This window comes from Haliotis rufescens, unplaced genomic scaffold (assembly GCF_023055435.1).
Source record: "Haliotis rufescens isolate VD_foot unplaced genomic scaffold, xgHalRufe1.0.p SCAF_5, whole genome shotgun sequence".
Classification (NCBI taxonomy): Eukaryota; Metazoa; Mollusca; class Gastropoda; order Lepetellida; family Haliotidae; genus Haliotis; species Haliotis rufescens.
Window position 1 is genome coordinate 5,020,420 of NW_025964223.1, and position 137,016 is coordinate 5,157,435.

Here is a 137,016-nt window from a genome sequence, read left to right on the forward strand (position 1 = left end):
ATGGATGTGAATCTGAGAAAGTTTAGAACATCACTGTCACAATTTAGATGTAGTTCACATATATTCCTGAATAAACCAAGAAGTAGGAGATTGTGTTCACAATGTAACTCCGATTCAGTGGAGTATGTATGTTATAAGCTGTAGCAGTATCACTTGGGGTACATGCGGTTGTATGCGTCCAGCGTTAGGTTTTAAAGCACGAATTCATCTAACCGACATGGTTTAATATGAAATTGTAAATGAATTAAAACAAATTCAAAATTGATAGAAAACAGCTGTTTGATTGAGCTTGGGTTAACTTGTGCTATTTTATCGAGATCATGTGAACCAATTAGATCTCATCATTCTGACATGGAGGTAACATTTTTTATTGGTTACCTGAGACAACTATACCTAAAACAGTTCTAATTTGTACTTTATGTAAATAACGGTCCAAATGTAACCAGAAATCGTTTCTATGAAATCAGGTCATACAAATATTGTTCGAAACTTATCAATGTATATACACTCTTCAAAAAAACGAAACGCACAGGTAGTATGTATTTCATTGAACCTGACTACACAAAACATCCGGTATATAAATTGGATATATGTAATTGGAAAATGTTGATGACCTGATATTCGACAAACGGTACGTCAAAACACAGCCATTGTCAATTTGCAATGTTTTAAACGGCATTGTTTTCACACTTGTTCAAAAATGTCATGGAAGAAAACAGTTAAGCAAAATGCACATGCAAGTTATGGCATTTGGAACTCGTGGTAGTGGCTATATAAAGGCAAGCATAAGCCAATAATTTGTCATTCAATTGTCAACATTTTTCAAGTTCGAAAATGCCGAAATTCCGCGCTGCCGATCGGAACATCGCCATGGGACTATCCAAAGTGGGGGTTCTTTTGTTGCACGCCATTTCAACGTCCACCACAGCACCATTTGCCGCCTTTGGGACCGATACACACAGTTCTAGTCCATTGCAGACCGTCCGAGATCCGACCGACCAAGAGTTGCCACCCCTGCACAGGATCGGTACATTCAACTGTTCCACCTACGTCATCGCAATACTACAGCTGCGGAGACTGCAGGACGCATCCCTGGTTTGAGTAGGATATCGGACCAGACTGTCAGGAACCATCTTTGCGGGGCTGGAATCCGACCCAGAAGACCAGTTATCGTCCCTGTTTTGCAACAGATCCATCGACAACGACGCTTGTGTTGGTGCCATACCTTACAGCCTTGGAATTTGAGAAACTGGAGAAGAGTGTGGTTTTGCGATGAATCATGATCTCTTCTTCACCGGCGAGATGGAACACAACGTGTTTATCGTTGTCAAAATGAGCGTTTTGCCCCACATTGTGTACGTGAATTCGACAATTTCGGTGGCGGTAGTGTACATGGTGTACATGGTGTGGAGGGGCATATCCTACACCACGAGATCTGTTGTGGTTGTTGTTCAGGGAAATGTGACAGCAAATCGCTACATGAATCAAATTCTTCAACCTCGCCTTCTTCCAATCATTGACCGTCAGAGGACAGCTGTTTCAACAGGACAACGCTCCACCGCACACAGCTCGTGTCACGGTAGACTACCGTCATAATGCCAAAATCAACAATTTTCCCTGTCCGTCGAGATCTCCAGATCTCAACCAAATCGAACATCTCTGGGATGAACTCGATCGACGTGTACGTAAGCGTCAAAACACGCCACAGACACTCCCACAACTGGCCAACGCGTTACAAGCAGAATGGCGCAGAATTCCGCAGGACAGAATTCGTACACTTATCCAGTCAGTGCCGAGGAGATGCAGAGCCGTGATTGCTGCCCGGGGTGGTCACACGAGATACTGAGTTCAGCGCAACCTTGTTACCTTATGTGACATGACAATGAACAGTTTTCAATGCCTTTGTAGAGCGACAATATGTGACTATCGAGCTCCAAAAATGCATATTTGTATCTATGATATTAAATTAAATATATCGACTTTATTAGGTTCAATAAATTTACTACAAATCTACGTGTGCGTTTCCTTTTTTGAAGAGTGTATATATCATTTCATGTCAATGAGAAAGTAATTCGTGTGTACAGTCTCTCTGCTTATACAGTGTTAGAAATGTACTGTTGGCCTGTGGCCTGTGGCCTGTATTGAGATAAAAAAAAGAAGATTGATTGATTGATTGCTGATATCTATTGTTGACTTTGTGATATTGGTTTTCTCATCTTCCTTCACATTAAATATAAACTATAAGTGCGGTCATTCTATTGCTCTGTCGTATTCTGTTACCAGCACAATACCTGGGAAATGAACGGCTGATACTGAATGTTGTCACTGTAAGGCGGAGCAGCCCTCTTTCAACACGACAGCTGATGTTGTCAAAAGCTAGAATGATTGATTTCTTCAAATGCTTGCGCTGATTAATGTGATCGTGGTGTCTGTACAATACAGTGCCATACTGCATACAGCAACAGCCTGTCAGCGCTTGACGTCAGTTCAGACCAATAGAGTTAATTCTGCTTTGTGTGTCATGTGTGTGAGTGTGCCTGTAAGCGCGCGTGTGTGCCTGCGCGTGTACATGTGTGTGTGTGTGTGGGGGGGGGGGGGGGGGGGGGGGGGGGTGACATATGGATTGGTTTGTTGAGTGCCTCTGTGTGTACGTCAAAACTTGCAATTGAGAACATGACCATAACGACACAGCAACAACAGCATTTCAAACGAAACACCTAACAAAATTCCTCAGTTGCAAAAATAGTATTGAAAGGTCTATTATGGTTCATCTTTAACAATGTACAACTAAATGTAGTACTGGTCTACAGTGGCGGCACTCTTCTGCACAGTGTGGATATATAACATATTATTGAATTATACTCACGCAGTACCAATGTGTGGAATAAAACGCAGAAGTTACAACCGGACACTGTAACAGTGAACCATTGAGGAAGTTGGGTTTCATACTTTACTTGGGCGTGGAATCTCAACAAACGGTTGGCAATTCCAAATCCCGATTTCATGTAAAGCGATGCTATACAGCGTGTAGCTGTTCCTCAATAATTTAAATAAACGTGGAAATATATTTTAAACAACCAACCAGATGAACAACTATAAATACAATTTGTGAAATTCAGCAGCGTCAACACAACATGGCATTTGGTACTACTCTGTGACGTCATATAGCTGTGTGACTTAAGAACTAACGTTGCATGGCTCGATTCATTGCCGTAGGATGTCCGTTTGAAGAATGCTGACGTAGTCTCTGTGTTTGATTGAATTAATATTCTATACAGTATTGCTAGAAATATACAAACAGGGATCAAACCGATCATTGATCCTACCTCAAAAATAATACAGATCTCTTAACCTTTCGAAAATATTACTCTCGACCAATCACATGGTCGCTGATTCCGTGTTATCTGTGTCACTGTCATGGCAGAATAGAACCAACTGTAATCAAATGAGATTCGACCTACGATCTGAATCCTGTAACCATTTCTATCATGGAAACGAATCGCATCCACGATCGAAACGTCTAAATTGAAGACACTGTAGGATTATCGTCAATATGACTGTGTTTGTGGTTGTAGAATATAATATGTTTCTGCTAGCAGAATTACTAACAGTTCATCATGATATTTCCATAAAATTAGTATGCAACCAATTTATGTTTCATTAAAATAAGCAATCTAGAATAAATCAATTGTTCCGTTTTACAAGAAAGAAATGGCATAAGGGAGAGAATTTGATGTCAACTTGTTTACCTGATCAAGGAGTAAGTATATAGTCTGAAACGTTGTGTTCCTCATAATAAAGAACGTGACATCCATAAATTCTCTTCCTCGTGTGTATCACTTCATAATGCCTTTCAAAGACTTGAGAAATGACAACTGTTTTAACCTGAGTACTATCCTAAATACTCGCAAATATTTAAGCTTGCTACTAAAGAAGATAAAAAGTAAACAGCTTGTAAGTAAGGATAAGATATATGGATGAACAACATCTACTTCTAAATGCCTCTCAATGAAATAGCTGGTAGTTAAAAGTACAACAAACAACACATGTTCCTATTTTCAATTTTTGCAGCTAAATTAGAACACTCTTTATTCTTCTGCAGCAGCTTAAAGCAGGATTTATGCTCTGCTTGCCCTAATCATCTTGATTGGTTCATTGAAAATGTGTAATATGTGGCGAAAAATTGCTTTATATTGACACCATTCTGAACGTTCTGACGTTTTGGAACCCGTATGTGGATGTTCTCACAGAATATGAAATACATGGACAATGACATATTATTTAAACCGTAACAATATCTCACGCGTAGTTTGTCATTGCGATACTATTTCCATGTCGTGATTCGTCCTTTTCAATTGTCTAGAAGTAACAAAAACAGAACTATGAGCGGAACGAAGCCAATGCATCTTTATTCATCGCTATATCGCTGATGGTTACTGCAACAACTATGCATCATTATGTATAGTTAAAACATGTCATACATAGTTAAAATTATATATTTTTTTATTTCGAAGTTTACACGACATAAGGCTATTCCATTGGACGAGAGGTCGGTCACATGACCGCGAAATTGTCGTTCACAAATGTGTGAACGACACAATTTGACGTTCATACGTTTTTTACGAGACCGTGTTCTTGAAATGACGTAAACACTGACGGACTACTTCCACATTCCCGGGGAAACCCCTGGGAATTCCCTAGCACAAATACACACATAAGCGTTCTTTCTGATCATTTAGACCCTTTAATCTTGAACTCAGCGTTTCGGTATACATTGAGAAATGTCAGAGAACATGACTGTTTATTGTTCACGAATATCCTCGCTACGACCAATCCTAATGAATAAAACGAAGAAATGCACTTCCAAACTATCGTAGAATCGAGTCAAGGCTGACATTGACGGTCTACAGCAATCTAAGATTTTACCTTAGTCTCTACTTGACACATCTTTAATCACCTTCCAATGATCGACCAGTTGATCAATGATGACTAAAACATGTAACTGCCACAGGCTCATTTACAACTTCCGAAATCTCTGCCGTCACGTTTATGGCGTAGGCCTTGTCTTGTACTTGATGTAAATGTATTACGACGCGCTGTCATTGTGACTAACTTACTGAGGAAGCTCTTAACAGACCTTTCTCATCTAATAGGGATATTATTTGAGTACATTAGTTTACAGAAACTACAAAAGTTGTCCCTGTTGAGCATATACATACGCTCATGTCACTTCTCGTTTTGAAGAAACTATTTTATTCCGCTATACAGCTGTCAGTGTAAACATGAAGTCACACGTACTAAATATAATATTGTCTATAGATCAAGGTCTACGTCCCTTGAGGTAAAAATAGTGATATAGAAATTAGCTCCGACGTTCATACAGTTTGGCCCTCAGTCTATGATCGAGGGTTCATACTTCAATGAACTCACACAAAGTAAAAGTCAGTTCTTACATATATTGTTAAGATATAATTATGAGTTGATATATTAAACCACAATGCATTAACAAACTATGCGTAGTTGGCCAGTACGAGTTTATCTTCGTGTTGTATTCGAATTTTCGGCCGTACGCCAAACATCATAAGTATACCGAGGCTTATTTTGAAACAAGACATTGATTGGTTACATAAATATTTACTTTGAGCAGAATATTGCTTGAATTTTGTTGCCCCGAATCCAAAATCAAGGAGGCCTTTGGTGGCGTTTTATTCAAATGATAGAGCACGCTGAAGGGTTAGCTTTCTGCGCAAAGGCGATTTAATGCTGAATTTGACAAACATAGAACTCAATGTAAGTTTCATGACGATATGGGTAGCAGTTTTGATAACAGAGTGTATGTTTACAGGTTGAAGTGGAGTAGAGTCGAATCTGGTGTAAAGAAAATATTTTAAGTTAATACTGTACAGTGTCCACCTTCCTAAGAAATGTTGACAGGGCTTTTCTACCTGTGCACACAACTGTTGAATGGACTTCTCAGCCTGTGTCTATTGGTCACGTGTCAGCTCAACAGTATAGTACACATGCCCTCTTACCTGTATATTATTCAAGCCCAATTCATCTTCAAACTATCAACACTGCCATCTCATCGATTGTTGAGGTCGTATAATCATACTCAGTAATATCTCATGATTATATTTGAAAGCTGATTTCTTTTAGTAAAAGAAACGTTCATCAATCTCTGGTTTTTACGACATATCATTGATCTTGGAACATATGGATTTTTAACGAAGAAGATGGGCTTCATTGTAGTTGAATGATAGGATTAAACGTGTATTATATTTCCAATCTGCCCCTGATGAGAAGCCGGCCTTTTGATGCTGATGGGTTTCTACCCGCCAATACTCTGCCCTCCAGTGGGAACTACTAACCGTCACCATATTTCCGGTAACGTAAAGAGCGATCCATCAATTAGGCAGCCACCGGCAACTTAGGAGGGCCTTGCATGGGGAATAACAGTTCATAATCTCGGGAGGGACAATTATGCATTGTTACTACGCTTGGTCGTGGCATAATATGAAATTGTCAGTGCCCTGAACATGTATACCATCGTCGGCGTCGTGACAGTAGCGACTTCAAGCACCACCTCAGCACGTGTACGTCTTTGTGGGTGATCAGGTCTACATCAATCAAGTCGCGCTGGTTGATGGCAAGCAATAAGTCGTTAACTTCAATAAAGGAAATTTGAACGCGGCGACCTTTATTTATATACCTGTTCCGGGTGATTGGTATTATTTTCCAGGCCCTAATCGAGTGTTTACAGAATTTCAACACGCAAGCGAACAGGTAATAATTCTATTTTCACAAGCCCTAATAACGGATTTTGTAATAACATTTGATCAAGAGATATTTAGCAGTGGCCATGTAACTATGTGCGTTTCTCAGTTTTAACCTCTTAGTGTTGACTGGTCATACTGTATCTACTCCAAGTCTTACAACAAGACTGTGAAATTCATGGCCACCCACGCAACCCTCCCTGCACGGGTATTTCATTTGAAGACGCTAAGACACGAACAAGGACAATACACTGCTCTATGGGCGTTTAGAGTACACGTTCAATAATTCAAGTGAAAGATTTTTCAGGGGTGAGGACTACCGTTACATACTAGGTTTCAAGTTCATATTTTTTAAAATCTACATCTGGAGAATGTCACCAAGACTCATATAACTAGGTCAAGGCGTGACGGCGGCCCGGTGAATGTCGTCATCTACATCATGGAACACGACGTGAACATCCTGTTGGTGGTCAGTACATTGTCTGGTAAGTCGTCATGCGGTGTTCCCAACCGTCTATGAATTTATCTACAATTACCTGTACATCACGCGTCCTTCTATTGATTATCCATCTATCTTCGTCCTTTCTTCCTTCCGTTTGTCAGTCCATCTTCCATCCATTCATCGTCAATCGATCCATCAATTCAATCATGTATCACAATAGCCGTTGATTCATTCATCAAGTTTCCCGTCCGTCTTCCCTTCAACAACCCTTCCATTCATTCATCCATATTTCCGTCCATCAATTACGCCTGTTCCATGCACGCAATGTCCGTGTATAATTACACATGCATACATTTCCATGTCCATCTATTCCCTCCAGAGGTCCGTGTTGATATACAGCGGTATGCGGTTTTGATATACATATTTGTGTGATGCTGAGATATAATATTATTATTTGATATAAAGAAGTAGTAGTTGTAGAATTATACACATGTACATGCGCAGAGGTATCTATTGTTAGTATATATGGGTTATATAGATATTTCTACACGAGTGCTTTCCAGATGTCATGTAACTGACAACGAGCTATTTCAAAAAGTATCTAACGAGCGAACGCGAGTTAGTTACGTGTTGAAACAACGAGTTGTAATATTAAATGATATCTGACAGACACGAGTGCAGTAATCTGATCCTAACGCACCCTAAACTCGCACCATTTTAGCATCGAATCGATGCATATGTTGTCAATTATCATGATCACTGTGATGCATTAATGCATAACGCAACGGTCTTTGTGACGTCATCCGGCCTCGTACTGCTCATACCTTGTGTGACCCTCTACAATAACAGCTTCCGCTATATCTGTAGGTTATCAAGGTGATGATAATGCAAACTAGACAAGACCAAAGAGCATTTATTGACTCTCTAAAACCAACGACCGTTGACACTGACGTATCAGTACTAGGTAAGGATAAGATACTACATCGCTTGCTTGATAACGGTTAGAACCTACACCGAAACGTCGCTCTTAGTTGTAAGAAAGAAGATATACATGGGTATATGTTGCTGCTTTCAGTATTTCAGATGTCCGACTTGGCCTCAGTTGACATCCGGGTCCAGGCGCCTACCGTCGCCAACAGCACATACACCACCCTCCAGTGTGTCATTAGTCTCCAACCTGGTGAACGACTTGAGGGAATTCTCTTCACCAGGAAAACATCAAAGTGGGAATTCTTTCTACAAATCGGAGCATTTTCTCCATCTTTCAATTCTATCGTGACAGACTTCGAGTTGAAGGACTTTGTTTCACTGATGTACCAGAATGGCGCGGCTTACCTGAAGATTAAAAACTTCGACCAATCTTTCGAGGGCTTATACAACTGCTCGTTGTCGTATTGGAGAGGAGATAACGTTTCCGTGCGGACTGACGACGTCATTTATGTGTCTGCTACAGGTAGGTTTTACAAACATCCAGAACGTACACCCCAATAGATCAGTTCATTCAGTACACACGGACATAATACACCCCTTCCGTACACCCATCAGTACATCCCTTTAGAACCCACCGCCAGTACATGCACACATAACCTGTTCATACCAATACCGCAAGTGATCCCGTGAGTCGCCCCACCAGTACACCTATCAGTACATCCCTTGAGAACCCATCGCCAGTACATGCACACATGACCTGTTCATACCAATACCGCAAGTGATCCCGTCACTCGCCCCACCAATGCTCATGATGTCAATCACTGGATTTTCTGGTCCAGACACGATTATTTACATATAGCTGATTGCGGCGTTAAACAACAAACAAAGAAAACCTAGCATAGGTAGCATTCCACCCGTATATCGATTAAGATTTTGTTGTATCAGAGAGATCAAAGGCGATGTCTCATTGCTCCATAAAAGGTAATACCGTGAGCTGTTGTGTGAATAAAGCCTAGAAGTCAAACGTTTGCAAGCACCATAAAGGGTTCGGATTCAATGGTTCGATTACTCGAGCAATATTGCGTTATTATTGCTAAACCGACGCAACCCTCATAAATATGTGATCCTGCTATGACGTGTCATTGAAATTGTATTCATATTTGCTTCACCGATAACTCCTTAACTCTCACTCCTACTGCCACACACTCAAACATTCACCCCATCACTCTATCTGCCCCAGGGGGCACGGGTGGCCCAGTCGTCTAAGGCGCCGCGATTCGCTGTGCAGAGTTGCGTCCCTTGGGCACGCCAGAAACCTATGATTGTGGGTTCGAATCCCGGTTCGCCCTGATTATGTTTCTAGGTTTGTCAGCACCATACCCGTGCTCGTGGGTTTCACCGAAGTGGTAAACGTCTGCATCACTTCGGGCTTTCCTCCCACATTAAGCTGACACGCCGCGATATAACTGTAATACTGTTAAAAGCGGCGTTAAACCAAACTCACACACTCACTCACTCACTCACTATCTGCCCCATCATCTATTCTTTCACTTACTCAATCACCCACTCTTTCTCTCACTCATTCATTCACCTCATCCCTTACTTGCTGAGTCGATAACTCACTCACTCCCCGCTTTTTCTTTCACCCAATTATGTTTTGTGTACTTATAGAATTTTTTTTGTTTTCATTCAACAGATCCATATCCTGTGTCATCAACGTCACCCACGGCATCGATGTCTCACAGTACAACATCTACGTCAGTGGAGCGATCATCAACTATTACCTTAAGTTCATCAACAACATCAGCATCAGCATCGTTATTATCGTTACAAACACAAACGTCTACGCGAAGATCATCGGAAGGGACAACAATGCCGTTGCCAACTTCAGGTTCCACGTCGTTAGCTTCCAGAACAACACAAACCACGGTGCAGACATCACCAACAACACAATGGAGCTCCGGTGGCGTGGACGACACATCACAAATTACATCTACCGGAACAACATTCACAGCGACGGCGGTAAAAACGGATGTACGCACACCAACATCATCACAGAGGGTTTCGCCAAGTACAGTTGTACCATTTACAGCAACGTTATCTACACGTGCATCAGCGATGACTTTAGAAACAACAGCAGAAACCTCAACAGATACAATCATCACAGTAACATCACTGGGGTCAATAGCTGCGTCATCGGGAACGTCTCTAGTACCTATGGAGATCTCATCATTACAGACACCGACGGGCACTTCATCATCTCAAGAACAAGTCGACATCTCAACATTACAAGTTCCAGGGGACATCTCAACATCACAAGTGGTAGGGGACATCTCAACATCACAAGTGATAGGAGACATCTCAACATTACAAGTTCCAGGGGACATCTCAACATCACAAGTGGTAGGGGACATCTCAACATCACAAGTGATAGGAGACATCTCAACATTACAAGTTCCAGGGGACATCTCAACATCACAAATGGTAGGGGACATCTCAACATCACAAGTGGTAGGAGACATCTCAACATTACAAGTTCCAGGGGACATCTCAACATCACAAGTGGTAGGGGACATCTCAACATCACAAGTGATAGGAGACATCTCAACATCACAAGTGGTAGGAGACATCTCAACATCACAAGTGGTAGGAGACATCTCAACATCACAAGTGATAGGAGACATCTCAACATCAAAAGTGGTAGGAGACATCTCAACATCACAAGTGATAGGAGACATCTCAACATTACAAGTTCCAGGGGACATCTCAACATCACAAGTGGTAGGGGACATCTCAACATCACAAGTGATAGGAGACATCTCAAAATCACAAGTGATAGGAGACATCTCAACATCACAAGTATTAGGGGACATGTCAACATCACAAGTGTTAGGGGACATCTCAACATCACAAGTATTAGGGGACATGTCAACATCACAAGTGTTAGGGGACATCTCAACATCACAAGTGTTAGGGGACATCTCAACATCACAAGTGTTAGGGGACATCTCAACATCACAAGTATTAGGGGACATGTCAACATCACAAGTGTTAGGGGACATGTCAACATCACAAGTGTTAGGGGACATCTCAACATCACAAGTGTTAGGGGACATCTCAACATCACAAGTGATAGGAGACATCTCAACATCACAAGTGATAGGAGACATCTCAACATCACAAGTGTTAGGGGACATGTCAACATCACAAGTGATAGGAGACATCTCAACATCACAAGTGTTAGGGGACATGTCAACATCACAAGTGTTAGGGGACATGTCAACATCACAAGTACCAGTGGGCATCTCAACATCACAAGTGTTAGGGGACATCTCAACATCACAAGTGTTAGGGGACATGTCAACATCACAAGTGTTAGGGGACATGTCAACATCACAAGTGTTAGGGGACATCTCAACATCACAAGTGTTAGGGGACATGTCAACATCACAAATACCAGTGGGCATCTCAACATCACAAACACCAGTGGACATCTCAACATCACAAGTGTTAGGGGACATCTCAACATCACAAGTACCAGTGGACATCTCAACATCACAAGTACCAGTGGACATCTCAACATCACAAGTGTTAGCGGACATCTCAACATCACAAGTCTTAGGGGGCATCTCAACATCTCAAGTACCGGGGGACATCACAACATCACAAGTATTCGTGGACATTTCAACATCACAAGTACTCGCGGACGTCTCAACATCACAAGTATTACTGGACATCTCAACATCACAAGTACCGACGGACATCTCAACATCACAAGTGTTAGCGGACATCTCAACATCACAAGTCTTAGGGGGCATCTCAACATCACAAGTGTTAGGGGAAATGTCAACATCACAAGTACCAGTGGACATCTCAACATCACAAGTACCGATGGACATCTCAACATCAAAAGTATTAGCGGATATCTCAACATCACGAATACCGACGGAGATGTCAACTTTACAAGTACTAGTGAACATCTCAACATCACAAGTGTTAGCGAACATCTCAACATCACAAGTACCGGTGGACATCACAACCTCACAAGTACCGGTGGACATTTTACTATCACAAGTAATGACGACCTCCAAAACTGATAAAAGCGTTGTATCGGCAGTTGAAATATCAACATCATCTTCTGATTCACCAACTTTTGATGTGACAGCGCCTTCTACATCATCAGTTAGATATGTAATTTCTCATTCTTCTACATCAGCTACTGCTTTGGCATCAGCTTTTACATCATTAACACCCTCTGTATCCAATACAGATTCTACACCTTCCACATCCTCATCCATAAAAGTGACATTACTCTATTCATCATCAAATATGGATGTGGCCAGAGCTTCTACATCATCAACACCAGATGGGAAAGTGTCTTCTATATCCACTTCAGTTGTGACAGCGGCTTCTACGCCATCAACAATATACGTGACGTCACCTTCTTCATCATCAATTTCAGATGTGACATCGTCTTCTATATCACGTTCACGTATTGCATCGCCAACCACATTGCCAACAAAATATGTGAAATGCCCTTCTACGTCCCCGGAAGATGTAACGTCGTCTCCAACATCATCAACTGAAGAAATGATGCCATATTCTATATCACCAAATACAGCTGTGACGTCACCTTCACCATCATCTACATATGTGACATCACCTTCCACATCAACTGCGGATGTGACATCGCCTTCAAACTCATCGACTACGGATATTATTTCGCCTTCTATGTCAGCAACAACAGATAAGACATCATATTTTACAATATCGACTATGGATGTGACACCGCCTTCATCAACAACTCCAAAATTGACATCACCCTCAACATCAATAAGCTCTTTTGCGACACCAGGTGTGTCCCCGACGTCTTCAACGTTCTATTCTACTTCTGAATCGACAAGTACAGGAACAAGTCCATCAACTAATGTAACACTTATATCAACCGCCACCACTTCTCCTGTGACATTGGCGACCATACGTTTCACGTCATCAACGTCACCGAGGACGACGTCACCTACACCAACAGCAAACAGCCAATCAGTCACGCCTCAAGTTCATGCCTCAGCTACAGGTAGGATGTAGCCACTGTAGGCATATCAACAATCCCTAGAGTGATGTGAATAGTTTTCATAGTCACAATCATAGTTAGTAAAGTGATTGGTACAAATTAGATATTTATTGATAGCTATTGCGGTGATGTGACACATATAGTTATTTTGGTACTTGGGATATTCAAAAATATCCACCGTGTAGCTCTTGTTAATGTCAATATTGAAAACAACTATTTTAGTGACACATCATTATTCACTTTTTTTTGTTGGAAAGTGTTTTTTTCTTGGTTCCGTGAACTTAACGGAGGGTTACATCTTCAGAAATGTTTCAAAAATGTCAATTTATCAATATTTTAGTGCCTGTGATGAAGTGGGTGCTGGTCGCTGTTGGTTGCGTGATTGGTATCGGCATCGTCGTCGTAGGAGTGGTCATCTGGTACAGAAAAACACGTACGTATCACAGCATGATAAATAGCGTAACCTATATCAGAGCATATGTGTAAACTACAACCGCGACAGACGTCCCTCCATATAAGTTTTTGACCACCTAAGTTACAACATATATCAACAGTATTGATGTATTTGTCTCATCAACAGGAGGCCACCCATTAATACTCCGTTGGCGGTATGAGTTTTACCCAAACGGAGACCTGAGGCCTTCGTCTTCAGAGATACAGGTATGCTATCGGCCCCTTTGTGCACATAAACTTTATTACATTATGCACCTCCGATGCACATATTGAAAAAGCACAACAACAAAAATTACGAAATACAGTTAAATTCGTTGGTATAAATGGCATTGAGTTCTCAGAAGCCAACTCTTGCTGTGCAGAGTTGCATGCCTTAGTCGTTGCTAAGATGCGCATGCCAGAGTCAGTCATTACTGATCATTGGTCTATCAACCTTGTGGGTCTTGCAATAGTGTCAGAGAGCTCGATCCGCATTCCTTTAGCCAAATAGTGAGATGATATAACTGTAAAGCTGTTCACGAAGTCGTTAAGCCAAACTCAATGACACCGTATTAATGTTAAACTATCCACGATTGATCGCGGATACTAGGGAGGACGACCGGTCCGCATTATCCTATGTTTATCAGCTGACCAATGAAGATCGGTTGGTACGGTTCGGTTACTTTGTTCCCTTTGTCGCATCGACGCATGCTGCCACTGGTTTGACTGACCCACATTATATTAATGACAGGCCGCCGGGCAAAAGAAAATTGTATTTGACCAAGCAATTACAAAGGTTATGAAAATGTTACGAGGCTAAAAACATTCGCTGAAAAACTGAAAATGTAAGCTTCAAAACACAAATATATGATACCCATTTCGATCTTCCCAATATAATAAACATTTCTTTTTTTCTTTTAAGCTAACATCAAACATGGGTGGGTACTTTCTTTTGCCCGGTAGTTTACTGAGAATATTGCTGACTTTGGTGCACATAATAACGCTTTGTTAGACCACCCACGACAAAAAATATGGCTGTGATGTAATCCATGGGAGACTTGAGTTGTGGGAAATGGCCCTGGCCTATGCTGGAAGGACAGTATAGGTTCTTTCCTGGTAGTCGTATGCCAAAACATGTACGATTTCTTGCTTTATCTACAAATGATCCTCATTGCCATCGTAAATATCTCATGTTCATAATAATAACAAAAATGATGATAACATTAATAATGTAAAATAAAATGTTGATTGATGTGGATGCTCTTGGTGACAGAATTTATTGTGCGCTTTGGCACACATCTATTTGTCTGTTGGTGTTCTTGCGAAGCATGTCAAGACGAAATGATGAAAACAAGGCTTTCCACAGTTTTCTTAAACGAGTCAGTGTTGTAGGACATGATCTCAATATTTATTTTGAGTTTTTTGATGGGTCTGTATTGCTGTACGGTACAGAAATGTGTGTCATCCAAGCGAAGTGCCATATTTAATTGCAGCAGGCTTGGTTTTTCATGGGAAGGCTCTCTGTACGACCACTGCATTGAGTTAATGTGCAGTGTGTTCAGAAGTTCAGCACCCTGCAGTCCTTCGCTTAGATGTAAAACAGAAGGCTTTCTGTTTGCTGCTCAGGACCAGTCACTTCCCATTCGAAACTCTAAATGTGTGATTTTGCATCAAAATATGAAAATGAATACACATTATGCAATGAATTTAACGAGACTGTCCAACACATTGTCAGTGGATGCCCTGCTTTGGCACAAACACATTGTCTTATGCGACATGATTGCATGACTCGATCCTTTTATTACCGTCTTCGCTATGCTTGGGATTTTGAAACAGAGGTCGATCCATGGTACGAGTCAGAATATATAGAACTATAAATTTCTTTAGAATAGGCCCGTATACAGCCTCAGACATATCCAGGCCAACAAACCTGATCCTGTCCTTTTTGATAAATCCAATGAAATCTTCGATGTCATTGAATTGTCTGTCCCTTTTGACACTAACGTGATCGACAAGATTCAGGGAAAACGTGGCAAATGTGCTGACTTCGCTTTCGAACTGTCTCAGTTGCATCCCAAGTATCAAGTTGTCCGACTCATCATTGTTCTCGGTGCCTCAGGTTTGTTAATTCCCAATCTGTTGACTGACATAGGGAGAGTACCCGGGTTTGCTGCCAGGAATACAGCCCCTTTAACAATCTGGGTAATGCAGAAGGCTGCAGTGTTTGGGAGTCTTCACATTCTCCGAAAAGTCCTGGGTGGGTTCGACTGGGCAGGTTTTCCTGGGAGAAGTCCCATTCGCTGTCTAGGCTGCGTGTAGAGGGAGCACGGGCCCCGAGCTGATGATGAGCCTAACCAGACTGACTGTGCCAGGATCATCCAAACCCAGCTTTGCACCATTTTTATTGTAATATGTACATAATAATAATCATAATCATAAGAGGATGTTAAAGATAACAGCAAAAATACTCATTGGCAATTTAATCTTCTTAGGTAAATATATGTTAAGTGTATTTCGCTAAAATGTACTTCTTTTTTTATTTTAGACTTGACTGAAGAATTCATTGATTATTTTGGAATCTTGGATTCTCTGGCCTGAGGTTCAGGCTGAGGCTCCATTGCGTGTCCGTCTTTTAGGCGGGATGTGATTCTATACCACAGCACAAAGACGCCTCTCTTGCTGCAAAATATGCCTTTGGAAGAACAGTTAAGCCTGTGGAATGAGATATACTGGATAGTAGCATGGTGTGTTGCAGCCATTTTCATTTTAATAGAATGGGGTGGTCCTGACGTCACGAACACATGCTATTTGGGATTATGTGTTGGCATTTCACTCTGGTTTCGTCACGTCAGTACAGCAGTGGAGAGTGTAGTGGCCCCTGTCATTCTGTTGCTGTATTGCGGGGTATAAATGTGCCGATAAGTGCCAATAAAGTTACACCTGTATAGTTAACGTGGTACACCTGAACAGATAACAGAAAACACCTGAATGGTGATGTATCTGTAAAGTTAACCGGAAACCCCCATTTATCGTTAACCAGAAACACCTGTACAGTTAACCTGATACACCTGTAAAGTTAACCGGATACATCTTTATAGTTAACCGGAAACACCTGTATATTTAACCTGATACACCTCTATAGTTAACATAATACACCTGTATAGTAAACATGGTAGACCTGTATAGTTAACCGGATACGCCTGTATAGTTAAACGGATACATCTATATAGTTAACATGGTAGACCTGTATAGTTAACCGGATACGCCTGTATAGTTAACCGGATACGCCTGTAAAGTTAACCGGTTACACCTGTATAGTTAATGGGATACAACCTTAGTTTTAACCGGATACACCTGTATAGTTAACCGGATCCATCTGTATTGTTAACCGGAAACACCTGTGTAGTTAATCCGATACACCTGTATAGTTAACGAATACACCTGTATAGTAAACCGTATACACCTCTTTAGTAAACCGGATACATCTGTATAGTAATCCGGATACACCTGTATAGTAAGCATAATAGACCTGTATAGTTGACCGGATACACCTGTATAGTTAACATGATACACCTGTATAGTTAACATGATACACCTGTATAGTTAACATGATACACTTGTATAATTGACCGAATACACCTGTATAGTTAACATGATACACCTGTATAGTCAACATGATACACTTGTATAGTTGACTGGATATACCTGTATAGTACCAGACCAACATCAGTGTGTGCTGTATATGGTCTGACTGAGTCAAATTGAAGCTGTGTTGATTCAAGAAAAATCAACATTCCATTTCTCTTCTATTTAAATCGAACAAATAAAGCATCTGACAATGCAATAAACACGTAGTTTGTTTGTTGTTTAGCGCTATTCCGACTATACGATGGCGTTCTGTAAATAATCTAGAGTGAGTGAGTGAGTTTGGTTTTACGCCGCTTTTAGCAATATTCCAGCAACATCACGGCGGGGGATACCAGAAATGGGCTTCACGCATTGTACCCATGTCGGTATTCGAACCCGGGTCTTCGGCGTGACGAGCGAACGCTTTAACCACAAGGCTACCCGAACGCCCCTAAATAATCTAGAAAAGACAATACAGTGATTGACATCACACAACTGGGTTATGACATGCAATCAACCAAGTCAGCTACCCTGGTCATCCTGAACATTTAATACCAGGTTACCCGGAATCCCCAAGGGTATAAAATGTATTATTTATTATAAAAGTTCTTTTTTATAAGGCGCATTCATTCTTGTCAGTTTGATGTTGGAGGAAAACCCGAAGTATTGTACAAGTACGTTTGACATTTACCACTTTGGTGAAAACCCGAGAGCATTGTTTTTGTGATGACAGACCATAGAAACATATTCGGGTCGAACCCGGGATTCGAACCCATTATCATAGACTTCTGGCAGGCCTATGTCTTTATAACAAAGTAGGCGGCGGGGTGATTTGAACAAATAGTTGATATGATATCGCTTGAGAAGAATTCACAAATTCGCTTTCAGGGCAATTACATCTGTGCTCCAACCCGCAAACAGGTTATTGGGTGCTTTCAACCCTCCCTAGACGAATGTCCATTGTATTATGCGTACAGAGAAATCCCATCAATCAGGAGGCTACCATGTTCAGTAAAATCATTAACATAGAAACATTTCCGGATCAACCATTGACTGTTACAGAGTAATATCCTTAATAAAACATTCAAAAAGCTTTGTGGTAGACATGGGGACGACATTTCCAAATTAGACGCATCAGTGACCAAAATGATATCCAAGGCAATTCCCTATTTGAACTTGTAACATATGTGTTGCCGTGTGTTTTTTAGGTATATAGGTAAACAGTTGACTTGCCCTTGCAAGTATTTGTGACGCTGCCACTTTTTCGAGAATTTGATAGTGATTCATAAACACATGCTCAAGTTATAATCTGCCAAAATATCACACAAATCTACAACGTTTGTCTGAGAACCATTTGTGGTGCAGTTTGACATGTAAGGCACAATAGGGACAGCAATCAGGTTATGTTTACACTATATAATGTTTTATTATTTTACCGGGTAAGTGCGTCCCAAACCCGCTATTGTGTAGTCGTTTTTGTGACTTTTTGGTGAACCTTTATGGACAGACCTAGATATGAAGCAGATGAGGCGGTCTCACTGGTCTCCTTTATTTGTAGCGCAGGTGATAGAACAGTGGAAGTGAATTCTCGGTCAGAATATTATTAAAAGGTTTCTGATAACCGATATGCGTTTTGATTATGCCAGTTTGAGCTGAAATGTCCTTTCATGTGCATGATGACACAGATCAGTAAGGCGGAGAGCAAAGTTAGGCCCAATGGGGATGCCTACCTCTTGCCGACATGTCCTAGATGTTCTCTATGAGGAATTCAATATAATGTTTACTCAGGAAACATTATTGAACCTGGTTCTTTCTGAGATTGCAAAAAATCAAGCAAATCCCGATGGTAAAAATTTCACTTTTTTCATATACCTTCTGTGAATATGAAGAAATATAAAACATCACCAGAGAATAATCAGTCACGGTTATTAACCTCGAATAATGAAATTCCATTGGGCATAAGAGCTAAAACAACTGTGAAAAATAAATACATTGACCACTGAAAGTCAGCGATGACATCAGGTGCTCGCGAAAAGGACAATCTAGTTCTGCCCTGTAGGTAGCACCACTCATTCAATTTGGCTGACACCGAGCAGCAGCACTCCTACCATACGACGGCAGGCTTTACACAATCGATTCTTGACCTGACAATCCAGTGACACCACAGCGCATTTACTGATTGTGCTGAAACTAGAAACGATATGTTAATTTTGAATTACGTCTGCTGTATACAAGTGCGGTGAAAGGCCTTCCTTTATTTGATAAAGAAATATGGTTCATCTTTGAGAGTTGTGCATTTGCTGGACCGAGTAATATATATCTCACTTTGTAGGAAATGTTAAAGAACTTTGACAGTACAACAAAGCAACGGACACGTCCCAAGGAACCTCCCTATTTCTATCAAAGTAATGGATCTTTACACGCCAGATTAAGATTAGTTTTGTTCAGATCAGAACGATGATGGACGATCAAACGAACATTCACCCGGATCTGCCTTTTCTATTTGGACACCAATTTAAAGATACTAATATTATATTCAAAGTACATAAAGTACATTATTTCAAATTTTCTAATAATTACTTTGATCAGGCGTTTTTTCATTGATGATGCCCTTATAAATTACAAATTAATCATTTCTTGCGACTTTCTTAGTTCACTTTTAACATTTATATGGAACTCTAAGAGATTTGTGATTAAACAAGACGATCATAGATATAATTACCGTGGCTAGATTTGGAAATTAAAACACAACTCGAAGGTTACACATCAGCATTGTTTGTTAAACACGTTTGTGTGTTAAAACGTCTCTTTATATATTGGGAGAGGTGCAAATATGTTTTATTAGATCTAATCTTTCCTGAATATAAATTTGTCTAAATCACGGATGTGAAAGTAGTCAAACTATATGTATTCATTATATCACCAGGGCATGTCCTGAGTAGAACAAATACGAAATGTGAAATGTCATATCATTATTCACACCGAATTTCACACGCACCATTGTTGTGTCCTGTGAAAAACCATTCATCACCACTTGGTGCCTGTCAAATCAGAGAATACACATCCGTGACCTTCAGCTATACTTACACTACCCTGGTGTCTATGATAGCTTGCAGCTATCATCTGTCGACCACACTTGGCATAGTCCACAATGGAGATGGATTTGTGTAGCAGGTAACTTCCAAGATATAATTGATAAAATAAATTGAAACGATTAACAAATGATTAATTATTACAAAAGCTTACTGATAGATTTAATGCACATGTTATTGTTAATCAACAGTTGGTGCCTGTCAAGTCACAGAACAGGCATCCGTGACCTTCGGCTATACTTACACTACCCTGGTGTCTACGATAGCTTGAAGGTATCTTCTGTCAACGAAATGAATCATCGCACCCAATGTGGAAGGATTTGTAACTCTGATAATGTCCATCAATATAATTGATAGAAAAAAATTGAATCAATTAACATCTGCTCAATAATCACAAATAGTCGTTGAATATTTATTGAAATGGACACGGCGTTATGCAACAAACAGTTACTTTTATGCACATTGTCTTAGTAGCTGTCCCACCGGTAGAGCAGGATGTGCTCATCCTCTTGTGAACTCCTGGTGTCATTTCTGATCCATTCAGCGATCCATTCATGTAATAGTCGTTACTAGTTTGTTTATACTAATTGAATCTGTTTTGACTGATACCCAAGGCTTGTTATTCTCTGCCGTTGACTTTTTATATCTGTGAGTTTAAGAACCTGCACTTTCTACGAAAAGCGCCATACGGCTCTTGGTTAATATTATATCTATACATAAAGATGCGAACTGTATCACATGAGGGGTGACTTTAACTTTACAATAGTCAACTATGTAATTTTAATGTGAAATTAAGCCCCATTTCACCTCACGTCACACTTATGTCGAGTAATATTCCAGCTGCTCCAGCCTTTGGTGTCTACATTTCACAGCTTTTGAGGTACAAAGGCCGTGATTTGACCTCACATGTGTTTGTGACGGATGGAAACGGTTTTACGAGATTTACGATTCTGTCAAATAAATTCGGAATATATCTCAATGACACATGTACAACAAACTATCAGTTCCACTTGTGAATGTTTCAAAAATAACTAATTGAGTTGTCAAGTGGCTGGCGAGATAATGTCAGAAAGATCATTGCATCCGGATTTGGTGCGTGTAACCATCGACACATCCATGCTATATATACCCGACATGTACCAGTCCATCCACAACATTGTCCACTGATATCCAGAACTGCAAAGGTAGGTGTCTTTTTTATGAACGTGTATAATATCTATCCTAATAGTCCTCTGCTGTTTCGGTGTGATGCGAAAATTAATATTTGTATGTCCAATCAGGTAGTCGTGTTAAACCAATAAATATTGTATTTTCTGTTATGGTTATAATGTTGCTGTATTTAACAGCGGCGGTATAAATTAAATTACTGACAAACTGCGATCATAGTGATCCTCTATTTAGTGAGGTGAGGTGAGGTGAAATTGGGTTTAACGTCGCGTCCAAGATTATTGCACTTATATAGCGACGTGCATGCACGTGTATGTGTGTGTTTTGCTGCTTGTACTAGTCCGGACTGATGCCGATTTATAGTGCTAGCTCACTGAGATACCATGCCGCAGTTTAACATGAATACCCCACTCAGACACAGTATACTGACTCCGAGCCGACCAGTCCTTGTTTTATCCCCTTAATGACGAGCGCCAGACAGGGTAACAACAAGTACAATCTTTTAACGTCTTTTTGTATGACGCGGCCCGGGCCGAACCCTGGACCTTCCGCTCTCCGGGCGGACGCTCTACCACAAGACCACGGAGGCGGTCTCCTCTATTTAGTGGCCATTTACAATTTAGATCCAAATGCTGTAATGTATCTGTGCATATTACATATTGTGTTTAACTTGACAGGATAATCTGATTTTGAAGGATTGGTCCTAATCATAAAAAAAAGTTATTTTAAAAGCGAGTATTAGTCGTTCTCATGACGTGTTGTTAAATTGCTGGGACAAAGTGCTCACAACAACTTTTAAATGGATCACTCAAACTATCTTATATGTACCTAGATGAAGATTGCCCTCGTCCTCCTGTTCCTGACTGCCATGGTGGCCCTGCCCGGAACCGATTCCTGGGGTATTCGTTTGCCACGTTTCAGGAGTATTGTACGTGCGGTTGGAGGTGCCGTCAGGCGCGTCGCTTCGACAGTAGTCAATGCCGGGAAGAAAGTTGTCTCAACTGTCAAAAAGGTTGGAGAAGCAATTAAATCTGGTGAGCGCATTTCTCTTGACAACAAGTGGTACTTTTGTGAAGGTTCTTAAGAGCAGGACATTTGTTATGAACGTAAATATGTTTGTCTGGCTAGTGATAGAATAAGGAGTATCCCCATTTTCTAATGTATTCCATAAGTATATTTTAATGTGAAGTTTACAAGATATACGGCATTTCCTTTGGATGTGAGGCCGGTCACATGGCCGCGTAACTGATGTTCATAAGTCTATGAACGAGACAATTGGACGTCCATACGTGTTTAACGAGATTGTATCTTGAATGACGTAAACACTGACGGAAACTCATTGGGAATCTAAAGCGCAAATAAACACAGAAGCATTGTTTCTGATCATTTTGACCTTTCAATCTTGAAATCTGCATTTCGGCATACATTGGGCAGAGAGTTTGACTGCATAATCGTTCACAAATACCCTCGCAGCGACCAATCAAAGTAAAACTAAACGAAAAAATGCACTTCTCAACCGTCACAGTATCGCCTCGATCCGTGTCAAGACAGGCAGATACAGTCAGGTGCAATCTATGACTTTCCCTTAGTATCCATTTACAATCAACTTTCAAAGATCGGACCAATTGATCAATGATGACTAACACTTGTAATTGCCACAGGTTCATCAACAAATGCGGACATCTTTTCCGTCACGTTTATCGTGTCGTCCACGTACTGAATGTATATGTATTACAACGCGCTGTCATTGTGACTTACGTACAAACCTATCTCATCTAATGATGACTCAAAGATATTTGAAGATGTTTGTTGTAAACAACCACAAACGATGTCACTGTAGAACAATGTAAGGATACATGAGCTCGTGCCACGTCTCCTGTCGAAGAACTGCTTCATTCCGTAAAACTTGTAGTTGTATGGATGTCAGTGTAAACATGAAGTCACACGTACTACATAAAAATCGTATATAGCTCGACATCCTTCGTCTTGAAAAATAGTGATATAAAAAATCATAACTGCCTTTCACTTTGAGTGAGTTCATTGGAGTATAAACATTCATAGAGTGAGGATCAAACATTGTATGAACGTCTTCACAAGCTCCATTCCGTGCAAGCAGTTCATTATAAACTCACGTTGTTTTACCAAAAGAGATGTCTAGCGGCATCCAGGTGATAATAATATATAATCTATATATTTTCCGATAAGTGACAATGTATGGTTAGATTGAAACGGATGAATATCCACAAAAATGTCGAGCGCGTCCAGGTGAATGAGTCTTGTGTGGGTAGCTATCTATCTACATGAATACCTTGGATGATAAGAGCAATTATTTGAGAACTAAATATTATCAATTAGAAGAGCTTTCAACACCGTCGTTAGAAACGTACATAATTTGGGATAGGTCGCAACTTATGCTTCGAAAGATAGGATAAGTAAGAACTTCCAAAGTGTGTTGCATGGTCTAGCTACCTGACATCTCATCCCAACTGTAGACCACACTTGTCGGGAGGTTATAAAATAGACTTGTACTTATTTCCATCACCAGGTAAACGAGACGTGAGCGAGTTTGATGTGGACGGCGACGGTCAAGTCAGTGACGACGAGATCATGATGGTGCTGGCAACCAGAGACGTGGATGACCTTGTCCAGGATGGTTACATCACAGGTAAGGGAGATAACCACTCTAGTGTAGAAGAGACTTCAAGTACCACTTTGAGTAGAAATATATAGAAATGTCATCATCAACGTCATCAACGTCGACATACTTAATTTCCACAATGGGCCCATCTATTCCTGGCATACATAGCAATAAGACCTTCTTGTGTTTCAAGAAGCAGACAAGGAAGACATCAGCCTCTACCAGCGCCAAGTCCGGGAAGCTGAAGACCTCGATCTGGGTGAGACGTTAAACCCCAACATTAAAGTTGCAGAATACATATGCACATGCAAAGTGCATATGACTCAACTCACACACACCTCACCTCACATCTCCTTTTAATCTACACTATTTGTACATTCCTGATGATAGGCCATACCAATGATTTAGCAACTGATAATTTGGGTCAGGCGCTGAGGTGGAATTGAAATCCTCAATAGCTGTTGTGTAGTCACCCTAAATTCTCAATTAAATTGTAAACTCTTCTACACACCAACACACACCGATACACAATTAAACACACACACACACACACACACACACACACGCACGCACGCACGCACGCACGCAAGCACGTATGCACGCACGCACGCATGCGCGCGCACACTGTGTAATAGACGATTTGTGTACATTCTCATATGATCGTTCTTTAATTTTATATTTATTTTCGCTTTCAGAATAACCGTGCTGACAAGCGGAACTCAAGATGCCCAACTCATCTGTTATCCATGTAACAAGTAGAGTATGGACATAAATAAAGTCGTAAATAACAAATGTGTGTTTGTAATACTGGAAGTACTTCAAATGTAGTTAGGACCGCTGGTGTAGCACAGTGGCATAAGAGTTCATTCCTCGCGAATGGTCCGGTTTCGATTCCACACATGGCATGGGTACAGTGTGTGTAGCCAATGTCTGGTAGAATCCTACAAAAACGGCGTAAAAACATGCAACCTCACTCAAATTTGTTGTTTTGCTAACGAGTTAAAAAAAGAACCCTGAAGGTGAGTCTGAAGTGATGAACGCTGAAACCTGAAAACTTAAAATTCCCTTCCACTCACACCCTGATGTAACCGAAATACTGTTAAAATCGAAGTTAAACCAAACTCGCTCACCTCACCATCTTTTATTGAGTTTGTAATAGTGCTTTTCTCAACTTCCTTCCTATGTCTAATAAGTCTCTAAAGGAGTCAGTCAGCTTCTCTGGCTTCTCATGTTACCTGCACAGTGCCCTGGACAGTAACGCTGAACTGGTATCAGTGTAATACGTGTTATAGTGTGTGTGTGTGTGTGTGTGTGTGTGTGTGTGTGTGTGTGTGTGTGTGTGTGTGTGTGTGTGTGTGCGTTTGTTTGTTTGTTTGTTTGTTTGTTTGTTTGTGTGCGTGCGTGCGTGCGTGTGCGTGCGTCCGTGCGTGTGTGTGTGTATGAGAGAGAGAGAGAGAGAGAGACCGAGACCGAGACCGAGACCAAACAGCTGTTGAGGATTTGAATTCCACCTCAGCGCCTTGTCGAAGTTATCAGTTGCCAAAATATCAGCATGGCCTATCATTAGTAATGTGCAAATAGTGCAGGTTAAAAGGTGAGTCATGATGGCATTCCAAGCAAAATATGTTACTATAAACAAGTGTATGATATATTATATTGACACAGTACCTAGCTGTGAAATATAACCCAGGTCTTGGGAGCGATAACCGGTCGCCTTAACAGTTAGCCATTGAGTGTAAAGAATTATCGGCCTGTTTCACAAACATTCCAGCAACATCACGACGGGGACACCCTAGAAATGGGCTTCACTGAGAAGCTGACGCTTCAACCATAATGCTACCTCACCGTCACTTATAAAAAAAGAAGATACATGAGAGTGAGTAAGCGGTGTCTGAAACCAGCAATACCCTAGTCACGATAGCTGACACCTAGAATAGGTACCACATAATGTATCAAAGTGAAAATCGAACCCTAATTATTCGGGTTGCCGAGAAAACGCTTTATATACTATGTTACCACACCACTCTAAGTGGAAATATCAGCAACGGATGATTCAGACATCTGCCGGATGATTGGGATTGGTTCATTGAATATCTGTAACATGTCGCAACAAAGAGCGTTTTACTTCCAGACGTTTTATAAGCGGACGTTCTCTACAGAATACGATATGCATTGACTATAACATATAAACGGACCATTAATAATATCTAATGTGCAATTTCCCAGTACGATATATGTCCGTGTCGTGGTTCATCGTTTTCATTGTTTTTATAGAGATAAGAAGTACACGAACAACTATGCGCTACACAAAGCAAAAGCTGCATAATTAAGTCAATCAGTATTTATTCAAGCGTCCGTAGACCTGTAGTACATATGACAGTGGGGTTGCACACAATTTAGCTATTATTTACAAATTTGGTTCTATATAACAGTGCTTGGAATATATACACAGCCAAGTTTTGCATTGTTAATGTATTTAGCCTGTTTAACAGTTGCCGGAATTCCGCAATATTCGGATCATTAAAGTAGTATACAGGAATATAGTTTTTCTCTCAGTGTAGTAAATGGACATACAGGTAAACAGTGGTATTAATTCTCTATGTCTTGGGTATTACACATTTAACATACTCGTTCTGACCTTGGGTTTTTTGTACATGGCCCACTCTCGATGCATAACTTATGAGATGAACATCGAAATCTTATCAATGAATTACGATATTTCTTTATATTTACATAAAACAGATACTGTTCAGTGAAGATCCGGGATAAAATAGAATAGGTCTTCAACAACCCATGCTTGTCGTAAAAGGCGACTATTCTTGTCAGGCTCGCTGACTTGATTGATGCACGTCATCGATCCCAATTGCGTGGATCGATGCTCATGATGTCAATCACTGGATTGTCTGGTCCAGACTCGACTATTTACAGACCGCCGTCATATAGCTGGAATAGTGCTGAGTGCGGCGTTAATCAACAAACAAACAAACTGTTCAGTGTGTATATGAGTTTTCAACATTCTATAATATACAGTTTGGTCGATAATGTCAAGGAAAACGACCACGATTGCAGATAAATATCATTTAGTCTCTGTAGAAAAGAACTGATATATACACTTTCAGTTCTTACAGATTGTGCATACCAAACATTTCCAAAACCATTCATATATAAATAGAGGAAATCTACCACATTCTCTCCATAAACCATTGCGTGAGATGTATTGGTTTTTACACCAAGAAATGTTTTACATGCATACAAATTTTTCGATATTATTAAATTGTTTTATTCCCCAAATTTCAGCACCGTTAAGTAAAATTGGTTTAATTTTAACATAACAAATCTTAAAGAACTTGTATGACATGCAACGTTTATAACCAAGGACTTTTATATTCTTCAAAATACCAAATAAAATCTTGTTGACGTGGACTGATGCTTCCCTTGGATGTATAGACCAATTTAGATTTTTACTTCAAAATACTCAAATATTTATAGTATGTAGTTACATTCTTTAACGATTTAACTGTTCACATTCAGTATGAAACCATTCATTATTGTATTTACTTCTTCCAGCTGGCTTCTTCGTGTCATTTGCCGCGGCACATAATGCATCTGTATTAAACTCTATACTTCCATCAATGTCACTAAATCTCATATCAACTGATTTATCAAGTAATTCTTGTATATGATCGGATAAAATGTTTTCTCTAAAACATTCAAACCTTTTGAAGTCCAGTTTAGATCTGCATGAGTTCTGATTGTTGCCAGTGTTATTTACAATTTCACAGGCTTCACACGTTCTTGGCTTCAGGGTGAGCGGAAGATGAGGTCACTCTGCGCGTGGTTCGAAAAGCCATTGGCAAGCTAAAATAGTGCTGCAAATGCAATATTATTATCTAATACGCCTGCACCGTTTTTCACAATGAATGTATACTCCCAATTTCACCGTCAGTTTCTGATCTTCCGTTCATGACATGAATGTTGCATCACGAGCACAACACTAACAATCATTTACCAAAGTTCTTAACATTTTTATCACTTATGAAACGATTTCAACTCAAAATTGCGCACATAAAATCCCAGCTTGAGTTGCCTTGCCACAGCCCTTCTATATATTTTATAATGTCATCTTCTACAAAATCAGACCTCGTTCCTGTTCTGGCGTTTTAGTCTCCACCACAAATAACAATAGCATCTCTTCATTTTGATGATATGTCCAACAAACTTTTTTGAAACATAGTGATGCCAGATAAAATGTTTTTAATACCATTCCTCAGGATGGATATATACACATGCATATAATATGTCAGCAAGGCTTTATGTTCATAGACTTTTTTATATACAAAATATAGTCCGTGTAAGTGACTTTCACATCCTCTACATCATCCAACCAAAATTCTGTGAACTGTGGCTGTGGTGTTTCAAAGAAAAATCTTTATTTCAAATGCCGACTGATGTGGGTACATATTTAGAGTAAAGTGATATGTGTCTGCATGGGATACACACCAATGCTTGTCTGTCTTTTTGTGTTAGTAAAAGCGACAAAACCCTTTCCATATTCATAAGACACATTTGTTATTTCCAAAAGGACATGTCTTTGTATATTTTATCAGATATATATTGTCTCTTCGCCAATCCATTTCTTGTAACTAATCTTTCCTGAATATAATATTGTTTAAATCACGTATGTGAAAATGTAGTGAAAACTATTAATTATATCAGCAGGTCATTTTCCTGAGTAGAACGAATAAAATGTGAAATATCATGTCATAATTCACACTGAATCTCACACGCACCATTGTCAGTCCCTATGAAAATCCATTCATCACCACTTGGTGCCTGTCAAATCAGAGAATACACGTCCGTGACCTTCAGCTATACTTACACTACCCTGGTGTTTATGATAGCTTGCAGCTATCATCTGTCGACCACACTTGGCATAGTCCACAATGGAGATGGATTTATGTAGCTGGTAACTTCAAAGATATAATCGATGCAATAAATTGAAACAATTTAGCAACTGGTTAGATATAAACTGCAAACTTGGTGATATAAATATAACAACCTCTGACTCTGTCATGTATGGTGGCATACTACTAACACATAACCTGTCATGTAAATCAAGTATTGAAAAATGATGTCAAAAAGCAAGACAAAGTATTAATTCGCTTAAATCTGTGGGACTCAACAGTTCTGAGCTATATCCAGCTACCAGTGGACAAATCCGGTTAAGAATTATATTAAAGACAAGTTTTTACGGCTGCGAACTGCCCTTTGATATTAAGGGTCAAAACATTAATGTCATTGAAAATACTCAACGCTATTTCGCACGAACTGTACAAGGACTTGATAAAAGATCTCCATCAGAATCCACTATTGCTAATCTTGGGCTTTGGACAATGATCGGCGATATCGACAAGTGTAAACTTCAGGTGCTTGGCCGCTTATGTAACTTAACCTGTAACAATTTTGCTAAACATCTTTTTTGTGCACACATTGCAAATCCAAATAATCCTAAATCTGTATGTGGAGATTTATTATCAGTTCTTAACAAGTATAACCTACGAAACAACCTTTGTACATATGTAAGCCGTGGTGTATTTCCTACAAAGAGAAACTGGAAGCAACTGGTAAATAAAAACATTTATGAATATGAAGAAAATATGTGGCGCAGAAAAGTTTCCGTCAATACAGGTCTTTCACGCTTCATGCTAATCCACACAAAGCTTACTCACCATATATTATGGCAACTAGCATATCTGTACCCAGGTCAGAGGTCTAGTTTAAAATTTTGTGTTAGAGTTTCATCACGATACAAAACTTCCAGGGACTGTTTATTGTGTAACAAGCATGCCTTTGATTATGATAATCACATCATATTACATTGTGAAGCTCTACTGCGGGAAAGAAATGAACTGTTTTCAACTTTTATTGATCTGCTTGATGTTGAAACATAAAGAATCTCTCTTTGAGTGGTGGGTGCTACCTGTAGAGCAGGACAAGCTTAGCCTTTTCGCGAACTCCTGGTGTCATCACTGACTTTCAGTGATCCATTCATGTCATATTCACCGTTTTGCCTTTCACGACCAATGGAATCCGTTTCGACAAATATTAGAGACTGATTAGTCTCTGGCATTAACATTCTATTTTAAGAGTTTAACAGCATGCTCCTTCAACTAAGTTTTCAAAGACCGTACGACTCTTGCTTCATATTACATGTAGATCTATGCAGAAACATTTAAACTATATGACTTTACACTTACACGTAGATGCTTTAAGAATAGCTTTGCTGTTGTTTGCTTAGGACGTTGTGATGAGTTCGAGGATTACAAAGTCACATAAAAATGCTAGAACAATATCATGCAAAATCTTGTTAAAGTGTTAGCACAAAAACGAGGGTATTTGAAAACGGATGTATTTCTGCGAATCGAGAGCTGGTTAAACAAAGACAAGGCCATGGGTGTAGTTATAAGCTGGGTCGAGTAAACTATCCTTGCATTTTCTTCCAATACAAGCTAAAACACAAGCCCAAACACATGCTTGTTGAGATACTAAAGAACTTCAGATTTACCGACAGAGTACACTTCAACGTGCGCTTTAAAATCTTTCACACAAAATTATTTCCATTTCTTGTATATGGAGCAGAGGTATTTACATGGGTCAGACATTATCAACAGAGTACATTTATCTAAGAAATATACGACACGCGGGAGTTGTTTATCAAACAATAAAACACTGCGCAGCCCCGAGTGGTTTATTCTCCCTGCAGTGTTTTACTGTACGCTAAACAACGACCTACATTCGTTTGTTTCTAATATGAGATCATATCAACATTTATTTACAGCCTCTTTAAGGATGATGATAAAATGTACAAGCTGTAAAAATATTTACCACAATTTTAGTAATGATGACTCCCTCAATAGAATACGACCAATTGTCCGAATAAGTCTATTGTATGCCCAGGTTGATATTTCCCGCATACTCTCACAATCATCACGTCGACTACAGTACCTGTACCTTTTTTCCCAATAGCGATTGCCATATCTCTCCCGCTTTAGGATGTGATCGTTCGGCCATCTGTTTATCTGCGTTGCCTAGACACATCGATGGGAAACAACTCACTTGGAACTCCATACTCAAAAATAACATCGTCCGATATACGACTTCATCAAGTTTCGAGCGCATGTTCTAATCTCAAGAAATGACGTCAATGTTTTATCTTGAAATAAATACATCATTGTGTCTTTGCGATGTATCGCGTAGCTATCTTATATAAAAGAGTATAAGTTCAGTTATATATCCATCAGTGTTATGATATGGGGTTTTTTTGTTTAAAGAAAATGGAAAGAAAAACTGCGTTTCGTCTGATTAAATGTTGGTCAACAAGTAAGATTCAGGATATGCACGGCATAGCCAAAATGTAGATTGACAAGACATATACCATATAGATATATAAATATATTAATATATTCAATAATATTTATATTAATATCTGTAAGCCTAAGCCAAAATGTAGATTGTCCAGAAATATGACATATGAATATATAAATATATTAATATATACAATAATATTTATATTAATATCTGTAGGCCAAAGCAAAAATATAGATTGTCCAGAAATATGCTATATAAATATATAAATATATAAATATATCAATATATACAATAACATTTATATTAATATCTGTAAGCTAAAGCCAAAATGTAGATTGTCCAGAAATATGCTATAAAAACATATAAATATATTAATATATACAATAATATTTATATTAATATCTGTACTCACAAACATGACACACTTCATGAGGGCTATCTACAAACTGTCATTATTTTGTCTCCAATATGTCAACGTTAGTTAAATTCGTCTGCAAATATCAATGTGTTAATGCCCTTAACAGTTTATATATTTCATGCAATGAAGTTAAGAAATAAATGGACATTTGACGTAAACAATAAAGCATTATTTCAGTAAATCCACACATATTCATACTGTATGCCTGTGACCTTTCAGTATTTCTGCAATAAAAACTTTACTTGACCTCCAACCGTCAACTTTCCTTTGATAACGAAAAACGTGATGTTAAACCCATTTCACCTCACCTCACCTCACCTTCACGCCTCATCTTACCTCCACACCTCACCTCCACACCTCACCTCACCTCACCCCACCTCACCCCACCTCACCCCACCTCACCTCACCTCACCTGTCGAGTAATATGCTAGCAGCTCAAACCTTTGGTTTCTACATATCACAACTTTGAGGAACAATTACGTATGGTCTTTCTACCACGATTTTACAGATCGGCATACAACTATTGCTCAATTTTTTATCAGTATTCAGGGCCTTACTAAAGCTTTTAAACAGTTTTATCGAAGATATCTTGAGGACATTTCCAGATTTAATGCATCAGTGACATAAAATATGTCCGATGCAATTACCTTTTATGACTTGTACCATATGTTCCTGTGGGTTTTGTTCAGGTGGGCCCTTGCCTTTTCATGCGTTTGTGACGGGTGACACCGGCCGGGGTAGGATAGGCTCACATTTTCGCGAGCATCTGGCCTCATCACCATTAGATAGTGATTCATAAACAAATTAATTCAGGGTTCATCTCGGTGACACATATGAATCACACTGCCAGTCCCACGCTATGAAGACTATTAACTGAGTTGTCAGATGGCTGGCGAGATAATGTCAGAAAGATCATAGCATCCAGATTTGGTGCGTGTGACCATCAGCACATCCATGCTATATATACCCAACATGTACCAGTCAATCCCCAACATTGTCCACTGATATCCAGAACTATCCAAAGGTAGGTGTCTTTTTTTATGAACGTGTATAATATTTATCCTGTTCGTCCTCTGCTATTTCAGTCCAATGCAAACATGAAATGTACTTCAAGAAAATAATTATGTGTATGTCCAAATTGGTACCTACAGTCGGTCGTGATTTACCAATATATATTACAATGGCTGTAGTTGGCAGAGTTGTGATGTAATAAACTGAATCAAATCAGTGTTATTTACAAGAGTCGGTGTCAACGGAATTTCATTAAGTTATTGTCAAAATGATATCATAGTGATCCACTGTCAAGTGTTCATTAACAATTAGGCCTAGACGGTGTAATTACTGGTCTCTGAGTAAATTACATATTGTGTTTTGAGATGTCAGGATAATCTGGTTTTGTTGGATTCGTCCTAATCATAAACTGGTAATTTGGGGACGTGTCATTTTAATGACGTGTTGTTAAATTGCTCGGACAAAGTGCTCACAACTCTTAAATGGATCATTCCAAAATGATTCCATGTACTCGTACCTAGATGAAGATCGCCCTCGTCCTCCTGTTCCTGAAATCATAGTGATCCTCTGTTCAATGGCCATTCACAATTTAGACCCAAACGCTGTAATTTATCTATGCATTTATCATATTGTGTTTAACTTGACAGGATAATCTGGGTTTGAAGGATTGGTCCTAATCATAAAAAAGTTATTTTAAAGGCGAGTATTATTCATTCTAATGACGTGTTGTTAAATTGCTGGGACAAAGTGCTCACAACAACTCTTAAATGGATCATTCCAAACTATCTTATATGTACCTAGATGAAGATCGCCCTCGTCCTCCTGTTCCTGACTGCCATGGTGGCCCTGCCCGGAACCGATTCCTGGGGTATTCGTTTGCCTCGTTTCAGGAGTATTGTACGTACAGTTGGAGGTGCCGTCAGACGCGTCGCTTCGAAGGTAGTCTCCACTGTCAAAAAGGTTGGAGATGCAATTAAATCCGGTAAGCGCATTTCTCGTGACAAGGGGTATATTGTGAAATTGTTTGAGAGAACGCCATTTGTTATAAAGGTAAATATTTTGGGATAGGTGACAACCGAAGTTCATCTCATAGTCCTAGTCAGGCTAGCTAAAATCTAACCACGCTGTGCTTTGTTGGGAAGCCAAAAAATAAAAACGTAACTATTTTCATGAACAGGTAAACGAGACGTGAGTGAGTTTGACGTGGACGGCGACGGTCAAGTCAGTGACGACGAGATCATGATGGTGCTGGCAACCAGAGATGTGGATGACCTTGTCCAGGATGGTTACGTAACAGGTAAGGGAGATAACCACTCTCGCGTAGAAGAGTCACGAGCCTTCTTACTTTAAGTACTACTCAAATTTAGGGAGGAGTAATTTAAATATATTTTTTTCATCTATGTGAAAGGAAGATATTTTATTTGCATAATAGGCGCAACTGTTTGAATTCCATGGCATACAAAGCTATAAAGTCGTCTCGTTGTGGTTCCAGAATCAGACAAGGAAGACATCAGCCTCTACCAGCGTCACGTCCGTGAAGATGCAGACCTCGAGATGGGTGAGACGTTTAGCCCTACATGATAGTTGTAGAGTCAATATACATACGTTAACATTCAACAGGATGGAACATGGTTTCAGTTAAATATCACATATTTAGGCATTAACTACTAGTATCTGATTTGAAAATGGGATTGATGTCCATTTACATATATGCATATAACATTTCATTGATCTTTTCGTAAAATGTAAACACGTGACAGTATGTCTTAAACACGTGAACATGGAGTGTTACTGATTTTAAGATAAGTCCATTAAAATTATATCAAACGTATGGACAACATTCCATAACCTTATATTTTCACAACAATTTCTAAATGTTTGCTCATTTCTTAAACTGGGCCGATCCTGTGGACAAAATGAATATACCTAAATAATGCTAAATGCTTTTTAGTCTTGTTTTGTTATGTTCCTCAAAGATTGTAAATGTTCCAAACGTTGCCTGCAGGTATCAGAAATTCTTTTTCAACCCATATAAATACAGTGTCAATCAATACACATTCGCACACTGGTTTATCTCATTAATATCTGTGTAAACTTGATGATGTGTGTACATCCTTTACATAGTATTGACAAATATCTATTATCGGTTTCAGAATAATCGTGTGGACAAGCGGAACCCAATATGCTCAACTCCTCTATCTGTGTAACGAGAAGAGTATGAACATAAATAAAGTCACAAATAGCGAATGTTATTTTTTTGTATTGATAATACTTAAAATGTAATACTTAGAATGTGTGAAGCCACTTCCTGGTACCCCCAGCCGCTGGAATACTGGAATGTTCCTGAAAGTGGCGAAAACACATACATCCTCACGGAAATGTTCTGACGAGCTTGAGGCATGACGTGTTGATGATAACGCTTGCCAGGGATAGTCATCGAAACTTCACTTACTTCAGTAATTGAAACATGTGAAGAGAAAGCAGTAGTTGACTGAACACGTGTCAGAGTGAGTGAGTGTCACTGTGTATGGGTGTATATGACTGTATGAACAAATAATGCCTTTTAGAAATCAGTCACTTGTAACAAATGGTTTTTTGTTACACTTTCTGAGTAAAGTACAAATTGTAGTTGGGATTCCATCTAGGCTTCGAACCCAAACTCAGAGTGAGGCACCTAATCGGAGTCTTACACAGTAGAATCTATTTCTAAGGTTAACATAATGGCATTATTTAATATGTCACTTACACTAACTTTTTTTTATTAATTTAAACAATTGATGTAATCATGCTTACCTATGTTAGGTATAACGCACGTGTAACTAGACATTCCTTACAATCGACTCTGCTTTATGTAGATACTTGGATATGGAATGTTACATTAACATCCATCAATGATTACTCTTTTCCTTTGGATTCTCCACCAACTACCGAAGAGCCTAAATTTTGGCTCAATTGTGTCACTAAGAGCATGGAGATACACGTCAAATACACCATAGAAGCACAGGGTGTAGTTATTGCAAGAAGTATATAAAAGCATAGGGGACACTTGAGTTATGAATTGGCAGATAGGCTATTACAGATATGCAGTACTGCAATGTGACTATCAGTGTACCAGGATGCTAACACATAATGGGGAGAGAAATCACCGTTTCGCATTGTGGTCCGAAAGCATCACACATTAACCTCAGGAATAGTTTCTACTGTGTAAGAGTCCACATGTCACTATGTATTATATCAACTGATCCTAACAAGATTAGCTCTCTTTAGTAAAGATACCCCTCTATTCTCTGGGACACTCCTTTCTCCGATCACATAAAATGGAAATACTTGTAAATAAAGCAATCCACAGGGTAGAAACTGATATTTGAACGCTAAAGTGACCTGTGAACCTGACCTGCGCATTCCGTCTTGAGATCATATACATAATGGGCTTGTGTAAAAGACAATCCTCAACTGTAGAGAGGTATTGCCTTCATCAGCAACAAATATAACATATGTCTTAATTTATAATGCGATTTGGTATTTTCTATTTGCTACTGATAAAGCAAATTCCGTGATTTCATGTGGTGCGATAACATGCAACCCCTGCCTCCTGTCGTGCAACCCCTGCATCCAGGCATGCACCCCACTGATAGTGGTGATACCAGCTGTTCACGAAAAGGTTAGCAATTCCTGCCCAACCGGTGTCACCCATCACAAACACGTGCAAAAGCAAGTCAATTGTTCATCTGAAATAGACTCGAGAACATACGGTACAAGTCAAAACAGAAATTGCCAAGGATAAGACTTTTCAATAGTTTTACTGAGGCCTTGAATGTTTTAAACTTGATCCGACAAATTTTTATTCTTTCTACTATCTAAATATGCTATATAATTGTCCATATACAATACACTGGTATTCGTCAGTGTCACTTCTTGCATTATGTCGTGCATAATCCACACTATCGTATCGTACATTGGGATATTTGGTATCAGGTACAATAAGACGCGAGCACCATGCCTCACACAAAAACACAGTGTGCATTATCATAATGTTCATCATGATCAGTGGCATATACGTGACACTTGGTGTATATATTTTATTGTGATAGATAATGCCTTTCTGCAATGATCAATGAAACAGGTGGATGACAAATCGTGTCAATTTCCATTTACAAAAGCGTGACCTTCGGCTGTTATAACACCACTGCAACAAAGATCAGTACTGTCCGCTGACCACATGATTCGTCGTTTTTGTCAGCATAAAACACATGTACCGAATGAGAACCTTACTGGTGGGTTTCGTATTTTGCATCAGTCGGGGTTAAATTAAAAGTCTCATTGTGTGAATGATCTCATTATACTAAAACTACGACTATATCGGTATTACGTGTGTCATGGTATAGGACAACCTTTGCCTTAACGAACAAAGGCTTATTACCTTGTAGCCATGACGCTTATATGTCTGGAGTCATCTAATTGCATTGCTCGTTGTTTTATGTGAATAATGCTGTGATAAAACTTCATTTCCACACGAACCTGACCACAAGGAACATTCTAGCTGTTACAGCACAAGTTAAGGAGAAATACGTTTTGAATAAATTCTCATATTGTGATAGTGCTACAGAAGAGTTTTCAAAAGGAAATATATGTTATGTTCACAAATTTGATGTGGCTACAAAGCATTTATTTGAATAAATAATGGTCCTAACATCACACCATAGCAGCGTGCTACAAGTGGAAGAATCCAACCTGTTCCAGATGAATACATTAACCATATGTTGAGGAAATGTGTTGAAGGAATATGACCGAGGAGTAAGAACGGTTACACTGCAATGATAAGTATCTATAATGCTTAACTACATAACACTGAAATCACATTAGATTGTTCACTTGTGACATGCCGTCGGGATATACTACACATCCAATAACTTTGGAATACTTTAGCTATCCTCACTATAAAGAATTTGAAATATACCAGTTGCTTGAATTATGAGAGTAAGAGAGTGTTTTGTATCCAATCATGATCGTACGGCTACATACCATCAAGATGAACACCCATGGAGAGGGGATTGTCAAGCATAGGAAATGCCTCCAACATCATCAGCCACAAACAGCAAGCCGATATTGACACCTACTTCACAAGTTCCACCTCTCAGTACTCTACTAAGAGCCAAAGGCAGGAACACAACAAAACCTCAAGGGCCTAAAGGTGTAGTTTATACAATTGACTGTCCCTCTGTCTGTTTTGGAAGTTTAACGACCGCTTCTACCACTGACAATTTCGCAGACGGGGTAGGTGGGGAAAATAAAAGAATAAATAATGAGTGAGTGAGTGAGTGAGTTTGGTTTTACGCCGCTTTTAGCAATATTCCAGCAATATCACGGCGGGGGACACCACAAATGGGCTTCATACATTGTACCCATGTCGGGAATCGAACCCGGGTCTTCGGCGTGGAATAAATAATGTTTTAATACAGGTAAACAACATACCCAAAAAACTGTAAAAGAAAGGGGCATTAACCTTATCCTATACAACTACGGCTATAATGTACAACAAGTGTATTAAGATATAAATGAAAAGTAACGTTAAATGGTAATATATTAAGAGAGGTAAATTTCGAATTAAGGATTTAGGGCCTGAAAAGAATAGAAAGTGCTATATAATCTATCCTAGTAATTCTAAGCTATATATGACGAAAAGCTAAAGCATAATTGGGTAAATATGTTTGCAGTTAAGCTGCAGTGTAGAATATTGGGTTATAGTGAAGAAAGAAAAAGGGTATGGGAGCCTAATATAAGTCTAAACTGGCTGGGGTGGGGTATTGATTGATATAGGGGTGCGCATAAGCCGTGTGATTGTTGCATGCGAGGAGATGTTAGGTGGCCTTGGCCTTGAGAGGTTGGCTGGTTAAGTGGGGTTGTTATTCAGCAGTGTGGGTAATATAAATTTAGCGCGGACGTCGGAGAAGCCAGTCAGCACAATGAATTTGGATCCCGATCCGAGTAAACGTTTGTTTACATTTAGCAGATAATGAAGATTTCATGTGAGAAGGTCTAAAGCATGGTGTTAATATAAGTTAAACAGGCAGTATACCAGATTGCGTACTAGGGACGTGCCGAAGGCGGTTTTTGGAGTTAGGGCAAGATGTTGGGGTTTTCAGGTGCATGTGGCGAGAGACCCGGAGAGGAGGGTTCTAGCCAGATTGAAGTCGAAGACAGTGACATTGTTTTTTAATAAAGTGAGCTGAGGTGTTCATGGGTGTTCAAGGGTTCTTGTTTTAGTAGAGGGAAGAGTGGTTGGTGTTTGTTGGGTCTGAGTGGATTGGGCTTGAGAAGGTAAGATAGTAGGGGTACTTTGCTGAGTGTGTGTTGACCGGTCCGAATGGGGTGGGTGGGTGGGTGTGCTTAGCTGAGCATGCTTGCGCTTGCGCTTCGGTGATAGTCTGTGTGTGTGGGTGTGTGGGTGTGTGTGTGTGTGTGTGTGTGTGGGGGGGGGGGGGGGGGGGGTGATCGGTAGCTGTGCCTGAGGGTAGGTTGACGGGCTCTGAGTGTAGAGACGTGGTCCGAACTTTGGGATTCTTGGGGTTGTTGGTGTCGAAGGAGATTTGGATGTACCTTAATCCACCTGATAGATCGGCCGTGGGGGTGTAACTGGCCACCGTGTATGACAACAGGGGTAGAATGACCTCGACAAAGACACTGGGTAAGGATTTGTTTATGCTTCGAACTTTTACAGACATGGTAATGAAGTTGAAGCAGCGTGAGTAATATCCAAATCCGATTGAATGAACGAACGTAACGAATAACCAATGAATGAATCAATTAACTGCAACTGTGGACAATCCTACGTAGGTGAAACATCCCGCCCCATCAACACCAGAATCAAAGAGCACAAAACCTCAACTATCAAATCAGACAGCCAATCAGCAATCTCGGACCATATCAGCAACTGCCCTAATCACAACCCCAAGATGATTGGTAAATACCGCTCAAGAAACAAACTTATATTTATCAAGAAATATTGATACGTCTTGGTTAATATATATACATACATAATACTAATATAAACTACACCTTTAGGCTTGAACCTCAACTATCAAATCAGACAGTAAATCAGCCATCTTGGACCATATCAGCAACTGCCCTAATCACAACATCAACTGGGACAACGTCCAAATCCTCTCCAACAACCTCCATTATTTCACTAAAAGAAAACTAACAGAAGCAGTCCACATTAGCCGCCACCAGCCATCAATCAACAGACATCAAGGCTATTTCATCCCTATGATTTGGTCGTTTTGTTTGTTTAACGCCGCACTCAGCAATATTACAGCTATATGACGGCGGCCGCCCACTATGAACTCATTAAGCAATAATCGCTACACCTACACAAACTTATTCTGTTTAGTCCCATTGGCTTCCACCTGTGTGTTCTCTGTCCATCATACCGTGACAGTATTATCCTTCTGTTGTCATTACTTACTCATGTTATCCCACTCATGTATGCAATTGTTGTTACTGTTAATCCTCCACCTAATATATATATTCTGTACCATGGTCTTCATTCAGTCTTGCTTGACAACGGTATAAGGATCTATACGGAAACGTCGCCTTTACAGTATTAAAAACGTTGTTATCCATAAATTGTGTCTACTTTGCCATCCGTCAACTTCTATGTAATACCGATCAAACAATTGATTGTCAATCTGTTAGCATGTCAAACCACATCAAGTTAAACATATCATTACTGCGATGTCATCAATTAATGTCATGTATTTTACGTTGATCACTATTGTGCAAGCCACTAGCATGGCTGCGTTTCTCACAAACCTAAAACAATAATAGGGGTGAATCTGGGATTCAAACGCACGAGCATGGTTCCTGGGAAGCAACTCCACACAACGTACTGTTGCACCTCCCGACAATGTGGCCACCCGTGTCGCAAAATAGATACTAGAATCAGCTTAGAAAGTGCAAAGATCGAAGATGAAGAGCACTAAGTTCATTCATATCCTGAATTGTCTGTCATACTCTGTGAACTACGTGTGTGTGCATATATATATTCGTGCTACACTTGATCTTTTTATAATTTTAGTAGTAGTAGTAGTAGTAGTTGTTGTTGTTGTTGTTGTTGTTATTGTTTGTTGTTTAACGACGCACTCAGCAATATACTAGCTATATGAAGGATGTAAATAACTGAGTGGTTGATATCGTGAACAACGCCCCACGACGTTGATTATGACACGGTTATGAACCAAGTCACCGAGTCTGACCATCCGGGATCAACTTGTCGCCTGTTACAACCAGCAGATCATTTGAAATTGGGAATCAATAAAGCTAAGCAGACAGTTCACAATAACGTGTCAAAGGAACATAGGATTTGCTTGGACAAAAATAGAATTGTTAATTAGTTTCTTAATTTGTAATCACTTAATAGTCAAATTACCTCAAGATTAATCTTTCAGCGCTGTTAAATCCCTGAACATTAAATCCTCAAAACAGCAAGGAGTTTACAGCAATCTGCTCAAGAACATAACAACAGGTAATGGCACTTTTGTGTATCGTGTCAACGACAATTACTGGTGATGAAGATATTCATTTGCACATTTAAGTCAACTGCATGTGTTAGAGAAACGTGTTTAGATTACAAAAAAGGTTTTTATGGCTGCAACTGGTACGCTTATTGACATCCGGTCACGACTTCCACCATGACGTTCGTCATACACAGCCAGAAGCCTCATCATAAAAGTGTTTATGGTACATTACAGTGTTATTTAGCTTTTGGTGCTTGTAGAGAACAACATGTGCATCCTTCATTAGACAAAAAATGACACAACAATACGACACACGATCGCGACAAATCATGTACGTGTTTTATTATAATGGATAATATCACCGAAGGCATATCTTCAAGGGTTAACACGTGGTAAGTGGATCATAAATCACTTGTAAAACCAAAATCTTTGACCTTTGGCTACAGCATCAGCCGCTGATCGCCACCATCTGGAGCCCACATGATTCATCTCCCACGTAGAATAAATTACAGAATCAATACTTAAGCATCAACACCAATTCAAAAAAATATTAATATATTCTTTGAATATCTAAAAGTCAAGAAATCGTTATTAAGTTTAATTTATTGTCGCATGAACCAGCACAATAAGTACACAAATAAAAGTGACAAAATCATTTCCATAATCTTAAGAAATGAGTCCTCTTCCTGTCTCTGTTCACCCAGCACAAAATGGGTACTCAGTAGGGTATGAGATGGTAATGTAATTGCAAACCTGCTACAGCCTCATATATCAACTTGGGTGGTATACTTAACACAGGTGCGTTACAAATATTCTGAACATTGTTAATAATATTTACAGATTAAAATCTATAAATGCCGCAAAGACAGTTCGGGTGATCCTGGCGCAGTCAGGCTGCCTAGTCAAACCTAACAAGAAGACTTCAGAGAATTGAGGACTTCCCAACACTGCAGCCTTTTGCATTACCCAGATTGCCATAGGGCTTTGTTCCTGGTCGCAGACCCGGGTACTCTCCCAATGTCAAACAACGGATGGAGAGGTACCAATCCTAAGGCACAGAGAACAATGGAGAGTCGGACTACCTGGTACATGGGATTCAAGCGTGAAATTTCGCAAGCGACGTCCGCATATTGGACACGTTTTCCTGAATCATGTCCATCACATTAGTGACGAAAAAGGACACATAATTCTATGATATAAATGATTTAAGGTCAGGTTTGTTGGTCTGGATGTCTATAATTATCATGTTCCATGATGCCCTCTATATATTCTGGATCTTACCATGGATGGACCTCGGAGTCAAAACCACAAGCTTGGCGAAGACGGTGATAAAAGGATCGAGCCGCCACTCCATTATGTCACTTAAGATACCGTGTTTGTGCCAAAGCTGGGCATCCACTGACAATGTGTTGGACAGTCTCATTAAATTCATTGCATAATCAACATTTCATATTTAGATGCAAAAACACACATTGACGGATTTTAGCTGGTGCCTGGTCCTGAGCAGCAAAAAGAAAGCTTCCTGTTTCAAAATCAACATTGACATTGAGATTATGTCCAACGCCCTGGCTCGTTTAAGAAAACTGTGGAATGCCTTGTTTTCACCACGAGTCTTGACATGCTTCACAAGAGTATAATCAGACAAAGACACGTATGCAAATGTGAACAATAAAATTCTGCCATGAACAGCATCCACTTTAATCAATCGACGCCCTCTCATTATGAATGGTAAATATATTACAAAGACAATAACAATCTTGAATTGTTCTTAAGCACAACTGACCCATATAACATTTATTTACTTATATACTATAATGTACACATATGCGCTGTTTATAACTTATTGTTCTATATTTCTATGAATTTGGAACATATTATACACACATGTAGAAAGCATTAAACTAGTATTGTATTCTTAATATGTGATCAAAAAGTCGATCTAATAATGTCATGATAATGAATAATATTTGAGGAAAAACATGAAAAAGCAACTACATTGAATCATCAGTGTTTGTAATAATTTTCCTAATCATGAAATATTTTCTACTCGGTTCTACACAGATGAAGATCGCACTCGTCCTCCTGGTCTTGTCTGTCGTGGTGGCCCTGCCCGGAGCAGATTCCTGGCGAGTAAGAAGAATAGTTCGTGCTGTGGCTAGAACGGCGACAAGGGTTGCCCGTACTGTAGGCAGGGCTGTTGTTCGTGTCGTCGGTGAGTAGGTTGTTTCATACCATATAACATCAACACAATGTTGGCTAACCGTGCCCACGATAGTCCCCCATTACTCGTCCCCGGATGATGCGTTCTGCGCTCATAATTTCAGTCACCGTTTGCCTGGTTCAAACAAGATTATTTACAGGCAGTCCTTATAAAGCTGGAATAATACACACTGGGGAATTAAACAACATTCAGTTTCACACTGAAGCGGAATCATGTCGTGTCGGGTAGAAATGGTGGTGTAGGAAAGTTGTTTTCTAAAGTCTGTTTTAAAATTAATTAGCTACAAATATAATGAAGAAACGATCTCAGGTACAGCTGATGTTGCAGGCATTGTCTCAGGGCTCTCTAGTTTCTAGTTTTTTTCAGCAAGTATCTTTGAATTATATAAAGTTTGTACATACCTAGGTAAGCGAGATATGACTGTGGGCGACATTGATGATGACGTTGATGTCAGTGACAAGGAGATACTGGAGGCATTGGCAACCAGAGACGTGGAGGACCTCATCGAGAACGGCTTCATCTCAGGTAAAGGATGCCAATACCTTCTGGGGGTTACTGTCTCGTTTTGGCGCATACACGGGAAAGCGTGGACCAAGCTGTGATAAACTGTCGAATTGGAGTAATATTCAGTTCAGTCAATCATCTCCTCCTGCCATCCATGGCAGACACTTAATTAATCAGGTGTAAATTCGTCAAGCAATGGTAATACCGTGAATGGTTCTCACTCAATTGGGTTCCAAGAACATATGTCACCCTCATTAAATTTCTTGATTGTATTTGTCGAAACAGGAAATGGTATCAACTTTAGCTGTTTGACTGTAATACTTTTAATTTAAAGCCATATATGTTATATCATTTCTGTATTTAAGTTCCTTAAAGTTAAATTGTTGTAGTCAATGCTTGTAAAACATCACTTCACCTGCCTGATCATATGTTTTTAAAATGTTATTGTTATTATTGTTCATTTTGACCGCAAAATCGTGAAAACCATGAAATCACATGTAGTCTTCTCCTTTTGTTTAAAGGGGCAGACAATGATGACTTCAGTCTCCACCAACGTCAACGCAGAGAGGATTTGGATCACGAGGGAGGTAATGATACAATGATTCAAAGTTTTGAACGAGTCCTCCAAGTACATTAGGATCTTCCGTAAGAGAAGCAGTCTATGCATTCCTGGTCTAAACTACCTGAACTGAATACTAAGAAAGCCATGGCATGGTACTTAAATATCACAGGTGGTTACATCTACTCAGCCCAACGGTTGCTAGGCATATGCATTGGAAGGAATCGCATTCTTTTCAGTACAGTAGTGGCATTGATCATGCAGTCAAACACACGGTACATTGGCTTTTGGCGTGTTGAACGTACATGACTCCTCTGCTGACCTACGATATGGACTACGTATGCTGAGGGCATTCTCGATTGTCCAGTGTATGTCTCCTTTCTACTGGACCAATTTCCCATCCACTGATTCGTGTCGGAAGTGACGTCACCAACCCCATCGTGTCAATAACCAAGTTTATTCTCTCATTTGTGTCATTGGGTTGGACGACTATTTCTAGAATCGTGTCATTCTAATTGTTCTGATGATGATATGGAACGTGGCGTATTGGCCAAGAGTATTTATCAAATAATCGACACTCGAGGATGATCTGAGAGGTAAGGGATTGGTATTTAACTGTGTAGTCAGCAATGTTCCAGCTATATCACGGGGCAACTGGGGATGATAATACGCGACAAACAGGCGGAGATGACATTCATGGATACAGTTCTTATCTCCCTTTTTTCCAGAGTGAAGCGTTTCTGAAGACTCCTTGGCACCACCCCATACCCCGGATCCTGTTCGAAATGTGGAATTGATAACATGAATAAAGTCAGGGCATTATAAACAATGAATTTGTAATTTGTGGTTAATTACCAATGTCGACGTACATTGTACGCAGAGCATCTAAGCAGACTTAGCCACGCGCTGACAAGAACAAGTGCTCCAGCGTTCACTCCACTGTCAGCGTATTGACGGACGCCTGAGGTTTCCAGTTGACTGCTTCACAATTGAGTAATCTGATTTCTTGGCTTTTATTCTTATTGTTTAACGCCGCACTCAGCAATATTCCAGCTATACGACAGCTTTCTGTACTAGAATCAGCTTGGAAAGTGCACAGATCGAAGATAAAGAGCAATAAGTTCATTCTTATCCTGAAATTGTCATACTCTGTGAGCTACGGGTGTGTGCATATATATATATATATATATATATATATATATATATATATATATATATATATATTCGTGCTACGTGTATTAACGTCATTCGGGACAAAATGACAAAAAGGTTAAATGTACCACATAACCTTACAGTATGAGGAACACAAAAGGACAAAAATGGACATGAGTGATTGAGTGAATGCTTACTGAAAACGTCAACAAAGATTCCACAAGACATAAAGGGCAAAGTAGTGATGGACATTTACGAATGGATCACTAAACATCATTGATGTCGATGTTAAAACAAGAAGCGGTGTCGTCACTGATTTTAAGTGATCCATTCATATAATTTGCACCGCTAGTTTGCCTTTGTCGCCCCATGGAATATGTTTTGGTGGATAATCGAGAATGGTTATTCTCTGGTGTTGACGGGGTTTTTTAATGTAGTCGTCAACTAGTGATGACATTGCCTTTTTCGCTGATGTTACTCTTTCGGTGTGGGTAATAAAATCTATCGTGTAGAAATAAGAAATTAAGAAAATAATAAGAAATAAATGTTTGCAATGTAGAGCTAGGTCAACTGTCGATTTAACCGAACTAAATTGAATTTGGAACGGAAAGGGTAGCGTTGGAATCTACTCAGTTCTCGTTTGTCAGTCAGCGGTTTTCCAATCATTATAACCACATGTGACTAAAACATCTGATTTGACTGCGACCCGTGAAGACTCGGATTAGAATAGGTCTTCAGCAACCCATGCTTGCCGTAAAAGGCGACTATGCTTGTCGTAAGAGGCGACTAACGGGATCGGGTGGTCAGGCTCGCTGACTTGGTTTGATGCATGTCATCGTATCCCAATTGCATGGATGGATGCTCATGATGTCAATCACTGGATTGTCTGGTCGAGACTCGATTATCTACAGACCGCCGTCATATAGCTGGAATATTGCTGAGTGTGGCGTAAATCAACAAACAAACAAACAAACTGTTCTGTGTGTATATGAGTTTTCAACATTCTATAATATACAGTTTGGTCGAAAATGTCAAGGAAAACGACCACGATTGCAGATAAATATCATTTAGTCTCTGTAGAAAAGAACTGATAAATACACTTTCAGTTGGTACAGATTGTGCATACCAAACATTTCCAAAACCATTATTGGACACAATTTTTCACATCTGTTATCAGTTTTTCTTTCCATTCGTATCTTAATCATGTTATTTGTCACATTTCTTTGGATATCTCAATGAATTCATTTTCAGGAGTTTCAGCCAGTACTTTATGACTTTAAGTCTGTGAATATATAAATAGAGGAAATCTACCACATTCTCCATAAACCATTGCGTGAGATGTATTGGTTTTTACACCAAGAAATCTTTTACATGCATACAATTTTTCGATATAACTAAATTGTTTTATTCCCCATATTTCAGCACCGTAAAGTAAAATTGGTTTAATTTTAACATAACAAATCTTAAAGAACTTGTATGACATGCAACGTTTATAACCAAGGACTTTCATATTCTTCAAAATACCAAATAAAATCTTGTTGACGTGGACTGATGCTTCCCTTGGATGTATAGACCAATTTAGATTTTTACTTCAAAATACTCAAATATTTATAGTATGTAGTTACATTCTTTAACGATTCAACTGTTCACATTCAGTATGAAACCATTCATTATTGTATTTACTTCTTCCAGCTGGCTTCTTCGTGTCATTTGCCGCGGCACATAATGCATCTGTATTAAACTCTATACTTCTATCAATGTCACTAAATCTCATATCAACTGTTTCATCAAGTAATCCTTGTATATGATCGGTAATGTTTTCCCTAAATAATTCAAACTTTTTGAAGTACAGTTTTGATCTGCATGAGTTTTGATTGTTGCCAGTGTTATTTACACGGAAGATGAGGTGACTCTACACGTGGTTAGAAAAGTCATTGGCAAGCTAAAACAGTGCTGCAAATGCAATCTTATTATCTAACACCCCTGGGCCGTTTTTCCAAATGAATGTATAATCCCCAATTTCACCGTCAGTTTCTGACCATCCGTTCATGACATGAATGTTGCATAACGAGCACAACTCTAACAATCATTTACCAAAGTTCTTAACATTTTTATCACTTGTGAAACGATTTCAACTCAAAATTGCGCACATAAAATCCCAACTTGAGTTGCCTTGCCACAGCCCTTCTATATATTCTATAATGTCATCTTCTACAAAATCAGACCTCGTTCCGGTTCTGGCGTTTTAGTCTCCGCCACAAATAACGATAGCATCTCTTCATTTTGATGATATGTCCAACAAACTGTTTTGAAACATAGTGATGCCAGACAAAATGTTTTTAATACCATCCCTCGGGATGGATATATACACATGCATATAATATGTCAAATTGGCGGCCGAGCAAGGCTTTATATTCATGGACTATTTTATATACAAAATATAGTTCGTGTAAGTGACTTTCACATCCTCTACATCATCAAACCAAGATTCTGTGAACTGTGACTGTGGTGTTTCAAAGAAAAATCTTGATTTCAAATGCCGACTGATGTGGGTACATATTTAGAGTAAAGTGATATGTGTCTGCATGGGTTTTCTTTTCCATATGATGCGAACGAATAAAGCATATATGCCTATACAATACACATCTTGTATTTACGATCAACCTATATATTACATTTTGCAATATTGCGTCACTGGTTAGATAGCCAACTTCTAAATGTCACTAAAAGATCTTAATCTATAGTTTAATATTATATATAGGGGCACGTATGTCGGTGAAATTATTCTTTTCATATATTTGCTTTAAGGTACTTTAGTCCAATTGTTACAATGTTTTTATTGTTTACCTGATCAATGTAAAGTCGTATTATTTATCTTTTACTTAATGATATCAATTACAATCATCTCTTGTGAAATTGTTAGTTTGCCTTTTACAATTACCAATAGTACTCTTTGTTATTTCATAAGATTATAAAAGTTTGTGAAATAGTTATGTAACGTGGCTAAATTTGCAAATTTATAAACATGCTTTTCGCTCGAAGGGTACACACCAAAGCTTGTCTGTCTTTTTGTGTTAATAAAAGCAACAAAACCCTTTCCATATTCATAAGGCACATTTGTAATTTCAAAAAGGACATGTCTTTGTATATTTTATCAGATATACATTGTCTCTTCACCAATCCATTTCTTGTAAGTAATCTTTCCTGAATATAATATTGTTTAAATCACGTAATTATATCAGCAGGTCATTGGCCTGAGTAGAACAAATAAAATTTGAAATATCATATTATAATTCACACTGAATCTCACACGCACCATTGTCAGTCCTGTGAAAATCTATTCATCACCACTTGGTGCCTGTCAAATCAGAGAATACACATCCGTGACCTTCAGCTATACTTACACTACCTTGGTGTCTATGATAGCTTGCAGCTATCATCTGTCGACCACACTTGGCATAGTCCACAATGGAGATGGATTTGTGTAGCAGGTAACGTCCAAGATATAATTGATAATATAAATTGAAACAATTAACAAATGATTAATTATTACAAAAGCTTATTGATAGATTTAATGCAGCTAAAACAGCTTAAATGCAGATGTTAGGCAGCAATCAAACTGTACTGTGTTATGCAAATTGTCTGAGTGGCGGGTGCTACTGGTAGAGCAGGTCATGCTTAGCCTTTTCGCGAACTCCTGGTGTCATCACTGACTTTCAGTGATCCATTCATGTCATAATCACCGTTTTGCCATTCACAGCCAATCAAATCCGTTTTGACAGATATTAGAGACTGATTATTCTCTGGGATTAACATTCTATTTTAAGAGTCTAAGAGCATGTAGATCTATGTAGAAACATTTAAACTATGTCTTTACACTTACACCTAGATACTTTTAGAATAGCTTTGCTGTTATTTGCTGATGACGTTGTAATGAGTTCGAGGATTACAAAGTCACATAAATTTGCTAGAACAATATCATGCAAAATCGTGTTAAAGTGTTAGCACAAAAACGAGGGTATTTGAAAACGGATGTACTTCAGCAAATCGAGAGCTGGTTAAACAAAGACAGGGCCATGGGTGTAGTTATAAGCTGGGTCGAGTAAACTGTCCTTGCATTTTCTTTCAATACTATCTAGAACCCTAGCCAATCCAAATACTTGTTTGGATACTAAAGAACTTCAGATTTATCGACAGTGTACACTTCAACGTGCTCTTCAAAATCTTTCATCAAAATTTCCAGTTCTTTTATATGGAGCAGAGGTATTGGGTTTACATTGGTCAGACTTTATCGACAGAGTACATTTATTTAAGAAATAAACGACGAGTTATCGTTTATCGAGTGGTTTATTCTCCCTGCAGTGTTTAATTGTACGCTAAATAACGACCACCAGTTGTTTGTTTCTAATATGAGGTCATATCAACATTATTTACAGCCTCTTTAAGGATGATGATAAAATGTACATTAAATATGTACCCGCATTTTAATAATGATGACTCCCTCAATAGAATCCGACCTCGACAATGTCGGACAAGTCTACTACATGCACAGGTGGATATTTCCCGCATACTCTCACAATCACCACGTCGATTACCTGTATCTTTTCTCCCAATACCGATTGCCATATCTCTCCCGCTTTAGGATGTGATCGTCGGGCATCTGTTTACCTGCGTTGCCTAGACACATCGATGGGAAACAACTCACTTGGAACTCCCCACTCAAAAATAACCTCGTTCGATATACGATTTCATCAAGTTGCGAGCGCATGTTCTAATCTGAAGAAATGACGTCATGATAGAACAATGTTTTATCTTGAAATAAACCACACTTCGGTCTTCATTGTGTCTTTGCGATTTATCGCGTAGCTATCTAATACAAAAGAGTATAAGTTCAGTTATATAGCCATCAGTGTTATGATATGGTTTTTTTTTGTTTAAAGAAAATGGAACGCAAACCTGCGTTTCGTCTGTTTAAATGTTGGTCAACAAGTAAGATTCGGGATATGCACGGCATAGCCAAACTGTAGATTGTCCAGAAATATACTATATAAATATATTAATATATACAATAATATTTATATTAATATCTGTAGGCCAAAGTCAAAATGTAGATTGTCCAGAAATATACTATATAAATATATTAATATATACAATAATATTTATATTAATATCTGTAAGCCAAAGCCAAAATGTAGATTGTCCAGAAATATGCTATAAAAATATGTAAATATATTAATATGTTCAATTATATTTATATTAATATCTGTACTCACAAACATAACACACTTCATGAGGCTATCTACAAAATGTCATTATTTTGTCTCCAATATGTCAACGTTAATTAAATTCGTCTGCAAATATCAATGTGTTAATGCACTTAACAGTTTATATATTTCGTGCAATGAAGTTAAGAAATAAGTGGACGTTTGACATAAACAACTAAGCATCATTTCAGTAAATCTACTATCCACACATATTTATACTGTATGCCTGTGACCTTTCAGTATTTCTGCAATAAAAACTTTACTTGACATCCAACCGTCAACTTTCCTTTGATAACGAAAAACGCGATGTTAAACCCTTTTCACCTCACCTCATCTCACCTCGCCTCACTTCACCTCACCTCACCTCACCTCACCTCACCTTCGCACCTCACCTTACCTCCACACCTCACCTCATCTATAATACTAGTAATATAGCAGCAGCTCAAACCTTTGGTTTCTACATATGGCAACTTTGAGGAACAATTAAGTATGTTCTTTCTACCACGATTTCAAAGATCGTCATACAACTATTGTTCATTTTTTTATCAGTATTCAGGGCCTTACTAAAGCTTTTGAACAGTATTATCGAAGATATCTTGAGGACATTTCCAGATTTAATGCATCAGTGACATAAAATATGTCCGATGCAATTACCTATTATGACTTGTACCATATGTTCCCTTGGGTTTTGTTCAGGTGGGCCCCTGCGTTTTCATGTGTTTGTGACGGGTGACACCGGCCGGTTAGGATAGGCTCACATTTTCGCGAGCATCTGGCCTCATCACCATTGGATAGTGATTCATAAACAAATTAATTCAGGGTTCATCTCGGTGACACATATGAATCACACTGCCTGTCCCACGCTATGAAGGTATTAACTGAGTCGTCAGATGGCTTCCCAGATAATGTCAGAAAGATCATTGCATCCGGATATGGTGCGTGTTTCCATCAACACATCCATGCTATATATACCCGACATGTACCAGTTCATCCACAACATTGTCCACTGATATCCAGAACAGCAAAGGTAGGTGTCTTTTTATATGAACGTGTATAATATTTATCCTGTTCGTCCTCTGCTATTTCAGTCCAATGCAAACATGAAATGTACTTCAAGAAAATAATTATGTGTATGTCCAAATTGGTACCTACAGTTGGTCGTGTTTTACCAATATATATTACTGTATATGGCTGTAGTTGGCTGAGTTGTGGTGTAATAAACTGACATCAAATCAGTGTTATTTACAAGAGTCGGTGTCAACGGAATTTCATTAACTTATTGTCAAAATGATATCATAGTGATCCACTGTCAAGTGTTTAATAACAATTAGGCCTAGACGGTATAATTACTGGTCTCTGAGTAAATTACATATTGTGTTTGGAGATGTCAGGATAATCTGGTTTTGTTGGATTCGTCCTAATCATAAACTGGTAATTTGGGGACGAGTCATTTTAATGACGTGTTGTTAAATTGCTGGGACAAAGAGCTCACAACTTTTTAATGGACCATTCCAAAATGATTCCATGTACTCGTACCTAGATGAAGATCGCCCTCGTCCTCCTGTTCCTGACTGCCATGGTGGCCCTGCCCGGAACCGATTCCTGGGGTATTCGTTTGCCTCGTTTCAGGAGTATTGTACGTGCAGTTGGAGGTGCCGTCAGACGCGTCGCTTCGAAAGTAGTCTCAACTGTCAAAAAGGTTGGAGCAGCAATTAAATCCGGTAAGCGCATTTCTCGTGACAAGGAGTATATTGAGAAATTGTTTGAGAGAACGCCATTTGTTATAAAGGTAAATATTTGGGGATAGGTGACAACCGGAGTTTATCTCATAGTCCTAGTCAGGCTAGCTAAAATCTAACCACGGTGTGCTTTGTTGGGAAGCCAAAAAATACAAACGTCACTATTTTCGTGAACAGGTAAACGAGACGTGAGTGAGTTTGACGTGGACGGCGACGGTCAAGTCAGTGACGACGAGATCATGATGATGCTGGCAACCAGAGATGTGGATGAGCTTGTCCAGGATGGTTACATCACAGGTAAGGGAGATAACCACTCTCGCGTAGAAGAGTCACGTGCCTTCTTACTTCAAGTACTACTCAAATTTAGGGAGGAGTAATTTAAATATATTTTTTTCATCTATGTGAAAGGAAGATATTTTATTTGCATAATAGGCGCAACTGTTTGAATTCCATGGCATACAAAGCTATTAGGTGGTCTCGTTGTGGTTCCAGCATCAGACAAGGAAGACATCAGCCTCTACCAGCGTCACGTCCGGGAAGATGCAGACCTCGAGATGGGTGAGACGTTAAGCCCTACATCATAGTTGTAGAGTCAATATACATACGTTAACATTCAACATGATGGAACATGGTTTCAGTTAAATGTCACATATTAAGCCATTAACTACTAGTATCTGATTTGAAAATGGGATTGATGTCCATTTACATATATGCATATAACATTTCATTGATCTGTTCGTAAAATGTAAACACGTAATGGTATGTCTTAAACACGTGAACATGGAGTGTTACTGATTTTAAGATAAGTCCATTAAAAATGATATCAAACGTATTGACAACATTCCATAACCTTATACTTTCACAACAATTTCTAAATGTTTGCTCATTTCTTAAACTGGGCCGATCCTGTGGGACAAAATGAATATACCTAGATAATGCTAAATGCTTTTGAGTCTTGTTTTGTTATGTTCCTCAAAGATTGTAAATGTTCCAAACGTTGCCTGCAAGTATCAGAAATTCTTTTTCAACCTATATAAATACAATGTCAATCAATACACATACACACACTGGTTTATCTCATTAATATCTGTGTAAACTTGATGATTTGTGTACATCCTTTACATAGTATTGACAAATATCTATTATCGGTTTCAGAATAATCTTGTGGACAAGCGAAACCCAATGTGCTCAACTCCTCTATCTGTGTAACAAGAAGAGTATGAACATAAATAAAGTCACAAATAGCGAATGTGTATTTTTTGTATTGATAATACTTAAAATGTAATACTTAGAATTTGTGAAGCTACTTTCTGGTACCCCAGCCGCTGGAATACTGGAATGTTCCTGAAAGTGGCGAAAACACATACATCCTCACGGAAATGTTCTGACGAGCTTGAGGCATGACGTGTTGATGATAACGCTTGCCAGGGATAGTCATCGAAACTTCACTTACTTCAGTAATTGAAACATGTGAAGAGAAAGCAGTAGTTGACTGAACACGTGTCACCGTGAGTAAGTGTCACTGTATGGGTGTATATGACTGTATGAACAAATAATGCCCTTTAGAAATCGGTCACTTGTAACAAATGGTTTTTTGTTACACTTTCTGAGTAAAGTACAAATTGTAGTTCTTTTGGGATTCCATCTAGGCTTCGAACCCAAACTCAGATTGAGGCACCTAATCGGAGTCTTACACAGTAGAATCTATTTCTAAGGTTAACCTTTTGGCCTTATAAGTGCCATTATTTAATATGTCACTTACACTAACTTTTTTTTATTAATTTAAACAATTGATGTAATCATGCTTACCTATGTTAGGTATAACGCACGTGTAACTAGACATTCCTTACAATCGACTCTGCTTGATGTAGATATTTGGATATGGAATGTTACATTAACATCCATCAATGATTACTCTTTTCCTTTGGATTCTCCAACAACTACCGAAGAGCCTAAATTTTGGCTCAATTGTGTCACTAAGAGCATGGAGATACACGTCAAATACACCATAGAAGCACAGGGTGTAGTTATTGCATGAAGTATATAAAAGCATAGGGGAGACTTGAGTTATGAATTGGCAGATAGGCTATTACAGATATGCAGTACTGCAATGTGACTATCAGTGTACCAGGATGCTAACACATAATGGGGAGAGAAATCACTGTTTCGCATTGTGGTCCGAAAGCATCACACATTAACCTCAGGAATAGTTTCTACTGTGTAAGAGTCCACATGTCACTATGTATTATATCAACTGATCCTAACAAGGTTATCTCTTTAGTAAAGATACCCCTCTATTCTCTAGGACATCCTTTCTCCAATCACATAACATGGAAATACTTGTAAAAAATGCAATCCACAGGGTAGAATCTGATATTTGAACGCTAAAGTGACCTGTGAACCTGACCTGCGCATTCAATCTTGAGATCATATACATAATGGGCTTGTGCAAAAGACAATCCTGACCTGAAGAGAGGTATTGCCTTCATCAGCAACAAATATAACATATGTCTTTATTTATATTTCGACTTGGGGTCGTGATTTCATGTGGTGCGATAACATGCAACCCCTGCCTCCTGTTGTGTAACCCCTGCATCCAGGCATGCACCCCACTGATAGTGGTGATACCAGCTGTTCACGAAAAGGTTAGCGAATCCTGCTCAACTGGTGTCACCCGTCACAAACACGTGCAAAGGCAAGTCAATTGTTCATCTGAAATAGACTCGAGAACATACGGTACAAGTCAAAACAGAGAATTACATTTGATTGCATCATGTTTGACACTGTTGCGTCAAATTTTGAAATGCCCCCCACATGCCAAGGATAAGACTTTTCGATAGTTTTACTGAGGCCTTGAATGTTTTAACCTTGATCAAACAATTTTGGAGTCTTTCTACTATCTAAATATGCTATATAATTGTCCATATATATATCAGATTTGTTAGAGGCGCATAAATAGCGGCAACAATTAATGTACAATTAAATAACTTTGGAATACTTTAGCTATCCTCACTATAAAGAATTTGAAAGATACCAGTTGCTTGAATAATGAGAATAAGAGAGTGTTTCGTATCAAATCATGATCGCAGCATGGTACGACCACATACCATCAAAATGAACACCCATGGACAGGGGATTGTCAAGCATAGGAAATGCCTCCAACATCATCAGCCACAAACAGCAAGCCAATATTGACACCTACTTCACAAGTTCCACCTCCCTCAGTACTCTACTAAGAGCCAAAGGCAGGAACACAACCAAACCCCCAGGGCCTAAAGGTGTAGTTTATACAATTGACTGTCTCTCTGTCTGTTTTGGAAGTTTAACGAACGCTTCTACCACTGGCAATTTCACGATCGGGGTAGGTGGGGAAAATAAAAGAATAAATAATGTTTTAATACAGGTAAACAACATACCCAAAAAACTGTAAATGAAAAGGGCACTAACCTAATCCTATACAACTACGGCTATAATGTACAACAAGTGTATTAAGGTATAAATGAAAAGAGATAAGTTAAATGGTAATATATTAAGAGAGGTAAATTTTGAATGAATAATTTAAGGCCTGAAAAGAGTAGAAAGTGCTATATAATCTATCCTAGTAATTGTAAGCTATACTTGAAGAAAAGGTAAAGCATAATGGGGTTGATATATTTGCAGTTAAGCTGCAATGTAGAATATGAGGTTATAATAAAGAACGAAAAAGGGTATAAGAGCCTAATGTAAGCCTAAACTGGCTGGGGTGGGGTATTGATTCATATGTTGGTTATTTTAGGTGCATGTGGCGAGAGAGCCGGATAGGAGGGTACTAGCCAGTTTGAAGTCGAAGACAGTGAGAGGGTGATATTGTTTTTTAATAAAGTGAGCTGAGGTGTTCATGAGGTGTTCAAGGGTTTTTGTTTTAGTAGAGGGAAGAGTGGCTGGTGTTTGTTGGGTCTGAGTGGATTGGGCTTGAGAAGGTATGATAGTAGGTGTACTTTGTTGAGTCTGTGTTGACCGGTCCGAATGGGGTGGGTGGGTGTGCTTGTGTGCTTACCTGAGCATACTTGCGCTTGCGCCTCGGTAATGGTCTCTGTGTGTGTGTGGTGGGGGGGGGGGGGGGGGGGGGGGGGGGCGATGGGTGATCGGTAGCTGTGCCTGAGGGTAGGTTTACGGGCTCTGAGTGTAGAGACGTGGTCCGAACTTTGGGCTTCTTGGGGTTGTTGGTGTCGAAGGAGATTTGGATGTACCTTAATCCACCAGATACATCGGCCGTGGGGGTGTAACTGGCCACCGTGTATGACAAGAGGGGTAGGATGACCACGACAAAGACACTGGGTAAGGAAGTGTTTATGCGTCGAACTTTTACAGACATGGTAATGATGTTGAAGCAGTAAGGCGAGGAGCTAGCGTGACAAACCAGCAGAGTGGAGCGACGACAAACCAGCGTGAGTAATATCCAAACACGAATGAATGAACGAAAGTAACGAATAACCAATGAATGAATCAATTAACTGCAACTGTGGAAATCCTACGTAGGTGAAACATCACGCCCCATCAACACCAGGATCAAAGAGCACAAAACCTCAACTATCAAATCAGACAGCCAATAAGCAATCTCGGACCATATCAGCAACTGCACTAATCACAACTCCAAGATGATTGGTAAATACCGCTCAAGAAACAAACTTATATTTTTCAAGAAATATTGATACGTCTTGGTTAATATATATACATACATAATACTAATATAAACTACACCTTTAGGCTTGAACCTCAACTATCAAATCAGACAGTAAATCAGCCATCTCGGACCATATCAGCAACTGCCCTAATCACAACATCAACTGGGACAACGTCCAAATCCTCTCCAACAACCTCCATGATTTCACTAAAAGAAAACTAACAGAAGCAGTCCACATTCGCCGCCACCAGCCATCAATCAACAGACATCAAGGCTATTTCATCCCATCCGCCTACTATGATTTGGTTGGTTTGTTGTTTAACGCCGCATTCAGCAATATTACAGCTACATGACGGCGGCCGTATACTATGAACTCATTAAGCAATAATCACTACACCTACACAAACTTATTCTGTTTAGTTCCATTGGCTTCCACCTGTGTGTTCTCTGTCCATCATGTTGTAACAGTATTAGCCTTCTGTTGTCATTACTTACTCATATTATCCCACTCACGTATGCAATTGTTGTTACTGTTAATCCTCTACCAACTATATATATTCTGTACCATGGTCTTCATTCAGCCTTGCTTGACAACAGTTAAAAGGATCTATACGGAAACGTCGCCTTTACAGTATTAAAAATGTTGTTATCCATAAATTGTGTCTACTGTGCCATCCGTCAACTTCTATGTAATGCCGATCAAACAATTGATTGTCAATCTGTTAGTATGTCAAACCACCTCAAGTTAAACATATCATTACTGCGATGTCATTAATTAATGTCATGTCTTTTACGTTGATCACTATTGTGCAAGCCACTAGCATGGCTGCGTTTCTCACAAACCTAAAACAATAATAGGGGTTGATTCTGGGATTCAAACGCACGAGGCTGGTTCCTGGGAACCTGTATTAACGTCGTTCGGGACAAAATGACCAAAAAGATTAAATTTAGCACGTAGCCTTACAGTATGAGGAACACAAAAGGCCAAAAGTGGACATGAGTGAGTGAGTGAGTGCTAACCCAAAACCTCAACACAGATTCCACAAGACATAAAGGGCAAAGTAGTGATGGACATTTACGAATGGATCACTAAAGATCGTTGATGTTGATGCGGTGTCGTCACTGATTTTAAGTGATCCATTCATATATCTTTCACCGCTAGTTTGCCTTTGTCGCCTCATGGAATAGGAGCATGACAGTAGTAGTAGTAGTAGTAGTAGTAGTAGTAGTAGTAGTAGTAGTAGTAAGGGTAGTAGTAGTAGTAGTAGTAGTAGTAGTAGTAGTAGTAGTAGTAGTAGTAATTGTTGTTGTTTGTTGTTTAATGACGCACTCAGCAATATACTAGCCATTTGAAGGGTGTCTGTAAGTAATTGAGTGGTTGATATCGTTTTGGAATTTGGAATCAATAAAACTAAGCAGAGAGTTCACAATAACGTGTGAAAGGAACATAGGATTTGATTGGACAAAAATAGAATTGTGAATCAGTTTCTTAATTTTGAATCACTTAATAGTCAAATAACCTCAAGATTAATCTTTCAGCGCTGTTAAATCCGTACACATTAAATCCTCAAAACAGTAAGGAGTTTACAGTAATCTGCTCCAGAACTAACAACAGGTAATGGGACTGTTGTGTATCGGGTCAACGACAATCACTTATTTATTTGCACATTCAAGTCGACTGCATGTGTTAGAGAAACGTGTTTAGGTTATAAAAAGGTTTTTATGGCTGCAACTGGTACGCTTATTGACATCCGGTCACGACTTTCACCATGACGTTCGTCATACACAGCCAGAAGCCTCATCATAAAAGTGTTTATGGTACATTACAGTGTTATTTAGCTTTTGGTGCTTGTAGAGAACAACATGTGCATCCTTCATTAGACAAAAAAAATGACACAACAATACGACACACGACAAATCGTGTACTCATTTTATTATAATGTATAATATCACCGAAGGCATATCTTCAAGGGTTAACACTTAGTAAGTGGATAATAAATCACTTGTAAATCCAAAAATCTGGCTACAGCATCGGTAGCTGATCGCCTCCATATGGAGCCCACATGATTCATCTCCCACGTAGAAAGAATTACAGAATCAATAATTAAGCATAAACAGCCGTTCAATATTAGAAATATATTTTATGAATATCTAAAAGTCAAGATATCGTTGTTAAGTTTAATTTATTGTCGAATGAACCAGCACAATAATTGCATAAATAAAAGCGACAAAATCATTTCCATAATCATAAGAAATCTGTGCTACAAGCAGAGTCCGATGAACGATTCGACCCGATGTTGTTTACTCAACACAGGTGCGTAAAAAGTATTCTGAACATTGTAAATAATATTTACAGATTAAAATATAGAAATGCCGCAAAGGGAGTTCGGGTGATCCTGGCGCAGTCAGGCTGCCTAGTCAAACCTAACAAGAAAAACTTCAGAGAATGTGAGGACTTACCAACACTGCAGCCTTCTGCATTACCCAGATTGCCAAAGGGCTTTGTTCCTGGTCGCAGACCCGGGTACTCTCCCAATGACAGACTTTGTTTGTATATTTCTTTGAATTAGGCTACCCGACCGCCCCTGGAAAAACATGAAAAAGCATTTAATGTTCCTGTTCGGGTGGGATGGTAACACAACTTAAATTTGTTCAAATACCTAAATTGGCTAAATTATTGTTGGATATATTGTGTGAAATACTACACATGCATACCCCCAAGGAACGCCAACCCACACAGACCGGTGATTTTTCACCTTTGTAATATTGACATGTGAAAACACCTGAAGGTAAACATGTCGTCAGGTGTCATGTAATTACTGGCACGCTATATATACCCCACTCGGAATTACATTTGTACAATCCTTCGTCATTTAGCATTCAACTTGCAAAGGTAAATATGTTTTATACTAATGTGTCATTGATGACCAGGGTTAGAATCATACTTCCGCAGCATTTCATCATTGATCGTAAGAGGCGACTACTCTTCTTCGTATGGTCAGACATTTCCCATGAATGTCATGGCGTGGGTCGTTGCTTATTTGTTTGTAGTACTGGTTTTCCTTAAAGAGATTCATTTAGACTCAAATAGACCGCCGGGATATAGCTGGAATATTGCTGACTGTGGCATTAAATAACATTCACTCATTCGATAGGGCTTCCCCCTCGACCACCCCTGTGGCCTAGTGGTAGAGCGTCCGCCCAGACAGCGGTAGGTTCGGGCTGTGATTTTGTATCAAGGCTAAATATTTTTTGTCACCTTCAGCTAAAATTCCAGATTATTTTTTAATTTATAACTGGGATGTTGATTTATTAAGGTAAAAAACACTTTACAACAATGTCTTCATTTTTCAACAATCTAAAGTATAATTATTTTTTCAAACATTTTCGGGGACAATATATTTTTTTTGTCAATGTCAAATCCATAACACAGAGCCGACATTCGACGTACAGTGTGTCGATGCAGGACACAGGATACGTACATCGTATTTCTTAACATATAAGACCCTGATCATCTACTACATTGAATCATCAGTGTTTGTAATTATTGTCCTAATCATGAAATATTTGCGACTCGGTTCTACACAGATGAAGATCGCACTCGTTCTCCTGGTCTTGTCTGTCGTGGTGGCCCTGCCCGGGGCAGATTCCTGGGGAATAAGAAGAATAGTTCGTGATGTGGCCAGAACGGCGACAAGGGTTGCCCGTACTGTCACGAACACGGCTTCAAGGGTTGTACGTACCGTTGGCAGAAGGCTTGTTGTTGGTGAGTAGGTTGTTTCTTGTATACCATATTACATCGACACAATCTTGGCTAACCGTGCCCACGATAGTCCCCCATTACTCGTCCCCGGATGACGTGGTCTGCGCTCACCGTTTGCCTGGTTCAAACAAGATTATTTACAGGCAGTCCTCATAAAGCTGGAATAATACAGACTGGGGAATTAAACAACATTCAGTTTCACACTGAAGCGGAATCATGTAGTGTCGGGTAGAAATGGTGGTGTAGGAAAGTTGTTTTCTAAATTCTGTTTTCAAATTAATTAGCTACAAATATAATGTGTCAGCTTGTTGTGCAGATGGAATGACCGGAACAAGTGTTAGGGAACATCGTATTCAAAATAAGGAATATCAAAATATTAAAGCTTCAAGACGAACAGGAAATCTATGCATAGAAATCTACTCTTTTGTATTTATGCATAGGTAACTTTTTGAAAGGGAAGGGGCCCAAATAAGCAAAATGCTCTCTCAGTCAATTTTAGCGCCTACACCAACATACGTCTGTGTGAGGGGATCGTGGATGTGTGTGTGTGTGTGGGTGTGGGGGTGGCCGGATCCCTTGAAGAAACGATCTCAAGTACAGCTGATGTTGCAGGCATTGTCTCAGGGCTCTCAAGTATCTTTGAATTATATAACGTTTGTACATACCTAGGTAAGCGAGATATGACTGCGGGCGACGTTGATGATGACGTTGATGTCAGTGACGAGGAGATACTGCAGACACTGGCAACTAGAGACGTGGAGGACCTCATCGAGAACAGCTTCATCTCAGGTAAAGGATGCAAATACCTTCTTGGGGGTACTGTCTCGTTTTGGCGCATACACGGCAAAGCGTGGACCAAGCTGTGATAAACTGTCGAATTGGAGTAATATTCAGTTCAGTCAATCATCTCCTCCTCCTGCCATCCATGGCAGACACTTAATTCATCAGGTGTAAATTCGGCAAGCAATGGTAATACCGTGAATGGTTCTCACTCAATTGGGTTCCAAAAAACCATGACATCACATGTAGTCCTTTTGTTTAAAGGGGCAGACAATGATTACTTCAGTCTCCACCAACGTCAACGCAGAGAGGATTTGGATCACGAGGAAGGTAACGTATTTCCCTTGATGCAATGATGCATTCCTGGTCTAAACTACCTGAATACTAAGAAAGCCATGGCATGGTACTTATATATCACCGGTGGTTACATATACTCAGCCCAACGGTTGCTAGGCATATGCATTGGAAGGAATCGCATTCTTTTCAGTACAGTAGTGGCATTGATCATGCAGTCAAACACACGGTACATTGGCTTTTGGCGTGTTGAACGTACATGACTCCTCTGTTGACCTACGATATGGACTACGTATACTGAGGGCATTCTCGATTGTCCAGTGTATGTCTCCATTCTATTGGACCAATTTGCCATACACTGATTCGTGTCGGAAGTGACGTCACCAACCCCATCGTGTCAATAACCAAGTTTATTCTCTCATTTGTGTCATTGGGTTGGACGACTATTTCTAGAATCGTGTCATTCTAATTGTTCTCAGAATGATGATATGGAACGTGGCGTATTGGCCAAGAGTATTTATCAAATAATCGATAATCGAGGATGATCTGAGAGGTAAGTGAATGGTTTTTGACTTTGAAGTCAGCAATGTTCCAGCTATATCACGGGGCAACTGGGTATGATAATACGCGACAAACAGGCGGAGATGACATTCATGGATACAGTTCTTATCTCCCTTTTTTCCAGAGTGAAGCGTTTCTGAAGACTCCTTGTTACCATCCCATACCCCGGATCCTGTTCGAAATGTGAAATTGATAACATGAATAAAGTCAGGGCATTATAAACAATGAATTTGTAATTTGTGGTTAATTACCAATGTCGACGTACATTGTACGCAGAGCATCTTAGCAGACTTAGCCACGCGCTGACAAGAACAAGTGCTCTGGCGTTCACTTCACTGTCAGCATATTGACGGACTTCTGAGGTTTCCGGTTAACTGCTTCACAATTGAGTAATCTGATTTCTTGGCTTGTATTCTTGTTGTTTAACGCCGCAATCAGCAATATTCCAGCTATATGACAGCTTTCTGTAGATAATTGAGTCTGGACCAGACAATCCTGTGATTCCTGGGAAGCAACTCTGCACAACGTATTGTTGCACCTTAGACAATGTGGCCACCCGCGTCGCAAAATAAATACTAGAATCAGCTTGGAAAGTGCAAAGATCGAAGATAAAGAGCAATAAGTTCATTCTTATCCTGAAATTGTCATACTCTGTGAGCTACGGGTGTGTGCAAATATATATATTCGTGCTACGTGTATTAACGTCATTCGGGACAAAATGACCAAAAAGGTTAAATTTAGCACATAACCTTACAGTATGAGGAACACAAAAGGCCAAAAATGGACATGAGTGATTGAGTGAATGCTTACTGAAAACGTCAACACAGATTCCACAAGACATAAAGGGCAAAGTAGTGATGGACATTTACGAATGGATCACTAAACATCATTGATGTCGATGTTAAAACAAGAAGCAGTGTCGTCACTGATTTTAAGTGATCCATTCATATAACTTTCACCGCTAGTTTGCCTTTGTCGCCTCATGGAAAAGGGGCATGACAGTAGTAGTAGTAGTAGTCGCCCAATGGAATTTGTTTTGGTGGATAATCGAGACTGGTTATTCTCTGGTGTTGACGGGGTTTTTTTATATAGTCGTCAACTAGTGATGACGTTGCCTTTTTCGCTGATGTTACTCTTTCGGTGTGGGTAATAAAATCTATCGTGTAGAAATAAGAAATTAAGAAAATAATAAGAAATAAATGTTTGCAATGTAGAGCTAGGTCAACTGTCGATTTAACCGAACTAAATTGAATTTGGAACGGAAAGGGTAGCGTTAGATTCTACTCAGTTCTCGTTTGTCAGTCACCGGTTTTCCAATCATTATAACCACATGTGACTAAAACATCTGATTTGACTGCGACCCGTGAAGACTCGGATTAGAATAGGTCTTCAGCAACCCATGCTTGCCGTAAAAGGCGACTATGCTTGTCGTAAGAGGCGACTAACGGGATCGGGTGGTCAGGCTCGCTGACTTGGTTTGATGCATGTCATCGTATCCCAATTGCATGGATGGATGTCAATCACTGGATTGTCTGGTCGAGACTCGATTATTTACAGACCGCCGTCATAAAGCTGGAATATTGCTGAGAGCGGCGTTAATCAACAAACAAACAAACAAACTGTGTGTATATGAGTTTTCAACATTCTATAATATACAGTTTGGTCGAAAATGTCAAGGAAAACGACCACGATTGCAGATAAATATCATTTAGTCTCTGTAGAAAAGAACTGATAAATACACTTTCAGTTGGTACAGATTGTGCATACCAAACATTTCCAAAACCATTATTGAACACAATTTTTCACATCTGTTATCAGTTTTTCTTTCCATTCGTATCTTAATCATGTTATTTGTCACATTTCTTTTGATATCTCAATGAATTCATTTTCAGGGGTTTCAGCCAGTACTTTATGACTTTAAGCTGTGAATATATAAATAGAGGAAATCGACCACATTCTCCATAAACCATTGCGTGAGATGTATTGGTTTTTACACCAAGAAATCTTTTACATGCATACAAATTTTTCGATATTACTTAATTGTTTTATTCCCCATATTTCAGCACCGTAAAGTAAAATTGGTTTAATTTCAACATAACAAATCTTAAAGAACTTGTATGACATGCAACGTTTATAACCAAGGACTTTTATATTCTTCAAAATACCAAATAAAATCTTTTTGACGTGGACTGATGCTTCTCTGGCATGTATAGACCAATTTAGATTTTTACTGAAAAACACTCAAATAATTATAGTATGTAGTTACATTCTTTAAACGATTCAACTGTTCACGTTCAGCATGAAACCGTTCATTATTGTATTTACCTCTTCCAGCTGGCTTCTTCGTGTCATTTGCCGCGGCACATAATGCATCTGTATTAAACTCAATACTTCTATCAATGTCACTAAATCTCATATCAACTGATTCATCAAGTAATTCTTGTATATGATCGGTAATGTTTTCCCTAAATAATTCAAACTTTTTGAAGTACAGTTTTGATCTACATGAGTTTTGATTGTTGCCAGTGTTATTTGCACGGAAGATGAGGTGACTCTACACGTGGTTAGAAAAGTCATTGGCAAGCTAAAACAGTGCTGTAAATGCAATCTTATTATCTAATACGCCTGCGCCGTTTTTCCAAATGAATGTATAATCCCCAATTTCACCGTCAGTTTCTGATCTTCCGTTCATGACATGAATGTTGCATAACGAGCACAACTCTACCAATCATTTACCAAAGTTCTTAACATTTTTATCACTTATGAAACGATTTCAACTCAAAATTGCGCACATAAAATCCCAACTTGAGTTGCCTTGCCACAGCCCTTCTATATATTTTATAATGTCATCTTCTACAAAATCAGACCTCGTTCCTGTTCTGGCGTTTTAGTCTCCGCCACAATTAACGATAGCATCTCTTCATTTTGATGATATGTCCAACAAACTGTTTTGAAACATAGTGATGCCAGACTAAATGTTTTTAATACCATCCCTCGGGATGGATATATACACATGCATATAATATGTCAAATTGGCGGCCGAGCAAGGCTTTATCATCCATGGACTATTTTATATACAAAATATAGTTCGTGTAAGTGACTTTCAAATCCTCTACATCATCAAACGAAGATTCTGTGAACTGTGACTGTGGTGTTTCAAAGAAAAATCTTGATTTCAAATGCCGACTGATGTGGGTACATATTTAGAGTAAAGTGATATGTGTCTGCATGGGATTTCTTTTCCATTTGATGCGAACGAATATAGCATATATGCCCATACAATACACATCTTCTATTTACGATCAACCTATATATTACATTTTGCAATATTGCGTCACTGGTTAGATAGCCAACTTCTAAATGTCACTAAAAGATCTTAATCTATAGTTTAATATTATATATAGGGGCACGGATGTCGGTGAAATTATTCTTTTCATATATTTGCTTTAAGGTACATCAGTCCAATTGTTACAATGTTTTTATTGTTTACCTGATCAATGTAAAGTCGTATTATCTATCTTTTACTTAATGATATCAATTACAATCATCTCTTGTGAAATTGTTAGTTTGCCTTTTACAATTACCAATAGTACTCTTTGTTATTTCATAAGATTATAAAAGTTTGTGAAATAGTTATGTAACGTGGCTAAATTTGCAAATTTATAAACATGCTTTTCGCTCGAAGGGTACACACCAAAGCTTGTCTGTCTTTTTGTGTTAATAAAAGCAACAAAACCCTTTCCATATTCATAAGGCACATTTGTGATTTCAAATGGACATGTTTTGTATATTTTATCAGATATATATTGTCTCTTCACCAATCCATTTCTTGTAACTAATCTTTCCTGAATATAATATTGTTTAAATCACGTAATTATATCAGCAGGTCATTGTCCTGAGTAGAACAAATAAAATGTGAAATATCATATTATAATTCACACTGAATCTCACACGCACCATTGTCAGTCCTGTGACAATCCATTCATCACCACTTGGTGCCTGTCAAATCAGAGAATACACATCCGTGACCTTCAGCTATACTTACACTACCCTGGTGTCTATGATAGCTTGCAGCTATCATCTGTCGACCACACTTGGCATAGTCCACAATGGAGATGGATTTGTGTAGCAGGTAACTTCCAAGATATAATTGATAAAATAAATTGAAACAATTAACAAATGATTAATTATTACAAAAGCTTATTGATAGATTTAATGCAGCAAAAACAGCTTAAATGCAGATGTTAGGCAGCAAGCAAACTGTACTGTTTTATGCAAATTGTCTGAGTGGCGGGTGCTACTGGTAGAGCAGGTCATGCTTAGCCTTTTCGCGAACTCCTGGTGTCATCACTGACTTTCAGGAATCCATTCATGTCATAATCACCGTTTTGCCATTCACAGCCAATCAAATCCGTTTTGACAGATATTAGAGACTGATTATTCTCTGGGATTAACATTCTATTTTAAGAGTCTAAGAGCATGTAGATCTATGCAGAAACATTTAAACTATGTCTTTACACTTACACCTAGATACTTTTAGAATAGCTTTGCTGTTATTTGCTGATGACGTTGTAATGAGTTCGAGGATTACAAAGTCATATAAATTTGCTAGAACAATATCATGCAAAATCTTGTTAAAGTGTTAGCACAAAAACGAGGGTATTTGAAAACGGATGTACTTCAGCAAATCGAGAGCTGGTTAAACAAAGACAGGGCCATGGGTGTAGTTATAAGCTGGGTCGAGTAAACTGTCCTTTTCTTTCAATTCTATCTAGAACCCTAGCCAATCCAAATACTTGTTTGGATACTAAAGAACTTCAGATTTATCGACAGTGTACACTTCAACGTGCTCTTCAAAATCTTTCATCAAAATTTCTAGTTCTTTTATATGGAGCAGAGGTATTGGGTTTACATTGGTCAGACTTTATCGACAGAGTACATTTATTTAAGAAATAAACGACGAGTTATCGTTTATCGAGTGGTTTATTCTCCCTGCAGTGTTTTATTGTACGCTAAATAACGACCACCAGTTGTTTGTTTCTAATATGAGGTCATATCAACATTATTTACAGCCTCTTTAAGGATGATGATAAAATGTACATTAAATATTTACCCGCATTCTAGTAATGATGACTCCCTCAATAGAATCCGACCTCGACAATGTCGGACAAGTCTACTACATGCACAGGTGGATATTTCCCGCATACTCTCACAATTACCACGTCGATTACCTGTATCTTTTCTCCCAATACCGATTGCCATATCTCTCCCGCTTTAGGATGTGATCGTCGGGCATCTGTTTACCTGCGTTGCCTAGACACATCGATGGGAAACAACTCACTTGGAACTCCCCACTCAAAAATAACCTCGTCCGATATACGATTTCATCAAGTTGCGAGCGCATGTTCTAATCTGAAGAAATGACGTCATGATAGAACAATGTTTTATCTTGAAATAAACCACACTTCGGTCTTCATTGTGTCTTTGCGATTTATCGGGTAGCTATCTAATACAAAAGAGTATAAGTTCAGTTATATATCCATCAGTGTTATGATATGGGTTTTTTTTGTTTAAAGAAAATGGAACGCAAACCTGCGTTTCGTCTGTTTAAATGTTGGTCAACAAGTAAGATTCGGGATATGCACGGCATAGCCAAACTGTAGATTGTCCAAAAATATACTATATAAATATATTAATATATACAATAATATTTATATTAATATCTGAAAGCCAAAGTCAAAATGTAGATTGTCCAGAAATATGCTATAAATATATATAAATATATTAATATGTTCAATTATATTTATATTAATATCTGTACTCACAAACATAACACACTTGAGGCTATCTACACAACTGTCATTATTTTGTCTCCAATATGTCAACGTTAATTAAATTCGTCTGCAAATATCAATGTGTTAATGCACTTAACAGTTTATATATTTCGTGCAATGAAGTTAAGAAATAAGTGGACATTTGACATAAAAAACTAAGCATTATTTCAGTAAATCTACTATCCACACATATTTATACTGTATGCCTGTGACCTTTCAGTATTTCTGCAATAAAAACTTTACTTGACTTCCAACCGTCAACTTTCCTTTGATAACGAAAAACGCGATGTTAAACCCTTTTCACCTCACCTCATCACACCTCGCCTCACTTCACCTCACCTCACCTCACCTCACCTTCGCACCTCACCTTACCTCAACACCTCACCTCACCTATAATACTAGTAATATAGCAGCAGCTCAAACCTTTGGTTTCTACACATGGCAACTTTGAGGAACAATTAAGTATGTTCTTTCTACCACGATTTTAAAGATCGTCATACAACTATTGCTCATTTTTTTTATCAGTATTCAGGGCCTTACTAAAGCTTTTGAACAGTATTATCGAAGATATCTTGAGGACATTTCCAGATTTAATGCATCAGTGACATAAAATATGTCCGATGCAATTACCTATTATGACTTGTACCATATGTTCCCTTGGGTTTTGTTCAGGTGGGCCCCTGCGTTTTCATGTGTTTGTGACGGGTGACACCGGCCGGTTAGGATAGGCTCACATTTTCGCGAGCATCTGGCCTCATCACCATTGGATAGTGATTCATAAACAAATTAATTCAGGGTTCATCTCGGTGACACATATCAATCACACTGCCAGTCCCACGCTATGAAGGTATTAACTGAGTCGTCAGATGGCTTCCCAGATAATGTCAGAAAGATCATTGCATCCGGATGTGGTGCGTGTTTCCATCAACACATCCACGCTATATATACCCGACATGTACCAGTTCATCCACAACATTGTCCACTGATATCCAGAACAGCAAAGGTAGGTGTCTTTTTATATGAACGTGTATAATATTTATCCTGTTCGTCCTCTGCTATTTCAGTCCAATGCAAACATGAAATGTACTTCAAGAAAATAATTATATGTATGTCCAAATTGGTACCTACAGTTGGTCGTGTTTTACCAATATATATTACAATGGCTGTAGTTGGCAGAGTTGTGGTGTAATAAACTGACATCAAATCAGTGTTATTTACAAGAGTCGGTGTCAACGGAATTTCATTAACTTATTGTCAAAATGATATCAGAGTGATCCACTGTCAAGTGTTTAATAACAATTAGGCCTAGACGGTATAATTACTGGTCTCTGAGTAAATTACATATTGTGTTTGGAGATGTCAGGATAATCTGGTTTTGTTGGATTCGTCCTAATCATAAACTGGTAATTTGGGGACGTGTCATTTTAATGACGTGTTGTTAAATTGCTCGGACAAAGTGCTCACAACTTTTTAATGGACCATTCCAAAATGATTCCATGTACTCGTACCTAGATGAAGATCGCCCTCGTCCTCCTGTTCCTGACTGCCATGGTGGCCCTGCCCGGAACCGATTCCTGGGGTATTCGTTTGCCTCGTTTCAGGAGTATTGTACGTGCAGTTGGAGGTGCCGTCAGACGCGTCGCTTCGAAAGTAGTCTCAACTGTCAAAAAGGTTGGAGCAGCAATTCAATCCGGTAAGCGCATTTCTCGTGGCAAGGAGTATAATGAGAAATTGTTTGAGAGAACGCCATTTGTTATAATGGTAAATATTTAGGGATAGGTGACAACCGGAGTTTATCTCATAGTCCTAGTCAGGCTAGCTGAAATCTAACCACGCTGTGCTTTGTTGGGAAGCCAAAAAATACAAACGTCACTATTTTCGTGAACAGGTAAACGAGACGTGAGTGAGTTTGACGTGGACGGCGACGGTCAAGTCAGTGACGACGAGATCATGATGATGCTGGCAACCAGAGATGTGGATGAGCTTGTCCAGGATGGTTACATCACAGGTAAGGGAGATAACCACTCTCGCTTAGAAGAGTCACGTGCCTTCTTACTTTAAGTACTACTCAAATTTAGGGAGGAGTAATTTAAATATATTTTTTTCATCTATGTGAAAGGAAGATATTTTATTTGCATAATAGGCGCAACTGTTTGAATTCCATGGCATACAAAGCTATTAGGTGGTCTCGTTGTGGTTCCAGCATCAGACAAGGAAGACATCAGCCTCTACCAGCGTCACGTCCGGGAAGATGCAGACCTCGAGATGGGTGAGACGTTAAGCCCTACATCATAGTTGTAGAGTCAATATACATACGTTAACATTCAACATGATGGAACATGGTTTCAGTTAAATGTCACATATTAAGGCATTAACTACTAGTATCTGATTTGAAAATGGGATTGATGTCCATTTACATATATGCATATAACATTTCATTGATCTGTTCGTAAACACGTAACGGTATGTCTTAAACACGTGAACATGGAGTGTTACTGATTTTAAGATAAGTCCATTAGAAATTATATGAAACGTATGGACAACATTCCATAACCTTATACTTTCACAACAATTTCTAAATGTTTGCTCATTTCTTAAACTGGGCCGATCCTGTGGGCCAAAATGAATATACCTAAATAATGCTAAATGCTTTTTAGTCTTGTTTTGTTATGTTCCTCAAAGATTGTAAATGTTCCAAACGTTGCCTGCAGGTATCAGAAATTCTTTTTCAACCCACATAAATACAATGTCAATCAATACACATTCACACACTGGTTTATCTCATTAATATCTGTGTCAACTTGATGATTTGTGTACATCCTTTACATAGTATTGACAAATATCTATTATCGGTTTCAGAATAATCGTTTGGACAAGCGAAACCCAATATGCTCAACTCCTCTATCTGTGTAACGAGAAGAGTATGAACATAAATAAAGTCACAAATAGCGAATGTTTTTTTTTTGTATTGATAATACTTAAAATGTAATACTTAGAATGTGTGAAGCCACTTCCTGGTACCCCTAGCCGCTGGAATATTGGAATGTTCCTGAAAGTGGCGAAAACACATACATCCTCACGGAAATGTTCTGACGAGCTTGAGGCATGACTTGTTGATGATAACGCTTGCCAGGGATACACATCGAAACTTCACTTACTTCAGTAATTGAAACATGTGAAGAGAAAGCAGTAGTTGACTGAACACGTGTCACCATGAGTAAGTGTCACTGTGTATGGGTGTATATGACTGTATGAACAAATAATGCCTTTTAGAAATCGGTCACTTGTAACAAATGGTTTTTTGTTACACTTTCTGAGTAAAGTACAAATTGTAGTTCTTTTGGGATTCCATCTAGGCTTCGAACCCAAACTCAGAGTGAGGCACCTAATCGGAGTCTTACACAGTAGAATCAATTTCTAAGGTTAACCTTATGGCCTTATAAGTGGCATTACTTAATATGTCATTTACGCTAACTTTTATTTATTAATTTAAACAATTGATGTAATCATGCTTACCTATGTTAGGTATAACGCACATGTAACAAGACATTCCTTACAATCGACATGTAGATACTTGGATATGGAATGTTACATTAACATCCGTCAATGATTACTCTTTTCCTTTGGATTCTCCAACAACTACTGAAGAGCCTACAATTTTGCTCAATGGTGTCACTAAGAGCAAGGAGATAAACGTCAAATACACAATAGAAGCACAGGGTGTAGTTATTGCATGAAGTAAATAAAAGCGTAAGGGACACTTGAGTTATGAATTGGCAGATAGGCTATTACAGATATACAGTACTGCCATTTGACTATCAGTGTAACAGGATGCTAATACATAATGGGGAGAGAAATCACAGTTTCGCACTGTGGTCCGAAAGCATCACACATTAACCTCAGGAATAGTTTCTACTGTGTAAGAGTCCACATGTCACTACGTATTATATCAACTGATCCTAACAAGGTTAGCTCTCTTTAGTAAAGATACCCCTCTATTCTCTAGGACATTCCTTTCTCCAATCACATAACATGGAAATACTTGTAAATAAAGCAATCCACAGGGTAGAATCTGATATTTGAATGCTAAAGTGACCTGTGAACCTGACCTGCGCATTCAATCTTGAGATCAAATACATCATGGGCTTGTGCAAAAAACGATCCTGACCTGAAGAGAGGTATTGCCTTCATCAGCAACAAATATAACATATGTCTTAATTTATATTTCGACTTCGGGTCGTGATTTCATGTGGTGCGATAACATGCAACCCCTGCATCCAGGCATGCACCCCACTGATAGTGGTGATACCAGCTGTTCACGAAAAGGTTAGCGAATCCTGCTCAACTGGTGTCACCCGTCACAAACACGTGCAAAGGCAAGTCAATTGTTCATCTGAAATAGACTCGAGAACATACGGTACAAGTCAAAACAGAGAATTACATTTGATTGCATCATGTTTGACACTGTTGCGTCAAATTTTGAAATGCCCCCCACATGCCAAGGATAAGACTTTTCGATAGTTTTACTGAGGCCTTGAATGTTTTAACCTTGATCAAACAATTTTTTAGTCTTTCTACTATCTAAATATGCTATATAATTGTCCATATATATATCAGATTTGTTAGAGGCGCATAAATAGCGGCAACAATTAATGTACAATTAAATAACTTTGGAATACTTTAGCTATCCTCACTATAAAGAATTTGAAAGATACCAGTTGCTTGAATAATGAGAATAAGAGAGTGTTTCGTATCAAATCATGATCGCAGCATGGTACGACTCCATACCATCAAAATGAACACCCATGGACAGGGGATTGTCCAGCATAGGAAATGCCTCCAACATCATCAGCCACAAACAGCAAGCCAAGATTGACACCTACTTCACAAGTTCCACCTCCCTCAGTACTCTACTAAGAGCCAAAGGCAGGAACACAACCAAACCCCCAGGGCCTAAAGGTGTAGTTTATACAACTGACTGTCTCTCTGTCTGTTTTGGAAGTTTAACGATCGCTTCTACCACTGGCAATTTCATGGTAGTGATGGGTGATCGGTAGCTGTGCCTGAGGGTAGGTTTACGGGCTCTGAGTGTAGAGACGTGGTCCGAACTTTGGGCTTCTTGGGGTTGTTGGCGTCGAAGGAGATTTGGATGTACCTTAATCCACCAGATACATCGGCCGTGGGGGTGTAACTGGCCACCGTGTATGACAAGAGGGGTAGAATGACCCCGACAAAGACACTGGGTAAGGATGTGTTTATGCTTCGAACTTTTACAGACATGGTAATGAAGTTGAAGCAGTAAGGCGAGGAGCTAGCCTGACAAACCAGCGTGAGTAATATCCAAACCCGAATGAATGAACGAAAGTAACGAATAACCAATGAATGAATCAATTAACTGCAACTGTGGAAATCCTACGTAGGTGAAACATCACGCCCCATCAACACCAGAATCAAAGAGCACAAAACCTCAACTATCAAATCAGACAGCCAATAAGCCATCTCGGACCATATCAGCAACTACCCTAATCACAACTCCAAGATGATTGGTAAATACCGCTCAAGAAACAAACTTATATTTTTCAAGAAATATTGATACGTCTTGGTTAATATATATACATACATAATACTAATATAAACTACACCTTTAGGCTTGAACCTCAACTATCAAATCAGACAGTAAATCAGCCATCTCGGACCATATCAGCAACTGCCCTAATCACAACATCAACTGGGACAACGTCCAAATCCTCTCCAACAACCTCCATGATTTCAGTAAAAGAAAACTAACAGAAGCAGTCCACATTAGCCGTCACCAGCCATCAATCAACTGAGATCAAGGCTATTTCATCCCATTCGCCTACTATGATTTGGTCGGTTTGTTGCTTAACGCCGCATTCAGCAATATTACAGCTATATTACGGCGGCCGTCTACTATGAACTCATTAAGCAATAATCACTACACCTACATAAACTGTTTAGTCCCATTGGCTTCCACCTGTGTGTTCTCTGTCCATCATGTTGTAACAGTATTATCCTTCTGTTGTCATTACTTACTCATGTTATCCCACCCATGTATGCAATTGTTAATGCTCCACCTACTATATATATTCTGTACCATGGTCTTCATTCAGTCTTGCTTGACAACGGTATAAGGATCTATACCGAAACGTCGCCTTTATAGTATTAAAAACGTTGTTATCCATAAATTGTGTCTACTTTGCCATCCGTCAACTTCTATGTAATGCCAATCAAACAATTGATTGTCAATCTGTTAAACATATCATTACTGCGATGTCTTTAATTAATGTCATGTCTTTTACGTTGATCACTATTGTGCAAACCACTAGCATGGCTGTGGTTCTCACAAACCTAAAACAATTAAAGGGGTGAATCTGGGATTCAAACGCACGAGCCTGGTTCCTGGGAAGGAACTCCACACAACGTACTGTTGCACCTCAGACAATGTGGCCACCCGCGTCGCAAAATAGATACTAGAATCAGCTTAGAAAGTGCAAGATCGAGGATGAACAGCAATAAGTTTCATTCCTATCCTGAATTGTCTGTCATACTCTGTGAACTACGTGATCTTTTTGGTAATTTTGTCCCGAACGCTAATCTGTATTAACGTCGTTCGGGACAAACTGACCATAAAGGTTAAATTTAGCACATAGCCTTACAGTATGAGGAACACAAAAGGCCAAAAGTGGATATGACTGAGTGAGTGTGTGAGTGAGTGCTTACTGAAAACGTCAACAAAATTTCCACAGGACATAAAGGGCAAAGTAGTGATGGACATTTACGAATGGATCACTAAACATCGTTGATGTCGATGTTAAAACATGAAGCGGGGTCGTCACTGATTTTAAGTGATCCATTCATATAACTTTCACCGCTAGTTTGCCTTTGTCGCCCCATGGATAATCGAGACTGGTTATTCTCTGGTGTTGACGGGTTTTTTTATATACTCGTCAACTAGTGATGACGTTGCCTTTTTCGCTGATGTGAATCTTTCGGTGTTGGTAATAAAATCTATCGTGTAGAAATAAGAAATTAAGAAAATAATAAGAAATAAATGTTTGCAATGTAGAGCTAGGTCAACTGTCGATTTAACCGAACTAAACTGAATTTGGAACGAAAAGGGTAGCGTTGGAATCTACTCAGTTCTCGTTTGTCAGTCAGCGGTTTTCCAATCATTATAACCACATGTGATTAAAACATCTGATTTGACTGCGACCCGTGAAGATTCGGATTAGAATAGGTCTTCAGCAACCCATGCTTGCCGTAAAAGGCGACTATGCTTGTCGTAAGAGACGACTAACGGGATCGGGTGGTCAGGCTCGCTGACTTGGTTTGATGCATGTCATCGTATCCCAATTGCATGGATGGATGCTCATGATGTCAATCATTGTATTGTCTGGTCGAGACTCGATTATTTACAGACCGCCGTCATATAGCTGGAATATTGCTGAGTGCGGCGTTAATCAACAAACAAACAAACTGTGTGTATATGAGTTTTCAACATTCTATAATATACAGTTTGGTCGAAAATGTCAAGGAAAACGACAACGATTGCAGATAAATATCATTTAGTCTCTGTAGAAAAGAACTGATAAATACACTTTCAGTTGGTACAGATTGTGCATACCAAACATTTCCAAAACCATTATTGAACACAATTTTTCACATCTGTTATCAGTTTTTCTTTCCTTTCGTATCTTAATCATGTTATTTGTCACATTTCTTTTGATATCTCAATGAATTCATTTTCAGGAGTTTCAGCCAGTACTTTATGACTTTAAGCTGTGAATATATAAATAGAGGAAATCTACCACATTCTCCATAAACCATTGCGTGAGATGTATTGGTTTTTACACCAAGAAATCTTTTACATGCATACAAATTTTTCGATATTACTAAATTGTTTATTCCTCATATTTCAGCACCGTAAAGTAAAATTGGTTTAATTTCAACATAACAAATCTTAAAGAACTTGTATGACATGCAACGTTTATAACCAAGGACTTTTATATTCTTCAAAATACCAAATAAAATCTTTTTGACGTGGACTGATGCTTCTCTGGCATGTATAGTCCAATTTAGATTTTTACTTAAAAACACTCAAATATTTATAGTGTGTAGTTACATTCTTTAACGATTCAACTGTTCACGTTCATTATTGTATTTACTTCTTCCAGCTGGCTTCTTCGTGTCATTTGCCGCGGCACATAATGCATCTGTATTAAACTCTATACTTCTATCAATGTCACTAAATCTCATATCAACTGATTCATCAAGTAATTCTTGCATATGATCGGTAATGTTTTCCCTAAACAATAATGAAGTACAGTTTAGATCTGCATGAGTATTGATTGTTGCCAGTGTTATTTACACGGAAGATGAGGTGACTCTACAAGTGGTTAGAAAAGTCATTGGCAAGCTAAAACAGTGCTGCAAATGCAATCTTTTTATCATCGCCTATAATCCCCAATTTCAAGGTCAGTTTCTGATCTTCCGTTCATGACATGAATGTTGCATAACGAGCACAACTCTAACAATCATTTACCAAAGTTCTTAACATTTTTATCACTTATGAAACGATTTCAACTGAAAATTGCGCACATAAAATCCCAGCTTGAGTTGCCTTGCCACAGCCCTTCTATATATTTTATAAAGTCATCTTCTACAAAATCAGACCTCGGTCCTGTTCTGGCGTTTTCGTCTCCACCACAAATAACAATAGCATCTCTTCATTTTGATGATATGTCCAACAAACTGTTTTGAAACATAGTGATGCCAGACAAAATGTTTTAATACCATCCCTCGGGATGGATATATACACCTGCATATAATATGTCAGATTGGCGGCCGAGCAAGGCTTAATCATTCATGGACTATTTTATATACAAAATATAGTCCGTGTAAGTGACTTTCAAATCCTCTGCATCATCAAACCAAGATTCTGTGAACTGTGGCTGTGGTGTTTCAAAGAAAAATCTGTATTTCAAATGCCGACTGATGTGGGTACATATTTAGAGTAAAGTGATATGTGTCTGCGTTGGATATATGCCCATACAATACACATGTAGTATTTACGATCAACCTATATATTACATTTTGCAATATTGCGTCACTGGTTAGATAGCCAACTTCTAAATGTCACTAAAAGATCTTAATCTATAGTTTGATATTATATATAGGGGCACGGATGTCGGTGAAATTATTCTTTTCATATATTTGCTTTAAGGTACATCAGTCCAATTGTTACATTGTTTTTATTGTTTACCTGATCAATGTAAAGTCGTATTATTAATCTTTTACTTAATGATATCAATTACCATCATCTCTTGTGAAATTGTTAGTTTGCCTTTTACAGTTACCAATAGTACTCTTTGTTATTTCATAAGAATATAAAAGTTTGTGAAATAGTTATGTAACGTGGCTAAATTTGCAAATTTATAAACACGCTTTTCGCTCGAAGGGTACACACCAAAGCTTGTCTGTCTTTTTGTGTTAATAAAAGCGACAAAACCCTTTCCATATTCATAAGGCACATTTGTGATTTCAAAAAGGACATGTCTTTGTATATTTTATCAGATATACATTGTCTCTTCACCAATCCATTTCGTGTAACTAATCATTCCTGAATATAATATTGTTTAAATCACGTATGTGAAAATGTAGTAAAAACTATTAATTATATCAGCAGGTCATTGTCCTGAGTAGAACAAATATAATGTGAAATATGATATTATAATTCACACTGAATCTCACACGCACCATTGTCAGTCCTGTGACAATCCATTCATCACCACTTGGTGCCTGTCAAATCAGAGAATACACATCCGTGACCTTCAGCTATACTTACACTACCCTGGTGTCTATGATAGCTTGCAGCTATCATCTGTCGACCACACTTGGCATAGTCCACAATGGAGATGGATTTGTGTAGCAGGTAACTTCCAAGATATAATTGATAATATAAATTGAAACAATTAACAAATGATTAATTATTACAAAAGCTTATTGATAGATTTAATGCAGCTAAAAACAACGTAAATGCAGACGTTAGGCAGCAATCAAACTGTACTGTTTTATGCAAATTGTCTGAGTGGCGGGTGCTACTGGTAGAGCAGGTCATGCTTAGCCTTTTCGCGAACTCCTGGTGTCATCACTGACTTTCAGTGATCCATTCATGTCATAATCACCGTTTTGCCATTCACAGCCAATCAAATCCGTTTTGACAGATATTAGAGACTGATTATTCTCTGGGATTAACATTCTGTTTTAAGAGTCTAAGAGCATGCTCCTTCCCACTAAGTTTTCAAAGAGCGTTCGACTCGTGCTTCATATTACATGTAGATCTATGCAGAAACATTTAAACTATGTCTTTACACTTACACCTAGATACTTTTAGAATAGCTTTGCTGTTATTTGCTGATGACGTTGTAATGAGTTCGAGGATTACAAAGTCACATAAAAATGCTAGAACAATATCATGCAAAATCTTGTTAAAGTGTTAGCACAAAAACGAGGGTATTTGAAAACGGATGTACTTCAGCAAATCGAGAGCTGGTTAAACAAAGACAGGACCAGGGGTGTAGTTATAAGCTGGGTCGAGTAAACTGTCCTTGCAGTTTCTTTCAATACTATCTAGAACCCTAGCCCATCCAAATACTTGTTTGGATACTAAAGAACTTCAGATTTATCGACAGTGTACACTTCAACGTGCTCTTTAAAATCTTTCACTCCAAATTTCCAGTTCTTTCATATGGAGCAGAAGTATTGGGTTTACATTGGTCAGACTTTATCGACAGAGTACATTTATTTAAGAAATAAACGACGAGTTATCGTTTATCGTACAATAAAACACTGCGCAGCCCCGAGTGGTTTATTCTCCCTGCAGTGTTTTATTGTACGCTTAATAATGACCACCAGTTGTTTGTTTGTAATATGAAGTCATATCAACATTATTTACAGCCTCTTCAAGGATGATGATAAAATGTACATTAAATATGTACCCTTTTTTTTAGTAATGATAGTAGTATAGTGTCACTAGGCAGGAGCTGGTTTTGGTTGATCCGGTTGATCCAGGCGAATGCGAAGGTGATTGGTTGATCCAAGTCACGTGATCGGATAGGATGACTTATGCATCTACAGCGCGTCGGGAAAGGGTGGGGAATGAAAGGTGTGTGTGTTTATAAGGCAGAAAAGAATTCATAAGAAAACAAAAGTAAAAGGTTATGAATAGAGCTATGCGTATAGCGTGCTGCCCTAAATAGACACGCAGCCCAGTTTGAATCGAGCGCGCTTGACAACTCACGTAGCCTCGTCGTTTAACCCGCGCTCCCTAGAGCGTGCGACCTGGTTTGATGAATGCAGGGTGTGTGTTGAAAGTACAAGTACCACAATAGAGACGGGTTATGTCAACACGATATACGCCGGGTAATGTAGGAAAAAAAAATGTACGTCTAGCTGGATCAAATTCATCTTGTACGGTCTACACGTTGTACACCACGAACGTTAGACAACCTGTATGGAAAAAACCATAGAGACAAAGTAGATAAGACTATACAATCAGCAAGCTAGCGGTGTCGTTTAATTACATTTAGCGCGCAAGAACGAGGTAGTCACGTCACCCTGCATTGACTATGACGCTGAAGGCAGCCGGATTTCGAAACACCCCGCGCTGCGTACTATTGTGAACCATTTGTATAGAGGGCGTTCACTTATTCAGCCCTGTCCCGACTTGCATAGCTGATGTTTCAACGCTAGCGTTTCCATTTAACGCGATCACAAATAAACCGTACGGTTTGAGTTTTAACCGTGTAACATGATGTGCACAGTTTTACTTCAGAACGTGCTATTTTGACAATAGATAGTTAGAACCATGTCTATGTTCAATAGAAAACTGATGAGTACATGTAGCAGTGTGACGGCACGAAGCTAGGTTTGTTGGGAAAGTGATGGAAGCCATCTATAAGACATTTCATGTTTACAATAGTCACCCTTAATCGGATAGGATGACTATACTATGTCTATACTAGTCTAGACTATACTACTAAAATTGAGGTCAGGCACCGAGATAGCCAACGCGCAGGTGTGTACATAATAATAATAATATCTGAATTGCTCAATGTTCAACATCTTTTCCCGTGTGACCGTACAGACAGATACACAGGTGCATCTATATGGGTATATGGGTGGTCCGTATCCCAAGCTGTCAGTCATGCTTATACAGGTGCGTTGAATGGCCAGTTACTATATAGCAATCATTCATCATAGAAACATCCTATATAAACACCACCCCGAATATCAGAGCGTCATTTCAGTTTCAACAGTCAGCAAGGAAACATGGATTCATCAAACGCGTAAGTGTATTTCTTAATGACTTATTTCGTTTATATTAAATGAGAATACTATACAGCTTACACATGTTTCAGGCTGAGTGAAAAGGTATGTGTTAGTAAAAGTGATTATGAGTAACTCTCATTACCAACTTTATGAAGAAAACAATGTTGTATCTCTAGCGAGAATTGAAAGGAATGTTTTGTCTTTCAGACCATTCACCTGTCCTGTGTGCGGAAACTTATATTCCTCTCAAAGGAATGTGAACCGCCACAGGAGGTCTGTTCACCAAGGGCAGCGCTTTGTTTGCGACAAATGCTCTAAAAGTTTTGCTTCCAAACAAAAACTACACCAGCACAAGTGCGCTGCCTGCTCGCAACAACGCCTATCGGAATACCGTTGTAGCGTAAGTTTCATTTTCATTATATTTTCGTGAATGTAAGGGTAATTTCATTAGATTTAAGCGAATATGTGTGGGACTTTTATTTATCTTCCTATGCTTATTAAAAGGTAATTTTCATTTAAACACATGTGGTTCATTCTGTGTTGAAAACAAAGACATCATGCTATGTTAGTACGAGTATCGTTACTAAACTCGTACAGTCCCTTTAAGAACACTGCTTTATTTCTACATACAGAAATGCCCCGAGGTGTTCCCCTCTCCCCGTGACTTGGCCGTGCATTTTCGACGGTGTCATTCTAGCGGTAAGTTGAATGTTCATAATGCCATCTGAAGTAAAAGTGTGAAAGACATGGGTTATTGTATTGAAAATATCACATTCGTGACTTCGAGCTTATCATTTCACTCGAATAAAATTTGCTCAGATGCTATAGATTGAACATATCTTTTTCTCCACAGGCGCAACACAGACGTCGCGTGATGACGCAAGCCCGTCTACCTCTAGAGCAGTACCGGTTAGTGGGGGTGAGTTCTATTTTGTATCTATCTATCACTTCATTCATCCATGGTTAGTATTAACGAGGTTCATACCGCATAGGGTTTCACTATATGTGTGTCGTGTGTTTGTAGATAGCATTGACTGGGATGTTTTCAGTAAACTGTTTTGTATTTCAGGGACAACCTCTACAAACCAGCCCACACCGTCCACCTCCTCGGGGCAGGTTGCAAGGGTGGGAAACTCTCGTGCTAGTGGAGGTAGATATTGAATAGTATTTTATAAGCTATGGGTTTTAGCTAGCCCTGAATTATATGTATTAATTCAATTCGTCATGGTGTTCATATGTATTCGCTTTGGAAGTATTGTACAATATGTTAGTCATGCGATTTATTTGAAGCATAAGAGCTCGTTGTGAGTGAGTGAGTGAACGATGCTGTTATATGCGAGCCCAGTATTCATACATTAAATTTTATTCTATCACCAGCTCCCTCTCGTTCCCGCATCACAGCATCGGATGGTTGTACTACCTGCCGGACGTGTCATAGGCGTTTCGAGGATCGGTTGTCTCTCTACCGTCATCAGATGATAGAGGGACATCGGGTCTTGCCGCCCCAGTCCGGCAGTGGCGACGGGAAGGAGAACAAGCTCCAGAATCGTCCCTGGGGAGAGGATCCGGCCCCTTGGGACGCGGAAAATGGCCAGGTAGCGGAGCCCGGACTTCAGGAGGCCTATGACCTGAACACTCCGTTTATCCTGGCCCCGGACCATCACGGGGACGTGCTTTCGACATTCAACGTTCCCGTGACCAATGTCATTTCGATAGGTGAGTTGATGGAACGCGCTAGGGATATTTATCAAACTTTAAATTATAGTTTTAGAATGAATTTAGCGTTCGGTGTCATCTTGCGTCACGTGGAAACGGGGCGCTATCGCTATTTCCATCCCTACGTTAATGATGCTGTGTTTTCATCTCCCATCTATGTCACCGAGCGCAAGGGACTCGAGCGATTGCGTCAAGCAGTAGAAAGCCTAGATCTCCTCTCTCATGTATTGAAACAGCGTCCCGACACCAAATGGAAACCGGTTTTGATTACGAATGTACAGTTTTACGTGTACAGAACAAATTTTCCTCTTGGCCATCCCCCCTCCCCACTCCCGACCTATATTAAAAACCACAAGGCTATCTATTCTTTAGATCGTAATGAACGTGGTCAACTTTACGAGGACCACTTGTGTGCTTTCCGTTGCTTGGCGCTACATCGCAACCCTTCTGCACGGCGTTCTTTAGAAAAACCTGCTAGAGCTCTTTACTATCAATGGGTGGTATACTCTCGGGGTAAACTTTTTCCTTCTCTGGACAATGTTCTCCCCGAGGAGTATACCGGTCTTGACCCAGATCATTTTTCTCATTTCGAAAGTTGCTTCGGTGTGAACCTGTCTGTGTATACTCTCAACGAGATGGGGATAGCTCAACCCCTGTATAAATCTCGCGGCCGGTTTAACGATGACATCTTTCTAAACCGCTATGAATCCCATCTGTCCCTCATCACTGATATGAAAAAATATTGTAAACGTTATCAGTGCTTCACCTGTGAAAAACTCTTCCGTGACAAAGCTAATTTTAATCAACACCAACGCACGTGTACGGGTCAAACGACCTTGTCCTTTCCCGGTGGTTTCCACCGGCGTACCAAAATAGTCTTTGACGAGTTGGAAGAGTACGCTTTATCTGTCGAGTCCGGAGAGAGATTTTTTCCGTGGTTTATCGTGTTCGACTTTGAATGTTTGCTCCAGCCCATCGACCAGGGCACAGAGAAACTGAGGTGGATGCAGGAACACAGGCCCATTTCTGTGAGTGTGTGTTCCAACGTGGAGGGGTTTACCTCTCCTCACTGCATCGTCAATGCCGATCAAGAAGTATTGATCGGCGACATGATAGAGTACATGTCTCAGATCGCCTCCAGAGTCAACGAACTCGCCACGGAAAAATGGAGTTTTCAGCTGGGCTACCTCAGAACTCGACTGGCTAATTTGCCGGAGTCTGGAGATGAGGAGAAGAAAGAGGGTGCTCCGGATAACCCTCTTTCACAGCTTCGTAAGCAACTCTCCAGTTTGTACGGGAAACTTTATGGGTACTGTTGTCAAGTCCCCGTACTGGGTTTCAACTCAGCTCGTTACGACTTGAATGTGATCAAGGAAAAGCTACCCAAACTTCTCTCTCTCGACAATGCGGAATCTTGCGGGTTTACCGTCAAGAAAAACAATGGTTACTTGTGTCAAAGTAACGAGAGTTTTAAATTTCTTGACGTCACGCAATATCTCTCTCACGGAACGAGTTATGCTCAGTTTCTGAAAGCATTCGGAGTTCAAGAGAAAAAGGGATTTTTCCCGTACGAGTATCTTGACAAGGTCGACAAGCTGGAAGAAACACGGCTTCCACCTTTGGGCGAGGCTTGGCATTCCAGTCTCAAACAGAAATCTGTCCTCGACGACGGCTTGAAATCAGTCGAGGACAATTATGCCGACCTCGAGGAAGTCTGGAGACGGGAAGGAATGTCAACGTTTTGAGATTTCCTCGAGTGGTATAACAATTTAGATGTAGGCCCATTTGTCGAAGCCGTTCGAGCCATGCAACGGTTTTATTTCGAGGACGGTATAGACCTCTTTAAAACCACCATGTCGGTACCCGGTGTGGCCCGGCAAAAATTGTTCCGGGAGAGCAAGAGAGAGGGGGTCACCTTTGCTCTGTTCGATAAACAGAACAAAGATCTATATCACACTATCAAGCAAAATGTGGTCGGTGGCCCCTCTATCATATTCACGAGATTCCACAAAGCAGGGCAGACGTGCATCCGCAGTGATCCGGCTAAACCCTGTCGACGCATCGTAGGCTACGACGCAAACGCGTTGTATCTGTGGGCCATCGATCAAGACATGCCCACAGGTCCATTCATACGGCGTCGGGTAGATAATCAATTTAAACCCGAGACGAGGGACAGGTACATGTCCATGTACTATTGGATGGATTGGCTTAGGGATTCAGAAGGTTTAGATATCAAGCACAAGTTAAACTGGGGTCGAGAAAAAAGGATCGATCCGTACTTGGTGGATGGATTTATTCCAGACACCAAGACAATCCTGGAATATAACGGATGTTATTTTCACGGCCATCCTTGTTTTCTCACCGAAAAGGCTAGGGCAGATCCTAAACTGAAAGATCTCTTGGAAAAGCGGTGCAAGAACACACTGTTGCGTGCAGAATTTATCCGCAGTCAAGGCTACGAACTCGTAGAAATGCGTGAATGTGAGTTTCTCGCCCAGTTGCGCAACAATCGTGATCTCGCTCGTTACATCCACGCCAAACGACCGACTTTCTATCGCAACAACAGAGGTGCTGTGAGCGAACGTCGGATCTTGCAAGGGGTGCTGACCGGGGAACTGTTTGGCATGGTTGAAGCAGACATTCATACACCCGAACAGTGGATCCCTGGACAGAACCCCCACGGTACTCGTCTCTCCCCTCGAGAGTATTTCGAGGAAATGACTCCCTTGTTCTGTAACGCAGATGTTCCGTTCGAGGTGGTGGGGGAGCATATGCAAGACTATATTCGGGAGAACGACCTAAGCACAAAACCGCGGCGCATGCTCGTCGGCGGTGTGAAGGCGCGTAAAATGATGATCGCCACACCTTTGTTGAGATGGTATCTCGAACACGGTCTGGTGGTCGATCGCGTGTATCAGGTCGTAGAGTACACTCCGAAACCGTGCTTCCAACGGTTTGTCAGTGATGTGTGCTCGGCGAGACGAGAAGCCGACAGCGACCCTAGCAAATCTATTCGCGGTGATACGGCAAAACTGACCGGTAATTCTGCTTACGGTTCGGTGTTGATCAACAAAGAGAAGCACCAAACCGTATCGTACGTGAGTGGTCAGACGGCGGCGAGTGATCAAGTGAACATACCCCAATTTCGCAAATTGACGGAACTGGGAGATGAGTACTTTGAGGTGGAGAAAGCCAAGAAATTACTCCGCCTCGATACTCCGGTGCAGCTGGGATATTTCATCTTGCAGTACGCCAAGTTGCGCATGCTTCAATTTTACTACGATTTCATGGATGTGTACGTAAGTCGTAGTGATTTTGAATACTGCGAAATGGATACGGATTCGGCTTACATGGCGCTCAGTGCGCTGTGTTTAGCAGAGGTGATCCGTCCCCACATGAAGCCAGAGTATGATCATCAATTACAGGGACTATGCGGGACGCAAGAGGGCGTCGCCATGCGTTGGTTTCCACGCACGTGCTGTTCCACGCACGCCCTTCACGATAAACGTACGCCGGGTTTATTCAAACTCGAGTACGAAGGAGAGGAAATGATTGGGCTCTGCAGTAAGACTTACGCCGTATCCCAATCAACTCTCGAGCGCATTCCGCGTCCCTTGTCGAGTTCGACGGTACAGACAGCGCAACGCCTCCTCCGTCGAGCCCGCCGCCAACGTTGCCATACATCTAACAACAGCCGCCGTTCGAATCCTCCCTTGATTGGCAAAATCCTGCGCAAGGTGAAATTCTCTTCGAAAGGAATTTCCAAACGCACATTGAAAAACCCTCTAATTGCGTTTCGGCAGGTCTTGCGCACAAGAGTTCCTGGGGAAGGTTCGAACCGCGGATTTAGGTTAAAAGGCAACACCATGTGCACGTATCACCAGCGTAGACAGGGGATGACCTATCTCTACTGCAAACGCAGAGTTTTAGCTGACGGCGTTCACACCGCTCCCTTAGACCTAGAGCTTTGTCCTTGGCCTTCCCGTGACGACAGGTTGGATGACACCGACACCTTTTTGGCCGAACTTTTAGAAAATCTAGCAGAAAATTAAACAAAAGTCCCAAGCGCGTTCCCTCAACTCCAGTAGTGTACATATTATAGTTATTTATTATTATTAGAAGCATATTGTGATAAACAAAAGTATTTCTTTCAAAAGTATTTTGGTTTCTTAAATGTATTTACATGAATAAATCTATGTTATTTTGGAAAGAGTGTTGGTTGTCTTGTTGTGCCATGTAGGTCTATTTTCTAGAAGTCGTGTATGAAATAATACATCCATTCACATACGAGTCCCGTACCCACTCGGAATAGAATGTACTGCCTTCTATAAGTTCACTGCATAGTGCAAACTTATCAGAAAATAAGACTGGTTTCCTTTGCTGTTAAGTGAGAAAATAAGACTGGTTTCCTTTGCGGTTGACGACACGCGTGAGAAAATAAGACTGGTTTCCTTTGCTGTAAGCAAAAGAGACAAAGTTAGTTTCATGGGAGCCATTCTACACCCTATAGTCTCGGAGGGCGATGCTATGCGCTATTATGTTTATCGTTAGCGAATTGGGGTGTAGGTAGGGTGCTTATTGTAGGCGCAAAGGGGACAGACCCTTTAGGAGCGACATCAGCGTACTGCGATTCTATATACCGCATCACATTCACACAAACAACACGAGACTTGCGAATTGGGGTGTAGGTAGGGTGCTTATTGTAGGCGCAAAGGGGACAGGCCCTTTAAGAGCGACTTCAGCGTACTGTCATTCTATGTACCGCATAACATTCACACAAACAACACGAGACTTCCATTATATCGAATCAGTGTTTATTACTAACAGCTCGTTATGGCGATACATAAGACAGTATAGTCATTTTAATACACAGTTTCCAGTGGCAACATGAGACAAACTTTCTATCAATTCACGTTTAAAACTAACAACAAGAGAGATTCCATACTATTTTACAGTTTCTAATGGTTTGAATTTCTTCTTCGCACCGGGAACACCGTCCCTCACTTTGCCACGCACGAACATGGGTTGAGTTCGTTTTCTCTTGCCTTTTCCCACCTGAGAGAAAAAGGTTTGTGAGTTGGGTAGATGTTTCAGTTGACGGGTAAATGCTTGAAATCCAACATCTTTTATATCGTTACTGTGTAACACAAACTGACGAATGCTGTCAATCACATTAGAATGCTTTATAGGGTGTCCGTGTTTATCCAACCATTCGAGGTTAGCATTCCAGTTAATGCGGCCGAGCTCTTTTTGTTGGTTGAGATATTGCCATAGCGACACTAACTTTCCCATTTGGTCGTTCGAGTGGACGCGTTGTAACAGTAGATATAAAACATCTTGACAGTATAGGGGTGGGTTCGCTACTGTTGCATTCCCTTCTCCTCCTGTTGTTTGTGGGATATGTGAGGCGATGTTATCGTGGATGGTCGTGTCCCGCTCAGCCGGTGGTTCCTCAGTTGTAGTGTTGTCTGGAGTCTGCTGCTGTTGTGGCATAGGGGCTGGTGGGGGTTTCAGGGCTGGAGGGAGGTTGGCTTCCATCTTCGGAGGAGGTTGAATCAGGCGATGGTACGTCTCGCGAGATAACAGGATCATGGGTTTCGTCATGTTTAGGTGCGAAATACCTGTCGAGCGCTCTCACACAAGGTGGTAATATAAAGTGAAAAGAAACCAGCAACTCCCTTTTAGCTCTGTATCCTTCCCGTTTGCTGGCTAGTAACCGAATGATCTTTCTGTACCGGTACAAGGTCTTTTTCTCGCGATCCGTCACGGTAATGTGTCCGATGATAATGTTATGTAACAACGTGATGATGGCCTTAAACTGTTTTTTGGACAGATGAGACAGTAATGTTTTACGCTGTACAGGCTTAGACCGACTCAGTACGTGGAGAAAATCCACGTTATCTCGAATACACTCGCTCATGGTGTGAAGCGAACCTTTTTGTACGTATAACCTACAGGCCCGCCGTATGAATCGGGTTGGTCCACTCCAATCCGCCAAGCTTCTTTAAGAGATGTGATGCACGCTTCCTTCGATGAAAACCACGTAGGGCTCTCTTTTAAGGTGATCTCTTCGGTCTGGTGCGGGGTAGCTCTTACGGACAAGGTAGAGGGTGGCGGGTTACACACGATGGTCCAAAAGTAGACCTTGCTCATAGCGCGGCTGCTGTAAGACTGACTCGATTAAAGCGTGTTTGTCGCTTTTTATTTGGGAAAATAGAGGGTGCAAAGTTCGCCGGGTGAGATGCCGGTGCGTAAGCGTCCGTATTCCGGGTCACTGTACGGCGAGGCGTCCACGACTAAATAACCGTATTTCCTCCCTTCCACGGCATCCTCGTAAGATTCCGAAAAATACTTGCTTTGACCTGGAAATATTTGCGAGGCCAAAATCTTGTATTCGTGACCGGAACGGGGATTGCTCATCAAGACGAATATATGCGTATTCACGCTCACCGTCCGTGAACAGGGACCTTTAGGGTAGACAGACTGTAGCAGATTGATTACGGTAATACCCAGATGATGCGACAAGGTGGTGTACACGTTTAACATGAGTTTACTGGTACATATGTCCATCATGAGATCGTCTAACACGAGAATCATGTTTTTGCTCGACTGATCGGACCACAAACGTAGTTGGCTTTCGCTGGGCAAAGATTCGTGAAACTGAATGTTAGCAATAGATTGCTGCACGTCGGCGTACAGATCCTGCCACACCCCGTAACAGTACACGATGAGGTCGGGTGGCTTATCAAACACTGTACTGGCATTCTCTAACAGGCGTTTCGTCCAATAGGTCTTGCCGCTACACGTGCCCCCGATTACGGACAAGGTGGTAGGTGTGATGAAAGGGAGCAAACATTTCTCGGACATATTTCACGGAGTGTTTGTTTGAACTGATACATTCTGTCACCGGTGCGGGCTTATTTATGCAGCTCTCGGTACGAGTGTCCGTTGTTGACGTCTAGCCAGTCTTTGGAGAGCTCTTTGGGCTTCGTCTCTGACCTGTCTGACGTGTTCGTACTCGAATATAAACTGAATCAAGGGAGTATGGTTTAACAGGGTTCGCTTAATGCTTCTATTTGTCGTGTCGGGACGAGCCATACGTCGCAACATTCTCAAATAATGGTTGTGGGGATGAGGCTGTAAGAAACGACGATTCTCACCGCGTGTTACCGGGATGCGAGCATCGAGCAATCGCTTTACGATGGCTTTAGTACCCTTGATTTGCTCGCCGTTCATGCTGCGAATATCGCGCAAGGTTTCTTGGTAATCGTTCGACGAAAGAAGTTGTCTGAAAAACGTGTAATGTCGCAGGACGTATCTCGCCATGTCTGAATCGTACGGTGTCACACTCGACAATGACACGTACTCGTGAGACTTTGATCTTAAATAATCATGAAAACCGTATAACCCAACTTACATAGAACCATATACATACGTCCATGTCATATATAGAACTGAAACACAATAGACATTTTCTCTGTTTTTATTGACTCTACAGGAGAAAAGATCGTGTTATATCATAGAACACGTGAAACAGTAACTGTCGTTTATACATTGTCTACTTTAGAAACACGTTACGGCTTTGGTCGATTTCGATGAGGGCTGGAAACTTGGCCAGGGCGATGACGTTGAAGGTATGGGCGAGGGCTTGAGCAAACTGGACTTCTAGTCGTAGATTACCCGACTTGACCAGATTCAGATATTCCCCTCTGTCGCCTTGTATGTCTTGCAGGTTAAACACGTACAAGGCATGACCTACGGAAAATTCCGTGCGGTCCAAGTTCAAACCTTTGTCTTTGCGCCATTCGTTATTCCAGTCGTACAGACCGGCGTAAGCCTCGACGTCGTTCGACTCTAACGGTCGTCCGGGTACACTGGTACCGTTCAAGTACAGTCCCATGCTTTTAACGATGTCGCCTTGGAAACAGAAGGGATTGACCGTGTACGATCCGTTCACCCCATCGGACCTCACCAAGGCGACCACGAGTCGACTGGGGACTTCGTCCTGAAACATGGCGTCCCAGTTAAAACTCAGACTGGACGAGGCGACCGAGGCCATTTTGATCATGGATCGTTCGTACGGGTACAGGGCGTTGGCTTTTTCGAACTGTTTGTTGTGGGCCACGATGAGATCGTCGTTGATCCTCAGTTTGCATACTTTCAGGTACACGTCTTGCAGTTCGACGGTGTAATGTTTATCCGTCTCGTCGGACATCAAGACAAAGGTCGTGTTGGAGCGAAACAGTTTGAGCCCCACGTCCACGCCGTTCACCAGATGACGGTCGAAACCGAACACGTCTTCCATGAGGGGCCCCGTTAGGGTGAGCGACTTGCTTCCGGCGATGAAGCTTCCTCGATTAATGAGACCGTCATTGCTACCGGCATAGGGATCAGCGGAGTTAAAATCATCCACGGTGACACCCGAATCTTTGTAATACAGCTGACTGGTCAGCTGACTGGACTTGGCATCGGCGCCGTAGTCGAGGGCGGTTTCCATGAGAGCTTTGTAAGGGTAACCGGCATTGCTGGAGCTCACTTGTTGTCCCTGTAGGAACACGCTCACCTGATTCCACAAGCTGTGCAAAGTGAGGTCTCTTTCAGAAATGAATGCGATGTTCCTTCTGCACACTTTATATACACTTCGATTTCTGACGTGTCTCTCACGATAACGGGTAAGTACCATGGCTGGTGAAAATAATAATTGGGTCCGTCTCTCAGATCGAGTCGTCTCAATAAAGGTAGATAATTCTCACCCACGTGTGAACTGTCGCACAGATTACACAACACGTCAATGGTGGTATTATTGATATCTTTCAACTCGACTCGTCCTAGTTTTATTTCTAACAGAGCCACCATCCACATGCCCTCCAGTTTTAAATGTTGAGACAGTTTCACCCGGAAACGGTAAGGCGTGTTGTCCGGATAATACTCCCGGGAGTCTGCACTGTTAAACACGATGTATTTATCCATTTTACTTGTCCTTCACTTCCCTTGCTTCTACCCAGGAATCGAAACTCGATGGCCAGCCTGCCCACCTGACTAAATAGTACAATTTCCCTTTGTCTTTCTTTTTCTTTAACACTTTTTCGATATCCCATGCGCATCTAAATCTTTATCGACACGCTGTAATTCTTCTTCGTAAAAGCGTCCCTTTAAGAACTGGTCGTGAAAATCTTTCAGCGTGTATAAAGGAATACCCTGTCGTCGATAACGGGCTGCTACTTTAAATAACTCTTCCGTCCATCTCAAGTTGTGTTCCTTAGCGAAAGGTTTTCTCAAATAACTGATTCTCACGATATCCCCTATTTTATATTGAAAGGGACGGAGCTTGTGTGTCATGTATGGTGATGGTTTCGTGTATAAATGATTCCATACTTTGACTTCATTTCGCTCATTCACATCTGCAGGAGCCCACTCGCCTAAACTTCTGTGTACGGTATGATTGTAATTGTACACTAGATTGGACAGCACGTCCACATAGCGCTCGGTGTTCTTGTGTGTCAGATACCTCGCTATGAGTGACCTCAACGTTCGAATGACTCTCTCGGCGTAATTCGCTTTAATGTCTTCGTTCTGAGTGACGAACAGTTTGATCGACTGGCGCTCTATAAAATCCTGGAATGCCCCTTTAAATTCCGTACCTTTGTCCACTCTGATGGTTTGTGGCTTGCGACCGTGCGACCAAATGTCTTTGAATGCCTCGACAGTGGACTCGGGTTTCTTGTTTTTTAAAGGGGCTACCCATAGATAGCGCGACAAAATGTCAATGGCTATCAGCACGTAACGTATACCATCGTTCACTTTAACATAGCGACTCATGTCCATCAGATCGACATCCCACTGCTGATCTATTCGGTTGACGAGTACTCTGAGTCGTTGAAATTTGCGTTTCACCGACTTATGAAGCGTGTAAGCATCGTGCTTGCTCAATTCGGCTTTTACCTTGGACACGCCAACCGTTTTCCCACGTCTTTTTAAACTTTGTTGAAATTTGGAGACACCGTAATACGCACCCGGGGACTTGGGATTAAAGTAATAGCTCTCTAACTCTTTCTGACGAGACGACGACGGTGTTACATGTGACTTACTAGACATGTTTCTGTCTCCTGAGGTAAACTCAACTGCGACCGCCCCATCCGCGCACACTCTCTTTATATACACAATAATGATAACAGACACATGCATTGTTCAATACTATTATTTATTACATACAAGGCAAACATGAGTGTACAGCTATTGAGATGCTACTTCGGATTATATACAACAGCATACCGTTCATCGGAATGCTCTTTCTAAATACAACATTTTCCATACACGGTCCTGTATGTCTTTTAACCAGTCACCCGTTTTGAAGTGAGTGTCCAGATGGTCCTTACACCGATACTGACAGACAGAGTGGGAAGACATGCTGCTTAAGCTTGGGTCTTCGTGAATGAATCGAATCCATTGATCAATCACACGATCGTCATTCACTTCGTCTAAGGCTGTATTTATGTATTGGTGTATTTTGTGTTGGTCAGACAAGTCCAGACAAGTATGGTATTGACTGTCAGTTTGTTCAAACATGCAACCGAAACACAGTTGGACGGCGAGTCGTTTGATAATTTTACACAGTTCCACAGTATAGCATAGCGTCAGTAACGACAACATGTAGTCAGTGACTTCAACCGATTCCACTTCATCTACGACGATAGCTTTCATCTTCTTAGTGATGACTCGTTTTAACTTCTTATCCTCGTTGGGGACTTTCATCTCGGCATCTTGTATACAATGTTCCCGATGTTGAAACCATCTAGACGACTGTATAACGACGGTTTCGTGGATTCGATCGGGTTCGCGTTGCACGTACTTCCAGGTGAAGAAAGTCATTCTGTCACTCGACATTCTATATAGGATGGTAGTTTTCTTTCTCGGCTAGCATGCAGGGAAGGATGCGACTCGTAAGGAAGTCTCATGCCTGAATGAAACAGTATGCGTGGTGTACTTTTCTTTTTATATCTGCTATATTTAGAAAATGATATCATGAAGCAGTCAACGTATAGTCTGCACAGTCACAGTTCATTATAACGTACACATACTGCGTTGATTGTATGCCATACAGTCATCCAGTAGCGCCCTGACTTTGAGCAGCTGACGCCATTCTTCTGGCTTAAGAGCCATGCCTTTGCGCGTCGGTTTTACTTCCCGTTCGCCATCGGGTAGCCACCACTGCCGTATATCCACGACTTTGTTGGGCGCGTTCATGGTTAGGAAAACGTTACACCCTAACGGTAGACAGAGAGAGCAATCTTCCTTGTTCAGGATTTGACTTAACGAGTCTGACACAGTCTTTTCAATAACCTTCAGCTGCGCCCATTGATCGAGAGATAAACAAATACCTGCCTTGGTGGGATAGAGTATGCCTTCAGCACTCCATTCGTATTGACGAATGTCTATTTTCAACTCTCCACTCCAACGGGTAGCCTTGATGTAGCGACTACTGCCGATATGAAACATACTCTCTCTGTGTTCTTCTGATGAACCCACTGCTTGCTTTGTGGATCCCGTAGATGAACTTGTACTGCTCGTTGCCATGACTCAAGGAAAGTGCTGTGATCTTCTAGGTAATAAGCGATAACACCGAGCAAAGTGAAAAGCATTCAGTGTGGTATGGAAGGTCTCTGCGCTGTAAATGATTCACTTTGGGTTCAAATCTGTTTCATATACTGCGGGTCTAGTCACGTGATGCACACGTGACGTGGTAGACGTGTTCAAACATGTCTAAACACGCGAGTCTATAGGAGAAAGTAATGTCATTATAGATATGAATAAACCTGCTTCGACATATTTTTCCAATGAAACATTTTCCTCGTGAAACATTTTTCCATGATAAACTCTGTTCTCTCTTCGAATTAAGGGTGACTATTGTAAACATGAAATGTCTTATAGATGGCTTCCATCACTTTCCCAACAAACCTAGCTTCGTGCCGTCACACTGCTACGTGTACTCATCAGTTTTTTTATATTGAACATAGACATGGTTCTAACTATCTATTGTCAAAATAGCACGTTCTGAAGTAAAACTGTGCACATCATGTTACACGGTTAAAACTCAAACCGTACGGTTTATTTGTGATCGCGTTAAATGGAAACGCTAGCGTTGAAACATCAGCTATGCAAGTCGGGACAGGGCTGAATAAGTGAACGCCCTCTATACAAATGGTTCACAATAGTACGCAGCGCGGGGTGTTTCGAAATCCGGCTGCCTTCAGCGTCATAGTCAATGCAGGGTGACGTGACTACCTCGTTCTTGCGCGCTAAATGTAATTAAACGACACCGCTAGCTTGCTGATTGTATAGTCTTATCTACTTTGTCTCTATGGTTTTTTCCATACAGGTTGTCTAACGTTCGTGGTGTACAACGTGTAGACCGTACAAGATGAATTTGATCCAGCTAGACGTACATTTTTTTTTCCTACATTACCCGGCGTATATCGTGTTGACATAACCCGTCTCTATTGTGGTACTTGTACTTTCAACACACACCCTGCATTCATCAAACCAGGCTCTAGGGAGCGCGGGTTAAACGACGAGGCTACGTGAGTTGTCAAGCGCGCTCGATTCAAACTGGGCTGCGTGTCTATTTAGGGCAGCACGCTATACGCATAGCTCTATTCATAACCTTTTACTTTTGTTTTCTTATGAATTCTTTTCTGCCTTATAAACACACACACCTTTCATTCCCCACCCTTTCCCGACGCGCTGTAGATGCATGAGTCATCCTATCCGATCACGTGACTTGGATCAACCAATCACCTTCGCATTCGCCTGGATCAACCGGATCAACCAAAACCAGCTCCTGCCTAGTGACACTATACTACTAATGATGACTCCCTCAATAGAATCCGACCTCGACAATGTCGGACAAGTCTACTTCATGCACAGGTGGATATTTCCCGCATATTCTCACAATCATCACGTCGATTATCAGATAAAATTAAGCATTATTTCAGTAAATCTACTATCCACACATATTTGTACTGTATGCCTGTGACCTTTCAGTATTTCTGCAATAAAAACTTAACTTGACTTCCAACCGTCAACTTTCCTTTGATAACGAAAAACGCGATGTTAAACCCATTTCACCTCACCTCACCTCACCTCACCTCACCTCACCTCACCTCACCTCACCTCACCTCACCTCACCTCACCTCACCTCACCTCACCTCACCTCACCTCACCTCACCTCACCTGTCGATTAATATACAGTTAAGTCCCGTTAATCCGACATCGATGGTTGCATATGATTGTGTCGGATTAACGAGTATGTCGGATAAACGAAATTTAGTAGTATCAACGTTCGTGATCGAAAATCGGACAACTACGCGATAGATAAGGATTCAAACACGTTATAAAAAATATAAAGTATATATTCATATTGTTATGTTAAATTGTTGGCGGAATATGTTCGCGAAAGGTTGCTTTGACGTGACCTGTAATGGGATGTCCTCGTCGATAGCGAGAACTTGTATCTGATTTCAATAAGATTGAGGTAATCTAAGCATGTGAATTATCCTGTTTTCTTTATTTAAAGCATTAATTGTTTATTGTTAAGCAAGTTTATCGCTGCAGCTTTGTAATATGCAGCTACCAGCCGACTCGCCTCGCATCAAAACACTGGCTGTGTACTCGCGGGCAGATGACCACGGAGTACGCTGATCACTGTGTCGGATTAACGAGACTGATTAATGAGTGATTTCGGTATTTCGTTGCAAATTAGGTGTGTCGGAGTCGGAGTGCGAGACTGTCGGATTAACGGGTCTAAATAGCACTGATTTAATCGGTTCCCATCATTAGTGTCGGATAAATTCGATTGTCGGATTAACGAGTGTCGGATTAACGAGACTTGACTGTACTAACAGCTCAAACCTTTGGTTTCCACAAATCGCACTTTGAGGAACAATTAAGAATGGTCTTTCTACCACGATTTCAAACATCGGCATACAACTATTGCTCAAATTTTTATCAGTATTTAGGGCATTAGTAAAGATTTCAAACAGTTTTATCGAAGATATCTTTAGGACATTTCCAGATTTAATGCATCGGTGACAAAAAATGAAGTCCGATGCAATAACCTATTATGACTTGTACCATATGTTCCATTGGGTTTTGTTCAGGTGGGCCCTTGCTTTTCATGTGTTTGTGACGGGTGACACCGGCTGGGGCAGGATAGGCTCACATTTTCGCGAACATCTGGCCTCATCACCATTGGATAGTGATTCATAAGCAAATTAAATCAGGATACATCTTTGTGACACATGTGAATCACAATGCCAGTCCCACGCTATGAAGGTGAGAGTTGTCAGATGGCTGGCGAGATAATGTCAGAAAGATCATTGCATCCGGATGTGGTGCGTGTGACCATCAACACATCCATGCTATATATACTCGACATGTACCAGTCCATCCACAACATTGTCCACTGATATCCAGAACTGCAAAGGTAGGTGTCTTTTTTATGAACGTGCATAATATTTATCCTGTTCGTCCTCTGCTATCTCAGTCCAATGCAAACATGAAATGTACTTCAAGAAAATATTTATGTGTGTGTCTAAATTGGTACCTACAGTTGGACGTGTTTAACCAATATATATTACATTGGCTGTAGTTGGCAGAGTTGTGATGTAATAAACTGACATCAACATCATTGTTATTTACAAGAGTCAGTGTCAACGGAATTTCATTAACTTATTGTCAAAATGATATCATAGTGATCCACTGTCCAGTGTTCATTAACAATTAGGCCTAGACGGTGTAATTACTGGTCTCTGAGTAAATTACATATTGTCCTTTAAGATGTCAGGATAACCTGGTTTTGTTGGATTCGTCCTAATCATAAACTGGTAATTTGAGGACGTGTCATTTTAATGACGTGTTGTTAAATTGCTCGGACAAAGTGCTCACAACTCTAAAATGGATCATTCCAAAATATCTTACATGTACTCGTACCTAGATGAAGATCGCCCTCGTCCTCCTGTTCCTGACTGCCATGGTGGCCCTGCCCGGAACCGATTCCTGGGGTATTCGTTTCCCTCGTTTCAGGAGTATTGTACGTACAGTTGGAGGTGCCGTCAGACGCGTCGCTTCGAAGGTAGTCTCAACTGTCAAAAAGGTTGGAGATGCAATTAAATCCGGTAAGCGCATTTCTCGTGACAAGGGGTATATTGTGAAATTGTTTGAGAGAACGCCATTTGTTATGAACGTAAATATTAAGGGGTAGGTTACGACCGAAGTGTATCTCCTAGTCCTAGTAAGGCTAGCTGAAGTCTAACCACGATTTGGACCACACTTGTTGTGAAGCCAAACAATATAACCGTAACTATTTCCATCACCAGGTAAACGAGACGTGAGCGAGTTTGACGTGGACGGCGACGGTCAAGTCAGTGACGACGAGATCATGATGGTGCTGGCAACCAGAGACGTGGATGACCTTGTCCAGGATGGTTACGTAACAGGTAAGAGAGACAACCACTCTCGCGTAGAAGAGTCAAGATCTTTCTTACTTCAGGTACTACTCAAATTTAGGGAGGAGTAATTTAAATTAGGTATTTTATTTGCATAATAGGCGCAACTGTTTGAATTCCATGTTATTCAAAGCTATAAGGTCGTCTCGTTGTTGTTCCAGAATCAGACAAGGAAGACATCAGCCTCTACCAGCGTCACGTCCGGGAAGATGCAGATCTCGAGATGGGTGAGACGTTAAGCCCTACATCATAGTTGTAGAATCAATATACATACGTTGACATTCAACATGATGGAACATGGTTTCAGTTAAATATCACATATTTAGGCATCAACTACTAGTATCGATTTGAAAAAAGGATTGATGTCCATTTATATATATGTATTTAACATTTCATCGAACTGTTCGTTCACGAAATTCGCGTTTAAAATGTGAAAAGGTAACAGTATGTCTTAAAAACGTCTTAAAAACTGATTTCAAGATAAATCCATTAAAAATGATAGCAAACGTATGGACAACATTCACTAACCTGATGACTTTCACAACAATTTCTAAATGTTTGCTCTTTTCTTTAACTGGGCCGATCATGTGGGCCTAAAATGAATATACCTAAATAATGCTGAATGCTTTTAAGTCTTGTGTTGTTATGTTCCTCAAAGATTGTAAATGTTCCAAAAGATGCCTGTATGTATCCGAAATTCTTTTTCACCCCATATAAGTACAATGTCAATCAATACACATACACACACTGGTTTATCTCATTAATATCTGTGTAAACTTGATGATGCGTGTACATCCTTTACATAGTATTGACAACTATCTATTTTTGCTTTCAGAATAATCATGTGGACAAGCGAAACTCAATATGTCCAATTCCTCTATCTGTGTAACGAGAAGAGAATGAACATACATAAAGTCACAAAAAGCGAATGTGGTTTTTTTTTGTATTGGTAATATTTAAAATGTAATTAGCTCGACATTTGGCATGGGTAGAATGTGTGAAACCACTTCCTGGTACCCCAAGCCGCTGGAATACTGGAATATTGCTAAAACTGACAAAAACACATACATCCTCAAGGCAATGTGATGACGAGCTTGAGGAATGACATGTTGATGATAACGCTTGCAAGTTATAGTCATCGAAACTTCACTTACTTCAGTAATTGAAACATGTGAAGAGAAAGCAGTAGTTGACTGAACACGTGTCACCGTCAGTGAGTGTCACTGTGTATGGGTAACTGTACGAACAAATAATGCCTTTTAGAAATCAGTCACTTGTAACAAATGTTGTTTTTTGGTTACACTTTCTGAGTAAAGTACAAATTGTAGTACTTTTGGGATTCCATCTAGGCTTTGACCCCAAACTCAGAGTGAGGCACCTAATCGGAGTCTCACATAGTAGAATCTATTTCTAAGGTTAACATAATGGCCTTATAAATGGTATTATTTAATATCTCAATTACTCTAATTTATTTGATTAATTTAAACAATTGATGTAATCATGCTTACCTATGTTAGGTATAACGCACGTGTAACTAGACATTTCTTACGATCGACTCTGCTTTAAGTAGATACTTGGATATGGAATGTTACATTAACATCCGTCAATGATTACTCTTTTCCTTTGGATTCTCCAACAACTACCGAAGAGCCTACATTTTTACTCAATAATGTCACTAAGAGCATGGAGATACAAGTTAAATACACCATAGAAGCACAGGGTGTAGTTATTACATGAAGTATATAAAAGCGTAAGGGACACTTGAGTTATGAATTGGCAGATAGGCTATTACAGATATACAGTACTGCAATGTGACTATCAGTGTAGCAGGATGCTAACTCATAATGGGGAGAGAAATCACTGTTTCGCACTGTGGTCCGAAAGCATCACACATTAACCTCAGGAATAGTTTCTACTGTGTAAGAGTCCACATGTCACTACGTATTATATCAACTGATCCTAACAAGGTTAGCTCTCTTTAGTAAAGATACCCCTCTAATCTCTGGGACACTCCTTTCTCCAATCACATAAAATAGAAATACTTGTTAATAAAGCAATCCACAGGGTAGAAACTGATATTTGAACGCTAAAGTGACCTGTGAATCTGACCTGCGTATTCAGTCTTGAGATCATATACATCATATACTTGTGCAAAAGACAATCCTCACCTGAAGATAGGTATTGCCTTCATCAGCAACAAATATAACATATGTCTTAGTCTATATTTCGACTTGGGGTCGTGATTTCATGTGGTGCGATCACATGCAACCCTTGCCCCCTGTCGTGCAACCCCTGCACCCAGGCATGCACCCCACTGATAGTGGTGATACCATGTGTTCGGGAAAAGGTTAGCAAACCCCGCCAAACCGGTGTCACCCGTCACAAACACAAGCAAAGGCAAGTCAATAGTTCACCTGAAATAGACTCGAGAACATACGGTACAAGTCAAAACAGGGAATGACATTGGATTGCATCATGTTTGTCACTTGCCTCAAATTTTGAAATGTCCTCCATATGTCATTGATAAGACTTTTTCATAGTTTTACTGAGGCCTTGAATGTTTTAACCTTGATCAAACAATGTTTGAGTCTTCAAAAGACTGGTTGAATTTTTTTATACTATCTAGTTATGCTATATAACTGTACATATATATCAGATTTGTTAGAGTCGCATAAATAGCGGCAACAGTTAATGTTATCCTTTCCACTGTTTATACTGGAGAAACCTACTTAAATACAAAGACTTTTATGGCCGGGACAGATACTGTACACTGGTATTTGTCAGTGTCACTTCCTATATTATGTCGCGCGTAATCCATGCTATCGTATCGTACATCAGGATATTTGGTATTAGGTACAATAAGACGCGAGCACCATTATCCTAATGTTCATCATGATCAGTGACATACACGTGACACTTGGTGTATACATTTTATAATGATGGATAATGCCTTTCTGCAACGATCAATGAAACAGGTGGATGACAAATCATGTCAAATTCCATTTACAAAAGCGTGACCTTCGGCTGTTATAACACCACTGCAACAAAGATGATCAATACCGTCGGTGACCACATGATTCGTCGTTTTTGTCAGCATAAAACACATGTACTGGATGAGAACCTTACTAGTGGTTTACGAACAAAGGCTTTTTACCTTGTACCCATGACGCGTTTATGTCTGGAGTCACCTGACTGCATTGCTCGTTGTTTTACGTGAATAATGCTGTGATAAAACTTCATTTCCACACGAACCTGATCTCAAGGAACATTATAGCTGTTACAGCATGAGTTAAGGAGAAACACGTTTTGAATAAATTCTCATATTGTGATAGTGCTACAGAAGAGTTTTCGAAAGAAATATATGTTATGTCCATGTTATGTTATATCGGTATTACGTGTGTCATGGTATTGGACAACCTTTGTCTGAACGAACAAAGGCTTATTACCTTGCTGCCATGACGCATATATGTCTGCAGTCACCTAATTGCATTGATCGTTATTATTAATGCTGTGATAAAACTTCATTTCCACAAGAACATGATCTCAAGGAACATTATAGCTGTTACAGCATAAGTTAGGGAGAAATACGTTTTGAATAAATTCTCATATTGTGATAGTGCTACAGAAGAGTTTTCGAAAGGAATATATGTTATGTCCACAAATTTGATGTGGCTACAAAGCATTTATTTGAATAAATAATGGTCCTAACATCACACCATAGCAACGTGCTACAAGCCGAAGAATTCAACCTGTTCCAGATGAATACATTAACCATATGTTGAGGAAATATGTTGAAGGAATATGACCGAGGAAGAACGGTTACACTGCAATGATACGTATCTATAATGCTTAACTACATAACACTGAAATCACATTAGATTGTTTACTTGTGACATGCCGTCGGGATATACTACACATCCAATAACTTTGGAATACTTTAGCTATCCTCACTATAAAGAATTTGAAAGATACCAGTTGCTTGAATAATGAGAATAAGAGAGTGTTTCGTATCAAATCATGATCGCAGCATGGTACGACTACATACCATCAAGATGAACACCCATGGAGAGGGGATTGTTAAGCATAGGAAATGCCTCCAACATCATCAGCCTCAAACAGCAAGCCAATATTGACACCTATTTCACAAGTTCCACCTCCCTCAGTACTCTACTAAGAGCCAAAGGCAGGAACACAACCAAACCCCCAGGGCCTAAAGGTGTAGTTTATACAATTGACTGTCTCTCTGTCTGTTTTGGAAGTTTAACGAACGCTTCTACCACTGGCAATTTCACGGTCGGGGTAGGTGGGGAAAATAAAAGAATAAATAATGTTTTAAAACAGGTAAACAACATACCCAAAAAACAGTAAATGAAAGGGGCATTAACCTAATCCTATACAACTACGGCTATAATGTACAACAAGTGTATTAAGGTATAAATGAAAAGAGATAAGTTAAATGGTAATATATTAAGAGAGGTATATTTTGAATGAATAATTTAAGGCCTGAAAAGAGTAGAAAGTGCTATATAATCTATCCTAGTAATTGTAAGCTATACTTGAAGAAAAGGTAAAGCATAATGGGGTTGATATATTTGCAGTTAAGCTGCAATGTAGAATATGAGATTATAATAAAGAACGAAAAAGGGTATAAGAGCCTAATGTAAGCCTAAACTGGCTGGGGTGGGGTATTGATTGATATGTTGGTATTTTTAGGTGCATGTGGCGAGAGAGCCGGAGAGGAGGGTTCTAGCCAGTTTGAAGTCGAAGACAGTGAGAGGGTGATATTGTTTTTTTGATAAAGTGAGCTGAGGTGTTCATGAGGTGTTCAAGGGTTTTTGTTTTAGTAGAGGGAAGAGTGGTTGGTGTTTTTTGGGTCTGAGTGGATTGGGCTTGAGAAGGTATGATAGTAGGTGTACTTTGTTGAGTCTGTGTTGACCGGTCCGAATTGGGTTGGTGGGTGTGCTTAGCTGAGCATACTTGCGCTTGCGCTTCGGTGATAGTCTGTGTGTGTGTGTGGCGGGGGGGGGGGGGGGGGGGGGGGGGGGGGGGGTATGGGGGATATGGGGGATATGGGGGATGGGTGATCGGTAGCTGTGCCTGAGGGTAGGTTTACGGGCTCTGAGTGTAGAGACGTGGTCCGAACTTTGGGCTTCTTGGGGTTGTTGGTGTCGAAGGAGATTAGGATCTACCTTAATCCACCTGATAGATCGGCCGTGGGGGTGTAACTGGCCACCGTGTATGACAAGAGGGGTAGAATGACCCCGACAAAGACACTGGGTAAGGATTTGTTTATGCTTCGAACTTTTACAGACATGGTAATGAAGTTGAAGCAGTAAGGCGAGGAGCTAGCCTGACAAACCAGCAGAGTGAAGCGACGACAAACCAGCGTGAGTAATATCCAAACCCGAATGAATGAACGAAAGTAACGAATAACCAATGAATGAATCAATTAACTGCAACTGTGGACAATCCTACGTAGGTGAAACATCCCGCCCCATCAACACCAGAATCAAAGAGCACAAAACCTCAACTATCAAATCAGAGAGCCAATCAGCCATCTCGGACCATATCAGCAACTGCCCTAATCACAACTCCAAGATGATTGGTAAATACCGCTCAAGAAACAAACTTACATTTATGAAGAAATATTGATACGTCTTTGTTAATATATATACATACATAATACTAATATACACCTTTAGGCTTGAACCCCAACTATCAAATCAGACAGTAAATCAGCCATCTCGGACCATATCAGCAACTGCCCTAATCACAACATCAACTGGGACAACGTCCAAATCCTCTCCAACAACCTCCATTATTTCACTAAAGAAAACTAACAGAAGCAGTCCACATTCGCCGCCACCAGCCATCAATCAACAGAGATCAAGGCTATTTCATCACATCCGCCTACTATGATTTGGTTGGTTTGTTGTTTAACGCCGCATTCAGCAATATTACAGCTACATGACTGCGGCCGTATACTATGAACTCATTAAGCAATAATCACTACACCTACACAAACTTATTCTGTTTAGTCCCATTGGCTTCCACCTGTGTGTTCTCTGTCCATCTACTGTGACAGTATTATCCTTCTGTTGTCATTACTTACTCATATTATCCCACTCATGTATGCAATTGTTGTTACTGTTAATCCTCCACCAACTATATATATTCTGTACCATGGTCTTCATTCCAGTAACCCCAGAACACGCACTCATACACTGCACCCACTACCTAACACACCGAACTACACTACAAACCACCCTAAATCTAAATAAGGCTCTTACTCTAGAAGCAATCCTAAACCCACAAAATAAAATAGAAAAATTCAAAGCCTTAGGCGTATACTTAATCAAAACAGGACTAATAAATCGCATTTAAAACCCCAATAAACTACCAAAGCCAGACCACATAATCAAACTTACAAACTTCCATACTCAGGTCCCTTAGTTCGTCCCCCAAACCCTCTTGGCATTTTTTCAAAATTTCAAAATTTCCAAAATTCTATATAAGCAACCACTAAAACACCCCTACTGGATTGCCAAACAACTTTTTCCCCTTTTCGGAAACACATTAAATGGCTTGGCCGGGCCCGTGTGCGAAATACGCTGCAGTCGGAAAGCGCACGTAAAATCTCCAATATAAGTAAGTAAGTAAGTTCATTCCAGTTGCAGTTTGTACTCCAAGCGAGCAACACCTCTCCAAGCCTCCAGAGCCTCCTCAAGCCCAAGCACAGCACCGCTGATAGCAAGCCCAGGGAGAACTTCAAAGGTAATTTTATAACCACTCACCCATCCATTCACAACAACCTACACCTCCTAATCAACGCTCACACCCAAGCCCAAACCTAAAACTACACTCACAAAGCTCACCTAAACAAACTCAAACACTTCAAATTAAAACACAAGCCCTCTAATTAATCTCTTAAAAAGCTTTAAACAACTCACAAACCCAAAACAACCAAAACACCGCAAACACTACTCACCCCTTCCAAAACACTCCATCCACAACCCCTCACCTCAAACACCACAACTCACACACACATCCTATACACCCAATCCCAGTATGGCAGACCAAAGACAAATCGAGATAAGCGAAATCTCTGGCATTACATCCCCTACACCTGCGGAGGCGCACAACACCTCCGTCAGGGCAACATCCTCACTCATTCCCACAGGCTACGGCGATCGAGACCCTCAAGCCTCCTACATGGAAACTCAACCCAGCACCCCACCTCCCCAAGCATGCAACTAAAAAAAACGCAAACTAGACGCATCGGTATCACCTACCTCACACACCCTCTCACCCGCAGCCCTCATCACCACGTGGGCCCTCTACTTTTTTTCGGCCACCCCCTCAGTACAACTAGCTCCAACACTAACCATAAATAAAATAGGCATGTGGCTTAGGCAACAAAAAATCAATTACCTAAACATCAAACGTAGCTTCAAAGGATATCAGATAATCTTCCCAAATCAGGAATCCTACATAGCAGCAACTAAAATTAAACAAATATTCCAATTCACCGTAAATAGCTCTAAACCTAACTAGGGGAGTTATTCGAGTGCACCCAAGGGAAACCGACGAGGACCTCGACATATACGCCAAAGAAGCTAACACTATCCAAACCCAACCACAAATAACTAGCCTCCGCAGGATTAAATCAAACAGAAACGGGAAAACCACCCCCACACCTATTGTAATAATAAACTTTAAAAAACCCAGCTAAACACGCTGAAGCCCCCAAACATATCACTTTCGGCGCCAACCATAACTTAGAGGTCAAACCATACATCAAGCAAGTAAAGCAATGTTCAAATTGCCTACAATATATCACACCGCTAACCAATGTACTTTCAAAAAAACTAAATGCTAAAACTGTGCCCAAACGGACTGCCCAGGCATATGCACACCCTGGTGCATCCACTGCAAATCCATAAAACACTCATCACTCTCGAACCAATGCCCCCACAGACTATCACTCACCCAACAGGCCAACAAACATATAGACATAAACACGGCCAAAATCCAAACCAAAAAACCCACACCGCAAGCATACAAACCACTACTACCAACACCACCCCCAAAAAACAACACTCACGCACGCAAAACAGTATACCCAGTCTCCGTATGGGACCAAAATCAGCGAGACGCATACATCGCAAATGAAACAAACACCCCACACATCCCACAAACTCACACTCTCACCCTCCCCGCCTCTCACCCTACAATTACCACATCTACACCCGCAAGCAAAACCCAACGCACAACGACCACCACACAACCAGCACCAACACAAGCCATCACAGCCACAAGGGCAACGACACCCCAAAACCTACAAGCACCCTCCGAACATCCAGTCAACAGGGAAACTACAGAAACCACTCAGACTCTCGCACCCAAACCCAGCATGCAACCAACCACCGAACAGAGTGACCAAACTAAAGATAACTTAACCGAAGAGGACGAGTACACATCCTCAGAGGAAATAAACGATCTTACCTTGTCAGCCCCAAAAACCAAAAGCCATAGAAAAAAACTCACCCAAAACGTAGCAAGCAAAAACCTAAACAACTTAGTCCTCCTACTAGCTTACATGTTAAAGCAGTCTAATCCAGAAGCCAGCTCCAAAGCCTTCTTTGGTGTAGCACATAAACTAAAACTCGTCACCACCTCTTTCGACCGTTTCAGCAGCAACCTTAATAACCTACTAAAGTAAATACCTAAACCAAGCCTAAACCAAACATAAATCCACCCAGTTTCCCAATGGAAGGCCTAAACTTTTTTCAATGGAATGCCAATGGCCTCGCCGGCCATGGTTCTGAACTTAAAGCCAAATTCAAAATAGATAAAGGTCCCCATGTAGCTTGTATTTAAGAAACCAAATTCTCACATAAAACTAAATTCAACCTACCAAATTATAACGCAGTGAGAACCGACAGGTCCAAAACCATCCCAGGCAGAACAGGAGGAGGTCTAATCATCTACGTTAGAGAGGATATAAACTACGAGGAAGTTAAAGTAAACACTCCTAATCTAGAAGCTAATGGAATCAAAGTCACCATCAATAACCAAAAAATAAAAATCATTAACATCTATCACTCAACACTAAAACCAATTAAAGATACAGACCTAGATATCCTTTACCAATTAGGAAATAAATCAACCATCTTCCTAGGAGACTTCAATGCCCATCATCCTACCTGGGGCATTGCAGATAAACTAGACAACCATGGACAACTAATATCAGAGTGGATCGAAAAACATGACCTAACACTATAAAACAATAACCAACCAACTAGATACGACAAAATCCACCACACCATGTCGGCTATCGACTTAACAATATGTACGCCAGACTTAGCACAAAGTCTGATGTGGGACGTCCACCCAGTACCTCTAGGCAGCGACCACTTTCCCATAAATATAACCCTAGGAAATATAAAAATACCAAATCAAACCCCTAAACAGGAACCTAAATTTCAGTACAAAAACGCCAACTGGGACCAATTCCAAGAATTATGCAACGAAGCTAATCTAAACGATTTAGAAACAACAGACCCCGAAACATTCTGTCAAAACCTAACTAACTTCATAATCAACGCAGCCAAATCCGCAATCCCCTTCAAATCATCCAACCCAGGAAAACCCACTGTCCCTTGGTGGAATGAGGAAACAGAGCTAACTAGACTAAAACGCAAATCAGCTTTCAACAGAGCTAAACGAGGCCCCTCTAATCTCAAAACAGCTCATGAACTTAACCACCAAGTCCAAAACCTAGTTAAAACTGCTAAAACCAAAAACTGGAAAAAATTCTGTGAGGAGCTAAACCACCACACCGACGCTAGGAAGGTGTGGCGCAAAATTCACGCCATCTGAGGCATCAAACGGCACAAAAAAAGCACCAATATAAACAACTCAACTAACCCCACCCAAAAGGCCAACAACCTAGCCAAACACTTCTCTAAAGTTAGTAGCAACAGTAACTTCAGTAAGAAATTGCAAGATAAACTAAATAAAGAAATAAAATTCTCCAAAGAAATCAGACAAGACAACCTAGAAATAAATCAACCTTACACCATAGAAGAACTAAATCACGTACTAAACAATAGAAAAAAAGGAACAGCCCCTGGCCTAGACCTCACCTCTTACCAAATAACCAAACTCACTACCAAACTACTCCAAACTTTACTTAAACTATACAACCTAGTTTACCTAAACGGACAGGTCCCATCCTCATGGAAGGAAGCTCTAGTAATCCCAATACCTAAACCAAATAAACCAGCAGATCAGGCAAACTCCTACAGGCCCATATCCCTAACCTCAAATCTCTGCAAAATAATGGAACTTATGACTAAAAATAGGCTACAGCACTACCTAGACCAAAACAACATCCTAAACCCCGACCAAAGCGGCTTCACTCCTGGCCGATCAACTCTCGATAACCTTGCCCGGATATAAAAACAGGACAGCTAAACAAGCAATTTACCATAGGCATATTCCTCGACTTCTCTAAAGCTTTCGATATGGTATGGCACCACGGGCTAATACAAAAACTAAAAAAATAGGACTAAAAGGCCAAATAATAAACTTCATCCAAGATTTCCTAAACAATCGCAAAATTACTGTGGGTATAGACCATACGATATCGGACCAGTGTCCCCTAGAAAATGGCACACCCCAGGGCAGCATTCTCAGCCCAACCCTCTTCAATATAATGATAAATGCTCATTCGAGGGCTTATCCCCTAAACTAAACACTTCAAAATTCGCGGATGACGGAGCCCTATGGATCCGCACTAAAAGCATTAAAATGGCAGAAAACTCCGAAAATCTCTAAATAAAATACAACAATGGACAGACAAATGGGGCTTCTCCCTTAACTCAGATAAAACAACAGGAGTAGTATTCAAACATAAAAACATGAAACCTGCCTACCCAATCCTCCAGCTAAACAACCAAACAATCAAATTCCAAAAACAAACCAAATTCTTAGGACTTATTTTCGATCAACACCTCACCTGGTAGGCTCGCGTCCAAAACCTAAAAACTAGATGCAGCAAAGACCTTAACACATTAAGATGTCTCACCGGCTCTAACTGGGGAGCCTCCAAAGACACCCTCTTCTCACTATATACAACACTAATTAGATCAAAACTAGACTACGGCTGCGCCATATACAATACCCTAAACAACTCTCTATCTAAAAAACTTGACTCAATACAATACCAAGCCCTTAAACTAATTACACGCACCCAACATGGCACCTCCTACACCTCACTTCAGGCCCTTACAGGAGAAATGCCACTAAATCTACGCAGGGATCGTCTAAGCCTTAATTTCTGGGCCGCGTCCCAAACAAACCCTCTCATCCAAAATCTAATTAACCAAAACATTAGACCAAGCTCTAGCTCGCAAACACCCCTTACTCACCCCAATATCCCAAAGAATAACTAACTACCTCAATGAACACCAAACTCAAAATCTTAAACAAAACTGCAAAAAATCAAATATCTTCACCCCTAAACTCAAAATACCCCAAATAGACACAACGCTAACTAACCAAATAAATAAACAAACTGACCCAAACATAGCTAAAACCACCACACTTTCATACATACACGAAAATTGGCCAAATTGGTGTCACATATACACTGACGGATCTTCAGACCCGATCTCCAACCACACAGGTTTCGGAGTCCATACCACGCAACCAGTTATATCCACACAATCTTACCGACTCCCTAACAACCAATCTATATTCACGGCCGAACTTATGGGCATGGCCTCAGCCCTGCATAACCAACAATAAAAAAACAACAAAAAAATCCTAATTCTCACTGACTCGCTTAGTGGGCTACAAGCCCTCCAAAACAAAAATACCAAAAAAGACCTTAATTAATAAACCAAATACTTAAAAGCTCCAACGACCTAACAAAAGCAAATAACCTTCTTGTAGATCCCCGCCCACGTAGGAATTTACGGCAACGAAAGCGCCGATAAAGAAGCTAAATTATCTCTCAAAATACCAGAAATAAGCCTAAACCTACCCATCTCAAAATCAGAAATTAAAAGTATAAACAAACAAAAAATAACCAAAAAATGGCATAATCAATACCAAAACTCAAATAGCCAAATCCAAAAAGTGCTCAGAAAACCACTAGCCAAACCTAAAATCCTACACCCCTCTAAATAAATTGACAGATTAATTACAAAACTCCAAACAGGACACACGAACCTAAATAACCACCTAAAACAACTTAAAAGACACACCACAGGCAACTGCCCCCACTGCAAACAACCCGAAACCACAGAACACGCACTCATCCACTGCACCCACTACCAAACACACAGAACCACACTACAAACCAACCTCAATCTAAATAAGGTTCCTACTCTAGATGAAATACTAAACCCTCAAAATAAACTAGAAAACTTCAAGGCCCTAGGCGTATTCCTAATCAAAACAGGCCTAATTAAGCGCATCTAAAAACTAATTAATCTACCAATCCAAAATCCAATAAACATACAAACACCCACCTCACCCGGCTCCCTTAGTTCCCTCCTCCCCCCACCTCGGCATTTATTCCAAATTTTAAAATTTCAAAAAATCGATATAAGCAACCCCTAAAAGCCCCCTCTTGGGTTGCACACACCACTTTCACCCTTCTCGGAATACACTAAATGGTCTGGCCAGGCCCGTGTGCGAAATACGCTGCAGTCGGAAAGCGCACGTTAAATCTTCTATATCAGTCAGTCAGTCTTCATTCAGTCTTGCTTGACAACGGTATAAGGATCTATACGGAAACGTCGCCTTAACAGTATTAAAAAAGTTGTTATCCATAAATTGTGTCTACTCTGCCATCCGTCAACTTCTATGTAATACCGATCAAACAATTGATTGTTAATCTGTTAGCATGTCAAACCACCTCAAGTTAAAACATATCATTACTGCGATGTCATTACTTAATGTCATGTCTTTTACGTTGATCACTGTTGTGCAAGCCACTAGCATGGCTGCGGTTCTCACAAACCTAAAACAATAATAGGGGTGAATCTGGGATTCAAACGCACGAGCCTGGTTCCTGGGAAGCAATTCCACACAACGTACTGTTGCACCTCAGACAATGTGGCCACCCGTGTCGCAAAATAGATACTAGAATCAGCTTAGAAAGTGCAAGATCGAGGATGAACAGCAATAAGTTCATTCATATCCTGTATTGTCATTCTCTGTGAACTACGTGTGTGTGCATATATATATTCTTGCTACACTTGATCTTTTTGGTCATTTTGTCCCGAACGTAATCTCTGTTAACGTCGTTCGGGACAAAATGACCAAAAAGGTTAAATTTAGCACATAGCCTTACAGTAAGAGGAACACAAAAGGCCAACAGTGGCTATGAGTGAGTGAGTGTGTGAGTGAGTGCTTACAGAAAACGTCAACACAGATTCCACAGGACATAAAGGGCAAAGTAGTAATGGACATTTACGAATGGATCACTAAAGATCGTTGATATTGTTGTTAAAACAAGAAGCGTTGTCGTCACTGATTTTAAGTATCCATTCATATAACTTTCACCGCTATTTTGCTTTTCTCGCCCAATGGAATAGGGGCATGACAATAGTAGTAGTAGTAGTAGTAGTAGTAGAAGTAGAAGTAGTAGTAGTAGAGTGAGTGAGTGTATGTGGTTTTACGCCGCTTTTAGCAATATTCCAGCAATATCACGGCGGGGGACACCAGAAATGGGCTTCACACATTGTACCCATGTCGGGAATCGAACCCGGGTCTTCGGCGTTACGAGCGAACGCTTTAACCACTAGGCTACCCGACCGCCCCAGTAGTAGTAGTAGTAGTAGTAGAAGTAGTAGTAGTAGAAGTAGTAGTAGTAGTAGTAGTAGTAGTAGTAGTAGTAGTAGATGTAGTTGTAGTTGTAGTAGAAGTAGAAGTAGTAGTAGTAGTAGTAGTAGCAGAAGTAGTAGTAGTAGTTGTTGTTTGTTGTTTAACGACGCACTCAGCAATATACTAGCTATATGAAGGATGTAAATAACTGAGTGGTTGATATCGTGAACAACGCTCCACGACGTTGATTATGACACGGTTATGCACCTTGTCACCGAGTCTGACCATCCGGGATCTATCTTGTCGCCTTTTACAACCAGCAGATCATTTGAAATTGGGTATCAATAAAGCTGAGCAGACAGTTCACAATAACGTGTCAAAGGAACATAGGATTTGCTTGGACAAAAATAGAATTGTGAATTAGTTTCTTAATTTTGAATCACTTAATAGTCAAATAAATAACCTCAAGATTAATCTTTCAGCGCTGTTAAATCCCTAGACATTAAATTCTCAAAACAGCAAGGAGTTTACAGCAATCTGCTCAAGAACATAACCACAGGTAATGGCACTTTTGTGTATCGGGTCAACGACAATTACTGGTGATGAAGATATTCATTTGCACATTTAAGTCAACTGCATGTGTTAGAGAAACGTGTTTAGATTACAAAAAAGGTTTTTATGGCTGCAACTGGTACGCTTATTGACATCCGGTCACGACTTCCACCATGACGTTCGTCATACACAGCCAGAAGCCTCATCATAAAAGTGTTTATGGTACATTACAGTGTTATTTAGCTTTTGGTGCTTGTAGAGAACAACATGTGCATCCTTCATTAGACAACAAATGACACAACAATACGACACACGACAAATCGTGTACTCATTTTATTATAATGGATAATATCACCAAAGGCATATCTTTAAGGGTTAACACGTAGTAAGTGGATCATAAATCACTTGTAAAACCAAAATCTGTGACCTTTGGCTGTTTTTACACTACAGCATCAGCCGCTGATCGCCACCATCTGGAGCCCACATGATTCATCTCCCACGTAGAATAAATTACAGAATCAATACTTAAGCATCAACACCAATTCAAAATTATTAATATATTCTTTGAATATCTAAAAGTCAAGATATCGTTGTTAAGATTAAGTTATTGTCGAATGAACCAGCACAATAATTACATAAATAAAAGCAACAATCATTTCCATAGTCTTAAGAAATCTGTGCTACAAGCAGATTCCTGTTCCTGTCTCTGTTCACCCAGCACAAAATGGGTACTCAGTAGGATATGAGATGGTAATGTAATTGCAAACCTGCTACAGCCTCATATATCAGCTTGGGTGGTATACTTAACACATGTGCGTAAAAAATATTCTGAACATTGTTGATAATATTTACAGATTAAAATATAGAAATGCCGCAAAGAGAGTTCGGGTGATCCTGGCGCAGTCAGGCTGCCTAGTCGAACCTTACAAGAAGACTTCAGAGAATGTGAGGACATCCCAACACTGCAGCCTTCTGTATTACCCAGATAGCCAAATGGCTTTGTTCCTGGTCGCAGACCCGGGTACTCTCCAATGTCAGACAATGGATTGAGAGGTACCAATCCTAAGGCACAGAAAACAATGGAGAGTCGAACAACCTGGAACATGGGATTCAAGCGTGAAATTTCATAAGCGACGTCCGCATATTGGACACGTTTCCTGAATCATGTCCATCACATTAGTGGCGAAAGGGACACATAATTCTATGATATAAATGATTTTGTTGAATTTATCAAACAGGATAAGGTCAGGCTTGTTGGCCTGGATGTCTATAATTATCCTGTTCCATGACGCCCTCTATATATTCTGGATCTAACCGTGGATGGACTTCGGTCAGTCGGATTTAGTCTATTTCATATGGAAATATATGAGGCTAAATTATTGTTGGTAACATTGTGTGAAATACCACACATGCATACCCCCAAGGAACGCCAACCCACATAGACCGGTGATTTTTCACCTGTGTAATATCAACACGTGAAAACACCTGAAGGTAAACATGTCGTCAGGTGGCATGTAATTACTGGCACGCTATATATACCCCACTCGGAATTACATTTGTACAACAGTTCGTCATTTAGCATTCAACTTGCAAAGGTAAATATGTTTTATACTTGTGTCATTGATACATCATACATCCGCAGCAATTCATCATTGATCGTAAGAGGCGACTAGTCTGCTTCGTATGGTCAGACATTTCTCAATGAATGTTATGGCGTGGATCGTTGCTTATTTTATGTAGTACTGGGTTTCCTTAAAGAGATTCAGTTAGACTCAAATAGGCAGCCGGGATATAGTTGGAATAGTGCTGGCTGTGGCATTAAATAACATTCACTCACTCGATTGGGCTTCCCCCTCGACCGCACCTGTGGCCTAGTGGTAGAGCGGAAGGTTCGGGCTGTGATTTGTATCAAGGCTAAATATTTTTTGTCACCTTCAGCTAAAATTCCAGATTATTTTTTAATTTATAACTGGGATGTTGATTTATTAAGGTAAAAAACACCTCACAACAATGTCTTCATTTTCCAACAATCTAAAGTATAATTATTTTTTCAAACATTTTCGGAAACAATATATTTTTTTTATGACAAATCCAAAACACAGAGCCGACATTCGACGTACAGTGTGTCGATGCAGGACACAGGAAACGTACATTGTATTTCTTAACATATAAGACCCTGATCATCTACTCGATGAATCATCAGTGTTTGTAATAATTGTCCTATTCATGAAATATTTTCTACTCGGTTCTACACAGATGAAGATCGCACTCATCCTCCTGGTCTTGTCTGTCGTGGTGGCCCTGCCCGGAGCAGAATCCTGGGGAATAAGACGAATAGTTCGTGATGTGGCCAGAACGGCGACAAGGGTTGCCCGTACTGTCACGAACACGGCTTCAAGGGTTGTACGTACCGTTGGCAGAAGGCTTGTTGTTGGTGAGTAGGTTGTTTCTTGTATACCATATTACATCGACACAATCTTGGCTAACCGTGCCCACGATAGTCCCCCATTACTCGTCCCCGGATGACGTGGTCTGCGCTCATAATTTCAGTCACCGTTTGCCTGGTTCAAACAAGATTATTTACAGGCAGTCCTCATAAAGCTGGAATAATACAGACTGGGGAATTAAACAACATTCAGTTGCACACTGAAGCGGAATCATGTAGTGTCGGGTAGAAATGGTGGTGTAGGAAAGTTGTTTTCTAAATTCTGTTTTCAAATTAATTAGCTACAAATATAATGTGTCGGCTTGTTGTGCAGATGGAATGACCGGAACAAGTGTTAGGGAACATCGTATTCAAAATAAGGAATATCAAAATATTAAAGCTTCAAGACGAACAGGAAATCTATGCATAGAAATCTACTCTTTTGTATTTATGCATAGGTAACTTTTTAAAGGGAAGGGGCCCAAATAAGCAAAATGCTCTCTCAGTCAATTTTAGCGCCTACACCAACATACGTCTGTGTGAGGGGATCGTGGATGTGTGTGTGTGTGGGTGTGGGTGTGGGGGTGGCCGGATCCCTTGAAGAAACGATCTCAAGTACAGCTGATGTTGCAGACATTGTCTCAGGGCTCTCAAGTTTCTAGTTTCTTCAGCAAGTATCTTTGAATTATATAACGTTTGTACATACCTAGGTAAGCGAGATATAACTGTGGGCGACGTTGATGATGACGTTGATGTCAGTGACGAGGAGATACTGCAGACACTGGCAACCAGAGACGTGGAGGACCTCATCGAGAACGGCTTCATCTCAGGTAAAGGATGCAAATACCTTCTTGGGGGTACTGTCTCGTTTTGGCGCATACACGGCAAAGCGTGGACCAAGCTGTGATAAACTGTCGAATTGGAGTAATATTCAGTTCGGTCAATCATCTCCTCCTGCCATCCATGGCAGACACTCAATTCATCAGGTGTAAATTCGGCAAGCAATGGTAATACCGTGAATGGTTCTCACTCAATTGGATTCCAAAAACATATGCCACCTTCATTGAATTTCTTGATTGTATTTGTCGAAACGGGAAATGGTATTAACTTTAGCTGTTTGACTGTAATACTTTTAATTTAAAGCCATATATTTTATATTATTTCTGTATTTAAGTTCCTTATAGTTAAATTGTTGTAGTCAACGCTTTGACTTGTAAAACATCACTTCACCTGCCTGATCATATGATTTTAAAATATTATTGTTATTTTCATTTTGACCGCAAAATCGTGTAAACCATGACATCACATGTAGTCTTCTCCTTTTGTTCAAAGGGGCAGACAATGATGACTTCAGTCTCCACCAACGTCAACGCAGAGAGGATTTGGATCACGAGGAAGGTAACGTATTTCCCTTTAATACAATGATTCAAAGTTTTGAACGAGTCCTCCAAGTACGTTAGGATCTTCCGAAAGATAAGCAGTCTATGCATTCCTGGTCTAAACTACCTGAACTGAATACTAAGAAAGCTATGGCATGGTACTTATATATCAGCGGTGGTTACAGATATTCAGCCCAACGGTTGCTAGGCATTGGAAGGAATCGCATTCTTTTCAGCACAGTGGTGACATTGATCATGCAGTCAAACACACGGCACATTGGCTTTTGGCGTGTTGGTCGTACATGTACATGACTCCTCTGTTGACCTACGACATGGACTACGTATGCTGAGGGCATTCTCGAATGTCCAGTGTATGTCTCCACTCTATTGGACCAATTTGCCATCCATGGATTCGTGTCGGAAGTGACGTCACCATCCCCATCGTATCAATAACCAAGTTTGCCCTCTCATTTGTGTCATTGGGTTGGACGACTATTTCTAGAATCGTGTCATTCTAATTGTCCTCAGAATGATGATATGGAACGTGGCGTATTGGCCAAGAGTATTTATCAAATAATCGAGAATCGAGAATGATCTGAGAGGCAAGTGAATGGTATTTAACTATGAAGTCAGCAATGTTCCAGCTATATCACGGGGCAACACGGGATGATCATACGCGACAAACAGGCGGAGATGACATTCATGGATACAGTTCTTATCTCCCTTTTTTCCAGAGTGAAGCGTTTCTGAAGATTCCTTGGCACCATCCCATACCCCGGATCCTGTTCGAAATGTGGAATTGATAACATGAATAAAGTCAGGGCATTATAAACAATGAATTTGTAATTTGTGGTTAATTACCAATGTCGACGTACATTGTACGCAGAGCATCTTAGCAGACTTAGCCACGCGCTGACAAGAACAAGTGCTCCAGCGTTCACTTCACTGTCAGCGTATAGACGGACGCCTGAGGTTTCCAGTTGACTGCTTCACAATTGAGTAATCTGATTTCTTGGCTTGTTTTCTTTGTTTAACGCTGCACTCAGCAATATTCCAGCTATACGACAGCTTTCTGTAGATAATTGAGTCTGGACCAGACAATCCTGTGATTCCTGGGAAGCAACTCTGCACAACGTATTGTTGCACCTTAGACAATGTGGCCACCCGCGTCGCAAAATAAATACTAGAATCAGCTTGGAAAGTGCAAAGATCGAAGATAAAGAGCAATAAGTTCATTCTTACCCTGAAATTGTCATACTCTGTGAGCTACGGGCGTGTGCATATATATATATATGCTTACTGAAAACGTCAACACAGATTCCACAAGACATAAAGGGCAAAGTAGTGATGGACATTTACGAATGGATCACTAAACATCATTGATGTCGATGTTAAAACAAGAAGCGGTGTCGTCACTGATTTTAAGTGATCCATTCATATAACTTTCACCGCTAGTTTGCCTTTATCGCCCCATGGAATTTGTTTTGGTGGATAATCGAGACTGGTTATTCTCTGGTGTTGACGGGTTTTTTTTATATAGTCGTCAACCAGTGATCACTTTGCCTTTTTCACTGTGGGTAATAAAATCTATCGTGTAGAAATAAGAAATTAAGAAAATAATAAGAAATAAATGTTTGCAATGTAGAGCTAGGTCAACTGTCGATTTAACCGAACTAAATTGAATTTGGAACGCAAAGGGTAGCGTTGGAATCTACTCAGTTCTCGTTTGTCAGTCAGCGGTTTTCCAATCATTATAACCACATGTGACTAAAACATCTGATTTGACTGCGACCCGTGAAGATTCAGATTAGAATAGGTCTTCAGCAACCCATGCTTGCCGTAAAAGGCGACTATGCTTGTCGTAAGAGGCGACTAACGGGATCGGGTGGTCAGGCTCGCTGACTTGGTTTGATGCATGTCATCGTATCCCAATTGCATGGATCGATGCTAATGATGTCAATCACTGGATTGTCTGGTCGAGACTCGATTATCTACAGACCGCGGTCATATAGCTGGAATATTTCTGAGTGCGGCGTTAATCAACAAACAAACAAACAAACTGTTCTGTGTGTATATGAGTTTTCAACATTCTATAATATACAGTTTGGTCGATAATGTCAAGGAAAACGATCATTTAGTCTCTGTAGAAAAGAACTGATAAATACACTTTCAGTTGGTACAGATTGTGCATACCAAACATTTCCAAAACCATTATTGAACACAATTTTTCACATCTGTTATCAGTTTTTCTTTCCATTCGTATCTTAATCATGTTATTTGTCACATTTCTTTTGATATCTCAATGAATTCATTTTCAGGAGTTTCAGCCAGTACTTTATGACTTTAAGCTGTGAATATATAAATAGAGGAAATCTACCACATTCTCCATAAACCATTGCGTGAGATGTTTTGGTTTTTACACCAAGAAATCTTTTACATGCATACACATTTTTCGATATAACTAAATTGTTTTATTCCCCATATTTCAGCACCGTAAAGTAAAATTGGTTTAATTCCAACATAACAAATCTTAAAGAACTTGTATGACATGCAACGTTTATAACCAAGCACTTTTATAGTCTTCAAAATACCAAATAAAATCTTTTTGACGTGGACTGATGCTTCTCTGGCATGTATAGACCAATTTAGATTTTTACTGAAAAACACTCAAATATTTATAGTATGTAGTTACATTCTTTAACGATTCAACTGTTCACGTCCAGTATGAAACCATTCATTATTGTATTTACTTCTTCCAGCTGGCTTCTTCGTGTCATTTGCCGCGGCACATAATGCATCTGTATTAAACTCTATACTTCTATCAATGTCACTAAATCTCATATCAACTGATTCATCAAGTAATTCTTGTATATGATCGGTAATGTTTTCCCTAAATAATTCAAACTTTTTGAAGTACAGTTTTGATCTGCATGAGTTTTGATTGTTGCCAGTGTTATTTACACGGAAGATGAGGTGACTCCACACGTGGTTAGAAAAGTCATTGGCAAGCTAAAACAGTGCTGCAAATGCAAATTTATTATCTAATACGCCTGCGCCGTTTTTTCCCAATGAATGTATAATCCACAATTTCACCGTCAGTTTCTGATCTTCCGTTCATGACATGAATGTTGCATCACGAGCACAACTCTTACAATCATTTACCAAAGTTCTTAACATTTTTAATACTTATGAAACGATTTCAACTGAAAATTGCGCACATAAAATCCCAGCTTGAGTTGCCTTGCCACAGCCCTTCTATATATTCTATAATGTCATCTTCTACAAAATCAGACCTCGGTCCTGTTCTGGCGTTTTCGTCTCCACCACAAATAACGATAGCATCTCTTTATTTTGATGATATGTCCAACAAACTGTTCTGAAACATAGTGATGCCAGACAAAATGTTTTTAATACCATCCCTCGGGATGGATATATACACATGCATATAATATGTCAGATTGGCGGCCGAGCAAGGCTTAATCATTCATGGACTATTTTATATACAAAATATAGTCCGTGTACGTGACTTTCAAATCCTCTACATCATCAAACCAAGATTCTGTGAACTGTGGCTGTGGTGTTTCAAAGAAAAATCTGTATTTCAAATGCCGACTGATGTGGGTACATATTTAGAGTAAAGTGATATGTGTCTGCGTGGGATTTCTTTTCCATTTGATGCGAACGAATAAAGCATATATGCCCATACAATACACATCTTGTATTTACGATCAACCTATATATTTACATTTTGCAATATTACGTCACTGGTTAGATAGCCAACTTCTAAATGTCACTAAAAGATCTTAATCTATAGTTTAATATTATATATGGGGGCACGGATGTCGGTGAAATTATTCTTTTCATATATTTGCTTTAAGGTACTTCAGTCCAATTGTTACATTGTTTTTATTGTTTACCTGATCAATGTAAAGTCGTATTATTTATCTTTTACTTAATGATATCAATTACAATCATCTCTTGTGAAATTGTTAGTTTGCCTTTTACAATTACCAATAGTACTCTTTGTTATTTCATAAGAATATAAAAGTTTGTGAAATAGTTATGTAACGTGGCTAAATTTGCAAATTTATAAACACGCTTTTCGCTCGAAGGGTACACACCAAAGCTTATCTGTCTTTTTGTGTTAATAAAAGCGACAAAACCCTTTCCATATTCATAAGGCACATTTGTGATTTCAAAAAGGACATGTCTTTGTATATTTTATCAGATATACATTGTCTCTTCACCAATCCATTTCTTGTAACTAATTATCATTCCTGAATATAATATTGTTTAAATCACGTATGTGAAAATGTAGTGAAAACTATTAATTATATCAGCAGGTCATTGTCCTGAGTAGAACAAATAAAATTTGAAATATGATATTATAATTCACACTGAATCTCACACGCACCATTGTCAGTCCTGTGAAAATCCATTCATCACCACTTGGTGCCTGTCAAATCAGAGAATACACATCCGTGACCTTCAGCTATACTTACACTACCCTGGTGTCTGTGATAGCTTGCAGCTATCATCTGTCGACCACACTTGGCATAGTCCACAATGGAGATGGATTTGTGTAGCAGGTAACTTCCAAGATATAATTGATAATATAAATTGAAACAATTAACAAATGATTAATTATTACAAAAGCTTATTGATAGATTTAATGCAGCTAAAACAACATAAATGCAGACGTTAGGCAGCAATCAAACTGTACTGTTTTATGCAAATTGTCTGAGTGGCGGGTGCTACTGGTAGAGCAGGTCATGCTTAGCCTTTTCGCGAACTCCTGGTGTCATCACTGACTTTCAGTGATCCATTCATGTCATAATCACCGTTTTGCCATTCACAACCAATCAAATCCGTTTTGACAGATATTAGAGACTGATTATTCTCTGGGATTAACATTCTGTTTGAAGAGTCTAAGAGCATGCTCCTTCAACTAAGTTTTCAAAGAGCGTTCGACTCGTGCTTCATATTACATGTAGATCTATGCAGAAACATTTAAACTATGTCTTTACACTTACACGTAGATACTTTTAGAATAGCTTTGCTGTTATTTGCTGATGACGTTGTAATGAGTTCGAGGATTACAAAGTCACATAAAAATGCCAGAACAATATCATGCAAAATCGTGTTAAAGTGTTAGCACAAAAACGAGGGTATTTGAAAATGGATGTACTTCAGTAAATCGAGAGCTGGTTAAACAAAGACAGGGCCATGGGTGTAGTCATAAGCTGGGTCGAGTCAACTGTCCTTGCATTTTCTTTCAATACTATCTAGAGCCCTAGCCCATCCAAATACTTGTTTGGATACTAAAGAACTTCTGATTTATCGAAGTCACAAACTGTCATTATTTTGTCTCCAATATGTCAACGTCTACTACTTTCATCTACTATCCACACATATTTATACTGTATGCCTGTGACCTTTCAGTATTTCTGCAATAAAAACTTTACTGGACTTTCAACCGTCAACTTTCCTTTGATAGCGAAAAGCGCGATGTTAAACCCCTTTCACCTCACCTCACCTCACCTCACCTCACCTGTCGAATAATATGCTAGCAGCTCAAACCTTTCGTTTCTACATATCACAACTTTGAGGGACAATTAAGTATGGTCTTTCTACCACGATTTCAAAGATCGTCATACAACTATTGCTCAAATTTTTATCAGTATTCAGGGCCTTACTAAAGCTTTCAAACTGTTTTATCGAAGGTATCTTGAGGACATTTCCAGATTTAATGCATCAGTGACAAAAAATGAAGTTCGATGCAATTACCTATTATGACTTGTACCATATGTTCCCTTGGGTTTTGTTCACGTGGGCCCTTGCTTTTTCATGTGTTTGTGACGGGTGACACCGGCCGGGGCAGTATAGGCTCACATTTTCGCGAACATCTGGCCTCATCACCATTGGATAGTGATTCATAAGCAAATTAAATCAGGATACATCTTTGTGACACACATGAATCACACTGCCAGTCCCACGCTATGAAGGTATTAACTGAGTTGTCAGATGGCTGGCGAGATAATGTCAGAAAGATCATTTCATCCGGATGTGGTGCGTGTGACCATCAACACATCCATGCTATATATACCCGACATGTACCAGTCCATCCACAACATTGTCCACTGATATCCAGAACTATCCAAAGGTAGGTGTCTTTTTTATGAACGTGTAAAATATTTATCCTGTTCGTCCTCTGCTATTTCAGTCCAATGCAAACATGAAATGTACTTCAAGAAAATATTTATGTGTGTGTCTAAACTGGTACCTACAGTTGGACGTGTTTAACCAATATATATTACATTGGCTGTAGTTGTGATGTAATAAACTGACATGTTGTTAAATTGCTCGGACAAAGTGCTCACAACTCTAAAATGGATCATTCCAAACTATCTTATATGTACCTAGATGAAGATTCCTGGGGTATTCGTTTCCCTCGTTTCAGGAGTATTGTACGTACAGTTGGAGGTGCCGTCAGACGCGTCGCTTCGAAGGTAGTCTCAACTGTCAAAAAGGTTGGAGATGCAATTAAATCCGGTAAGCGCATTTCTCGTGACAAGGGGTATATTGTGAAATTGTTTGAGAGAACGCCATTTGTTATGAACGTAAATATTTAGGGGTAGGTTACGACCGAAGTGTATCTCCTAGTCCTAGTAAGGCTAGCTGAAGTCTAACCACGCTTTGGACCACACTTGTTGTGAACCCAAACAATATAACCGTAACTATTTCCATCACCAGGTAAACGAGACGTGAGCGAGTTTGACGTGGACGGCGACGGTCAAGTCAGTGACGACGAGATCATGATGGTGCTTGCAACCAGAGACGTGGATGACCTTGTCCAGGATGGTTACGTAACAGGTAAGAGAGATAACCACTCTCGCGTAGAAGAGTCAAGATCTTTCTTACTTCAAGTACTACTCAAATTTAGGGAGGAGTAATTTAAATTAGGTATTTTATTTGCATAATAGGCGCAACTGTTTGAATTCCATGTTATTCAAAGCTATAAGGTCGTCTCGTTGTTGTTCCAGAATCAGACAAGGAAGACATCAGCCTCTACCAGCGTCACGTCCGGGAAGATGCAGACCTCGAGATGGGTGAGATTTTAAGCCCTACATCATAGTTGTAGAATCAATATACATACGTTAACATTCAACATGATGGAACATGGTTTCAGTTACATATCACATATTTAGGCATTAACTGCAACTATCTCATTTGAAAATGGGATTGATGTCCATTTACATATTTGCATATAACATTTCAGTATGTCTTAAACACGTGAACATGGAGTGTTACTGATTTCAAGATAAGTCCATTTAAAATGATATCAAACGTATGGACAACATTCCATAATCTGATGACTTTCACAACAATTTCTAAATGTTTGCTCATTTCTTAAACTGGGCCGATCCTGTGGGCCCAAAAATGAATATACCTAAATAATGCTGAATGCTTTTGAGTCTTGCTTTGTTTTGTTCCTCAAAGATTGTAAATGTTCCAAAAGTTGCATGTATGTATCCGAAATTCTTTTTCACCCCATATAAGTACAATGTCAATCAATACACATACACACACTGGTTTATATCATTAATATCTGTGTAAACTTGATGACGCGTGTACATCCTTTACATAGTATTGACAACTATCTATTTTCGCTTTCAGAATAATCTTGTGGACAAGCGAAAGCCAATGTACCAACTCCTCTATCTGTGTAACAAAAAGAGTATGAACATAAATAAAGTCACAAAAAGCGAATGTGTTTTTTTTGGTTATTAGCTCGACACGTGGCATGGGTAGAATGTGTGAAGCCACTTCCTAGTACCCTCAGCCGCTGGAATACTGGAATATTCCTGAAAGTGGCGAAAACATATACAGCCTCACGGAAATGTGCTGACGAGCTTGGGGCATGACTTGTTGATGATAACGCTTGCCAGGGATAGTCATCGAAACTTCACTTACTTCAGTAATTGAAACATGTGAAGAGAAAGCAGTAGTTGACTGAACACGTGTCACCGTGAGTAAGTGTCACTGTGTATGGGTGTATATGACTGTACAAACAAATAATGCCTTTTAGAAATCGGTCACTTGTAACAAATGGTTTTTTGTTACACTTTCTGAGTAAAGTACAAATTGTAGTACTTTGGGGATTCCATCTAGGCTTCGAACCCAAACTTAGAGTGAGGCACCTAATCGGAGTCTTACACAGTAGAATTTATTTCTAAGGTTAACCTTTTGGCCTTATAAGTGCCATTATTTAATATGTCACTTACACTTTTTTGGGGATTAATTTAAACATTTGATGTAATCATGCTTACCTATGTTAGGTATAACGCACGTGTAACAAGACATTCCTTACAATCGACTCTGCTTTATGCAGATACTTGGATATGGAGTGTTACATTAACATCCGTCAATGATTACTCTTTTCCTTTGGATTCTCCAACAACTACTGAAGAGCCTACATTTTTACTCAATGGTGTCACTAAGAGCATGGAGATAAACGTCAAATACACCATAGAAGCACAGAGTGTAGTTATTGCATGAAGAATATAAAAGCGTAAGGGTCACTTGAGTTATGAATTGGCAGATAGGCTATTACAGATATACAGTACTGCAATGTGACTATCAGTGAACCAGGATGCTAACACATAATGGGGAGAGAAATCACTGTTTCGCATTGTGGTCCGAAAGCATCACACATTAACCTCAGGAATAGTTTCTACTGTGTAAGAGTCCAAATGTCACTACGTATTATATCAACTGATCCTAACAAGATTAGCTCTCTTTAGTAAAGATACCCCTCTATTCTCTAGGACATTCCTTTCTCCAATCACATAACATGGAAATACTTGTAAATAAAGCAATCCACAGGGTAGAATCTGATATTTGAACGCTAAAGTGACCTGTGAACCTGACCTGCGCATTCAGTCTTGAGATCATATACATCATGGGCTTGTGCAAAAGACATTCCTGACCTGAAGAGAGGTATTGCCTTCATCAGCAACAAATATAACATATGTCTTAATTTATATTTCGACTTGGGGTCGTGATTTCATGTGGTGCGATAGCATGCAACCCCTGCCTCATGTTGTGCAACCCCTGCATCCAGGCATGCACCCCACTGATAGTGGTGATACCAGCTGTTCACGAAAAGGTTAGCGAATCCTGCTCAACTGGTGTCACCCATCACAAACACGTGCAAAGGCAAGTCAATTGTTCATCTGAAATAGGCTCGAGAACATACGGTACAAGTCAAAACAGAGAATTACATTTGATTGCATCATGTTTGACACTGTTGCGTCAAATTTTGAAATGCCTTCCACATGCCAAGGATAAGACTTTTCGATAGTTTTACTGAGGCCTTGAATGTTTTAACCTTGATCCAACAATTTTTGAGTCTTTCTACTATCTAAATATGCTATATAATTGTCCATATATATCAGATTTGTTAGAGGCGCATAAATAGCGGCAACAATTGATGTCATCCTTTTCCACTGTTTATGCTGGAGAAACCTACTTAAATATTAAGACTTATATGGCCGGGACAGATACTATACACTGGTATTCAACAGTGTCACTTCTTGCATTATGTCGCGCATAATCCATGCTATTGTATCGTACATTGGGAAATTTGGTATCAGGGACAATAAGACACGAGCACCATGCCTCACACAAAAACAGAGTGTGCGTTATCATAATGTTCATCATGATCAGTGGCATACACGTGACACTTGGTGTATATATTTTATTATGATGGATAATGCCTTTCTGCAACGATCAATGAAACAGGTGGATGACAAATCGTGTCAATTTCCATTTACAAAAGCGTGACCTTCGGCTGTTATAACACCACTGCAACAAAGTTGATCAATACTATCCAGTGACCACATGATTCGTCGTTTTTGTCAGCATAAAACACATATACCGAATGAGAACCTTACTAGTGCGATTCGTATTTTGCATTAGTCGGGATTGAATTAAAAGTCTCATAGCGTGAATGATCTCATTATACTAAAACTACGACTATATCGGTATTACGTGTGGGAAAACCTTTGTCTGAACGAACAAAGGCTTATTACCTTCTAGCCATAACGCGTATATGTCTGGAGTCACCTAATTGCATTGCTCGTTGTTTTACGTGAATAATGCTGTAATAAAACTTCATTTCCACACGAACCTGATCTCAAGGAACATTATAGCTGTTACAGCATAAGTTAAGAGGAGAAATGCGTTTTGAATAAATTCTTATATTGTGATAATGCTGCAGAAGTGTTTTCGAAAGGAATATATGTTATGTCCACAAATTTGATAACTACATAACACTGAAATCACATTAGATTGTTCACTTGTCACATGCCGTCGAGATATACTACACATCCAATAACTTTTGAATACTTTAGCTATTCTCACTATAAAGAATGAACACCCATGGACAGGGGATTGTCAAACATAGGAAATGCCTCCAACATCATCAGCCTCAAACAGCAAGCCAATATTGACACCTACTTCACAAGTTCCAACTCCCTCAGTACCCTACTAAGAGCCAAGGGCAGGAACACAACCAAACCCCCAGAGCCTTAAGGTGTAGTTTATAAAACTGACTGCCTCTCTGTCTGTTTTAGAAGTTTAACGACCGCTTCTACCACTGACAATTTCGCAGTCGGGGTAGGTGAGGAAAACTTTAAAAGAATAAATAATGTTTTAATACAGGTAAACACCATACCCAAAAAACTGTAAATGAAAGGGGCATTAACCTAATCCTATACAACTACGGCTATTATGTACAAGAAGTGTATTAAGGTATAAATCAAAAGAGATAAGTTAAATGGTAATATATTAAGAGAGGTAAATTTTGAATGACGAATTTAAGTCCTGAAAAGAGTAGAAAGTGCTATATAATCTATCCTAGTAATTGTTAGCTATACTTGAAGAAAAGATAAAGCAGAATGGGGTAGATTGATATATTTGCAGTTAAGCTGCAGTTTAGAACATGAGGTTATAATAAAGAAAGAAAAAGGGTATAAGAGCCTTATGTACGTCTAAACTGGCTTGAGTGGGTATTGATTGATATGGAGGTGCGCGTTAGCCCTGTGATTTTTCATGCGAGGAGATGTTTGGTGGCCTTGGCCTTGAGAGGTTGGCTGGTTAAGTGGGATTGTTATTTAGCAGGATGGGTAATAGAAATTTAGCGCTCGGACGCCGGAAAAGACAGTCAGCGCAATGAATTTGGATCCGAATTGAGTAAAAGTTTGTTTACATTTAGCAGATGATGAAGATTTCATGTGAGAAGGTCTAAAGCATGGTGGTAATATTAGTTAAACAGGCAGTATATAAGTTTGCGTACTAGGGACGTGCTGAAGGCGGTTTTTGGAGTTAGGGCAAGATGTTGGTGTTTTCAGGTGCATTTGGCGAGAGAGCCGGAGATTCGGGTTCTAGCCAGATTGAAGTCGAAGACAGTGAGAGGGTGATATTGTTTTTTAATAACGTGAGCTGAAGTGTTCATGATGAATTGAGGGGTCATCTCAAGGCCCTGGTTTTGAGTTTATGTCAGAAAAGAATTTAGAACTTGAAGGGTTAGGGTTTAATGGTCAAAACGTTCTGTTTCAAGGTATTGGACCATTTTAAATAGGGCTGGGAGCAGGTGTTGAGCTTGATTGGTTTGGTGGCCATGGGTGAGATAACAAGAGTCTGAGCATACTTGCGCTTGCGCTTGGGTGATAGTCTGTGGGGGGGGGGGGGGGGGGGGGGGTGATCGGTAGCTGTGCCTGAGGGTAGGTTGACGGGCTCTGAGTGTAGAGACGTGGTCGGAACTTTGGGCTTCTTGGGGTTCTGGGTGTCGAAGGCGATTTGGATGTTCCTTAATCCACATGATGGATCGGCTGTGAGGGTGTAACTGGCCACCCTGTTTAACAAGAGAGGTAGAATGACCCCGACAAGGTCCCTGGGTAAGGATTTGTTTATGCTTCGAACTTTTACAGACATGGTAATGAAGTTGAAGCAGTAAGGCGAGGAGCTAGAGTGAAAAAAACAGCAGATTGGAGAGACGACAAACCAGAGTGAGTAATATCCAAACCCGAATGAATGAACGAACGAACGTAACGAATAACAGGGTGAATGAATCAATTCACTGTAACTGTGGACAATCTTATGTAGATGGAACATCCCGCCCCGTCAACACCAGAATCAAAGAGCACAAAACCTCAACCATCAAATCAGACAGTAAATCAGCCATGTCGGACCATATCAGTAACTACCCCCATCACAACTCCAAGATGATTGGTAAATACCGCTCCAGAAACAAACTTCTATTTATCTAGTAATATTGATACCTCTTGGTTAATATATATACATACATAATACTAATATAAACTACACCTTTAGGCTTGAACCTCAACTATCAAATCAGACAGTAAATCAGCCATCTCGGACCATATCAGCAACTGCCCTAATCACAACATCAACTGGGACAACGTCCAAATCCTCTCCAACAACCTCAATGATTTCACTAAAAGAAAACGGACAGAAGCAGTCCGCATTCGCCGCCACCAGCCATCAATCAACAGAGATCAAGGCTATTTCACATCCGCCTACTATGATTTGGTTGGTTTGTTGTTTAACGCCGCACTCAGCAATATTACAGCTACATGTATATGACTGCGGCCGCCCACTATGAACTCATTAAGCAATAATCACTACACCTACACAAACTTATCCTGTTTAGTCCCATTGGCTTCCACCTGTGTGTTCTCTGTCCATCATGTTGTAACAGTATTATCCTTCTGTTGTCATTACTTACTCATGTTATCCCACCCATGTATGCAATTGTTAATGCTCCACCTACTATATATATTCTGTACCATGGTCTTCATTCAGTCTTGCTTGACAACGGTATAAGGATCTATACCGAAACATCGCCTTTATAGTATTAAAAACGTTGTTATCCATAAATTGTGTCTACTTTGCCATCCGTCAACTTCTATGTAATGCCGATCAAACAATTGATTGTCAATCTGTTAAACATATCATTACTGCGATGTCTTTAATTAATGTCATGTCTTTTACGTTGATCACTATTGTGCAAACCACTAGCATGGCTGTGGTTCTCACAAACCTAAAACAATTAAAGGGGTGAATCTGGGATTCAAACGCACGAGCCTGGTTCCTGGGAAGGAACTCCGCACAACGTACTGTTGCACCTTAGACAATGTGGCCACCCGCGTCGCAAAATAGATACTAGAATCAGCTTAGAAAGTGCAAGATCGAGGATGAACAGCAATAAGTTCATTCCTATCCTGAATTGTTTGTCATACTCTGTGAACTACGTGATCTTTTTGGTAATTTTGTCCCGAACGCTAATCTGTATTAACGTCGTTCGGGACAAACTGACCATAAAGGTTAAATTTAGCACATAGCCTTACAGTATGAGGAACACAAAAGGCCAAAAGTGGATATGAGTGAGTGAGTGTGTGAGTGAGTGCTTACTGAAAACATCAACAAAGATTCCACAGGACATAAAGGGAAAAGTAGTGATGGGCATTTACGAATGGATCACGAAACATCGTTGATGTCGATGTTAAAAGAAGAAAAGGTGTCGTCACTGATTTTAAGTGATCCATTCATATAACTTTCACCGCCAGTTTGCCTTTGTCGCCCCATGGAATAGGGGCATGGCTGGTGATGAAGATATTCATTTGCACATTCAAATCATATTTGTTTACTCGAAAAGCTGTATTGCCCCTGTCACCCTTCAGGGTCGACTGCATGTGTTAGAGAAACGTGTTTAGGTTATAAAAAGTTATTGTATGGCTGCAACTGGTACGCTTATTGATATCCGGTCACGACTGTCACCATGACGTTTGTCATACACAGCCAGAAGCCTCATCATAAAAATGTTTATGGTACATTACAGTGTTATTTGGCTTTTGGTGCTTGTAGAGAACAACATGTGCATCCTTCATTAGACAAAAAAAATGTCACAACAATACGACACACGACAAATCGTGTACTCATTTTATTATAATGGATAATATCACCGAAGGCATATCTTCAAGGGTTAACACGTAGTAAGTGGATCATGATTCACTTGTAAAACCAAAATCTGTGACCTTTGGCTACAGCATCAGCCGCTGATCGCCACCATCTGGAGCCCACATGATTCATCTCCCACGTAGAAAGAATTACAATATCAATACCTAAGCATCAACAGCCATTCAAGATTAGAAATATACTTTATGAATATCTAAAAGTCAAGATATCGTTGTTAAGTTTAATTTATTGTCGAATGAACCAGCACAATAATTACATAAATAAATGCGACAAAATCATTTCCATAATCTTAAGAAATCTGTGCTACAAGCAGAGTCCGTTGAACGATTCCGACATGTGTTTGTATATTACTATCAATTAGTGATGACACCAGGTAAAACATGCATGGGATGAACACCTTTCTGTCTGGTTTCTGTTTGGCATCAGCCTATAAACTGTTAGTTTGGAATGACAGCTGGTCGGCCCTGTGTGCAACGCATAGGTCACAAACCAGAAGAATTCGGTCTTGCCCCACACTTACGTACATGTTGTGTCACTTTAGGCAAATGACTTTGTTCTAAATGTGTCTCTGTTCACCCAGCACTAAATGGGTACTCAGTAGGATATGAGATGGTAATGCAATTGCAAACCTGCTACAGCCTCATATATAAACTTGGGTGGTATACTCAACAAAGGTGCGTAAAAAGTATTCTGAACATTGTTCATAATATTTACAGATTAAAATCTATAAATGCCGCAAAGACAGTTCGGGTGATCCTGGCGCAATCAGGCTGCCTAGTCAAACCTAACAAGAAGACTTCAGAGAATTGAGGACTCCCAACATTGCAGCCTTCTGCATTACCCAGATTGCCAAAGGGTTTTGTTCCTGGTCGCAGACCCAAGTACTCTCCAATGTCAGACAACGGATTGAGAGAACAATGGAGAGTCGGACAACCTGGTACATGGGATTTAAGCGTGAAATTTCGTAAGCGACGTCCGCATATTGGACATGTTTTCCTGTAACAGGTCCATCACATTAGTGGCGAAAAGGGCACATAATTCTATGATATAAATGATTTTGTTGAATTTATCAAAAAGGACAAGGTCAGGTTTGTGTTGGTCTGGATGTCTATAATTAACATGAAAAGACAGTTAATGTTCCTGTTCGGGTGGGATGGTAACACAACTTAAATTTGGTCAAATACCTAAATTGGCTAATTTATTGTTGGATATATTGTGTGAAATACTACACATGCATACCCCCAAGGAACGCCAACCCACACAGACCGGTGAAGTTTCACCTTTGATATATTAACATGTGAAAACACCTGAAGGTAAACATGTCGTCAGGTGTCATGTAATTACTGGCACGCTATATATACCCCACTCGGAATTACATTTGTACAACAGTTCGTCATTTAGCATTCAACTTGCAAAGGTAAATATGTTTTATACTTATTTGTTATTGATGACCAGGGTTAGAATCATACATCCGCAGCAATTCACCATTGATCGTAAGAGGCGACTACTCTGCTTCGTATGGTCAGACATTTCTCATGAATGTGGGCGTGGGTCGTTGCTTATTTGTTTGTAGTACTGGTTTTCCTTAAAGAGATTCAATTAGACTCAAATAGGCCGCCGGGATATAGCTGGAATAATGCTGGCTGTGGCATTAAATATCATTCACACATTTGATTGGGCTTCCCCCTCGACCGCCCCTGTGGCCTAGTGGTAGAGCGTCTGCCCAGAGAGCGGAAGGTTGGGGCTGTGATTTTGTATCAAGGCTAGATATTTTTTGTCACCTTTAGCTAAAATTCCAGATTATTTTTTAATTTATAACTTGGATGTTGATTTATTAAGGAAACAACTTGCAACAATGTAATTTTTGTGGCAGGCAATTTCTTCTTTTTTCAACAATCTAAAATATAATAATTTTTTCAAACATTTTCGGAAACAATATATTTTTTATCAATGACAAATCCATAACACAGAGCCGACATTCGACGTACAGTGTGTCGATGCAGGACACAGGAAACGTACATCGTATTTCTTAACATATAAGACCCTGATCATCTACTCGATGAATCATCAGTGTTTGTAATAATTGTCCTAATTATGAAATATTTTCTACTGGGTTCTACACAGATGAAGATCGCACTCGTCCTCCTGGTCCTGACTGTCGTGGTAGCCCTGCCCGGAGCAGATTCCTGGCGAGTAAGAAGAATAGTTCGTGCTGTGGCTAGAACGGCGACAAGGGTTGCCCGTACTGTAGGCAGGGCTGTTGTTCGTGTCGTCGGTGAGTAGGTTGTTTCTTGTATACCATATTACATCGACACAATCTTGGCTAACCATGCCCACGATAGTCCCCCATTACTCGTCCCCGGATGACGCGGTCAGCGCTCATAATTTCAGTCACTGTTTGCCTGGTTCAAACAAGATTATTTACAGGCAGTCCTCATAAAGCTGGAATAATACAGACTGGGGAATTAAACAACATTCAGTTTCACACTGAAGCGGAATCATGTAGTGTCGGGTAGAAATGGTGGTGTAGGAAAGTTGTTCTAAATTCTGTTTTCAAATTAATTAGCTACAAATATAATGTGTCGGCTTGTTGTGCAGATGGAATGACCGGAACAAGTGTTAGGGAACATCGTATTCAAAATAAGGAATATCAAAATATCAAAGCTTCAAGACGAACATGAAATCTATGCATAAAAATCTATTCTTTTGTATTTAGGCATAGGTAACTTTTTAAAAGGAAGGGGTCCAAATAAGCAAAATGCTCTCTCAGTCAATTTTAGCGACTACACCAACATACGTCTGTGTGAGGGGATCGTGGATGTGTGTGTGAGGGTGTGGGGGTGGCCGGATCCCTTGAAGAAACGATCTCAAGTACAGCTGATGTTGCAGGCATTGGCTCAGGGCTCTCTAGTTTCTAGTTTCTAGTTTCTAGTTTCTTCAGCAAGTATCTTTGAATTATATAACGTTTGTACATACCTAGGTAAGCGAGATAGGACTGTGGGCGACGTTGATGATGACGTTGATGTCAGTGACAAGGAGATACTGGAGGCATTGGCAACCAGAGACGTGGAGGACCTCATCGAGAACGGCTTCATCTCAGGTAAAGGATGCAAATACCTTCTGGGGGTTACTGTCTCGTTTTGGCGCATACACGGGAAAGCGTGGACCAAGCTGTGATAAACTGTCGAATTGGAGTAATATTCAGTTCAGTCAATCATCTCCTCCTGCCATCCATGGCAGACACTCAATTCATCAGGTGTAAATTCGGCAAGCAATGGTAATACCATGAATGGTTCTCACTTAATTGGATTCCAAGAACATATGTCACCCTCATTAAATTTCTTGATTGTATTTGTCGAAACAGGAAATGGTATCAACTTTAGCTGTTTGACTGTAATACTTTTAATTTAAAGCCATATAGTTTATATTATTTCTGTATTTAAGTTCCTTAAAGTTAAATTGTTGTAGTCAATGCTTGTAAAACATCACTTCACCTGCCTGATCATATGATTTTAAAATATTATTGTTATTTTCATTTTGACCGCAAAATCGTGTAAACCATGACATCACATGTAGTCTTCTCCTTTTGTTTAAAGGGGCAGACAATGATGACTTCAGTCTCCACCAACGTCAACGCAGAGAGGATTTGGATCACGAGGAAGGTAACGTATTTCCCTTTGATACAATGATTCAAAGTTTTGAACGAGTCCTCCAAGTACATTAGGATCTTCCGAAAGATAAGCAGTCAATGCGTTCCTGGTCTAAACTACCTGAACTGAATACTAAGAAAGCCATGGCATGGTACTTATATATCAGAGGTGGTTACATATACTCAGCCCAACGGGTGCTAGGCATATGCATTGGAAGGAATCGCATTCTTTTCAGCACAGTAGTGGCATTGATCATACAGTCAAACACACGGTACATTGGCGTTTGCCGTGATGAACGTACATGACTCCTCTGTTGACCTACGACATGGACTACGTATGCTGAGGGCATTCTCGATTGTCCAGTGTATGTCTCCACACTATTGGGCCAATTTGCCAACCATTGATTCGTGTCGAAAGTGACGTCACCAACCCCATCGTGTCAATAACCAAGTTTATTCTCTCATTTGTGTCATTGGGTTGGACGACTATTTCTAGAATCGTGTCATTCTAATTGTTCTCAGAATGATGATATGGAACGTGGCGTATTGGCCAAGGGTATTTATCAAATAATCGATAATCGAGGATGATCTGAGAGGCAAGTGAATGGTATTTAACTGTGAAGTCAGCAATGTTCAACCTATATCACGGGGCAACTGGGGATGATAATACGCGACAAACAGGCGGAGATGACATTCATGGATACAGTTCTTATCTCCCTTTTTTCCAGAGTGAAGCGTTTCTGAAGACACCTTGGCACCATCCCATACCCCGGATCCTGTTCGAAATGTGGAATTGGTAACATGAATAAAGTCAGGGCGTTATAAACAATGATTTTGTAATCTGTGATTAATTACCAATGTCGACGTACATTGTACGCAGAGCATCTCAGAAGACTTAGCCACGCGCTGACAAGACCCAGTGCTCCAGCGTTCACTTCACTGTCAGCGTATTGACGGACGTCTGAGGTTTCCAGTTAAGTGCTTCACAATTGAGTAATCTGATTTCTTTGCTTGTTTTCTTGTTGTTTAACGCCGCACTCAGAAATATTCCAGCTATATGACAGCGGTGTGTATATAATTGAGTCTGGACCAGACAATCCTGTCATTGACGTCATGAGCATCGATCTACTCAATTGGGAAACGATGAGATGCATCAACCAAGTCAGCGAGCCTGACCAACCGATTCTGGTAGTTGCCTTACGGATCTGAGTTTTGGACTGAAGATGGCAATCTAAGAAAGTTATTCAAAGCCCCCTGTAACATCATCTATTGTTTTCGAAAGTGTCTCGTATTCGTAAAATGACCCTCATTGCCAGTTGGAACCTTGTTTGATTGTTATTTGTCGGTATAAATCTAAACTAAATAATACAATCATCTTCGGCTGTGCTTGCATAAGAACAATAAGGCAAGTCACAACAGTCATCCTCAGTCCTTCAGAATGAGAGTCCAAATAGGCCACCTGCACTCGGGAATCACTGTAACCTGCCTTGATGACACCAGGTGTTCGCGACACTTGTTCGTTCGTTCTGCTTTATCAGTAGAACAGTTTGTTTGTTTGTTTGTTGTTTAACGCCACACTCAGCAATATTCCAGCTATATGACGGCGGTCTGTAAAATAATCGCGTCTGGACCAGACAATCCAGTGATTGACATCATGAGCATCGATCTACGCAATTGGGATCGATGACATGTATCAACCAAGTCAGCGAGCCTGACCACCCGATCACGTTAGTTGCCTTTTACGACAAGCATAGTCGCTTTTTACGGCAAGTATGGGTTGCTGAAGACCTATTCTACCCCTGAATCTTCACGGGTCAGTAGAAACAGTCGTGGGTGGAGTTGAAGTGTGGGAAATAGTTTTGTGTCAAGAATGCTGAGGGAGTATTCGTGCCAGTTTAAATTTCCCTTTCTAAATGTGAGTAAGTAAGCGAGTGAGTTTGGCCTACCTACGCTTTGAACAGAATTTTGGTAACTAGTACGCTTTCTCTGAGGTGTACTACAGACAGACATATTGACGAATGTTACAAGGCAAGTCGACAATATATTTTATATAGCTGTTAGTATTTTTAACTGGCTTCATCGACATTTATCTGCCTTCATTTGTAAACTAGCTTTTCCTCTTTGGTTTATTTAAAGGCTTAAATGTTGATCGGTTCACGTCCTGTGTGTCGGATAAAGCCGATTTTCGGATTAACGAGTGTCGGATCAACGAGACTTGAATGTATATCTCGCGGTGACAGCTTGTTGTGGGGGTAAGATCGAAGTGATAGACTTTTACTTTAGTAAAATCCACGAAACATGAGTGAAATTGACAAAACAAGAAACAAAATCAGGGCGAATCAGGGATGAGATCCCACGATCATAGGTTCCTGTCACGCCTAAGGCACGCAACTCTGCTCAGGGACTAGAGGACAGGGTGTCCCGTGGCCCCAAATGTGATTATGACTTAGGAAGTGAGCAACTATTGAACAGGCTAAACTACGGCTATATCACAGCAGCCTGTACACACTCGAGTCTGGGACCCGCACACCTAAATCAATATTGAATGTATCTTGGGTAAAACAATGACACACAATTGGCAGAATCACTGGGTTTGACAGTGTGTAACACCGCTTTAAAGAACAGCCTTAGTCACATTACTGTGTGTCTTCTTTACGTAGAAGGAAAGCCCTAAGTGGTGCACACATTTGATGTTGACGCTTTGGAGAAGACTTGGAGC

At 40.0% G+C, this 137,016-nt stretch overlaps 9 protein-coding genes and 1 long non-coding RNA gene across 11 annotated transcripts; all 10 read left to right on the forward strand.

Moving 5' to 3' along the window:
- Window positions 1-7,212: 7,212 nt before the first annotated feature.
- LOC125373004 (flocculation protein FLO11-like) lies at window positions 7,213-17,425 on the forward strand. Its single transcript, XM_048383787.1, has 6 exons — window positions 7,213-7,258; window positions 8,291-8,606; window positions 9,842-11,004; window positions 11,087-13,219; window positions 13,557-13,649; window positions 16,194-17,425. Exons 1-6 carry the CDS (start codon window positions 7,213-7,215, stop codon window positions 16,244-16,246), a joined length of 3,804 nt encoding a protein of 1,267 aa, XP_048239744.1. The 3' UTR covers window positions 16,247-17,425.
- Window positions 17,426-21,518: 4,093 nt separating this feature from the next.
- Window positions 21,519-24,964, forward strand: LOC124133576. The gene is made up of 5 exons (XM_046498017.2): window positions 21,519-21,551; window positions 22,367-22,568; window positions 24,080-24,199; window positions 24,366-24,431; window positions 24,868-24,964. The coding sequence occupies exons 2-5, from the start codon at window positions 22,367-22,369 to the stop codon at window positions 24,870-24,872; spliced, it is 393 nt and encodes a 130-aa protein (XP_046353973.1). The 5' UTR covers window positions 21,519-21,551; the 3' UTR covers window positions 24,873-24,964.
- Window positions 24,965-32,875: 7,911 nt separating this feature from the next.
- Window positions 32,876-35,216, forward strand: LOC124133578. 2 transcript variants are annotated; one of them, XM_046498019.2, is made up of 5 exons: window positions 32,876-32,982; window positions 33,771-33,951; window positions 34,147-34,266; window positions 34,462-34,527; window positions 35,123-35,216. In XM_046498019.2, the coding sequence occupies exons 2-5, from the start codon at window positions 33,771-33,773 to the stop codon at window positions 35,125-35,127; spliced, it is 372 nt and encodes a 123-aa protein (XP_046353975.1). In that variant the 5' UTR covers window positions 32,876-32,982; the 3' UTR covers window positions 35,128-35,216. The 2 variants fall into 2 exon arrangements, with proteins under 2 accessions (XP_046353975.1, XP_046353974.1); XM_046498018.2 differs by lacking the exon at window positions 32,876-32,982 and adding an exon at window positions 33,645-33,668.
- Window positions 35,217-43,547: 8,331 nt separating this feature from the next.
- Window positions 43,548-45,595, forward strand: LOC124133586. Its single transcript, XR_006860963.2, has 4 exons — window positions 43,548-43,697; window positions 44,112-44,231; window positions 44,732-44,797; window positions 45,498-45,595. It is a non-coding gene; the product is annotated as an uncharacterized LOC124133586 (long non-coding RNA).
- A 6,487-nt stretch (window positions 45,596-52,082) lies between these two features.
- On the forward strand, window positions 52,083-54,173 carry LOC124133580. The gene is made up of 5 exons (XM_046498023.2): window positions 52,083-52,212; window positions 52,726-52,906; window positions 53,102-53,221; window positions 53,417-53,482; window positions 54,080-54,173. Exons 2-5 carry the CDS (start codon window positions 52,726-52,728, stop codon window positions 54,082-54,084), a joined length of 372 nt encoding a protein of 123 aa, XP_046353979.1. The 5' UTR covers window positions 52,083-52,212; the 3' UTR covers window positions 54,085-54,173.
- Window positions 54,174-60,452: 6,279 nt separating this feature from the next.
- Window positions 60,453-63,214, forward strand: LOC124133585. Its single transcript, XM_046498028.2, has 5 exons — window positions 60,453-60,480; window positions 61,176-61,353; window positions 62,020-62,139; window positions 62,395-62,460; window positions 63,110-63,214. Exons 2-5 carry the CDS (start codon window positions 61,176-61,178, stop codon window positions 63,112-63,114), a joined length of 369 nt encoding a protein of 122 aa, XP_046353984.1. The 5' UTR covers window positions 60,453-60,480; the 3' UTR covers window positions 63,115-63,214.
- Window positions 63,215-69,789: 6,575 nt separating this feature from the next.
- Window positions 69,790-71,772, forward strand: LOC124133582. The gene is made up of 5 exons (XM_046498025.2): window positions 69,790-69,822; window positions 70,332-70,512; window positions 70,708-70,827; window positions 71,023-71,088; window positions 71,679-71,772. Exons 2-5 carry the CDS (start codon window positions 70,332-70,334, stop codon window positions 71,681-71,683), a joined length of 372 nt encoding a protein of 123 aa, XP_046353981.2. The 5' UTR covers window positions 69,790-69,822; the 3' UTR covers window positions 71,684-71,772.
- Window positions 71,773-97,285: 25,513 nt separating this feature from the next.
- On the forward strand, window positions 97,286-99,318 carry LOC124129070. The gene is made up of 5 exons (XM_046492550.2): window positions 97,286-97,368; window positions 97,879-98,059; window positions 98,261-98,380; window positions 98,551-98,616; window positions 99,225-99,318. The coding sequence occupies exons 2-5, from the start codon at window positions 97,879-97,881 to the stop codon at window positions 99,227-99,229; spliced, it is 372 nt and encodes a 123-aa protein (XP_046348506.2). The 5' UTR covers window positions 97,286-97,368; the 3' UTR covers window positions 99,230-99,318.
- A 14,941-nt stretch (window positions 99,319-114,259) lies between these two features.
- On the forward strand, window positions 114,260-117,419 carry LOC124133583. The gene is made up of 5 exons (XM_046498026.2): window positions 114,260-114,378; window positions 115,040-115,217; window positions 115,919-116,038; window positions 116,541-116,606; window positions 117,322-117,419. Exons 2-5 carry the CDS (start codon window positions 115,040-115,042, stop codon window positions 117,324-117,326), a joined length of 369 nt encoding a protein of 122 aa, XP_046353982.1. The 5' UTR covers window positions 114,260-114,378; the 3' UTR covers window positions 117,327-117,419.
- Window positions 117,420-132,030: 14,611 nt separating this feature from the next.
- Window positions 132,031-135,123, forward strand: LOC124133638. Its single transcript, XM_048384358.1, has 5 exons — window positions 132,031-132,065; window positions 132,773-132,923; window positions 133,629-133,748; window positions 134,245-134,310; window positions 135,026-135,123. The coding sequence occupies exons 2-5, from the start codon at window positions 132,773-132,775 to the stop codon at window positions 135,028-135,030; spliced, it is 342 nt and encodes a 113-aa protein (XP_048240315.1). The 5' UTR covers window positions 132,031-132,065; the 3' UTR covers window positions 135,031-135,123.
- The last annotated feature ends 1,893 nt before the right edge of the window (window positions 135,124-137,016 follow it).

Bases quoted from the DNA above. Each gene is read 5' to 3' on its own strand.
- LOC125373004 (XM_048383787.1), top strand. From the start codon at position 7,213: ATGGAACACGACGTGAACATCCTGTTGGTGGTCAGTACATTGTCTG. The intron at 8,607-9,841 runs GTATTGGAGAGG...TTCATTCAACAG, and splicing joins TTATACAACTGCTCGTTGTC to ATCCATATCCTGTGTCATCA. The intron at 13,220-13,556 runs GTAGGATGTAGC...TCAATATTTTAG, and splicing joins AGTTCATGCCTCAGCTACAG to TGCCTGTGATGAAGTGGGTG.
- LOC124133576 (XM_046498017.2), top strand. From the start codon at position 22,367: ATGAAGATTGCCCTCGTCCTCCTGTTCCTGACTGCCATGGTGGCCCTG. The intron at 22,569-24,079 runs GTGAGCGCATTT...TTCCATCACCAG, and splicing joins TGGAGAAGCAATTAAATCTG to GTAAACGAGACGTGAGCGAG. The intron at 24,200-24,365 runs GTAAGGGAGATA...TTGTGTTTCAAG, and splicing joins CCAGGATGGTTACATCACAG to AAGCAGACAAGGAAGACATC.
- LOC124133578 (XM_046498019.2), top strand. From the start codon at position 33,771: ATGAAGATCGCCCTCGTCCTCCTGTTCCTGACTGCCATGGTGGCCCTG. The intron at 33,952-34,146 runs GTAAGCGCATTT...TTTCATGAACAG, and splicing joins TGGAGATGCAATTAAATCCG to GTAAACGAGACGTGAGTGAG. The intron at 34,267-34,461 runs GTAAGGGAGATA...TTGTGGTTCCAG, and splicing joins CCAGGATGGTTACGTAACAG to AATCAGACAAGGAAGACATC.
- LOC124133580 (XM_046498023.2), top strand. From the start codon at position 52,726: ATGAAGATCGCCCTCGTCCTCCTGTTCCTGACTGCCATGGTGGCCCTG. The intron at 52,907-53,101 runs GTAAGCGCATTT...TTTCGTGAACAG, and splicing joins TGGAGCAGCAATTAAATCCG to GTAAACGAGACGTGAGTGAG. The intron at 53,222-53,416 runs GTAAGGGAGATA...TTGTGGTTCCAG, and splicing joins CCAGGATGGTTACATCACAG to CATCAGACAAGGAAGACATC.
- LOC124133585 (XM_046498028.2), top strand. From the start codon at position 61,176: ATGAAGATCGCACTCGTTCTCCTGGTCTTGTCTGTCGTGGTGGCCCTG. The intron at 61,354-62,019 runs GTGAGTAGGTTG...GTACATACCTAG, and splicing joins TGGCAGAAGGCTTGTTGTTG to GTAAGCGAGATATGACTGCG. The intron at 62,140-62,394 runs GTAAAGGATGCA...TTTTGTTTAAAG, and splicing joins CGAGAACAGCTTCATCTCAG to GGGCAGACAATGATTACTTC.
- LOC124133582 (XM_046498025.2), top strand. From the start codon at position 70,332: ATGAAGATCGCCCTCGTCCTCCTGTTCCTGACTGCCATGGTGGCCCTG. The intron at 70,513-70,707 runs GTAAGCGCATTT...TTTCGTGAACAG, and splicing joins TGGAGCAGCAATTCAATCCG to GTAAACGAGACGTGAGTGAG. The intron at 70,828-71,022 runs GTAAGGGAGATA...TTGTGGTTCCAG, and splicing joins CCAGGATGGTTACATCACAG to CATCAGACAAGGAAGACATC.
- LOC124129070 (XM_046492550.2), top strand. From the start codon at position 97,879: ATGAAGATCGCCCTCGTCCTCCTGTTCCTGACTGCCATGGTGGCCCTG. The intron at 98,060-98,260 runs GTAAGCGCATTT...TTCCATCACCAG, and splicing joins TGGAGATGCAATTAAATCCG to GTAAACGAGACGTGAGCGAG. The intron at 98,381-98,550 runs GTAAGAGAGACA...TTGTTGTTCCAG, and splicing joins CCAGGATGGTTACGTAACAG to AATCAGACAAGGAAGACATC.
- LOC124133583 (XM_046498026.2), top strand. From the start codon at position 115,040: ATGAAGATCGCACTCATCCTCCTGGTCTTGTCTGTCGTGGTGGCCCTG. The intron at 115,218-115,918 runs GTGAGTAGGTTG...GTACATACCTAG, and splicing joins TGGCAGAAGGCTTGTTGTTG to GTAAGCGAGATATAACTGTG. The intron at 116,039-116,540 runs GTAAAGGATGCA...TTTTGTTCAAAG, and splicing joins CGAGAACGGCTTCATCTCAG to GGGCAGACAATGATGACTTC.
- LOC124133638 (XM_048384358.1), top strand. From the start codon at position 132,773: ATGAAGATCGCACTCGTCCTCCTGGTCCTGACTGTCGTGGTAGCCCTG. The intron at 132,924-133,628 runs GTGAGTAGGTTG...GTACATACCTAG, and splicing joins GGCTGTTGTTCGTGTCGTCG to GTAAGCGAGATAGGACTGTG. The intron at 133,749-134,244 runs GTAAAGGATGCA...TTTTGTTTAAAG, and splicing joins CGAGAACGGCTTCATCTCAG to GGGCAGACAATGATGACTTC.